Genomic DNA, 144,179 nt, shown 5'->3' with positions numbered 1-144,179 from the left:
TGTATACGGTTAAAGATGCCAAAAAAATAAATCTTCACCTGCCGATTTCATCCCAAAAGAATGGGAGGAATTCAATAAAGCTGCTGCTCCACTTTTCTGGTGTTAATTGCTATTGTTAACGTGTTTCGCCTATTTCAGAAAACATCTGCGACAGTTTTGGTTCTGACAGTGCCACTTCTATATTATGGCGCAACGTCAATTTCAAAATAAAATACTGTCAGTTCGTATTTTACAAAAGTGGAGCTAATTGAGACGTCTGTACGGCCGACCGGACCGGATTCCCGGCCGACCGGACAGGTTTCCAGCGGACAAATGTTTCTTAGCATGCTAAGAAACATGTCCGCTGGAAGCCTCTCCGTCGGACATGTTCGGTCGTCTGTATGACTCACCGGACATGTCCGCTCGGCCGAAAGCCCTCGCATGTGTCGAAGTGATTCCAGGGTCGCACACGTCGCCGCGTCATCGTCGCGGCCACGTCACCGCGTATCCTGTCCGCGGGGAATTTGGTCTGATGGTGTGTACAGCCATCAGACCAAATGATCCCAGCGGACATGTCGGAAGAAAATGGTCCACGGACCGTTTTCATCGGACAGGTCCCGTCGTGTGTACGAGGCCTCACATGCGTCATAAAAATTGCACCAAATGATTTGAAGTCTTAGTGCTGCTGCGTCCATTGAATCCTCCTTGACCTATGTTTTTCTTTTTTGTATATTGGTCTGCTTTTGGTCCTATACAATGCAGTAATGGCTGGTGCTCCATTTATTTAGAGGGATGGCAAACCAACCCCCCATCCAGGATCGCTTCCCCTCCTTCTCGGCAGAAGCAGTAGAAGAGCAGGCAGGTGGAAAGAGCCAGGGCGCAGCACGCTCCCAACAGAAATCGCCATCTTTCTTCTCCCTGCTTCAACTCTGCCTCTGCACATCACCGCCAGTGTTTTGGCAGGACACCGGAGACTGCACACCCATTGGACGCTGTCAGCTCCCCCGCCTCCTCCTCCACTCCTCTACTCCTCCTCTCCGCTCCAACCACCGCCGCACACATCACATAAGTGGGTCGGATTGGGGTGCAGTGCTCTGCGCCCCGAGCCCACCCTTTTTTTAAGCCAATTAAACCTCATAGAAATCAATGCGTCCGGCATCCCTCATGGATCGGGGGGGGAGCGGACGCCACTGATACAATGTCCATTGTTTGTAACCCTATCTTTTTTACTTTTCTGTTTTAAAAAGAAAAAAAAACAATAACATTTTTGATTAAAAAAATAAAATAAAATTGCGTCAAAAAAAAAAGTACAAGTTCTAAACAGGTACATGAATTTGGTGCACGCTACACCACTTTTAGAATGCAGGTGAGACACTTTCTTAAAATCTGTCTGCACCAGTCTTTAGGCCCCTTTCACACGGGCTGTCCGATCAGGTCCGTCTCTCAGTTTTTTAGGCCGACCTGTTTGGACTCTGCATTGTCCTCTATGGAGCGGCATCCGATCCAATCCTGTCCACCAAAAACAGACGGATGGTGGTTCTATTTTTCATCCGTCGAGCAGATTGGATCGGATGGAAACATACCACTTGTCCTCATAGAGGAAAGCGGGATTCGGTTATGCGGTGGCGCCTGTGTGAAAAGGGCCTTTATGAATTCCTGGGACTGTGTAATGCCAAATAAAATAAAATTGAAAGTAGTATTAAACAAACAAACAAAAAAAAAACTCAATATTAGTATTATTATACAGGATTTATATAGCGCCAACAGTTTGCGCAGCGCTTAACAAAATAAAGGCAGACATTACAGTTAAATTACAATTTGATACAAGAGGAATCAGAGGGCCCTGCTAATTAGAGCTTACAATCTAAAAAAGGAGAGTCAATTGATACAAAAGGTAAAAGCTGTGGGGGGTGAGCTGATGGTGTATTAGTTAGAAGCAGGATAGGCTTCTTTAAAGAAAAGGGTTTTCAGGGATTGTCTAAAGATGGATAGATTAGGGGACAGTCGGACAGATTGGGGTAGGGAGTTCCAAAGGATGGGAGAAGCTTTGGAGAAACGAACATAAGAGGAGGTGACAAGGGAGCTAGAGAGCAGGAGGTCTTGGGAGGACCGAAGAGAGCGGCTTGGTTGGTATTTTGGGACTAGGTTAGTGATATAGTTAGAAGCAGAGTTATGGATGGCTCTGTAAATTATTGTTAGTACTTTTATTTGTTGGGTGAGTGGAAGTCAGTGGATGGATTGGCAGAGAGTGGTGGAGGACACTGAATGGTTGGTAAGGTGGATGAGTCTTGCAGTGGCACTCATTATGGACTGAAGGGGGGATAGTCTATGTAACGGTAATCCAATGAGGAGGGAGTTGCAGTAGTCGAGGCGAGAGATAACCAGAATTAGAAGCTTGGTGGTGAATTAGAAGCTTGGTGGTGTCATTAATTAAAAAGGGGCGTATTGTTGAAATGTTGCGGAGGCTAAGGCGGCATGATTTGAACAGCGATTGGATGTGGGCCTAAAAGGACAGTTCAGAGTCTAAGGTTACCCCTAGCACTCTGGCATGTGGGGACAGACTGATAGATGTGCCATTGATCTTGACAGAGAAGTCGTAGGAAGAGGCACGTGGGGGAGGAAATATTAAGAGCTTGGTTTTCGATAGATTCAGTTTGAGGAAGTGGGTTGACATCCAGGCTGATATGTCTGTTAGTAAATCAGTGATGCCTGAGGAGATTCATTGGGTGAGCTTAGGGGCAGAGAGATAGATTTGGGTGTCATCAGCATATAAATAGTAGTGGAAGCCATGGGAGGCTATCAGCTGACCCAGGGAGGACATGTAGATGGAGAATAGTAGAGGTCCAAGGACAGAACCTGGGGGAACGCAACGGTAAGAGGAGTTGGAGAGGAGGAAGTGGAGTTGTAAGTGACACTGAAGGTACAGTGAGATAGACTAGATTCGAACCATTGGAAAGTGCAGCCATGCAGACCAAGCAAATTGCGTTTTTTGAGGGGGTGGTTAACTGTATCAAAGGCAGCGGAAAGGTCCAAGAGTAAGACTATGGAACAATGACCGTTGGTCTTGGCTATTAGTAAGTTGTTTGTGAGTGTTAGGATGGCAGTTTCTGTGGAGTGCTGAAATCCAGACTGAAGGGAATATTCCCAATGAGGTGGTAACTCATTCGATTGTGAACTAAACGTTCATGGAGTTTGGAGGAAAAAGGAAGTAAAGAGATGGGCCTTAGGTTGTTAAGATTGGTGGGGTCTAATGAGGCCTTTTTTGGTATAGGAGTGACTAGCGCATGTTTTAGAGGGTTGGGAAAGAAGCCAGTAGAGAGTGAGAGGTTGAAGATATGAGTTAAAGAGTGTAGGATAGAGTCAGATGGTGACCGTAGTATTTGAGAAGGAACAGGGTCCAGGGAGCAGGAGGTTAGGTGGGCGTTAGAAAAAAGTTTAGTGACTTCCTCTATAGAGGGAAGTATTGATTGTGCAGGAGGACAAGGAGTGTAAAGTGAGGAAGATGTCTGTAGAGTGGAGATCTCGAGACAAATTGTCTCAATCTTATTTTTCTTCTCCGGACAAGGTTTTTTCCGGATGCCCCAAACAATCGCAATTGAGCAGAGAAAATTACTTTACCTCAGTCCTCAGCAGCCCAATCCCTGTACTTTTTGCAGAATATCAGTCTGTCCCTGATGTTTTTCCTGAAGAGAAGTAGCTTCTTTGCTGCCCTTCTTGACACAAGGCCAGCCTCCAAATGTCTTCTCCTTAATGTCTTCACAGATGCGCTCACACTTGCCTGCTGCCATTCCTGAGCAAACTGCACCAGTGGTGCCCCGATCCCGCGACTGAATCAACTGTAGGAGACGGTCCTGGCAGTTGCTGGGCTTTCTTGGGTGCCCTGAAGCTTTTTTCACAAATGAATAGGAAATGTTTTTGTTATGGGATTAAGTTCATTTTCTTGGTAAAGAGGGACTTTGTAATTAATTGGAATTCATCTGATCACTCTTCATAACATTCTGGAGTATATGCAAATTGCAATCCTAAAAACTGAGGCAGCAGACTTTGTGAAAATGATTATTTGTATAACTCTCAAAACTTTTGGCCACGTGTCAGGGCACCAATTCTGTGCAGCCCCAAATTCCTCAGCTGCGTGGCAGGCCAGCGCTGTTGCGCTCGCCTGTAGTGCGTGCGCGCATTCGCGGTGTGACCGCGCGCCGTGTGCGCGGGCGCGCGCATGGACGCGCACAGGCTCGTTCTGCCCTTGGCCAATCAGAGGCCTGAGTGGCTTATTTTAACCAGCCCCTTCCTCCTCTCGGGTTGCTGGTTCGTAACAGCTTCTGAGTACCTTGCTGCTGAATATTCCTGCTGATACCTGTTATACTTGACCCTTGGCTGACATCCCGGATTGCTGCTCTCTCTAACCCATTGACCCCGGCTTGAACCTTGGACTTCCTGCTCTCTCCAACCCCTGACCTCCGGCTTTGAACTTTGGACTTCCTGCTTTCTCCAACCCCTGACCACAGCTTGTTTCTCGGATCACTCTTGAGCCTTGTCCCTGTTTGGGGTGCCTTGTTCCTGGACTTTTTCCTGTTCTGATCATCAGTAGTCCCCAGCGGGCTACCACCATCCAGTTCCTGTTCCCCGCATCGGACCTCCACCTTGCTACTGGTACCGGTGCCTCCCGGTGCGTCCTTCCCCCTGTCCCAAATCCAGGGGGCGGATCGCGCCAGGTCGCAAAGGTGAGACGCCCTCAGCATCTCCGCCTTGGTAAGTTACCCCCTGACACCACGGCTGTACACGATGATTGTCCTCTACTGGAACCTTTTTCCACATGGTTTAGCAATGTCCGGTTATTCTGACCTATTGGAAGTCTGTGCTTGAGGCTTTGCTCTTAATGCACTCTATGACTGGTCTCTACAGTCTGAGCCACATATGGCGCTACTGGGTATCATGAATGATATTGTGGCCTCCAGGCATATAAAACTGTTTTATTAAATGCACTTTTTTATGCATGTAGGGAGAGTCTCCTTCGGTGGAATCTGACTACTCTACAGAATTGGATCTCAGCAGTAAATGCAGTACTGCCCCTTTATAAGCTAACCTATGACAATAGAAATTGCCCTAAAAAGTTTGACAAAGTATGGTCAACCTCGATGGATGCTCATGGTTCGGGTGAGTAGGTGGACAATTTACTCCACACAGTTAGCATCAGCCTGATCTTGAATTTACTGCATTAAAGCAGAGGTTCACCCTAATAGCATGTATATCTGACCAACTTCCTTATATTCGTAACAAGTACTGTCCGCAATTAGTTTTTTTTTTATGCTGTACGTACCTTGTAATCCATTTTTTCAATCTACTTCTCCCCGCGGGAGTAGGCGTTTCTATGCCTAGGGGGATTGTCATCTGGGAGGTCGCCCAGATGATTGACGTCTGTTCGCCCCGGCAGATAAGGCCCCGCCCCCCGTATTGCGTAGGCGCGCACGAGTTACGGGGTTTCCGAAAAAAGCCGAACATGCGGAGATGTGAGTCAGCTCTATACGGCGCCTGCGCTCTGCATGTTCGGCTTCTTTCGGAAACCCCGTGACTCGTGCGCGCCTACGCAATACGGGGGGCGGGGCCTTAACCACCGGGGGGAACAGACGTCAATCATCTGGGCGACCTCCCAGATGACAATCCCCCTAGGCATAGAAATGCCTACTCCCGCGGGGAGAAGTAGATTGAAAAAATGGATTACAAGGTACGTACAGAATAGAAAAAAAAAAAAATTGCGGACAGTACTTGTTACGAATATAAGGGAGTACTTGTTACGAATATAAGGGAGTTGGTCAGATATACATGTTATTAGGGTGAACCTCCGCTTTAAAGCCTGTGTGACCCACCTCAGTATACACTTAGGGGGTAAATTCCTGAAGGTGATTGCATATTTTGGTGGGTGGGCACAGATAGTGGATTGTCACTAGGAAATATTTCAATTACTCACCCCAGAGCACTGGTACAGCATTCTTTTAAAGGGACAGTCACTTGATAAATTCATACAAGTTTATAATGTGAAGACTTGGAGCATTTTATGATGGATTTTATTTGAGTACTGTTATTTAGGCACTATTGTCAAGCACTTTCTTATGTTTAGGCACCTTTATCATAAGTGATCTATTGGATTTACATTGCACTTGATATTTATTAAGGGAATTCACTGTATTAGCAAGGACAAGTGCAGCTCTTTTATCTAACTTCAAAATGTAAATAAATATTTATTTTCCAATAAATATAATACACTTAAGATCCCAGCTACTGGCTAACAGTTTGAAAACTGAGGATTCTTCTTCTGGGATCCTGCCTGTTACCTGAAACTAAACTTGAATGCACCCTGCATGCAGTGTATTCACTGGGCCCACAAGTGATTGACTAAGCATAGACAGCTATGTGCAAGGAATGAGGGTTCCTGCACGCATACACTATATAGTATGTGTTTGTTCAGATCTCAGTATCTGTGCAGGTGGTAGAAGTTTTGAGAAAAAAAGGCTGCATACCACATAGGCTTTCAACAGTGTTTGAGAAATGTTATAAAGAATCATGTATTAGGTAGCAGTATGCAACATTTTTTAACATTTTGTACAGTGGTACTCATCAGTGACACCTTATCAGTGCTTTTAATGCCGTCTTATCAGTGCCCATCAGTGCTGCATTATAGTGCCTTCCCTTCAGTGCCACCTCATCGGTGCTTTCAGTGCCGTCTCATCAGTGCCCATCAGTACTGCATTATAGCGCCTTCCCATCAGTGCCACCTAATCAGTGCTTTCAGAGCCGTCTCATCAGTGCCCATCAGTGATGCATATTAGCGCCTCCTCATCAATGCCACCTCATCAGTGCCCTCAGTGCCATCTAATCTGTGCCCATTAGTGCAGCTTATCCATGCCCATTAGTGCCGCCTCATCAGCACACATCAGCGAAGGAGAAAAATTACTTATTTACAACATTTTATGACAAGAATTTTTTTTTCACATTTTCTGTCTTTTTTCATAATTTTTGGGCAAAAAAATAAAAAAACAGTGATGATTAAATAATACCAAAAGAAAGCAGTATTTGTGTGGAAAAAAAATGATAAATATGTTATATGGGTACAGTGTTGCATAACCGCACAATTGTCATTCAAAGTGTGACAGCGCTCCCACTCCAGTGGGTAAATAAGGTAAAATATTTGGGCTTAACTGTATCGCAGTCTATACCAGTGGCGGACGCTCATGCCGCCTGCCCCCCCCCCCCCAATCCATGTGCCCAGCCTCTAATCTACATGCAGGGTGCCGGACACATGGATTCTAAATGTTTTTTTGTTTTGTTTCTTTTAGAAGCACATTAATTGGCTTCAAAAAGGGTGGTTTCAGGGCACAGAGCATTGCGTCCGAAGCCCACCCAGTCGTGTGACATTAGCAAATTAATATTCGATAATGCCTTCCTGTTTCTCCTCCCGGCCAATCAGGAAGAGGGTCCTGAGACCCGATTGGCCAGGAGCCCCAAGACCCGATTTGCCGCGAGTCCTAAGTCCTGATTGGCTGGGAGGAGAAGTGTACGCCTGGATTTGGGAGGAGATACAGGGGGGAAGCTGCCGAAGCCGCGACCTGGATGGAGTAAGTGCGGGATTGGCGGGGGCCTGGCAAGCAATGCGGTGATCAAGCGATGGGGGAGCGGAGATTGAGCGAACAAGCACCAGTAGGGTGGTTGATTGACTGGCTGGGGGGGCCGTGGGTGCCTGCCCCCCCACCAAGAAGATTGAGCACTGGTCTGTAATGGATTTTATCCTGTTATTGTTACTCCAATATTACTTACCCTCAAATCCTGTGCACAAGCTTGGCAAAACCCGCCTCTCTCCCTGCCGGGAAAATTAATTACCGGGGTAGTTAAAAATTAAATGTCTCCCCCTCCTATACGTTAAAATGTTTAGAAACTCACCTGTTTGGATCCCTAAGACTATTTTTCAGGCCAAATATAGAGTAGTCTCAGATTTCCTTTTGGGAGGGGGGCACCTCGAATAATCTACAAGTGCTAACTCCTTTTGTTCATTTCTTTTTGACTGCAACATTGTTGGTTGTTTTTTGTTTTTTGGATTTCACTTGCTGAATGAAGGTATCGTTTTAAGGAGTGCGGCAGTCCAGGACCTCTTTTCATCCAATAGATGATGAGGTGGTAGATCAATGGCCATCAATTGAAGAGGAGGAAAGTTCTGAAGGAGAGGTAAAACAGCAGCGAGGGAGGGTTGGGTTCAGGGGAAGCAGCAACTTGCAGAGCCATCCTAACCCACCTGGTGGCACTGGCCCCAAAGTACAGCCCATTGCTATCCCTAGTCGAGTCATAGACTTGAACTGCTGCAGAATTATCTTACTTAAATAAACTTCCCAAGGCAGGTTTTTCTATGCTGCAGGAGCGGCAATTAAAAATGTTTGAAAATCGCCCCTATGCCCATCGTTTTAACGCCAACTTGGCAAAACTGCTTGCTTCGTAACTGTTTCCACTGAAGATCATGAGATCAGCTTGTGCTATAGCTGCCATTATTTTTCCCCAAAGGCTATCTCTACCCTCCACTATGATGTGGGATTAAATATGTCTGCGCCATGGAACACGCTGTCAGCAGCAGGATAGACATAACCACTGATGTGTATCTTTGCCCATGTTTCCTTAAGCATGGGCAAGGATGCCACACTGGACAAGAGCCCAGGCCAAGAGATGTTATCTTCAACAAGGTTGTATGTGCCATAGCACTAACCTGCTTGCTGCCCTTCACCAAGGAAAATTCACAGCATGGTTCCTCAACTTGGTAGTGCAGCTGGACATCAGCTGCCAATTTTATAATGTGTGCTGTAGGGTAAACACGGCCAGGATTCCCAGCAGACTTGATTCCCGACGGGAAAACTGTGGGGAGAACTTTGGCCGGGAATCCCGGCCGTGTGTACAGGTGCTTATGCTCCCTCGGCACTATGGCAAGTGTAGTAAATCTTGCAGGGAAAAAAAACGCTGGGAATCCCGGCGGGAGAATAGAGAGCAGGTTCTCTATTTTTCCTGTCAGGATTCCCGGCAGTTTTCCCGGCGAGGGAGAATACACACGCCCGGTTTTCACGGCAAAAATCTCTCCCAGCAGTTTTCTTGCCAGGAAAACCAGTCGTGTACGGGGCTTTAGTATTGTATTCCACCCTGAAGATTATGGTATTTTATTGTGCTCCAGCAACGCAAAAAAAAAAAAAATGTGGCTACCATCTCTTAGATAATACACTGCATTACTTATTTCAAGATTAAACCTGCCTCACCTTTACCCCTTACGTCATAGCCTAGCCAAGCTGCTCAGTCACTGAACAATATTAGTGGTTTTTGTCTCTCAGATCATTTCCAATCTCCAATTTTTATTGGAAGATAAAGCCTGCCTCGTCTCTCCTTCTTACTGTATTTTGTAGCCTAGCCAAGCTTCATATATATTGTCCAGCCACTGAACAATATTTCTAGCTATTGTCTCTCAGATAATACATGCTAATTTTTACTACGCATTAAAACCTAACTTGTCTCTATAGAATTTATTACATAATTCAAGCACTCCGGTACTGCCATGATGGTAACCAGTTTCTACCAAACATATACTTGAACTCTAGTTAACATTTTTCAAGAATGAGTGGGAATGTGGTTTTGAAGTGTTTTTGTGCACTTTGTATTGACTGTTTATTAAACCTTTAAGACAATGCAGTGTGGTGCTGCGAAAAAAAGAAGTTCACAAACTATCAATCTGTACTATGCTTTTTTTTCCAATAGCTTTTAGATCGTTTGTGGCGCTACTCCCACAGTTCAATTTAGGCCTATTACCACTTCATAAAAAAAAAATCTGGTTTGGATGCAAAATTACCCAAACAAAGCACCTAAAAAATTCAAAAATAATTTAATTATTATTGTATTTAAATCAAAACTAAACCCTCCTCATCTTTACAGCAAAGGAAGCTGCTATCTTAGCCTCTGTTTGTTTGATCTGCAGTTATCATAATGCCGCACATGTGATCAGTTATGACACCAACCGTTTGATGGTTTGACAGTTCGGATGAAAGCACAAGCAAATGTAACAGTTACCATTCATGTCATGCCTTTAATGTAACTGTTTTTGGGTTTAGTTACATTTTAAAGAGGAACTGCAGTCTGCTCACATAATTTGTAATAAAAACATCTTTGCCATTCTGAAACTTCCCTTTGCATATTATTTTATATATACTGTGATTCTGTACTTGCCAAATATGCTGCAAAAATCTCTCTCCACTGAGTCTGGCTGCATCCATTTTAACTTTGGGCATCTAAAGCTACTGTCTGTTCACTTCTTGGATTTACACAGACACACAGAAGCACACCTCCAGCTCTGCAGCCATTCAGTTCTCATTGACCCTCTTATGACTCATACCCCCTCCCTTCCTGGCAAACTCTCAGGCCTCGTACACACGACCGAGAAACTCGACGGGTGAAACACATCGAGTTCCTCGTCGAGTTCCTCGTCAAGTTCCTTGCTAGGAACCAGCCCGACAAGGAACTCGACGAGCCAAATCAGACTCCCGTCGAGAAAATAGAGAACTTGCTCTCTTTTTGGCTCGTTGAGTTCCTCGACAGTTTCCTCGACGAAAATGTACACACGACCGGTTTCCTCGACCAAAAAATATCTCCCAGCAAGTTTCTTGCTGGTTTTTGCCGAGAAACTCGGTCGTGTGTACGAGGCCTCAGGAGAGTGAGAGAGAGAGCTGTGCATGGTGTCATAAGCCTAGTCTAATGACCAGACAAGTAACAGGAAGTGGGCTGTATAAGGTATTTACTGGCAGAGAAAAAAAATATTTACTATCCAAAGTTAAAACCACAAGGGTAGAAGATTTAATAGATGGAAAGCTGAAAAAATTACTGAAGGTCTGCTTTAAGTCAAGCACATTTTTAAAGGAGAATTAGATTTTATGTGTATCCTCACAGGGTGACACTGTGGATACAGCAGTAACAGTATGCCAACGTCCCGATATTATATGTAAGTAGAACTAAAAACTATGGAAATTGGACTTTTAGGCCGAGTACTCACGAGCAGACATGTCCGATGAAACCGGTCCGCGGACCGTTTTCATCGGACATGTCTGCCCGGGGACTTCTGTTCGAGGGCTGTACACACCATCGAACAGAAGTCCGCGCGTAAACAATACGCAGGGCGTGTCTGCGGGGTGTCGCCGCGTCGATGACGCGGTGTCGCCGCGACAATGACGCGGCGACGTGGGCAGCCTGCCTTTAAAATGCTTCCACACATGCGTCGAAGTCATTCGACGCATGCGAGGGATGGCGGGCGGCCGAACATGTACGGTAGGTCTGTACAGACGACCGTACATGTCGGGGGGACAGGTTTCCAGCGGACTGTTTTAAAGCAAGTCCAGGAAACAGTTGTCCGCTGGAAACCTGTCCGATCCGCCCGAAAATGGTCCGCTCGTGCCTACACACGGCCAAACATGTCTGCTGAAACTGGTCCGCGGACCAGTTTCAGCAGACATGTTTGGTCGTGAGTACGGGGCCTTAGAGGCACACAGGTAAGTATTGTAAAGTTTTTATTGTAGAATAATTATTTTTTAAAAATACTACCACTGGGGACCCTCTCGCACCCTGTTATCCAAGACGCCGAGGCTCTGAGCTTACTGCTGGGTATTATACTGGACCGAGGTCCCTCTGCCCATAACATACACTGGTCTATCCCACCAGTGCATATACTTTGGTGCGTTAGCTGAGCATCCCCTGGATTTCCCCGTTGCTTACCAGCAAAAATATACATACTTTATTTCTGCGTTTGCATTATTATGATTATTTACCCTTGACCGGTAATTTGTTTTAATACAATACCAGTATATTGGTGTCAAGACTGACCGTTAGTTCATCTAACACGGCCACCTCTACATTCATGCTCCTGAAGAAGCGTTTCTAGACGCGTAACATGTAGAGCAAGTTCTTTTTTACATCTGGACCCTCTTCATGGTTATCCATTCCACATTTGTATTGCCAATTTTTTCTTTTCATTTTACTGTATGTTTTGAATTATCTTGATACAACTGTATACTATTGGAAATGCTATGATAACACTTGAAAGGGCCATATAGTAATGTTGCTACAAACAATTTCATGTGTTTAATTGTTTTTAAAAAAAAAAAATCTACAATAAAAACTTCTAGGGTTTTACAATACTTACCCGTGTGCCTCTAAAAGTCAAATTTCCCTAGTTTTTAGTTCTACTTACATTAAGTCAAGCAAAATTTAAAAGTATGTCAGAATATGGTGTTAACACTGTCCATGAAAATTGTACTGTACCACACTACTATATACAAGTTGCAATGAATTTACACTCTCGCTGTACAGTATTTAAATAATAGTCTGTTTGGTTTTTGTTTGATTTGCTAAACATCCCCCGTAGCAGTGCCCAGCTTTCCATGCCTTTTTTGACAATTGCTTTCCTTTTTCCTTACAAAATGGTCAGAGTTTAGTGTTATGCCCCGTACACATGATCAGGCTTTTGCCCGGCCAAACTCACATCGGAATTCTGACGGAATTCCATCAGAGTAAAAGAGAACATGTTCTCTATTTAAACTCTGATGGAATTCCTTGGAAAAAAGTCAGATGGGGCATACACACTGTCAGAATTTCCAATGGAAAAAGTCCATCTGACTTTTTCCATTGGAAATTCTGATTGTGTGTACGGGGCTTTAGGAGTCAGCCCCTATGTTTCAACTAGATTTACTGCAAAGTCAGGTTTTAACAGATTGAAGCAGGATTCTACTAACGAATATCAGTAGGAAAATATAATCATAATCTCAGACAGTTAATATAATGTATAGCATAAGAAGGTGGTCATCTGTATCTGTTGAATCCTGTTGGGACAGGTGGAGGAGCAGGGGAGGGCTGGCAGCCTTAGGCCTGGGGGGCAAGTTCAGTCAAGTGGCAATTGAACCGACAAATCAGCTCACCATCTATGGCCCATCTGGTTTTTCAATGCAGCCTCACCAGTGCATCCAACTCCAGTGCCCATCAATGCAGCCTGATCACAGGGGCAGGTTACATGGGGTGTATGGGGGTGGGGGGTGGGGGGTCAGCTATGGGTTTCAGGGTCTCACCCCAGTGATCTGAGCAGGTCCTTGCAAGCCACAGACTCCTGGGGGGGGGGTAATGCTCTTGGCCCTGGGGTCAAGTTGCAGCCAGCACCCAGCCCTGCGTCCCGACTCCCTAGGACACCCTGCCTCTGCCTGCTTCCAAAAATCCAGTCTCCGGGAGTTGTAGTTTCTTTTGCACTGCTCTGTTTTCCGCATACCGGGAGCTTGAGCGTGGACTACAACTCCCGGAATGCAACAGCTAGCGGTCGGCCCCCGGCCCAACTTCCTAGACCAGAATAAAAAAAATGGTAGCGGGCAGCGGCTGCCGGCCATTTTTAACATAAGTCAGGGCGGCCTGGAAGGCAATTGCCACCCTGCCCCCTGGCCCAACCCTCCCCTGGTGGAGGGAAGGGGGAAAAGTCACTGGCGGAAGGGATAAGGAAGACCCCAAGATGTGAAGATAAATGAAGAGTGGGGGAGTAGGGTGGCAATAAAAAAGGAGGTAAAAGGAGGGGTTATCCCTCATGTAAAGGTTAGATAAATAAGACAATAGGTAAGGTACTTTATCTCATAAGGACATTACCACCCTTCGAAAAGTTATTCCAATAGAACCAGGTCATTTTATATACTGTATATCATGTTTATTCTGTTAGGAGTGAAAAGGATCTGGAGGGGGTGGTTGTATTTTCCCACTTGAGGAGAATGCAGGATTTAGCTAAACTTGGGTAGCAGATGGATTTCTAGGTTTTTGTGGGGATATCAGAGTAGTGAAGCAGGAAAAGGGCCAGGTCATTTGGAATAACTAAGTTTGTGAACTTATGAGTTATTAATCTAACCTTAGCTTTAGTCACCTACCGCTTCACTTTTCCCTGAGTTCATCTGTTTAAATCTGAAGTTTTCATTAAAATAATGCCTGGTGATGCTGGCAAGGTCCTTATTCAGGCCCCTTTCACACTTTTGGGACCTGAAAGTCACACGATTTTGCCGCAAATTTTGCCGTGACTTAAAACAATGCTTGCGTAATCTTGAGGTCTATGGACCTCAAATCGCATCAAAGTCGGACCAAAGTAGGGACTACTTTGAAGTCGCTGTGACTTAAAGTCGCACAGATATGAATGGTATTGGAAATCATGGGGTACGACTTGACTTTGCAGTCCCAAGTCGCATGACAAGTCATGCAAATGTAAAAGGGGCCTCAGGCAGGTCCTTTTATATGTTTACAACACACTGTCCTTGTCAACCAATTGTGCTTGTGTTATTTAAGTAGCCATTTTAACAAACATTATGCAGACATGGTCCACTGTTATCACCATAAAGAAACCCTTCCTGAGGAATGCTACGCAGCCATTGTTGTAGAGCATGCATATAGACCGGAATTAACAAAAAAAAAGGGTGCAGGACTGGAATGCAACAAAGGATGAATGGAAAATTAAACAATTATTTTTAGAAAAAAAACAAACATTTTATCATACACAATGCTTTGGCAAACTACATGTAATTAATTTTGGGATTGACATCTACATTAAAGCGGAGGTTCACCCATAGCTTACACATTTTCCCCTTAGATTCCTGCTCGTTTTGTCTAGGGGAATCGGCTATTTGTTTTAAAATATGATCCATACTTACCCGTTTACGAGATGCATCTTCTCCGCCGCTTCCGGGTATGGGCTGCGGGACTGGGCGTTCCTTCTTGATTGACAGTCTTCCGAGAGGCTTCCGACGGTCGCATCTATCGCGTCACGATTTTCCGAAAGAAGCCAAACGTCGGTGCGCAGGCGCAGTATAGAGCCGCACTGACGTTCGGCTTCTTTCGGCTACGAGTGACGCGATGGATGCGACCGTCGGAAGCCTCTCGGAAGACTGTCAATCAAGAAGGAACGCCCGCTCCTGAAGACCCATACCCGGAAGCAACGGAGAAGATGCATCTCGAAAAACGGGTAAGTACGGATCATATTTTAAAACAAATAGTCGATTCCCCTAGACACAACGAGCAGGGGAAAATAGGAAAAAAAAAGGAATTGGGTGAACTCCCGCTTTTAGGCTGGGTTCACACTACTACACTACTTTCATCCTACTTTGCTCTGTGTTCAATGTTTCCCTATGAGAGCGTCTTGTAGCGTCCTACACAAGTCGGTCCGACTTTGAAAATGCTCCCTGTACTACTTTTGGTCCTACATTGATCCTACTTCAGGCCCATTGAATATCATTGAAGTCGGACCAAAGTAGTATCCTGTTCATGAAAGTAGGATGGATGTAGGACCAATGTAGGATAAATGTAGGACCAATGTAGCAGAGCAAAGTAGGATGAAAGTAGTGTAGTAGTGTGAACCCAGCCTAAAAGCTGATTAGCTACCATGCACAGCTGCACCAGATTTTGCACCTTCAAGTTTTAGTAAATAAACACCACTGTGTCTATTCACCATGTATGTCTATCACACAGTTGGTTATTGACAAATGTGCTCTTATCTGGGAACTGTATGCACGGTGAATGGCCATGATGTGTAAAGGCAGGCCCGATTGTGCCTTATTAAACACACACCCTAATTCCAAGATGGTTTAATCTGTCCATAGTAAGAACCTGTAGCTTTCCCACAGTGCAACATGCTTATGGTGGGGCTAAAAAGAATAGGCAGTAAAATCATAAATGGCTAATAAACCATTTGTGAAGGTTATTTTTTTTCTCACCATAAAAGTAACATTCTGGGTTCTTCCTTTGAGACATAGACATAACATCATAGTGTAAAAGTTTTCTATTTTGGGGGACTTTTATAAAAGTAATGTCTCGTACATTTATTTTTTTAGGTATTTTTCGTTGATTGAAAACTTACCACAATAGAGGCTGATCTGCAAGGCTTGTCAGGAATCATAATTAGAATGCATATAAACCCAAAAACAAAATCTGAATATATTGCTGCTTACAAGTGCTTAGATAAGGTGTGTGCATTCATTTTGACTTTTCAGGCTAAAAACCTTTTCAGCAACTACAAAAAATACCTACTGATCTCAACAAATGCAGAGTCCTGGTCAATTACAAGAAAGCTCCAAGAATGTCATCTTTATTGTGTAAACTACTAAACCCATCAACTATAATGTAAGGGAGATGAGCAAAGGCAGACATGCTTGAAGTTCAGTCTGTATGGCTACCCACAAGTATACAGAAGAGGAACAAAGTAGACAGGAAGGGTTAGGAATTGTGTTATTCACAGGATTACCAAGTGAAAATATAGGGCCAGATCCACAAAAACCTGACGTAACTTAAAAAATCCAATTTAAGTTACACTGCCTTAAAGTTTCTACCTAAGTGCCTGATCCACAAAGCACTTATCTAGAAATTTCAGGCTGTGTAACTAAAATTCCGCCGGCGCAAGGCGTTCCTATTCAAATGGGGCGAGTCCCATTTAAATGAGGCGCGCTCCCACGCCGGCCGTACTGCGCATGCGCGAAGTTACGTTACGCCGAGTTTTGAGGATCGCGACGGCTTAAAAAAGTTGCGTCGGGGAAAAAAAAAAATGACAGCGGCATGCATTCCTGAGGGAGAACTCCATGCCAATTTTCAAAGAAAAAACCGGCATGGGTTCCCCCCCAGGAGCATACCAGGCCCTTAGGTCTGGCATGGGTTGTAAGGAGACCCCCCCCACGCCGAAAAATTTACGTAGGGGGTCCCCCTACAATCCATACCAGACCCGTATCCGTATGCTCCGGTAGGTACCCACGTGGTGGGTGCACGTGGGTAGGCACCCACCACGTGGGTACCTGCCGGAGCATGATGGGACGGTGATGCCTATATAAATGGGATGCAAGGCGCGCTTCCATCATTACAGCGACAACAGGCGACGAGGCAACATCGGAAGAACAGAAGACCAGAAGACCCTGACGCCACAGAAGACCGCGCTGGCTGCCTGTTTGAAATCGAGCTAACACACAAACATAGCAGGCAGCCAGCGCTGAAGAAGAAGGCACCGGAGAGCTGCAGAAGAACCGGGGTTCGCCGAGTCAAGAGCGGAAGAGGGGAGAAGATGGAAGAAGCCCCCCGGAGTCCGGAGAAGCCCCCCCCCGGAGAGCGGAAGAAGAAACCCCCCCCGGAGAGCGGAGAAGACCCCCGGAGAGTGGAAGAAGAAGCCCCCCCTGGTAATTGAGCTAATAACGAAGACAGGGGGGGCGTCCGGAGCAGAATAATAAAATATTTTAAAAAGCCTTGTGTTGTGTGTTTATTAACTTTTACTTTTTGCCTCCAGGTGAATGGATAGGGGTACGATGTACCCCATATACATTCACTTAGGGTGGGGGGCCGGTATCTGGGGGCCCCCTTATTAAAGGGGACTCCCAGATTCCGATAAGCCTCCGCCCGCAGACCCCGACAACCAATGGCAAGGGTTGTCGGGAAGAGGTCCTGTCCTCATCAACATGGGGACAGGGTGCTCTGAGGTGGGGGGGCCCGCAGTGCGCCCCCCTGCCCCAGAGCACCCAACCCCCCCATGTTGAGGGCATGCGGCCTGGCACGGCTCAGGAGGGGGGGGGGGGCGCTCGCTCATCCCCACTCCCATTCCTGGCCGGCCGGGTAGCGTGCTTTGGATACGGGTCTGGTATGGATTGTAGGGGGACCCCTACGTCGATTTTTCGGCGTAGGGGGGGTCCCCTTACAACCCATACCAGACCTAAGGGCCTGGTATGCTCCTGGGGGGGAACCCATGCCGGTTTTGTTTTTTACAAATTGCCGTGGAGTTCTCCCTCGGGAAAGCATACCAAATGCCGTCGCTGGAATGGGCTTTTACAAGGTGTGACTAGTTTACACTTTGTAGAACCAGCCCTAATTTTACACTTGCAAAATAACACTTACGGCGCAAAAACGAAGCTAGAAAGCTTTGTGGATCGCCTTAAGTGCTAATTTGCATACTAGCAACGGCATTTCGACTCGAAATGCCCCCAGCATCCTAAGATTCGGCAGTGTAATTCAATTACACATGCCGGATCTTCTGTCTAACTTTGGAAAAAGCCTTTTGAGGATCGTTTCCAAAGTTACACACAGACTGAACAGCAGTTAAGTCGGAGTATCTCTTTTGAGGATCTGGCCCATTGGGAATAAAAGGAAATGAATTCAGCTACTAGATCTGAGAACTGGTAAGCTGACACTATATTGCCAAAAGTATTGGGACACCTGCCTTTACACGCACACAGGGGCAGATTCACAGAGATCGGCGTATCTTCTCTGTGCAGGCGTAACGTATCTCATTTACGTTACGCCGCCGCAAGTTTTTCAGGCAAGTGCTTTATTCACAAAGCACTTGCCTGTAAAGTTGCGGCGGCGTAGCCTAAATCACCCGGCGGAATTCAAATTCGGCGGGTAGGGGGCGTGTTTCATTTAAATGAAGCGTGTCCCCACGCCGAAACGAACTGCGCATGCGCCGTCCCTAAAATATCCCAGTGTGCATTGCTCCAAATGACATCGCAAGGACGTGATTGGTTTCGTCGTGAACGTAAATGACGTCCAGCCCCATTCACGGACGACTTACGCAAACAACGTCAATTTTTTAATTTTCTACGCGGGGACGACGGCCATACTTAACATTGGCTGCGCCTCATAGACCCAGGGGCAACTTTACGCCGGGAAAAGCCTAACGTAAACGTCTTAACTTTACTCCGTCGGCCGCGCGTACGTTCGGGAATTCGCGTATCTAGCTAATTTGCATACTCAACGGGGAAATCGACGGAAGCGCCACCTAGCGGGCAAAAAAAATATTGCAGTTAGGATCCGACGGCGTAAGAGACTTACGCCTGTCGGATCTAATGAATATCTATGCGTAACTGATTCTAAGAATCAGTTGCATAGATACGACGGCGCTAGGCAGAGATACGACGGCGTATCTGGAGATGCGCCGTCGTATCTCTTTTGAGAATCTGGGCCACAGACTTTAATGGAATCCCAGTCTTAGTCCGTAGGGTTCAATATTGAGTTGGCCCACCCTTTGCAGCTATAACAGCTTCAACTCTTCCCATAGACACACTCCTAAACCACAAGGTTTAGGAGTGTGTCTATGGGAATGTTTGACCATTCATCCAGAAACGCATTTGTGAGGTCAGGCACTCATGTTGGACGAGAAGGCCTAGCTTAAAGTCTCCACTCTAACTTATCCCAAAAGGTGTTCTATCAGGTTGAGACAGGCCAGTCAATTTCCTCCACCCCAAACTCACTCATACACACGCATTGGGCCACCCTTCCAAATCATTTAGTAGAGGGGATAACGGTGTGGTTTTTTTTTTCATGGGTTGGGCTTGGCCCCTTAATTCCAGTAAAAGGAAACTCTTAAGGCATCAGCATACCAAGATATTTCGGACAATTTCATGCTCCCAATTTTGTGGGAACAGTTTGGGGATGGCTCCTTCCTGTTCCAACATGACTGCGCACCAGTGGTGCACAAAGCAAAGTCCATAAAGACACGGATGAGCGAGTTTGTGGTGAAGGAACTTGACTGGCCTGCATAGAGTCCTGACCTCAACCTAATAGAAACATCTTTGGGATGAATTAGAACGGAGACTGAGAGCCAGGCTTTCTTGTCCACATCAGTGCCTGACCTTACAAATGCACTTCTAGAAGAATGGTCAAACATTCCCAAAGACACACTCCTAAACCTTGTGGACACTGGACAGCCTTCCCAGAAGAGTTGAAGCTGTTATAGCTGCAAAGGGTGGGCCAACTCAATATTGAACCATACGGATTAAGATTGGGATGCCATTAAAGTTCATGTGCGTGTAAAGGCAGGTGTCCCAATACTTTCGGCAAAATAGTGTACTGTATACTAGATTAATGTTTTTGGCTTTATGCATGCTTTAAAGTATAACTGAAGGCCAAACTTTTTTTTTTAGTCTCAGGTAGAGTAGAGCGGAACTAGAACAACTATCAGGTTTTCATTACTGTCGGTTTCTGTTACTGAGATTTACCTTCTCCATTTTTTCAGGCAATAGTTATCACCAAAAGTGAAAGTAAAAGAAAGTCTCAAATTTTGAGTGGCCACCAGAACAGGAATAGAGGGGGAAACTGTTCTGGTGACTACCAGGGACTTCTCTTGCTCTGGAGGGATTTCCCCTAATTTCCAGTTGTGGCTATGCTACAGGAAGTGAAGGGGAATCGTCCCAATGAAACACAGATGGCAAAAAAAGGGGTTATAACTAGGGTGCCCACGTGTCCCGGATTGCCCAGAACTGTCCCGCAATTGACATGTCTGTCTTGGGTCACGGGCACCTTCATTCCGGGACAATACAGTGTCCCGAAATGAAATAGAGGACACAGCCACCCCCTACTAACTAGTAACTACATTTCTGGAACTGGTTGCTAGGGCCAGAGCTGCCTGTCGTCTTGCTACCGGTCACAATTTACTCTCAGGCCCTGTACACACGACCGAGTTTCTCGGCAGAATTCAGCCAGAAACTCGGTTCAGAGCTGAATTCTGCCGAGAAACCCGGCCGTGTGTACACTTTCGGCCGAGGAAACCGACGAGGACCTAGGCGAGGAAATAGAGAACATGTTCTCTATTTCCTCGTTGTTCTATGGGAGAACTCGGCCCGCCGAGCTCCTCGGCGGCTCCAGGACTGAACACGCCGAGGAACTCGATGTGTTTGGCACGTCGAGTTCCTCGGCCGTGTGTACGGGACCTCAGACAGTAAGGTCGGGAGCGAGGCATGCGCCTAGTGCAGCGCTGCTGTCCCCACCCACCTCGGCACCTCCTCCTTCTCCGGCACCCAGCGGCAAGCAACAGCGACTGGTGTGATCTTCACTCTCCAGATAGTGACTCAACTCCTTTCCTTCTATGCACGGGGCTCATGCAGAGGGAGTGACAGCAGCACTGCATCTGGTGGCAGGCTATGGGTGGCAAGCGGCACTGCATCTGGTGGCAAGTGGCCCATTCACCTGACAAATAACTTGCCGCCAAATTCCCCATCAACCTCGAGACTACATTTCCCCCTCCCCCTCATCTTTTTGTTGGGGAAGGTGAGAGAGGGGGCGTGTCTCTGAATAGCAGTTTGGAAATGTGGTCACCCTAGTTATAGCCCTCCCTTACGCTATCCAAAATGAAAAGAAAAAATAAGTTTTGCCTTCAGTTCTTCTTTAGGGCTTCCAAATTAGTTTCAGAGGGCCAGATTCACAGACTAAGTACGCCGGAGTATCTGCTGATACTCCGGCGTACTTTCAAATTTGCCGCGTCGTATCTTAATTTGTAATTCACAAACAAGATAACATTTGAATTAGGCGGGCTTGCGCCAGACGGCTTTACGTTACACCGCCATAAGTTTACACGCAAGTGCTTGGTGAATCAGGTACTTGCGCTGAAAACTTGCGGCGGTGTAACGTAAAGACGATACGTTACGCCGCCGCAGATCTCTGTGAATCTGGCCCAGAGTTCCTGGATAGCACATTTTCTGCATCTATTGTTCAATGTTACTCCCTTCCCCAGTGCCTTGATCAGAATTCAGAGTCAACCAGACCAGGAATGAAAGTCATTGCTGCCTTAGGAGAACCAGAGGACATTGTCCTTCAGATAGAAGTCCATTTTCTTAATGTAATTGAACACCATTAATTAGATTATGTGGTCTAGTACAATTACGATATTAACTATTTAAGAGTTTATGAGGAAACACATTCCTCATCAAAGAATGTCTTGAGATCTGCCAAATTGTATATACCGGCCACTTAACTCACCGTAGAAATCTATGTAGAGGAACACTTTGTGATATAGCCTGAAATTAGGGTTGTCCCGATACCACTTTTTTAGGACCGAGTACAAGTACCGATACTTTTTTTCATGTAGTCGCCGATACCGAATACCGATACTTTTTTTAAATGTCATGTGACAGTTTTCAAACCACAATACAGACCAAAGATATTTTCTTTATAATTATGAAGAACGCTAACTCAAGACATTATAAAAGAATAAAAATGAGTAAAAATGAATAAAAATGTTTTATTTGCTTGTCACGCAGTAGTAAAAAACTCAAAGAATTTTCATAGAACATGTTGATAAATACAAAAAAAGTATTCTATTTAGGTATCGGGAGCATTTGCGCGAGTACGAGTACTCCCGCAAATACTCGGTATCGGTCCCGATACCGATACTAGTATCGGTATCTGGACAACCCTACCTGAAATTGGGTGCAGCAAGATTCCCCTGATGCTTTCATCTGAACAAATCATTTATTCTAGCTAAAAATGAGCTTAAACTGATATAGGATTCATTATACAGTGGAACCTTGGATTACATGCATAATCCGTTCCAGGAGTATCAAAGCAAGTTTCCCCATAGAAGTCAATGGAAACGAAGATAATGTGTTCCACATTGACTTCTATGGCATGCAATACTGCATATGGCCAGAGGTGGGGGGGGCACCGGAGAGCCTCGGAAATACTCGGAAAGGCTCAGGGACAGCTCGGCAGAACTCAGAAAACCTTGGAAAGGCTCGGGAACGCAGTATTTCCACGTTTTTCTGAACAGCTCCGCTCAGCTCTGGCGTCCTCTGGCCAAATGTTGTACTGCACGCTCCATTAGCTTGAATTCTGCTTGTTTTGCGAGACAACACCCGCAAACCGAGTCAGATTTTTTTTTTTAAAGTTGATAGTTATTCAAAATTCTCCTTAACCACGTTACTCGTAAACCAAGGTTCCACTGTACAGGCTATACAATGGGTTTTCTGGAATGCTTGTCCCACCAGCACCAAGAGCAACAAGGTGACTGGTATAAAGAATTGTAAACCATACACAAGCTGCAAATGGAGAGCAAAAACTGTGCCTGATGATAAATTATTATTATTATTATTATTATTATTATTGCTGTTGTTGTTAAACAGTTTTGATATGGTGCCAAATGTTACAATACGATCCAAGACATGAGGGTTAAGCTGGCCATAGCTGGCTATTTAAAAATAAACAAATTCCCCCCAACAACACATTTGAGGGAATCCACACTTATTGTTGTTGTTGTATTCTGACAGCAGGGACTCCTCCATTATCAGAATACCCTGATCGGCGCTGCAGCACATTGGCTGCAGCGCTGATCAAAGCAATTTTTTTTCAACAAGCCCTTTGGAGAGCAATAAGTCCTTAGATCAACTGGTCTTAAACAGAAATGACCAACAAGCCTTTTGGAGAGCATTTACCTTACAAGGGAAGGGCAAGTGGGATAGACAAGGTAATAACCGTGTGAGGATGAATTGACTTAGAAGTAAAAGTTCAGTTGATAGGCAGCGGTGGGATAGGCTTCCCTTTATACAGACCAACATACCAGCAGCAAAAAAAGATTGCTAGCTCTTCAGGCTTACTTTTTTAAATGTTAAAAATGATTCTGCATTCAGAATGTTACATATAGTTGCATAGTAGGTGAGGTTGAAAAAAGACACAAGTCCATCAAGTCCAACCTATGTGTGTGATATGTCAGTATTACATTGTATATCCCTGTATGTTGTGGTCGTTCAGGTGCGTATCTAATAGTTTTTTGAAATTATCGATGTTCCCCGCTGAAACCACTGCTTGTAGAAGAGAATTCCACATCCTAACCGCTCTTAAGAACCCTCTACGCAGTTTAAGGTAAAACTTCTTTTCTTCTAATTTTAGTGAATGGCCACGTGTCTTATTAAAGGGGTTGTAAAGGTTTTTTTTTATTTTCTAAATAGGTTCCTTTAAGCTAGTGCATTGTTGGTTCCCTAACCTTTTCCTTCGATTTCCCTTCTAAATGTTTTTTTCTTTGTCTGAATTTCTCACTTCCTGTTCCTTCTCAGTAAGGTTGCCCCCATAATCCGAGCCGTTCTGGCTGGGGGTTAGTCAGCGTGCTCGCCCCCTCCCTTGGGACTACATCCCTGCGGGTAGACGCTGTGAACACAGCTTAAAAGAACCTATTTAGAAAATAAAAAACAAACCCCTTTAAATTCCCTTTCGCGGAAAAGCTTTTTCCCTATTGTGGGGTCACCAGTACGGTATTTGTACATTGAAATCATATCCACTCTCAAGCGTCTCTTCTCCAGAGAGAATACGTTCAGTACTTGTAACTTTTCCTCATAACTAGGGATGAGCCGAACACCCCCCCGTTCGGTTCGCACCAGAACCTTCGAACGGACCGAACGTTTGCGCGAACATTTAGAACCCCATTGACGTCTATGGGACTCGAACATTCGAATTCAAAAGTGCTCATTTTAAAGCCTAATATGCAAGTTATTGTCGTAAAACGTCTTTCAGAACCTGGGTCTTGCCCCAGGGAACATGGGTATCAATGAGTTTTAAAAATGGTCGGTTTTTTCAGGACTCCTGGGGCAAGACCTGGGTTCTCAAAGACGTTTTCACAGGCATACTATAGACACCCAGCAGGTACAATATTTAAAGGAATTTTTCATTTTTTTTAATTTTTTATTTAAGCATCATTAAAATCACTGCTCCTGAATCTTTAGGTGCAAACTACAGAGCACACGGACAGTACACACCAAGTAGCTTTAGGTGCAAACTACAGAGGACACAGGCAATAAACCACATAAGAATACTGCAGCTAGCACAATCACCTGCTTTCCAGTAAATTAGGAAGAACTGATCTAGCTAAACTTTACAGTGTATAAATATTTGTACAACACCTGGGATGTATATATATCCTCTACACACTGTAACATTAACTGACTAGTCTGCCTGTCTGCTCTATCTACCTGCAAAAAATGACACTCTCTCTGTCCTCTCAACCACCGCAACACACGACACAAGGCCGACCTGCGTGCGGCCTTTTATAGTGTGGGGCGTGTACTAAACCCCCATAGCCATAATTGGCCAAAGCCACCCTGGCTTTGGCCAATTATGGCTCTCCGTTTTTTGCAAGCTGTGATTGGCCAAGCATGCGGGTCATAGTGCATGCTTGGCCAATCATCAGCCAGCGATGCTGCAGTGAATTATGGTCTGTGAAACGTAACTCGAATTTGCCGCGAACGACCCGTTTTGTTCGTATTTTAGACGAACAATCGAAACATACGATGTTCGAGTCGAATACGAAGCTCATCCCTACTCATAACTAATATCCTCCAGACCCTTTATTAGCTTTGTTGCCCTTCTCTGGACTCCTCCAGTTCCAGCACATCCTTCCTGAGGACTGGTGCCCAGACCTGGACAGCATACTCCAGGTGCGGCAGGACCAGAGTCTTGTAGAGCGGGAGAATTATTGTTTTATCTCTGGTTGATCCCCTTTTTAATGCATGCCAATATTCTGTTTGGTTTGCTTGCATCAGCTTGGCATTGAAAGCCATTGCTGAGCCTATCATCCATCCACTAGGACCTCCAGGTCCTTTTCCATCCTTGATTCCCCCAGAGGCTCTCTGCCACACCCTCCCCCCCCCCCCTTCCAGTGAGTAGATTGCAATATATATTTTTGCCACCCAAATGCATTATTTTACATGTTTCTACATTAAACCTCATTTGCCATGTAGTTGCCCACCCCATTCATTTGTTATACATTAATGTATAATATTACTGTTGCATAAGCCTGAAATCAAGGATTTGGTAGTGGAATTTTATACTCATTGCCTGCTAATGGTGATATTTTAAGTGTAGTGCTATGTGTGTTTTTTCATCGTTAAATGAATACCTGAGAATGAATGTTGGTGTTTTGCATGCAAGCACTACAGAACCCTTCCCCTTCTTGTCACGGTGCCACCTTAAACTTTTAAGGTGGAGCTCGTCCTGCACAAAGTGTAATCTCCTCCTTTGCTGCACTGTCTCTTTAAGTCCGCCCATTGCGTGACTGACCCAGGAAAGTTTGGCAAGTTTTGTCCTGAGAGTTAAACCATCTCCCAGTCCCCTTGTCACGCAATGCCCCAAACACTGTGACCTCTCCCCTCTCTCACTGCCAGCACCTGGAGGGATCCCTCTCCCAACCCCCATCACAATAGCACTTTAATAAAATACAGAGACACAGCTGCAGGGGGAACCAGAGGGGCTCCAAATACACATATATTAAGAAAATAGAGATGTGGATCCTATTAGTAACTTAATATCCACATAGGAAATGCAGGGAGTCACAACATGACCGAGAATACATTGTAACTGCAAGTCAGCAAATGTATCCTCAAGTGTTGTATAGGATCAAATGTTTTCTTTATTATTCTACAAAATATAACAATACACCAAAAAACAGAAATACTAACTAGTACTACTACTACACAGCATGGCAAATCAATCCAACATGTTAGCAGTGAAACACAGTATATATGTAGGATATTATATTATAACATAGTATAGTATATTTTACTAAAACATAGTATATTGTTAGCATATTATAACGTAGTATAGTGTATCTTACTATAACATAGTATACGATAGCATGTTATAATGTACTGTAAAATAATATATTGTAAAACACTATATTGTAGCATATTATATTGTAAAATATTATAGTATAGAATATGTTATGGTAACATAGTATACGGTAGCATGTTATACTGTTACACAGTATATTATAGCTTATTTTATTGTACCATACTATATTGTAGCATATTATATTGTAAAATAGTATAGTATAGAATATTTTATGGTAACATAGTATACTGTAGCATGTTATAAAATAACATAGTATTATGTAGCATATTATATTGTAAAAAAAAAAGTATTTAATAGCTTATTTTATTGTAACATGGTATATTGAAGCATATTATATTGTAAACTAGTTTATTATAGCATATTTTATTGCAACAAAGTATATTATAGCTGGTTATATTGCAACATAGTATATTGTAGCATATTATATTGTAAAATATTATTTTATAGCATATTTTATGGTAACATAGTATAGTGTAGCTAGTTATATTGTAACTTAGTATATTGTAACATAGTATAGTGTAGCTAGGTATATTGTAACTTAGTATATTGTAACATAGTATATATTTAGCATAGTATATTATAGCATATTTTAACATACTATTAATGTAGCATAGTATAATGTAGCATTATATTGAAAAATTGTATGTTATAGCTTATTTTATTGTAACATAGTAGTATATTGCAGTGTGCTATATTGTAACATAGTATAATGTAGCATATTATATTGCAACATAGTATAATATAGTATATCGTTCTGTATTATAGCATAGTGCAGCATGTTATATTGTAACATAGTATACTGTAGCATATCTGTCTGTAATATAGCATATTGTAGCATGTTATATTGTTACATAGTATATAATAGCATATCTATCTGTAATATAGGATAGTGTAGCATGTTATATTGTTACATAGTATATTATAGCATATCTTTCTGTATTATAGCATAGTGTAGCATGTTATATTGTTACATAGTATATTATAGCATATCTTTCTGTATTATAGGATAGTGTAGCATGTTATATTGTTACATAGTATATTATAGCATATCTTTCTGTATTATAGCATAGTGTAGCATGTTATATTGTTACATAGTATATAATAGCATATATATCTGTAACATAGCGTAGTGTAGCATGTTATATTGTTACATAGTATATTATAGCATATCTTTCTGTATTATAGCATAGTGTAGCATGTTATATTGTTACATAGTATATTATAGCATATCTTTCTGTATTATAGCATAGTGTAGCATGTTATATTGTTACATAGTATATAATAGCATATATATCTGTAACATAGCGTAGTGTAGCATGTTATATTGTTACATAGTATATAATAGCATATCTTTCTGTAATATAGCATAGTGTAGCATGTTATATTGTTACATAGTATATAATAGCATATCTATCTGTAACATAGCGTAGTGTAGCATGTTATATTGTAACATAGTATATTATAGTATATCTTTCTGTAATATAGGATAGTGTAGCATGTTATATTGTTACATAGTATATAAAAGCATATCTATCTGTAACATAGCGTAGTGTAGCATGTTATATTGTTACATAGTATATAATAGCATATCTATCTGTAATATAGTGTAGTGTAGCATGTTATATTGTTACATAGTATATTATAGCATATCTTTCTGTAATATAGCATAGTGTAGCATGTTATATTGTTACATAGTACATAATAGCATATCTATCTGTAACATAACGTAATGTAGCATGTTATATTGTTACATAGTATATTATAGCATATCTGTCTGTAATATAGCATATTGTAGCATGTTATATTGTTACAAGTATATTATAGCATATCTTTCTGTAATATAGCATAGTGTAGCATGTTATGTTGTAATATGGAATATTGTAGAGTATTGTTCGCAACATATTGTGACATAGTGTAGCATATTGTAACATATGGATTGTAATATATTATATTGTAACATATTAGTAACACATAAAGCACCTATTAATATATATCCTGTTTTTATAGATGTGTGATGACCTACTTGTGGTTTATTATGCCATTTGAACATTGTTCTGATGTGACTCTGCTAATGTTTATGTACACATACAGTATAATTATGCTGAGTGATCAGCCTGGCCTTGATGAAATAGATTTAATTATAAATTGAATGTGTCGTTCATATCTGTCAAACATATAAAGTTGACGACTTCAAATATTAGTGATCACCAAAACATAAGATGTAATTAAAGTCTGCAATACAATTGGCATGGACCAGAAAGTTATTTACACGTTTTTGAAATTGGAACTTAAAATTTTAAAAGTAACATTTTTTTTTCAGGATATTAGTTGGGAAAGCAAAAGAACACAATCCTTTTTTTTTTTTTTTTTTTTTTTAATCAGACATCCATTGTAATGACTTTGACTCCTGTCCTGCTCAGTCCAGTCCCCTCATTTAAAAAATAAAAAAATCTTGCCTCGTCCCAAGAGCTTGCACTCTAGTCCACGCGTTGTACTGCTATTACAGCCAACTCTGTCTACAGGCACCAGTTTTTAAAATAGACCAGTACTGACCAAAATATAAGGCTGCCATTGACGACTTTTTGAAAATGCTGGTTGCCTGGCTGCTTGGTCTGATCAGGAAGGAGTCGGCGGGTCAGGAGTTCTCACTTTACTTGCTGCATTCTTGCTCTGGGTCAGTGGCTCAGAAATTACGAGGACAGCCAGGCAAATAGCATTTTTTTCAGAGGGTTCTGTCTTATTCAGTGCAGGTTTCCTTTAAGACCGAAGCTCTTGGGGAACTACAAGTGTCTTTCTCTTGCTTCTGGTCTATTATTTCCCTGCAACGCCCCATGCTCTACCTGTAATGTGTTTTTTTGTATATTTTCATCAAGTCTTTGTTAGATAATTTCAAACAGAAATTCAAGGGAGTCAAAGATAAAATAGACATTTCCTTTGAAAGTGATCACATGGCTGACATGCCTCCTTCAGTGAATCTGCCACAGGCTGTGTTTGCAATAATGTTCACTAGTAATACCTAAATAAACAGGTGAGAGGCTGGGTGACCTGATTGCATGCCAGGGACAAATATTTCTCTTGGCACAGGTGAGCTGGAGCCAGGGAGATAGATAACTGATCATAAAGTCAGGTGTGTGTGCCTGCTGTTTATTGGCACCCCTGAATGGAGCTGAATGCTATGTCAGGTGTGTGTCCCTTGCTCTAAAGTACAGTTACCTGTCTCTTGTCACGCAATGCCCTGACACGCAATCACATCTCCTCGCTTTTCTTAGGGAGGAGGTAAAGAATTACCCTGGTTGCCCCCAGGCGACCCCCAACTACTTCCTCCTAGGTGTCCCTGGTCACCCCACCAACTATTCCCTCACACAGCCCCCCCCCCTCCCCCCACAGCCTTCCCTGGGTCTGCTACTACTATAGATCCCTTGTCACGCAAGCTGGCAATCTTTAACCCACAGGAGACAGATTACTCAGCTTAAACTTTAACTACATCGGAGACAGGGCAAGAGAATGACTGCATGGTCCTGGGGGAGAAACTCCACAGCGATCGATCAATATCGATTTAACCATCTACAATTCTATCGATTGGCAATGCACATTAGGATATGTACTCATTGATAGTTGTCACTAAAATGTATTATACAGAGAACCTTTTATTACATCTGATGTGGAACAAGTACCCATTGTAATATATATATATATAGATAGATAGATAGATAGATAGATAGATAGATAGATAGATAGATAGATAGATAGATAGATAGATATATATAGATAGATAGAGATATATAAATAGATAAATATAGATATATATATATATATATATATATATATATATATATATATATATATATATATATATAGATAGATAGATAGATAGATAGATAGATAGATTGATAGATAGATAGATAGATAGATAGATAGATAGATAGATAGATAGATAGATAGATAGATATAGATATAGATATATATATATATATATATATATATATATATATAGATAGATAGATAGATATAGATATATATATAGATAGATATAGATAGATATAGATAGATATATATATAGATAGATATAGATAGATATATATATAGATAGATATAGATATATATATATATAGATAGATATAGATAGATATATATATAGATAGATATAGATATATAGATATATAGATATATATATATATATAGATATATAGATATAGATATATATATTTATATCTATATAGAGATAGATAGATAGATAGATAGATAGATAGATATGGATATATATAGATAGATAGATAGATAGATAGATAGATAGATAGATAGATAGATAGATAGATAGATAGATAGATAGATAGATAGATAGAGATATATAGGTCTCTCTCGCTCTAGATAGATAGATAGATAGATAGATAGATAGATAGATAGATAGATAGATAGATAGATAGATAGATGGATAGAGATATATAGGTCTCTCTCGCTCTAGATAGATAGATAGATAGATAGATAGATAGATAGATAGATAGATAGATAGATAGATAGAGATATATAGGTCTCTCTCTCGCTCTAGATAGATAGATAGATAGATAGATAGATAGATAGATAGATAGATAGATAGAGATATATAGGTCTCTCTCGCTCTAGATAGATAAATAGATAGATAGATAGATAGATAGATAGATAGATAGATAGATAGATAGATAGATAGATAGATAGATAGATAGATAGGTCTCTCGCTCTAGATAGATAGATAGATAGATAGATAGATAGATAGATAGATAGAAAGATCTATATAGATATATACGTATAGATATATCTAGACTTCTAGAGAGATATATCTAGATATATATCTATCTATATATTTATTTATTTATATTTTATTTATTGATGTATTTATTTATTTTCATCACAGTGGTCACTTATCCAATATCAGAGGCATGGTTCTCTATATAGGGGTTCAAGCACTAGCCATACTACATGTGCCTGAATTTTGCCCATCTTACCTGCTGAATTATACATAAGCCTTGTTGGCTCGCCGACATCTATCACAGGGATTGCCATGACCCCCTGGCAGTTCCAGAGGTCAAGACGAGAAAATCCATCACTTTTGGAAGGTGCTGGAAACAGATGAGAAGACAACTTGCTATCCTGTAGTGCACTGTATATATGAGCTGTTGTAGCACAAACATTCTAAAAGTTCACAAGCTAGTGTAATGAGTGTGAACAAAGTGCTGCAACCTATAGCAACAATTTCGATTTGGCTGCACTCTGCACTGTATTATTGGATAGCCTCAGAAGGACACAAAGGAGCTGATGAGAATATGAACACACAAGTAGAGTTGTTGTCATTAGCAACCAATTATTTTTCCTCTTTTCTTTTATGGAAAATTAAACAAGCATTATGGTTGGTTACTATTGGTAGCATGTTTAACTTTGTAACTTTTGCAGCTATGCATCAGATCCAGCATGCTGGTAACTATAACCAATAATGAAAAGGTATCAGATTCCAGGATTTCAGTTCACCTTCAAATATTACCATTGCAGGATCATATGATTGCCCATCTATAAACCAGTATGCCTTAATTTAAAATGATTGGTCACTGTTTTTTTAATGTTATGACATTTATGTATTTTTTTAATACCAATTGATGAGTTTATTGACACAGATGCTGTATCAATCCAGAAAAAGACAAAAGACAGAATTACAAATGGCACGTTGGAGTGTCTTCCTAGCTAGCTTCCTTATATTCTGGAAACAATTCATAAACGTTTTCAGATAGAGTTCCCCTAGGAATTTCCTCTTATTCCCATTTATTAAAATGCAAATCCACTTTGCACTAAAGTGCAAATTACAAGTGCCAATTGCACTGAAAGTGCACTTGGAAATGTAGTCGCTGTAGATCCAAAGGGGGACATGCAAGGAAAAGAAAAAACAGCATTTTAGCTTGCAGATGATTGGATGATAAAATCAGCAGAGCTTCCCCTCATTTCAGACCTACCCCTCAGATTTACAGCGACTGCAATTCCAAGTGCACTTTCAGTACAATTTCAAGTGTACTTTGCACTTGTAGTTTGCACTTGTAGTGCAAAGTGGATTTGCCTTTCATAAATAACCCCCATTGTGTCAGACTTGGGAGAAAGCTCTGCGATTCTTGTGTGAAAACCTTTATAAATAGATAAGTGTATTCTGTATGGCTGACTATTGTTTCAAGAATGGAATTATTAATACTAAAAAATATTATTATTAAACATTAAAAGATCAAAATCAAAAAGTGCAAAAGGCAAATGTTCGCTATAGACTGCTATTGCAATATGGATGTCTATAGGCTGCCCGCAAATACAATAATTTATTTCGTTAATAGACTATTTTCTCCAGTGCAGTTTCCTTGTAATGTAACTACAACCATGACCTTTCATATTCTAAAACGCAATACCAAAATGGGGGGAAAAAGCAAGGAGTTCGTGAAATAATGATAATAATGTAATATTCATAATTGCCTATTTTTTTTATTTTATTTTTGTACCAGGGGATATATTGCATGTTTGTAATGTCGGTATATGTATGTATACGATGTCCTCATACACCCTTATCCCCTCTGGTATCAGTGTACATAAACATTGCAATATATGAAAGCCTGCAATAATATGACAGGTTCAAATCCACATTATACATATATATTAATGTTTTCCCATAGCGTGCTATCAGGTCATAACCTAACATTCTAATTATTGTAAGTGTACACCAAGCTGAGCTTTCCGTGCAGAAGTGTGAAGTTACAAAGAAGTATTAAGCAACAACATGTCACGCTATTGGAGATGGATGACAAGTGATAGAGGAACGTGCCCTTTGCCAAGGATGATTTTATTTAGAAATATCAAGTGTCTCTGATATCACATGATCACTGTCAATGTTTATTCGTTTTATTAGGGTTCAGGGTACCCCAGGGAATTTATGTCGGGTAAACAAAAGACAGAATGTCCCCCGATTTGATGTCATCATAGGTGATATATTCTCCATATATTACTATTTATTTTTTGGGGGGCACATCAGACACCGTCACCAAATTTTGTAGCCTATGACAATAAAAGGAGCCAGCTACTTCAAGATCTGAAGTTTTGCTACAAAAAGTATGATTGACTTGAAACATACTGTATATAATGTAATTTTATATTTTTTAGAGCAATATGTTATAGGGTTGTCCCGATACCACTTTTTTAGGACCGAGTACAAGTACCGATACTTTTTTTCAAGTAGTCGCCGATACCGATTACCGATACTTTTTTTTAATGTCATGTGACCGTTTTCAAACCACAATACAGACCAAAGATATTTTCTTTAGAATTATGAAGAACTGGTACATCATGGTGTGGGGCTGTTTTTTAGCATACGGTACTGGAAAACTACATATCATTGAAGGAGTGATCACTGTCAGTGCAGCTCATCGGTGCCAGTGCCCAAAAGTGCAGCTAGCCAGTGCCACCTATCAGTGCAGATCAGTGCCCATTAGTGCATCAGTGCAGGGAGGCAGCTTATTAGTGCATCTCATCAGTGCCACCCAATCAATGCCAGTGCCACCTATCAGTGCCATCCATTTATGAGTGCCATTCAATCAATGCCAGTGCCACCTATCAGTGCCATCCAATGGTGCCATCCAATTTGTGTTCGATGTAACAAAAAAAAAAAAAAAGTATTCTATTTTGGTATCGGGAGTATTTGCGCGAATACGAGTACTAGTGCAAATACTCGGTATCGGTCCCAATACCGATACTGGTATCGGTATCTGGACAACCCTAGTTATAATGTCACATATCTATCAGACGTATTGAACAAAGTGCTAAGTGCAATAATTACAACAAAAACAAAAAACCCCCAAAAATAAGCTTTTTTTTCAATAAAATACAGTCAGCTGCAATGGCAGTGCAGTAACTTATACATCCACTGTCCTATTCGTATGGGAAATATATTAATAAACCGATAGGTCCAGATCCACGAAGCGTTTACGCTGGCGTATCTATTGATACGCCGCGTAACTTCTAGTTTGCTCCGGTGTATCTTTGTTTTGTATCCACAAAACAAGATACGCCTGAAGCTGGGCTAGATCCGACTGGCGTACGTCTTATTACACCGTCGGATTTAAGGTGCATATTTACGCTGGCCACTAGGTGGCGTTTCCGTCGATTTCCGCTGTGAGTCAGCAAATTAGCTAGATACGGCGATCCACGAACGTACGTACGTCCGGCCGGCGCATATTTTTTTATGTAGTTTCCGTAATGCTTTTTTCGGTGTATAGTTACCCCTGCTATATGAGGCGTATCCTATGTTAAGTATGGAAGTCATTCCCGCGTCGAATTTTGAAAATTTTACGCCGTTTGCGTAAGTCGCTTGCGAATAGGGCTTTGCGTAGAATGACGTTCACGTCGTAAGCATTGGCTTGTTGCGGATTAATTTCGAGAATGCGCACTGGGATACCCCCACGGACGGCGCATGCGCCGTTTAGAAAAAACGTCATTTACGTCGGGTCAAGACGTTTTACCATAAAACACACCCCCATCTCATCCATTTGAATTGCGCGCCCTTACGCCGACACAGTTACACTACGCCGCCGTAACTTACGGCGCAAATTCTTTGAGAATACTGGAAATACGCTGTAAGTTACGGCGGCGTAGTGTATCTGAGATACACTACGCCGGCCGTTAAGAAGCGCCGCGCTTCGTGGATCTGGCCGATAGATAGATAGATAGATAGATGATAGATAGATAGATAGATAGATAGATAGATAGATAGATAGATAGATAGATAGATAGATAATTAACCCATGTAGTCTAGTGACCTCTAGTGCAATTATTTTCCATTAGGGTGACTGCCTCTAGATATATATGGCACACTGTTTTACCAATAATCTCTGCTTTGTTATTAATAACCTATGTTTTTGTATTACAAAGTTGCCATATATCAATTTAAATGAACATACCAGTACAATGAGTGGCAATGTGCTCTTTGCAGTTTGTACCCAGATGCAATAGTTGAGAACCTTCACTTTGATTAAAAAAAAAGTTTATCAAAGTCATCACTGTATAGTATACTGATATGTGATGGTGTTCACTTATACATCATTATCTTCCGACCACATGTGTCCTGATAAGATACAGCTTAATCACTTGATATAACTTCTAGTTGCTTGTAACGATCAGGATACGTTTATTATATGTATAGAATAAAGCAATGAGATGTGATATGTATGAAAAGGTGTCAGGACTTATCTGTAGCTTCTATTCAGAGATATTACAATGCTTCATAGCAGGTACTTGCCACACACAACTGTTGGTATGAGCCCTACACAAGTGATATCATGAGCCCCATACTACTGATTAAATTAACCCTGTACAAATGATATAATGAGCCCATACCAAAGATATCAGCAATAAAACTGATGGTATGAGCTCTATACTTATAATATAATGAGTCCCATACATACTCATACTGATGGTATGAGTCCCATACAAAAAAAATATCATGAGACCCATACGACTGATGAGTCCCATAAAACTAATGGCATGGCCCCAATACAAAAGATATCATCAGACCCATAAAACTGATGATGAGCCCTATACATAAGACATCATGAGACCCATAAAGCTAATAGTATGAGATCTATGCAAAATATATCATCAGACCCATAAAACTGATGAGCCCTGTACAAATAATATAATGAATGATGTACAACTGATGAGCCCTATACAAAAGATATAGCCCTATACAAGTTATATCGGACCCATGCAATGATGCAACTGATGGTATACACACTGGTGAAATCTTGAGCCGCATACAACGGATGGTATGACAATGAAATGAGTCCCATACAACTGATGACACCCATTAAAAATATATCATGAGCCCCATACAAGTGATATACTGACCCCCATACAAGTGATATACTGACCCGGTGACCCCCATACAAGTGATATACTGAGCCCCATACAAGTGATATACTGAGCCCAGTGATATACTGACCCCCATACAAGTGATATACTGAGCCCCATACAAGTGATATACTGACCCCCATACAAGTGATATATTGACCCCCATACAAGTGATATATTGACCCCCATACAAGTGATATACTGTACTGACCCCCATACAAGTGATATACTGCCCCCCATACAAGTGATATACTGACCCCCATACAAGTGTTATACTGAGCCCCATACAAGTGATATACTGACCCCCATACAAGTGATATACTGACCCCCCATACAAGTGTTATACTGAGCCCATACAAGTGATATACTGAGCCCAATACAAGTGATATACTGACCCCCATACAAGTGATATACTGAGCCCCATACAAGTGATATACTGAGCCCAATACAAGTGATATACTGAGCCCCATACAAGTGATATACTGACCCCCATACAAGTGATATACTGCCCCCCATACAAGTGATATACTGCCCCCCATACAAGTGATATACTGACCCCCATACAAGTGTTATACTGAGCCCCATACAAGTGTTATACTGAGCCCATACAAGTGATATACTGAGCCCAATACAAGTGATATACTGACCCCCATACAAGTGATATACTGACCCCCATACAAGTGATATACTGACCCCCATACAAGTGATATACTGACCCCCATACAAGTGATATACTGACCCCCATACAAGTGATATACTGACCCCCATACAAGTGATATACTGAGCCCAAGTGATATACTGACCCCCATACAAGTGATATACTGACCCCCATACAAGTGATATACTGAGCCCCATTCAAGTGATATACTGACCCCCATACAAGTGATATACTGACCCCCATACAAGTGATATACTGACCCCCATACAAGTGATATACTGACCCCCATACAAGTGATATACTGAGCCCAAGTGATATACTGACCCCCATACAAGTGATATACTGAGCCTAATACAAGTGATGGTATAAACCCAATACAAGTGATGGTATGAGCCCGATACAAGGGATGGTATGAGCCCGATACAAGGGATGGTATGAGCCCGATACAAGGGATGGTATGAGCCCGATACAAGGGATGGTATAAACCCAATACAAGTGACGGTATGAGCCCGATACAAGTGACGGTATGAGCCCAATACAAGGGATGGTATGAGCCCAATACAAGGGATGGTATGAGCCCAATACAAGGGATGGTATAAACCCAATACAAGTGATGGTATGAGCCCGATACAAGGGATGGTATGAGCCCGATACAAGGGATGGTATAAACCCAATACAAGTGATGGTATGAGCCCGATACAAGGGATGGTATGAGCCCGATACAAGGGATGGTATGAGCCCAATACAAGTGATGGTATGAGCCCGATACAAGGGATGGTATGAGCCCAATACAAGGGATGGTATGAGCCCAATACAAGGCAAGGGATGGTATGAGCCCGATACAAGTGATGGTATGAGCCCAATACAAGTGATGGTATGAGCCCGATACAAGTATTGGTATGAAAGGTGTGATAGGTGTAGCCGTGTGCACTGCAGGTATAAGTGTTCCCATTCCATGCGGACATCTACCTTCATTCCAGACAGAAGTCTAGCACTTTACTCAGCGTGTGTAGCGTGATCGCATGTCTCTATGTACTTTCTAATGACGGAGCCGCCCCATCGCATGCTTATCTGACTATTAGATCTGTTCTCGGAATGAATGGCTCCTAGGAGGTTCCTGTTCTTCACGCAACCATTTACATTGCAGTTAATGATGAGCCTGGTGGCGGCTCTCCAGGAGGATGGTCATGTGAGGAGGAGCTCAGTCCAATCAGGAGTCAGCGAGGTGTATATAAAAGCTTGCAGACTATACTGCACACTGGTACTCACAGCAGGGTACAGGCAGAGTATTACCTGGAGCTAAGAGCAATGAGCTTCACATCTGGGATAACCGGTATGTATGGACTACCGCTAGACACCTACCTGCACTGATTGTCATTATTCTCTATACACTGTCCTACCTGCACTGATTATTATTATTCTCTATACACTGTCCTACCTGCACTGATTATTAGTATTCTCTATACACTGTCCTACCTGCACTGATTATTATTATTCTCTATACACTGTCCTACTTATTCTCTATACACTGTCCTACCTGCACTGCTGGTCATTATTTTCTATGCACTGCCCTACCTGCACTGCTGGTCAGTAGCCTCTATACACTGTCCTACCTGCATTACTGGTCATTATTATCTATACACTGTCCTATCTGCATCACTGGTCATTATTATCTATACACTGTCCTATCTGCATCACTAGTCATTATCCTCTATACACTGTCCTACCTGCACTGCTGGTCATTATCCTCTATACACTGTCCTACCTGCACTGCTGGTCATTATCCTCTATACACTGTCCTACCTGCACTGCTGGTCATTATCCTCTGTACACTGTCCTACCTGCACTGCTGGTCATTATCCTCTATGCACTGTCCTACCTACATTACTGGTCATTATCCTCTATACACTGTCCTACCTACATTACTGGTCATTATCCTCTATACACTGTCTTACCTACATTACTGGTCATTATCCTCTATACACTGTCCTACCTGCACTGCTGGTCATTATTCTCTATACACTGTCCTACCTGCATTACTGGTCATTATCCTCTATACACTGTCCTACCTGCACTGCTGGTCATTATCCTCTATACACTGTCCTACCTACACTGCTGGTCATTATCCTCTGTACACTGTCCTACCTGCACTGCTGGTCATTATTCTCTATACACTGTCCTACCTGCACTGCTGGTCATTATTCTCTATACACTGTCCTACCTGCATTACTGGTCATTATCCTCTATACACTGTCCTACCTGCACTGCTGGTCATTATCCTCTATACACTGTCCTACCTGCACTGCTGGTCATTATCCTCTGTACACTGTCCTACCTGCACTGCTGGTCATTATCCTCTATACACTGTCCTACCTACATTACTGGTCATTATCCTCTATACACTGTCCTACCTACATTACTGGTCATTATCCTCTATACACTGTCTTACCTACATTACTGGTCATTATCCTCTATACACTGTCCTACCTGCAATACTGGTCATTATGCTCTATACACTGTCCTACCTGCACTGCTGGTCATTATCCTCTATACACTGTCCTACCTGCACTGCTGGACATTATTCTCTATACACTGTCCTACCTGCTGGTCATTATCCTCTATACACTGTCCTACCTGCACTGCTGGTCATTATCCTCTATACACTGTCCTACCTGCACTGCTGGTCATTATCCTCTATACACTGTCCTACCTGCACTGCTGGTCATTATTCTCTATACACTGTCCTACCTGCACTGCTGGTCATTATCCTCTATACACTGTCCTACCTGCACTGCTGGTCATTATTCTCTATACACTGTCCTACCTGCACTGCTGGTCATCCTCTCTACACTGTCCTACCTGCATTACTGGTCATTATCCTCTATACACTGTCCTACCTGCATTACTGGTCATTATCCTCTATACACTGTCCTACCTGCACTGCTGGTCATCCTCTCTACACTGTCCTACCTGCACTGATGGTCATTATCCTCTATACACTGTCCTATCTGCACTGCTGGTCAGTATCCTCTATACACTGTCCTACCTGCACTTCTGGTCATTATTCTCTATACACTGTCCTACCTGCACTGCTGGTCATCCTCTCTACACTGTCCTACCTGCACTGCTGGTCATTATCCTCTATACACTGTCCTACCTGCACTGATTGTCATTATCCTCTATACACTGTCCTACCTGCAATACTGGTCATTATCCTCTATACACTGTCCTACCTGCATTACTGGTCATTATCCTCTATACACTGTCCTACCTGCACTGCTGGTCATTATTCTCTATACACTGTCCTACCTGCACTGCTGGTCATTATTCTCTATACACTGTCCTACCTGCACTGCTGGTCATTATTCTCTATACACTGTCCTACCTGCATTGCTGGTCATTATCCTCTATACACTGTCCTACTTGCACTGCTAGTCATCCTCTCTACACTGTCCTACCTATCTGCTCTTCTGATTATCATTCACAAGACACTGTCCTACCTGCACTGCTGATCATCATTCACAAGACACTGTTTAATTGCCCTACTGATGTGAGTCAGGTGGTACAACACACATACTGGATAGTTTTTATGTATGTTCTCTTATGATATGCATCTTTCTTAATATAATGAGGATTTAAAGAGAGGAAAGCTTTCATATACTGGAAAATGAGTTCCTTATGTTCTGTTAATCTCGTTTGCAGTACACTGGTAATTCTTTTAGGCATTGTATAGATTCACACGTGGGATGGCAACCAGAGACCTCTTGCACATTCCAGAGGGGGGAACCCTAATTAAGAAATATTTTTTAGTGTTTGTCTATTTTATTTTTTGTTTAGGTTGGTTGTTTTTAAACTTTGACTTTAAAAATATACAGTTTAGTATTGGAGTATTTTAATACAGCAGGATTACAGACACCTGCTTGATTATTATATACAGGCGTGATCTGAGTGATAGCCAGATTGTTTGCTTTGTTTTATTGTAAAAGCTAGAACTCTTCTGCTTTAAAAGATTGGAATTGTTACATGGAGAGTTGGTCTTTTTCCATTTCTGTCCTGTCATGAAAATGCTGAAAAGGGCTGTCATTATAATCCTCTGGCTTTAATGCTTTCAATAAGTGACCTTAAAAAAAGGTATAAATTAGGACTTATTTTTCTATTTTTCGTCAGTGATACTGAAATGTTTAAAGCTAATAGCATTTTTATAGGGAGGTCATGAAGGGCAAAACATATGATGCAAATGGGATATGTTGCACATCTTAATCTGGACAAAATATACATATTCTGTACATTAGCCGGACTTGTGGATGCCAATCAGGAAATAATTACTATAGTCAACCCCAATCCCAAAACTGAAAAAGTGCCTAATGAGCCATGGTGGATTGCATTTTAGAGGCATATCAGTGGCGGTTAGACATTTAAGAAATGATACTGCCACTCCTTGAATGCCTGTTTTTTTTTTTATTTCCCCCCCTCTATCCCAATGGGGAATAGATTTTGAGATACCAAGCCATAATTGCATGCCAACTGTTTGGCACTTGGTTGCAGATCAGTCCTATTGACCTCAATAGACACATTTGGTAAGTGGAATGCCTGCAAATGCAACATGGCTATTTAAAGCAGCAACATGGCTGTGTATAGACCTGAGCAACCGCCATGTCAGGGAGTGGTAAAAAACATGGATAAACTGTATATTTTTGCTGCCCCCTAGCCATCCGTGTGAACTAGGCCTTTACAATGGAGCAGAGCAATAGTAAACCATCACCACTGTGCTGCTGATTAGGAAGCAGTAGTCAAGAACATACATGTACAAACTACAGAAAGTTTATTTGAATTATGAACACATATTAATCAGATTATTTACATTAAGCTGATAACTTTCACATCCAAAACAAAATTTTGTAATATTTTACATTTCCTTTAAATGCTTAAGGTAATCTTACAGCATGTAATTAGGTACAAATGTATCATTACCAACAGCAGTAGCGTTTTGACCATCTGGGAGAGCATTCACCAGCCAGTGTGCATGAAGTTCTTAGCTCCCAATATTTTTTCTTGCATGGTCCTGTCAGTTCAGTTCTTAGTAGTTATCTGTCTGCATACCTGCATCATTATATAATATATTCCTTATAATGCAGGGGTTATCGGCATCATTCCTGACCAAGGTCATTTGCAATATACATATTTTTTGTGTCAAGAACAAATAAAAAAAGAAAAAAAAGGGGGAAAAAAAGAACAAATTAAAAAAGTATTTCTCATCAAGTTGCTGCTCGTAAACTTTTAGTGTTAAAGTCTTAAAGTAAGCCTTTAACACTTAAGTTTCACATGGCATAAGTGCGAAAAGTGACCTTTAAAAAGTAGCCTGACCAGAACAATTATAACACTTAACTCTAACACTGAACCCTAACCTCAAATCCCTGAAAATCTAAACCCAGACATAGATTATAGAGTGCTGAAATGTTTGATACTGAAAGCTGATACTCTTGATACACTCAATACACTCAATATTTCAGAGTGCTGAGATCACTGTTTGCTGGTCACACATTACAAAGACAGTAATTGGGTGTGTCACATTACCTCTGTTCTTGGCTGAAGAGGTGTAGAGGATCAGACAAAAGGTTCCAGCTTGTCTAATCAATAGTTGCACCCACCCTTAATAAAATGCTTAGATGTCAGACATGGATTGACCATTATCCAAGCACTTGGATGTCAGACAAGGATTAGTCATGATCCACAAGGTTGAATGTTAGACATGGATTGATCAATATCCAAGCACTTGGATGTCCAACATGGATTCACAATTATCCAAGCACTTGGATGTCTGCCATGGATTGACCATTATCCAAACACTTGGATGTCAAACATGGATTGGCCATGATCCAAGAGCTTGGATGTCAGACATGGATTGACCATTATCCAAGTACTTGGATGTCACACATGGATTGACCATGATCCAAGAGCTTGGATGTCACACATGGATTGACCATGATCCAAGAGCTTGGATGTCAGACATGGATTGACCATTATCCAAGCACTTGGATGTCACACATGGATTGACCATTATCAAAGCACTTGGATGTCAGACAAGGATTGGCCATGATCCAAGAGCTTGGATGTCAGACAAGGATTGGCCATGATCCAAGAGCTTGGATATCAGACTTAGATTGGTCATTAACCACATTATCTCATTATCACAATGAGGGAAAAAAAATCCTTTTTCCTATGGTACAATAAAAATAAAATCAAAGAGTATTTGTCAAGATCAACAAAATGTGGACTGGTTAAAGTGTTTAAAGGAGACATTATATGCAGCTACACCTTTTAATCTTCTTAAAATGACCATCAAAGGCTACCTAAACTACTTAATGTTCAATCTGTGACTTAAACATGAATGATTTTCTACTTCACACCTTATGTAATGTATATACTTTCTTTGATGTCAGGTAATTAAATCACGGACAAGTTTTTACAAGCATTACCATATATACCATATATGAATTGTGTCATGTATGTGACAGTATCTAGGATTCAGAAAAACATTGTAAAAAGATATAGAATTAACCTTTTTAACTCATTACACTTAATCTTGCTATGATGAACTGGCCATACATATTGCATTCTGAGTGTTTAAATCTACTTTAGATTTGCCAACATCTCCATAGTGTAAAAGCTTACCTGAGTGCATATGAATCTAATAGGTTGCTTAGTTAGCCCCATAGACACAAGTCCTTATATGTTCATACACAGCCAAGCCAGGCACCGGCTCTGGGTATTGATTGTGTTGACCAGTTGAAGAACCAGCTTTGTAGGATACCAATTCCTTTCTTCTATGAAGAAAAGGGGAAACGTTTTTAATCATAGTCATATTGTAACTGCTGTTATTCTTCGTTAGTCAAGTCACATCATAGATGGTGCTGGCACATTATATAACAAAGATGTCAATCAAACTCTTATACCCTAAGCTATTTCTAGTTAATCCTAAATTCTAAATTGTCTAATACATTTTTACTTCTAAATTGTGTACTAAATACCCTACTGGTTAATGTATGCATTTTGGTTGCTTGACTAAATATATGATGATTTATAAATATAAGACAATTACGAGCTGTTGTGAGTAGAAGGTCAGACTATCATTTTTTCCCCTATCATTAAGTTTTTTATAACAGCTTTCTCTATTTTGTTTTTCTTAGGCAATATGATGAATGTGGCCAGCTACTTTAAGATATCAGCCACAGAGGTGCTTCTTGCCTCTGTGGTCTTCTCTGTGGTTTTCCTAATCTTCAAATCCTACAGTCAGAGGGTACCTCCTGGTACAAAAAGAATGCCTGGGCCATTTCCTCTGCCATTAATAGGAAATATTCTCTCATTAAGCAAGAATCCCCATCTCAGTCTTACCAAGATGAGTGAGGTTTATGGTGATGTGCTTCAAATTCAGATAGGCACAAAGCCTGTGCTAGTGCTAAGTGGACTGGAAACAATCCGTCAGGCTTTGATAAAGCAAGCTGAGGTGTTTATGGGACGCCCTGACCTCTTTACCTTTCGCCTGATCGGTGATGGACAAAGTTTAACATTTAGCCAAGATTCTGGTGAGGTATGGAAAGCCCGTCGCAGGTTGGCACATAATGCCCTTAAGACCTTTGCTATTTCCCCCTCCCTCACATCTTCTGGTACATCTCTGTTGGAAGAACATATAAGTAAAGAAGCAGAATACCTTGTCAGAAAATTCCAGCAGCTCATTGAAGAACAAGGAGAATTTGACCCCTATAGATACGTGGTGGTTTCTGTAGCCAATGTCGTTTGTGCGATATGTTTTGGAAGACGCTACAACCATGATGATCAAAAATTCCTTGACATTGTCAACCTGACCGATGAGTTTGGAGCAGCAGCTGCCTCAGGAAACCCTGCAGATTTTATCCCTATCCTTCAATATCTCCCAAGCCGAACCATGAAAAGATTTGTGGACATCAACAAAAAGTTTGTGGACTTCATACAAAAGATTGTTCATGAGCATTACGAAACATATGATAAGGTAAGAGCTCAATACAAACATATTTCACATACACAATACTACATTATGTTTTGTACAGTATATGGAAGACAAATTCTTTATGAAGAAAGTTTTGCTATCTTGCATAAAAAAGTATCTTAGAGAAAGTAGTGCAAGTCAGATGAAAGAACACTTACAAAACTTTACTACATAAAATATGTAACGGTCACCACAGTTTACGACCTTCCATCACATCCACGACAGCTCATCTGACACACAGTCAAACCAGCAGGCCTCCCATTTCCCCAGAATCAAGACGAGACACGCAGCTCTGTACTTGTTTCAAATGAAGACAATTTTAATGGTTTCTTTCAGTCTTATATACAGTACAAGGCATTAAAGGAACAATCAACTCCCCACCCACACACTAAGGCTAATTACTAAACATTCCTTCATTAACAGCATATCGAACAAAACCCCATCACACACTGAGTTCCCTAGGCAGACGCTCCGTCTCCGCATACAGCTTGACACCTATTCACACCTCTGAGCATCAATAGGCTTTAGACAGTGTTATCACACAATCAAATGTCTTCCAGGAGCCTGACTCAATTAGCATGTCACTAGTCAGGGCTAATCATAGAATGAGTCACTATTGACTGGTTGGGCCAACATCTTGCAGTATCTCAAAATTGTCCCATCTCATGCAATACATGAATTATGATTCACTTGCCACCCCATGCCCAAAGGGCACAGGGTGGACTCAGACCCAAGAGTTATCAGTGACGCTGACACAGGAGTATCCCCCATCCTCACAAAGTCTCTGGGTGTCCCGGGTCATTCCGTTACAAAATATAACCAGTAAAAATTTGCCAGCAAGTTAGGCAATGTTGCTAAATAGTACAGCATTTTATCTACTGTCAACATTTGAATGCTTTATACTTTTATTTTAGAATGCTGTTCGAGATATTACTGATTCTCTAATTCAAAACTCTCAAGAAAAGAAAGTAGATGAAAATTCCAACGTGCAGCTATCAGATCAGAAGATTATCAACATTGTTAATGACCTTTTTGGGGCTGGTAAGTGTGATGTTTTTGCAGAAGAATATTTTAATTGTAGCTACTCAAACATGTGATTATAAACTAACCAGTGGCGATATTGAGTATTTTTTGTAGTTTAACCATTCATACTTTGGTGGGTGATGGTGTAATGCTGCTGCAACAATAGCACTTGCTAGGACTAATGCCGCGTACACACGATCATTTTTCGAGTTGTAAAAAACAAAGTTTTTCAGGCTCTAGAAAAAACAACGTTTTTTTTTCAACTTCATAAAACGACGTTGCCCACACACGATGGTGGAAAAAAAATGCTCTAGCAAAGCACGGTGACGTACAACACATACGACGGCACTACAAAGGGGAAGTTCCATGCGGATGACGCCACCCTTGGGGCTACTTTTGCTGATTTCGTGTTAGTAAAAGACGATTCACGCTTTTCTCTCTGTTACAGTGTGATGAATGTGCTTACTCCATTACGAACGGTAGTTTTACCAGAACGAGCGCTCCCGTCTCATAACTTGCTTTTGAGCATGCGTGGGTTTTTCACGTCGTTAAAGCCCACACACGATCATTTTTTACAACCCGAAAAACAACATTATTTAAAACGTCGTGAAAAAATATAGCATGTTCAAAAAAAAAATTTGTCGTTTTTCAGAACCCGAAAAATGCTCTGAAACCCAAACAAGATCGTTTTAAATTACATTTTTAAAAAGCGTAAATTTTTACAACCCGAAAAATGATCGTGTGTACGCGACATTAGACTTACTAGTAACTACGCTTAAAATAATCACTGGTCCCAGAGCCATGAACTTCTATATTAAAGCAGAACTAAACCCTATCATTGCCAAGGAGGCTGAAATCTTAGCCTCTGTTTTATCTGCAGGGGCCAGGGTGTTTTACATGTGATCAATTATGATTCTAGCCAATTGACGGTTTGACAGTTTGGTTGAAAGCACAACAACTGTGACAGTTATTATTTATGGCATGCCTTAAATGTAACTGTCTTGGAAAAGCTGTTACATACAGTAAATTGGTTTAGTTCCATATAGCAGCCAGACAGATCATTTTATACCCCCCCCCCCTCAATTGTGCCACTTCCACCACCCCACTTCAGACCATTAAATTCTACAGCGTTTGGCTTACTGAAGGCTTTTGCACTGGATCCTACCCAGAATTTTCCCAGATATACATATTTGACAGCACAAAACTAAAGGATGTACTGTACAAAACAGCAAAGGCTAATCCAATGATAAATAGTTTATCTTATGTTCTGTCACACTCTCACTGCTTAGTTATATTCATGAATATTGTCTGTGGCTTTTAATGATAGGGAACATGTGGCCTTACAGTAGTTACTTTATTTTGATGTCCTGGAAATTAAATGATTTACATGTATACGTTGCCAATCTGGTATTATACTGTTTACTAATACATAATATAAAATTGTAATATCTTTTATTCCTTTTTTTAGGATTTGACACTGTAACTACTGCCTTGTCATGGTCTCTGACATATCTTGTGGCTAATCCCAAAATACAAGACAAAATACAGAATGAACTGGGTAAGTTACACAATAGTAACATAATAATGTTTAGGGAAGAGAATAGCTTGTAGGACCGAAGAGGGGAATTTCAAATCATGATTATAATTCATCTGGAATACTCTTTAGTAGTTGTATTTATTCCTATAGAAGTGAAGTTATCTCATTCTCAACATTTGTTATTACATAATATCTATAAGAGAATGTCACTGAACTTGTACTGCCACAAATCTATGTATGTATCCTTAGTATTTTAATCACATAAAACAACAGCATTCAGTAGCTTAAAAGTGCAGATTTCTTGTTTCTTAGTTTAAATGGTAAGTGCATTTTAGAAGATAAAGGTTATTCTCTATAAAATGAGTCAGTTTAAGTACATACTTCCGATACGAAGTTCACCTCTTGGTCTGCCCAAGAATAGGTAGGGTTGACAGTATGTGGAGCACCAGCTGTCTCTAAAATAGTTTACATAGTATAGCACTGGCCCTGGCCATAGAGAATAATGGCCACCCATAGGCCTCGTACACATGACCGAGGAACTTGTCGTAAATGAAACATAGTTTTCCCCGACGAGTTCCTTGTTAGGCTTGTCGAGAATCTTGACAAGCTTTCTTTGCTTACACACGGTCAAGACAAAATCTCGTCGTTCTCAAATGCGGTGACGTAAAATACGTTCGACGGCACTATAAAGGGGAAGTTTGATTCCACTGGCGCCACCCTTCTGAGCATGTGCGGGTTTCTAAGCATACACACGAACAAGTTCTCTTTTTCCTCGTCGAGTCTCAATTTCCTCGTCGTGTTCCTCGTCGGGCTGGTTTTCGACGAGAAACACGACGAGGAAATTGAGACTCCCGACGAGGAAAAAGAGAACTTATTTTTTCTCATCGAGTTCCACAACGTTTTTTTCAATGAAAAACATACACACGTCCGTTTTCCTCTGCAAAAAAGCTCTGCCACCAAGTTTCTTGATGGATTCTGTTGAGGAAAACGGTTGTGTGTACGAGGCCTTAGACATGCACCAAGCTTGGGATAAAAATGGGCGGAAAGGGGCTGACTTTTTTTATGAAAATACACTACCCCTTTAAGGGGATTTCATCGGTTTATTGACTGTCACACTATACACTTTCACAAGTATAAGCATCCCTTTAAGTGACTTGAGCTTTAAAACCTGATCTGTAGCCGACCCAGTAAAGGTATACTTATACTTGTATGCCCAATTGTGTTTTACAATGTGTTTTTTACATTTGATGTCCATTGATTTGCATTTAAAATCACCTGCAGTTTCCCCTGCCGACAACCCATTGAGGGTATAAGGGGACTGTCTGTGGCTTCTGTATGCAGACGCCCCTGTGACATAGAACAATAGGTCAGCTGATATACTGCCATCTTTGATTACATTTACAGAACATCTAATGGGATGGCATGTTTTCAGAACCTCCTCCGCAGACCAATAACTGTATTGCCAGACTGAAGCTAATTATTAAATACAAATAGATGGCAGTAAAAGCTAACAAATTATATGGACAGTCATAAAAGAAAAAGACTAGCCGCATTACATGGCATTTTCTAAATTTTATACAGATTAGTTTTAAATATGTACTTTTTGTATTCTGTAACAGATCAGGTCATCGGCAGAGAACGGAGGCCCAAATTGTCCGACAGATCTCAGCTGCCCTATACAGAAGCCTTCATCTTGGAGATGTTCCGTCATTCATCCTTTCTTCCCTTTACAATTCCACACTGGTAAGTACAAACAGCATTACAAGTTCTAATAAAGGTAAAAAGTGTATGTAGTTATAAAGAAAAAACAGAAAGGTGCATAGGTTTATAGCTTTTAAATCTCAAAGAGTCAATCAATTTATATTAAAGTGATATCAAACCCAAAAGCAAAAGAAATTCTTAGATGTGATGGCTGCACTTGTTTTATAGTTAGTGGGTTAAAACAAACAATTTACCACTGACAGGGTTTGCTTACAATGGACAGTTTTTATTAATTTATGAAAAACCATTATCCCAAAAGTAAAAAAAAGTGTTAGCTGAAGATTTGCTTCAATTTGTTAGTCCATCTAAATCTGCTAGTACATCTAACATTTCCCTCCTGATTAACAGTGCTGCTGTCCAAAGGTGCCCCTTGTGCTCCTTCATCCAGAGTGGGGGCACTCTAATACAGGAGGTGTGTTACTGGCTAGATCACCAGGTGAAAACAGAAAGGCAGAAAGCCTAAAAAAACAAAATTGATGCCACCACCACATCTAAGGGGATTAGTAATTTGCAATATATTATTACATTTTCGGTTTTGGATTTACTACCACTGTAGGTGATTATAATGGTAGTAAACAAGTATACTATTGCTGTGAAAGATTATTGTTCACTCAAGGTATCCTGTATGCATATTAGTTACTTATCAGTTCTTGCAATACCTTGTCCAATATTCTGGCAAGCTGCCCCAGAATAATTGAGTTCCAAGGAACTGAACAAAGATTACAGTTATACTTTTTAAATGCCATAAATAGGTTGTCTAGACAGTCTAGTATAAAAGGAAAGAAGGAGACATCTGTTCTGCTGACAACTGTATAAAAGGGGATTTCTCTCACTTTAGCAAGAATTCCTCTTACTTCCTGTTGTGTCTATAGGACAGGAAGTGAAGGGAATGTCCAATCCCCATGGCATGCAGATGTAAAAAGTAACTGACAAAGTTTTTAATCAATCTGTGATTAAAACGCTGAGTTTTGGCTTTAGATACCTAAGTAAATAATATAAAAAGTCGTCCACTACATTTTTGCGACTTAGATGTAAGATGTTTGTCTTTTTATCTTGCAGTACCACCTCTGACACTGTGCTCAATGGATACTTCATACCCAAGGGAATATGTGTAATGATCAACCAGTGGCAAGTGAATCATGACCCGTAAGTATCTTTATTTTATATTTTTTTGTTTCTATTGTTAAAAAATTGGGTAAAAGGTCAGATATTAAAGTTAGAGTACGCATGAGTGCAAATGTATCGGCATGATACCATAATGTATTGTATGAAACCAACAAGGGATTGGTTTCACTGGGTACCACTATTTAGAGGGAGCTTTAGTGGGTGCCACTAAACATGTGCAACAGCTGGGCCAGATGGACTGATACATGGCAGTCTACACTTGGGGCAGATTTATGTCCATATTGATGTCACCAGACCAAGGTACTACCGGCAAGTACCCTTAGTCTAGTGCAACCATTTACAAAGCAAGTTGCACTGACTGTCAGGGAATTGCACTATTCAATACAGACCGTGCATGGCAGATGGTATTTCCAGCTCAATGCTGTCAATGCTGTAGTTTTTAGCAATCTGGAGACAGGGGGCTGGAAGGAAGTGGCGTCGGACCTGTGCAGTGCTACTCAGGTAAGTATTCATGCACATTGATCACAATGGAAGAGGAACAGGTTAGGCGTAATAAAGGGGGCATATGTTGGCCACCATAAAGGAAAGACACTCTGACCACCATAAAGGGGTGCACATTAACCACGAGAAGCATGCTAAACACAATGTGCAAGAAGTAAGCCCTTCATGCAAGGGAGAACTCACTGACATGTACAAAGTACTGAATGCTACAGCCTACATTACTAGAATTTAGGCCCATGAAGGGTTGTCTCTATCAAAACACGCCATCCCTATATCATCTTTTTGTAGGAGTTTGCTACTATTAAACCATTGAATCTTACTTAAAAATACACCGCTAATATTCCCACGATTCAACATGGTGCATTGCGTGCACTGCTTTAACACCCTTGTGTTTTATTTACTTAGCATGCTGTTACTATCCTCGTTTTGCAGTTCACTGTCTCTTTTTTTTTTCTGACTATTATTAACATTTGTTTAAAGTAGTTTAAAAAGTGAACGTTTTTACCCTAATGCAGTCTATGCATTAAGGTAAGGCCCCACTACCTGTTCCCACCCCGTTCCTAAACGCTGATCCAGTGCTGTCCAGTTTGCAGAACCAATCCTCCACTTTATGTTCTCATGGGAGACACAGAGCAGTGGATGCCATAGGCTCTTACTGCTGTCAGTCAAACTTCTGTGAGGAGGGAGTGGGGTTATGGCTTACTGAAGCTGTGTATATTTATTGATGCATACAGCCCAGCTCAGGAGCATGCCCTGGCATACATAGTAAAAAGGAGCAGAGAGGTCCGGTGGGGGATTCCAGTATCAAAGCACAGAGCAGGTACATATTACATCTTTTTTATTTTAAATAAAAAGAGCCTTTATGATCACTTTAGTTTCATGATTATTGCTGAAAATGATGTTGGTGTGTGTGCGTTGGGAGTGGGGGGAGTCAAGTTGGCTAGGTGTGTCATTGGATAAACACTCGCTTTAGATTCTTTAAAAACGGCAACTTTTTATAAGCCAGAATATCATTTTTTGCCTGTCTTAACTTTAATATCCTTACTTTGTCTTCAACTATCTTAGGAAACTGTGGAAGGACCCATTCAAATTCAGTCCAGAACGCTTCCTAAATGAAGATGGCTTGTCACTAAACAAAACTGAGATGGAAAAAGCCCTGATTTTTGGTTTAGGCAAGAGAAGATGTGTTGGTGAAGCCATTGGCAGAGCTGAAGTTTTCCTCTTCCTCACCACCATGCTCCAGCAGTTGCAATTTTCAATACAAGATGTTGAGAAATTGGATATGTCTCCCCAGTATGGACTTACCATGAAACTCAAGCGGCATCATGTGACTGCCAGACTGCGCTTTCCTATGATGGCTACTCAATAGAGATCCAACCTGGGAAAACCATCTTCTATGCAAAAATCAGGACTTAATTTTCATGCTGTGACCTTTACATGCATATAAATATATGATGTTTGCGGCTTAATATTACTATAAAGCCAGAGATTCACTTTTTTTTTTTTTTAACCTTGTGACTGTGCAAACTGAACAATATCCTGTTACAGGAAAGACTTTTCAGTAATTAAGCTGTTTATTTTTATTTGTCATATATGAAGGAATAAACCATAAGTCTTAGTAAAGCTGTATCAATAAAAATCAAAAGCTTATATGGTGAATATCGCCAAAATACTGAGGATTCTGGGACATTAGTAGAAAGCTTCATTACCTACCTATATGTATTAATTATCTTTATGCCATTGTGATTTTTTTTGCCAAGTCTTGCCATACAAACATAAAGAACCAGGCTTGTTTCATCAGCAGAATCATGTTCTTACAGTGGTCTAGTTAAAGTTATGAGCATATTTTTTTTTATATCCAACCATTCCATTACTGGTACGTAATAATTAGCACTTTTTCCTTGTTGTCTGTTCTTGTCCTGCTGGCAATGCCTTTGTAAACCAGTTTTATGGAAATGAAATATTTGCTGTTGTAATGACATAATGAAATACTTTGTGAAATATCTGTATAGTATTATGATCTCTATGAGATAATAAAAGATTAATAATGTTCTTTAGTTTTGCCTTGATTTTTGTTTGTACATCAGGTGTATAAACCTATAGATTTTATTTATCAATAATTCCACTAGAAATTCTCTCTACATTCACCCATGTTTGCATATTAATTCACTTTTTCACGTTGCCTCTATATAGTTTTCTACCATTTTCAAACAAGATGCATTGGCCAAATATTAAGTTTTGCCCAACATCTGTACTTCAATGGGAGAGTGCTTTACTGTTAAAATACAAAAATACAAAAATCAACCAATAAAAACCTGCCTTTGACTCTACTTCACCATGTGCACTCAGCATATCACATGAAAACATTGAGCCAGATTCACAGAAAGTACGCCGGAGTATCTGCTGATACTCCGGCGTACTTTCAAATTTGCCGCGTCATATCTTTATTTTGAATTCTCAAACAAATTTACGACGGCATTTGGCTAAGATCCGACAGGCGTACGGCTTCGTAGGCCTTCGGATCTTAGGATGCAATACTTCGGCGCCCGCTGGGTGGAGTCTGCGTAGTTTTCCGCGTCTAGTATGCTAATTAGCTGTTGACGGCGATCCACGAAGGTACGCGTGTTCGTCGCATTCTCTTACGTCGTTGCTAGTCGGCTTTTCCCGTCGTAAAGTTGCGATTGCTATTTAGGTGGTGTAAAAATAGACAGCCCATGTTAAAGTATGGCCGTCGTTCCTGCGTCGAATTTTAAATTTTTTTTTTTTGCGTAAGACGTCCGGGAATAGGAAAGGACGTATCTCACGTCGCCGTTCAAAAAATTACGTCGGTGCGACGTCATTTCGCGCAAAGCGCGGCAGGAAATTTCAAAACGGAGCATGCGCAGTACGTTCGGCGCGGGAACGCGCCTAATTTAAATGATACACGCCCCATTTGAATTAGGCGGGCTTGCGCCGGACGACTTTACGCTACGCCACCGCAAGTTTACAGGCAAGTGCTTTGTGAATCAAGCACTTGCGCTGAAAACTTGCGGCGGTGTAACGTAAATGACATACGTTACGCCGCCGCATTTGTACCTGAATCTGGCCCTTTGTTTAGACATATTTGGGAAACATCCAGTGACATCATACAGTGACTATAAAATTATTTAACATATTTTATTCAAAAACAATAAATACTCAGAGAACATATGCAAATCAATCAAAAAAACACATATTGGGCAATAAGCAAAAGTTAATCAGCAATGTGCTGAGACCAAGTATCGCTATGTCACTAATTTCAAAAGAGGACCGCAATGGTACAAAACCAACAAGATTGCCCAAAGGAACTTTTGTGGGAAAAACAGAAATACAAATCACGTTTTATTCAAAATAAAAACGTATAACAGGTAAAGGGACCATTCATAATTAAACATGCACAAAGAAATGTACACATGGACCATTACATGAATTTTCCTGCATCGCAGATAATTCATAGCAAACAGGCTCTTGCACATATCTCTCAACGTGTTTCATAAGCCAGGGCTCGCTTCATCAGGCGATGCCTGAACTCATAAATGTCTGCCAAGGAAAGACCAGGTCATTAAATTAAAAAAACACACACACACACACCATATACTTACAAATCCACTGAAGTGACAAAAACAAACAAAAGCTTGACATTGGTCCCAGTACAATAGGTTAGTGTATATGCCAATTGGTCCACAACATCATGGCCGGGAGTTGTGAGAGGGAACAGACCAACCCGCAAAGGATCATGAAAACCACATGGGAATGGGCAACAAAACTGGCTAGGCTGTGGAAACAAAAAACAAACAACCCATGATAGAAGAGAAAAACATTAAGGTGGCTGGATAGACAAAAAAAGCCACATTGGAGTGATGCATCCAAAACCAATGCAGTAACCATTGCACAAGTGAAAAAAAATTGTGAAAACAAGAAACAAACAAAAAAAAAACGGCTAGCAGAGAAGGGTTGGGTCAGAAAAAATTGATAATATTAATGAAGTAAAATGAATATAAATAAGTGTCTAAAGATGAATATGGGTTGAAAGGGGAAAGTATGGCAAAGTGCCATGGAAAGAAAGAGGACAGAGCAGTCCATAAGGGCCATGTGAAATGCCTGTAACCAAATGCACAGACATGAAGTGAGGATCCCCCCCCAGAAGGGAGCAGCAGCAATGGCGCCAAACACCCCCTGAGTGGGGTCTTACAAAGCCCACCTATGGGGCCAAACCATCCCCTCTCAAAGTCACACAGGTGGGGAACCCCCTCCGAGCACCAGCCAAGGCTAACACCACAGCCACCAGGCCCAGATGGTCTACTGCACATGTTTCGGGCAAAACTATGATACAAAGGCTTCAGAGCCTTTGTATTGCTCTAAAGACAAGTGAAATGTTGGTAGGCTGCTGAGAGCTGTACATTCACTTAATAGCTGTACCATTTGTGGGTATCTTGCAAAGTTTATAGATAGGCAACTCCTATCCTTATACTAATCAATGGTACCAAATTACTAATAACTACTTCAGTAGGGAACATACACAAAAAGATACACTCAGCATCTTTCCAAATAACTGTCCTGCATATTTGGCGCATTTGAAGTTTTTTTTATCACCATAGTGGCGTAGGACTGTCCCTGAATTGGAGCAATGTGGCTCCTCATTTTTCCCTCATTTTGGTCTGATCTATATAGATGTATATAAAAAGCACTTTTTTAGCTATCAAAAAGTGTTTTCCAGCCCTAAACCTTTCATCTGATTTCTAAATTTATGCATTTGTAAATTCCAAAAGCCAATATAAAGCAATAGTAGTGGTTAAAAAAGCACTTGTGGGTTTACCCAATCTTGTTTTTTTGTACAATTCTCCTTTAAGGGGGCGCGAGAAGGGGTGTGTCCTATGCCTGCATACTTTTGCCCATTGGTGTCCCTCATTCCCATCTCAAAAAGTTGGGAGGTATGCGCATACCTCCCAACTGTCCCTGATTTCGAGGGACTGTCCCTGATTTCGAGCAATGTCCCTCTGTCCCTCATTCTCCTCATTTGTCCCTCATTTTGGTCTGATCTATATAGATGTATATAAAATGCACTTTTTATCTATCAAAAAGTTTCCCAGCACTAAACTTTCATCTGATTTCTAAATTGCTGCATTTCTAAATTCTGAAAGCCAATATAAAGAAATAGTAGTGGTAAAAAAAGCACTTGTGGGTTTAACCAATCTTATTTTTTTGTTCTCCTTTAAAGGAGCGTGGCAAGGGGTGTGTCCTATGCCTGCATACTTTTGCTGATAGGTGTCTCTCATTCCCATCTCAGAAAGTTGGGAGGTATGCTACAGTAATGGAGTTATCGTCCTAAAAAGTGGTTACACTATTGTAAGACAAAGATACTACTCAGTTAGAAAACAAACATCCCTACACTACAAGGTTCAGAAGGCAGATAAGACACATTATACATTCAGACTCTGTTCACATCTGGGTGTTGCTACTTTACAGGTGTTTTTGCAGAGTTTTGCAGTGTTTTTGTACAGGTGTTTTTAAGGTCACCAATGTAAAAGCAGTAAAACACCTGGAATCTGCCAAAAAAGAAGCTCCTGAACTCTTTTGAGCGATGGGCGTTTTGCTTCAGGCAACAGAACACTCAGATGTGAACAGGGACCATTGAAACTAATGGGATTTGTCTTGTTGGGTGTTTTTAGAGCTGAGGTTTACAGCAGAAAATGCCCAAAAATGCCTAGGTGTGAACAGAGCCTTAACCCCTCTGGCGGTATCCCCGAGCGTGACTCAGGGTTGATTTTTTCTACCAAAATCGGTAACCCTGAGTCACGCTCGGGGTAGACATGCAGAGCCTGCAGCGTGCGCTGGCTTACCTGCTCCTGGATCCAGCGATGTCACCACGCTGTGTGAGCGAGCGGGACCTCGCTCGATTCACACTGCGTCCTCCTGTGCCGCCGATCTCCGTTCCCTGCGACGTTATGACGCACGGGAGCAGAGATCGGCGCCAAATTCAAAAAAGTAAACAAACACTATACATACAGTATACTGTAATCTTATAGATTACAGTACTGTATGTAAAAAGAACACACCCCCCTTGTCCCTAGTGGTCTGCCCAGTGCCCTACATGTCATTTTATATAATAAAAAAAAAAAAATTCTGCCTGAAAACTGTAGATTGTCCATAGCAACCAAAAGTGTCTTTTTATGTCAAAAATGATTTTAGATCAGCTAGAAAACAGCGATAATAAATTATAATCACTTGCAGAATTGTGCGATAGCGATTTGCGGGGAAATTCGTCATAGAAAAAAAAAAATAATGACAGCAACAATTCTGCAACTGAGCAAATTTCAGTGATTTTGAGTTGATTACATTATTGAATAATTTTTATTTTAATTATATTATTACTTGCTATAATTATTTATAATTATTTATTATATTATAATTTAAAATTTTGTTTTTAAAAAAATTTCATACCCGAGATGCCTATTAGATTCTTGTTTGGTCAGATTTAAGTGAGTTATTCCTAAAAATCACAGGCCTACAGTATAAAACGCCAAATTTCCTTGCAAATAATTGTACCGCTTTCAGCATGTTTTTTCAGACAGAATCATACCGCCAGGGAGGTTAAGGAGAAATATACATCAGATATACAGTATATCATTGTTGGTTTCTAACATATCAAATATTTTTCTTGATTGGGTAAGGCATTTCTGCAAAATACCGGCCATGGGATAAGAGAGAACTCGAAAGCTCCTGTCCTACCATCGAAACTACTATATATATTACTGAGAACCAGTTTATGAGGACCAGTGACCTGTGTAGCGAGCCATTAGATCATTCGATGGGTTATTTTCCACAACCTTCTCAAAAACCTCACCCACTCTCACACCAGGTTGAGTGTACAAACATATAATATCAAAGAAAATCACGGACAGTAATACTTAGTATCCAATAGCATTATTATATAAAAAAAAACAGGCACCAAACCAGTAAAGGAAAACTTAACATATTGCCACCCCATAAAGTTGGTAACTAGGCAAGTATAAAATCGACTGTGACACACTCAACCTGAACAGGGGCTCTGAAAGGGGACTACAGGGTAGCCTCTTGCCTACTGACTATAGAGCACTGTTTAACCAGGACGTCAATTTTGTTTGGGCACAGCGTCGCACGACCGCGCAATTGTCAGTTAAAATGACACAGTACCGTATTGCACAAAAATGGCCTGGTCTTTAAGGGGGAAAATCCTTCCGGGCTGAAGTGGTTAATTAGGTTACTGGAATAGGCAGGAGCAGGTCCGTGAAGCAAGCAGTGTTCAGAGTCAGGAGAGTAGCCAGAGTAGGTCAGGGGGAAGGCGGGTTGGTAACGGGTAATCAAGCAGAAGTACAAAGCTTAGGAACACAGGAACACAAGGCTGACGATAATACAGCAATTTGCGAGAGTCACTGGTGTCCTTATATAGGCCAGTGAACACTGGCAATTGGCATGCTTTGCATACGCACATTCGCTGTGCGCGCCGATCACTATTGCGAATGCGTGAATTAGTGTGGCCATATTGGATATTAGCATATTTGCCAGTTCTTCTCAGAATTCTTCCCTGACACCGACTGGGCATGCACTGACCAAAAGAAAAGGAGGATGGTAGTGGAAGGGGCAGGGGAACGAAGGGGGCTTGCAGAATAACTATTACAGAAGGGGCAATTCTTTGATGTTCTTCTGCCAGCTATCATTTGGGCTGTAGAAGGGAAGGCCCCCTCAGTCTCTCCCCAAAAAGCTTCCAGTGATCAGTGGTGGGAAGCAGAGGGTGAGTGGATGCTCCATGCTCTCTGCGGTAGTGGTGCAGGTGCTGCAATGTGGGCAGTGTTTTGCTGCCCTAGGGTGTCCTCACTCCCAGTCTCAGGCTAGAATCTCTACTGGTATGGTCTGCAACTGGCAGGCGAATATCCAGACAGGGCTCTCCCATTACCTCAGTGCTACTTCCTGGACTCAGATTAATAAAAATCCTCTCTCTGCTCCTCCTACTGCACAGTGCATATTGGGATCTGTAACCATTATAGTGTAGCCATTGTATGGCTGCTGACTCAAACTACAACTCCCAACATTCTCAGTGCTCTGCATAGAAGTCTATAAGCTTTCTTGGCTTTAGCTCTCCCCCTGCTGGCCAGAGAACAATAGTGCTGCATAACATCAGTATCTCAGTAGAGGGAGAGAAGAATAAATGGCAATGTCTCCTTTTCCATAGTGCTGTAGCCCAGTACCTGGCTAAACGTTCAGCATCAGATTGGTCTTAAAGTATAACTAAAGGCAAAACTTTTTTTTTTTTTTTTGATAGAATGGAGAGGCATTAGAACACCTGTCAGGCAATTAGGGAGATGAATCCTCTCTATTTTTCCTGTTTACCATTATCATTGAAGGTGAAAATAAAGAAAATCCCACATTTTGGGTTGTCCCCAGAAAAGTAATAGCGGGGAAATCTTCCAATGGTGCAACTAGTCCCCAAAAATTCTCTTAATTTGCATGGCTTTCCTCTCACTTCCTGTTTGTCTATAGGACAGGAAGTGAAGGGAAATTTCGACAATCGGACACAGGTGGTTAAAAATAATCTGACAGGGTTATAGCTCTCCTTTACTCTATCCAAAATGAAAACAAAAGTTTTGCCTATAGTTCTACGTTAATCTGAATGTTCTCTTTGTGTAAATGGGGGAGGGGCACACAAGGTTAAAGACAATTTTTTTTTTTGGTTTGGATAGATTTGGGAATGGTTACAAACAGTCAGGCTGTCTTCTTCCTTCTTCTTTTCTTCTTCTGACTCCTACTTTGTCTATATAAATAAAGTATAGAGCAGACACTATTAAATTGAAATATCCTGAAGCATCCAGGTCCCTGAAAATAGTTAGGATTAGGAAAAAATCCCAGATTTGGGTGGAGTATTGGGCGTTTTTAGATACTAGAGGATAGGATATAAAATATATGTGCTGGATATGTATGAAGGCGGTGACCTTCGCCAAACCCACAACACTGGAGTCGAAGAACCAAGGAAATGTTTTAAAAAGTTATACATTTATTGATACAAAATATTAAATAATAAAAAATTATCATTGAATCACAGAAAAAGTACTACATGTGCAAGCATATGCAGAAGGACTTCATCATGAAAACCTGTGTTATGTGGTTCTACATGTTTCGCCCTATTATGGGGCTTCTTCAGGAACAAACAAACAGGTGATGATCTTCGAAAATGGGAAACCAGGGGGTGTGTCCCGAGCAACACAGTGGGAGCAGTGTCCACTGAGCAGATAACCCTGCCTCATAGGGTGTATCAAGGTGCATCAAATGTTGATCACTGATTGTCCCAAAAGAAATCTGCTGGTCCAACAGAGCTTGCGCAAGCTCTGTTGGACCAACAGATTTCTTTTGGGACAATCTGAGGCACAGAGCGGACCGGGCAACCTGTATGCAGGGAGGTCCGAGTATTTCCGGTGGACAGTCTACAGTGGCTTCTAAGCTTTGACAACACCAGTACTTACCGTCTGTCGACCAACTACCACCCCTGTATATGTGCTTTATAGGTACTGTGCTTCCTAATACCCATATATCAAAGGGCCAGACTCCCAGTATTCACCCATACAACCAACATTCTATAAGAGTGACTGTACATATGTTGCCGCCATCAGTGATCAACATTTGATGCACCTTGATACACCCTATGAGGCAGGGTTATCTGCTCAGTGGACACTGCTCCCACTGTGTTGCTCGGGACACACACCCCGGTTTCCCATTTTCGAAGATCATCACCTGTTTGTTTGTTCCTGAAGAAGCCCCACAATAGGGCGAAACTTGTAGAACCACATAACACAGGTTTTCATGATGAAGTCCTTCTGCATATGCTTGCACAAGTAGTACTTTTTCTGTGATTCAATGATAATGTTTTAATATTTAATATTTTGTATCAATAAATGTATAACTTTTTTATAAAAATGTCCTTGGTTCTTCGACTCCAGTGTTGTGGGTTTGGCGAAGGTCACCGCCTTCATACATATCCAGCATATATGTTATATCCTATCCTCTATTATCTCAAAACGTCCCATACTCCACCCCGAATCGGGGATTTTTCCTAATCCTACTTTGTCTACCTTACTTATTACTTTCCTTTTTATGGTATGTACAATCTCTATAAGTTTACCTGTTGTGGTCAATGCACGGTACAATAAATGGAGACCGGACCAGTGTTGCCAACCTAGCAGATTGAAATTTACTGGCATGACACCCGAAATTTACTGGCGCAGCCACGTTTTTACTGACATTTCACAAAAGTTACTAAATTACATTTTTAGGTGCAAATTTCAGTATTTAGGCTACAAACAAGTACGCTTGGCAAATAGCAATGTTATTTAAAGTGGAGGTTCACCCAAAAAATAATTTTTTAACATTAGATTGAGGCTAAGTATGCGAAGCAGAATCGGGTGTTTATTTTAAAATCAATTCTGTACTTACCGTTTTAGAGATCGATGTTCTCCTGCCGCTTCCATGTATGGGCTGCGGGACTGGGCGTTCCTACTTGATTGACAGCCTTCCGACGGTCGCATACAGCGCGTCACGAGTTCCTGAAAGTAGACGAACGTCGGTGCGCAAGCGCCGTATAGAGCCGCACCGATGTTCGGCTTCTTTCGGCAACTGGTGACGTGCTGTATGCGACCGTCGGAAGGCTGTCAATCAAATAGGAACGCCCATTCCCGAATATCATACCCGGAAGCCACGGAGAACATCGATCTCTAAAACGGTAAGTACTGAATTTATTTTAAAATAAACATCCGATTGTGCTCCGCATAATTAGCCTAAATCTAATGTTAAACATTAAACACTCCCGCTTTAAGGTAAATATTAATGCGTATCTCCCACGCAAATGCGTTTTTTTTTTTTTTAGGGGTTGTTAATTGCACTGCTTAAATAAACTCACGTATTTCGTCTCCAACGTCCGCTCCTCTGTCATTCTGCCTGCAATTTACACTTATATTCCCTTGGTTGTGCCGTTGCCATTTTAACTGTGGGCATTAGAAACCCACGAGCAGGCACTTCCTTGTTGCGGTGATGCTGATGTCCCAGCATCCACCTCTCGATCTCGCCCATGCGCACTCGCAACGGGGAGCAGCGGTGTCAGCGTCTGTGTTGCCATCACAACGGCAGGCGTCATATCACAGCTCTGCACTGAACACTAGGAGCTATGAGAGAAGATCCCAGAGCACACTGCGTGGTAAGGGAAGTGACGCAATGCCCAAAGAATACCTGCAGTTGTGCAGACCGGAAGGCTCCTGAATATAAAGATACTGTACATTTATGAAAAACAAAAACATCCGTTTTAAGCAGTTTTAATATCGGCAGTACAATTAAGGTAATGTTGGAATTAGGGTGGAGCTCCGCTTTAAGGTAAAAAAAAAAAAATTGGGGTTATTTTCGATATAATAAGGGCAAATTATTTAGTCACCTCACCCCTTGCCTCCATCCCCCTCTGCCACCAACACCCCCTGCCGTCACCCCCCTCTTCGGTGCCACAATCTCCCCTGCCTTCAACCTCCCTCTGCCTCCAATCTCCCCCTGCCTCCAATCTCCCCCAGGCGAACGGGGGAAAAAAGTGCCTGTTTTTACGAACTGTCCGTAAAAATACGGACGGTTGGCAACACTGGACCGGACACAAGTGATTTTTTAGGCACAGGTCCTCCAGTTGTGATTAGACCTTGGGTTTGCACAACAATGACCCCTCTTTCCAAAGATCAAGTTATAGTATGACTCAGGCCTTGTACACACGGTCGGTCCAAACCGATGAAAATGGCCTTAAGTCCAGTTTCATCGGTCAAATCCGACCGTGTGTACGGCCCATCGGTCCGTTGTCCTTCGGTCCAAAATGTTAAAACATGCTTTTAAATCAAACCGATGGACCGCTGCCCGATCGGTCCAAACCGATGGTTAGTACAGAAAGCATCGGTCCAAAACCCTTGCATGCTCAGAATCAAGTCGACGCATGCTTGGAAGCATTGAACTTTGTTTTATTCAGCACGTCACCGCGTTTTGACCCGATCGGTTTTTGGAACGATGGTGTGTGCGCACATCAGACCATCAGGCCACTTCAGCGGTAAACCGACGGAAATGGCCCGTCGGACCATTCTCATCGGTTTGGAACGACCGTGTGTACGCGGCCTTACGGTTTAGTTTGTGTTGAATAACAATATGCTGTTTGTTCTTTTCCGAAATTCTGACTACATTCACTGTTAATGCAAATAAAGAGTATATATGTTTGTTTACTGTAATTTCTCTTATACTCGGGTTATTTGCTGATGTGACATTTTGGATGTGCTCTACTGTCTTAAAAATATTTTTCTGTGAACGTATGTTTATTTGCATATACTCAATAAAAACGAGTTAAAAAAAAAAAAAAAAGATTATCTGTTGAGTCAGATGTTACGCCCAATCTAGAACAGCGTACTGTATCTGATTACATATGGGTCAGACACAATTACAAGGTTAATTACATTTGGTTTTAAAGATGTACTTCCTCATACAGGGACAATATTCCTCCTTACCATGTTTCTATAGAGCCATCTTCCCATCATAGGGGGGGAAATATATTAAGGGTTACATATGGGATATGTTACTAAGGTACAATCGAACATTATATACCTTTTATGCAAAGATACTTTGGCAATGTGTATGAACACTGTGAGAACTTCTACTGGTCCTGAGAAATTATGTTTGCATTTATTTTTGTAATATAAATATATAAAATATATATAAATAAATATATAAAATATAAAATAGGTTGGTTAGGTAAATATAGCTCTATTGGCTCACTGTAATCAGTGAAGCAATGTGTGGCTGCTCTGGTCTGTTCTGAGAGTCATCATTGCTGCATATTGGTGACCTGAGTGGCATCTGGAATGCTGAGTTCAGGGGTGTCGACAGACAGAGCCACCTGGGTGCAGATCAGAGAGTGGATCAATCACTGTGTGTGACTGGATAGTGAGCTCCAATATCGCTGAGACTGGTGAGCTGCTGCTGTAGGGATTTACTATCTGTTGCTAGAGAATGAGAGACTGGGCCCTTTGGAAATTGACCATCTCATAGCCTAATGCCCTGTACACACCATCACTTTATGTGATGAAAAAAAATGACGTTTTTAAAAACGTCACTTTAATTGACCGTGTGTGGGGGAAAACGTCGTTTTATGTCTTCTAAAAACGACCAAAAAAAATTGAAGCATGCTTCAATTTTATGTGTCGTTTTTCAAAACGTCAACTTTTACTTCACAGAAATTGACTGTGTGTAGCAAAAACGTTGTTTAAAACGACGTTTAAAACGACGTTTTTTCACCCGCGCATGCCCAAAAGCTAGCTTCAATGGAAAAAGTGGTGAGAACGTAACCTCGCTTTGCTAGAACATTGTGAGAAAAACGATGGTGTGTAGGCAACTTCGTCTTTGAAAATTGAAGTTTCAAAAACGTCATTTTTTACTTCACAGAAAATGTCGTTTTTTTTCATCACATAAAGTGATGGTGTGTATGCGGCATTACTGCTGTCTGCAGGTTTGACTGGGGATATTCTCGTGTGCACCCACAGTACAACTGGGTCCCAACGCTAGCTGGCTAAGGAGTTAGGGCTAAAGAACATAATTTACTCTAACCGGTACCAATACATTAAGTTGATTTACCACTAAATGGTAAATGTACTAAATCAAAGTCAAGTTAAAGGTATCCATACTTGGGTTTGTGTAAATGCTTGCATTGACTTTCATTCAATCAGGTGTGTCAGAGAGGCTGAGGTTAAAGACCTCAAATTACCAAGCAGCTCATGCGGGGGTAGCACTACACCTATATTGTGCTTTACTGTGAAAAACTACCGCCACATATTTGTGCTGATGCTATGTGACTTGCCAGTATAACCACTAAGACTGATAGGGCCGTCTTATCCAGCGGGCACCCATGGGCACAGCCAAGCCTGGGAAAGTGGGGAGAGGGGAGAAGAGCTACAGTAGATATGCACAGCTCGTCCGATCTATATCAGGCTCAGGTGAGTATTTAGTGGGGGCTGGGAAGTGTGCTACCATTAAAAGGTTTTTTACCTTAATTCAGAGAATGCATTAAGGAAAAAAAACAACCTTTCACCTTTACAATCACACAGCCACTCTCATTCTCAGGCCTGTTCTATTGTTCAGTAAGATACCACTTTACCTTAGTGACGTCATCGCTGCTCCGGCCAGTCACAGCGCCGAAACAGAGATACCCAAAAATCACTCCATGGCGGCAACGGAGGACGTGTCCGAGGACCGCTGACGGGGGCTTCGTTGCCAGGTTAGTAATTCATAATGAGCTAGTATGCTATGAATACTAGCTCATTATGCCTTTGTCTTGCAGGGTTTTTTTTTTTTTTTTTTAAGAGAGGGTTTACTTCCTCTTTAATACTTGTAATGGGAATATTCAGTCTATGACTAATGAAGTCCAATCTGTCTATCTAAGGTTGCAGTTGCAGGGTTTGGGACAAACTATTACATGCACAAAGGCTTAAAAAAACACAGTTTTTTTTTAAAATAACAAACATGTTGTACTTACCTCCACTGTGCTGCTCGTTTTGCACAGAGTGTCCCCAAACTGCTTCTTCTGGGGTCCCTTGGCGGCTGTCTCGGCTTCTCCAGGCAAGAACTCCACACCTTAATGCGAGCAAGCTCGCATGGTGTGGAGTCCTTGCGGGTGCGCTCCCGTGATACAGCCAGCGGCTATTGCCGCTCACTGTATCACTCGGCCCCGCCCCCTGGCGCGCTGCGTCATTGGATGTGATTGACAGCAGTGCGAGCCTATGGCTGCGCTGCTTTCAATCCATCCACTCTACCCAATGAACGGCCAGGGTGAGCAACGAGGAAAATGACGTGGACGAGCGCGGGACTTTCTAGGGCTCAGGTAAGTAGAACGAAGAGCTCGGGGGGGGGGGGGGGGGTTGGTATTGTATATGTAGGATGCATTGAGGTGAGAAAACTTTTACCTTTACAACACCTTTAAAGTGGAACTTTAGCTAGAAAGTAAGCCCTGCTAGATAACTTCAGACTGGCCCCTTTTTAGGGTTGCCACCTTTTCTCCAGGCCAAACCCTTTAGCGGCTTGGGGCATCCCAATGACAGTAGTAATGTGGTACGCATAGCGTGCCACAGCAAACAGTGGGTGTGGCCAAATTGTTCTTGCTGACATCATCACCCTGCCCCCCCTGTGATGCAGAACCTGCCCCCAGACAGTCACCCGCAACTCCCGGATAGCAACAGATTTGTGTGTGACTATCTTGGTTATACATAGCTCCCAACTGTCTCTGATTTGGAGCAATGTCCCTCATTCTTCTTCATTTGTCCCTCATTTTGGTCTGATCTATATAGATGTATATAAAATGCACCTTTTATCTATCAAAAAGTGTTTTCCAGCACTAAATCTTTCATCTGATTTCTAAATTGCTGCATTTGTAAATTCCAAAAGCCAATATTACAGAATAGTAGCAGTGAAAAAAAGCACTTTTAACCGTTTAACCAATCTTGTTTTTTTTATACAATTCTCTTTAAGGGGGCGTGGCAAGGGGTGTGTCCTATCCCTGCATACTTTTGCTGATAGGTGTCCCTTATTCCCATCTCAAAAAGTTGGGAGGTATGGTTATATGGGGAGCCACAGCCCAGTCTAAAAAACGTGTCTGGGTTTCTGGACGCCTGAAACCCGGACACGTTTCAAAACCCGGACTGTCCAAGTGAATCCCTGGACAGGTGGCAACCCTACCCCTTTTGCAGGTATAGCTATGTAAAACATTACAAATACGTGTCTATACTGTGTAAAGTCCTGTGCATTGAGGTGAAAGTTTTTTCACCTCAATGCATCCTACATATACAATACCAAAACTCCGGTGGGTGTAACAAGATGTCCGCTTGCCCCCTTCTCACTCTATCATTACTGTGCAATGGTGTGGGGTGTAGCAAGATGGCGGCGACAAAACGTCACTTCCGGAGCATTCTGTGATAGGGAGCCGAATGTGACACTACAGCGGCACGATAGGTAGCACTGATGGGCAGCAATGATGGGCATTGATGGGCAGCACTGACTGGCATCACTAATGGGCACTGATGGCACTTTATTGTAATCAGGGCACTGATGACCAGTGCCTTGATTAAATGGCTCGATGTCCCCTGCGAGGAGATGCTACTGATCTACTCTCCTTGCCACACACTCTGTCAGTGTCAGGCGATGAGAGCCGATTACCGGCATTTCCATGTTTATATGTGACCAGCTGTGATTGGACACAGTTGATCACATGGTTAAAAAGCCACGGCTCTTTACAAGGATCGGGGTCGCACCGTGTCCTAGCAACATGGGCGCGGGCGTGCAAGAGCGGCTGTTCTGGGACGACATTATATGACGTCATCCCAGAACGAGAATCGCACCGCCCCTCGGGTAATTTGGCGGTGGGTGGCCGGCAAGAGGTTAATATCTGTTTACTCACGCAACATCATCTTTTAAATTTTACTAAAAATTGGGTATACTATTGTATTTACTTGTGTTAAAATTTATTGTGGTGTATTTGTTTCCTGAAAATATGCATTTGCTAAATATCCGCCCCAATATCATACAACATAAATTGGAACACCATTTTCTTTCCCAGGGTCTCTGCTTTCAGAAAATATACACTTAGCAGATTAGTAGACACGTTTTGGGGAATTATATCCTCATTGTTTTAGTATCATAGAATTGCTGTGATTATTGCTGTTTTTAATGTAATTTTTTACCTGTACTGCTATGTTGGTTCAATCGCCCATATGTCTGGGATTGTATCAATAAAAAATGTTATTCTGTGTTAACCATTGGTGCCTAGAAAGTCCATTCCTTTAAACAACAAACCTCTTTAACTATTAGTAGACAAGTAGTTAATAATTCAAACCAGCCAATACAATAACCACAATGGATGGAGATTAAACATATTTTATGTAGTATTTCTGGAGAACGTGCTAAAGTGTGCTGGATAGACAGGGACCGTCATATAAGGGGAGGGTCATGATCGCGCATGCGCTGTGTGTGTAGAACTAGCTGAAGGCGCGCTTCCGGGATAGAGTCCGTACGAAAGAAACTATCAGCGCACACCTATCTCCATAGCAATATCCTACATTACTTCCTAACCGGTAGTGACGTTATTTGTGAGCGACGGCTAGCGGAAGTCGTAGTTGGTGACTTATGTGTGTTATGAGGTGGGTGTCTCGCTGCTGCTGTGATTAATGTCTAGGGGTGTCAGTGTGGTAAGTCTGTGTGAGAGCAGCACGTAGGCACTGATATGTGTGTTTGGTGGGGGGCTTCTATATAGAAGGGGCTGGCTGTGTGTTGTGCCCTTATAGTTTCATTTCATTGACTTGTTTACATGTAGTAGGGAGTGCAGTGTCTAATGTGATGTCAATACAAGCAATTACTTCACTATAGTGACCGTCAGCATCTGCTAGGCATTGCAGCAAAAGTCCCGCCAGAAGTTTGTTTTCTTAGTTGGGCTGTAGTGGGGATGGGATCAGGATTATTTGTATACAGAGGGGGTTTGGTGCCATGACTAGAATGAGATGGCAATGGAAACCTCCCCTCCCCTTACTCAGAAATAAGGGTGTCTGTTTAGAAGGAATTTTATTTTCCCTGCTTAGTTTAAATAATTTAGATTTGACAGATGTTCAAACCCAGGGAGCCCCGAACGTTCAACACCCCTGGTGCCCAGCCTGTGGCCCGTGGTATTTTTTTTTTTGCTGCCCTTGGGTCTCTCCAGACAGTAATCTGTAGGGTTTCACCATTACCAAGTACCGAGTACCGATACTTTTTCAAGTACTCGCCAATACCTGATACACTTTTTAACCACTTCAGCCCCAGTAGGATTTACCCCCTTCCTGACCTGAGCATGTTTTGCGATTCGGCCCTGCGTCACTTTAGCTGACAATTGCATGTACCCAAACAAAATTGACGTTTTTTTTTTTTCTTTTTTTTGCGCTATAGACAAAAAAAGAGCACCAATTTTGAAAAAAAAAAGCAAAACTTTTAACTATAATAAATATCCCCCAAAAATATAATTTTTTTTATTTTTTTTTCCTCAGATTAACCCCTTAAGCCCCGGACCAATATGCTGCTAAATGCCCAAAGGCGTTTTTTACAATTCGGCACTGCGTCGCTTTAACAGACAATTGCGCGCTCGTGCGACGTGGCTCCCAAACAAAATTGGCGTCCTTTTTTCCCCACAAATAGAGCCTTCTTTTGGTGGTATTTGATCACCTCTGCGTTTTTTTTTTTTTTTTTTTGCGCTATAAACAAAAATAGAGCGACAATTTTGAAAAAAATTCAATATTTTTTACTTTTTGCTGTAATAAATATCCCCCAAAAACATATATAAAAAATGTTTCCCCCCAGTTTAGGCCGATACGTATTCTTCTACCTATTTTTGGTAAAAAAAAATCGCAATAAGCGTTTATCGATTGGTTGGCGCAAAATTTATAGCGTTTACAAAATAGGGGATATTTTTATTGCATTTTTATTAATTATTTTTTTTTACTACTAATGGCGGCGATCAGCGATTTTTTTTTTCATTACTGCGACATTATGGCGGACACTTCGGACAATTTTGACACATTTTTGGGACCATTGTCATTTTCACAGCAAAAAATGCATTTAAATTGCATTGTTTATTGTGAAAATGACAGTTGCAGTTTGGGAGTTAACCACCTGAACGTGTTAGGCTTCACCTAGTGTGTGTTTACAACAGTAGAGGGGTGTGGCTGTAGGTCTGACGTCATCGATTGTGTCTCCCCTATAAAGGGGATGACACGATCGATGCGCCGCCACAGTGAAGCACGGGGAAGCCGTGTTTACATACGGCTCTCCCCGTTCTTCAGCTCCGGGGAGCGATCGCGACGGAGCGGCTATAAACGAATAGCCGCGCCGTCGTCCCGGATCGCTCCCCGAGGGAATCCGCACGCAGCGGGGGGGGGGTCCCGATCGGACCCCCCATCCGCGTCTAGGCAGCGACGTGTATATATACGTCCTTCTGCCTTTCCGTGCCATTTTGCGGACGTAAATAGTAGTGCGGCGGGCGTTAAGGGGTTAAGCCGATATGTATTCTTCTACATATTTTTGGTAAAAATTGCAATAAGTGTATATGGATTGGTTTGCGCAAAAGTTATAGCATCTACAAAATAGGGGATAGATTTATGGCTATTAGATATTATTATTATAATTTTTTTTTTATGACTGCGACATTATGGCGGACACATCGGACACTTTTGACACTATTTTGGGACCATTGTCATTTATACAGTGATCAGAGCTACAAATAGCCACTGATTACTGTGTAAATGACACTGGCAGGGAAGGGGTTAACACTAGGGGGCGATCAAGGGGTTAGGTGTGTCCTAGGGAGTGAGTCTAACTGTAAGGGGGGATGGTCTCACTAGAACATGACAGGGAGCAGTAGATCCCTGTCGTGTTGCTGGGCTGAACAGGGAAAAGCCTTGTTTACATCTCATTGTTTGCATCTCCCCGTTCTGCCATTCCGTGTCACAATCATGGGCCGCTGGCAAACAACAAGTATGCGGAACCCGCAGACATGCTCCCCGTGGCGGGTGCGTGTGTGCCCGCTAGGCGGCAAGTTTAAAGGGACGTACAGGTACGCCCATTTGCCTGCCCCTGCCATTCTGCCAACATAAATCAGTGTGCCATAGTCGGTAAGTGGTTAATGCAGGGCTCGACAAATCCCGGTCGCCATGGAGACTAGAAATAGTGTCCTGGCGAATTGGGTCTTGGCTGGGAAGGTGGACATGGCCCGGGCCTCGTAGGCCTTCCAGACACAATACTGCCCGTCACTGTCATCATTTTGGAATGCGATTAGCGACGTCAGCGGGGATGGAGCGGTAAGAGAGCAGCCAGTAATGTTTTTTTAGATTTTTTTTTTTCATAGGACCGCCGCTCCACGGACTAGGCCGAAGCCGCAGCCTCACCTAAAAAATCCTGCTCGCCGCGATCCTGGGAAAAGGCCGCGAGCAGCATCCGGCCGCATGCCGCTCGTGGCTTTTTCCCAGGATAGCGGCGAGCTGCGGGCAGGATGTTTTAAGCAAGGCCGCGGCTTCTGCCTAGTCCGCAGCCTTTTCCCAGGATTGTGGCAGACTAGGCCGAAGCCGCGGCCTCGCCTAAAAACTTAGGACCGGCGCGGTGTCCATCAGGAAAAAAAAAACTTGATTTGAATCGTGAACCAAGTATTTTTTTTTTTATCTTCGCTGATTTTTTGGGGGGTCAAAATCGCCCAAGCTCTAGAGGTCATCCCCTGCTTGCCGGCATGTCGGGCACACAGCAACATTTTTTTTTTTTTTTTTTTTTTTTTTTTTTTTTATTAATTAGATGCAGAATTTATAAATTCGTTTTTTGATATGTATATTTTTTTCTTTTTCTATAATTGCTTTATCATATTCTATATTTTCCCATAGTAGGCTTGCTGAGCCTAGTAGTCCTTTAAAACTTTTTATTGCATATTTCATTTTCCTAGTGCAGCATTGAAGTGGATACTGTCAATGTAATATGAGCCCTGCCGTGCGTATGAGAGCATGGTGCGCAGCCCTCTGCATAAAATGTCCAATACTTATATGACGTAGACGTTAAATCTGATGTATCCCCCTGGGGCACTTTGCAGGCGCTATTGCGCTAAAAATAGCGCCTGCAAAGCGCCCTGAAACAGCCGCTGCTGTCTTTCCAGTGTGAAAGCCCCGAAGGCTTTCACACTGGAGCAGTGCGCTGGCAGGATGGTAAATAATGCGGTAAATACACCGCTCCTAAAGGGCCCCGCCCATTGAAATCAATAAGACAGCGCAGCTGTGGCAATTTATCCCTTTTCCGGCCGCTAGCAGGGGTTAAAAGCGCCCCGCTAGTGGCTGAAAATCGCGGCAAAAACGACAGTAAACTTTACCGCCAACGCCTGTGACGCCCCAGTGTGAAAGTACCCTAATACTTAAAAAAAATAAAAAAAATAAAACTGGCTCCTAACTTTTTTAGCTGGCTCCTAGATTCAAACTAATTTTGTCAAACCCTGGCTTAATGTCATGCGACGGTGGCACTGATGAGCATGGACTGTCAGTATGTTTTTTAATCATTTTATTATCTTATTATAATTTTTTATATTTTTGTTTTCTGTTTTTGCTTTCGTGTGTGGGGCGGCGCAGGAGGAGTGGACAGTGTTACTGTTTTTTTTTTTTGTTAATTTTTTAAATATTTATTAATTTTTTTTAATATATAAAATATATATATATATCTCAACGTGTGTGTGTGTATGTATGTATGTTCCAGCATTACGTCCAAACGGCTAAAGATATTAACATGAAACTTGGCACACATGTTACTTATATGTCAGCAACAAACATAGGATAGGTGGTTTAACCCTTACCCACCCCCATTTGCCATGGTCAGGGTTTTCCTTTAACCACTTAAGCCCCGGACCAAAATGCTGCCTAAAGACCCAAGGGGTCTTTACAGTTCGGGACTGCGTCGCTTTAACAGACAATTGCGCGTTCGTGCGACGTGGCTCCCAAACAAAATTGGCGTCTTTTTTTCCCCACAAATAGAGCTTTCTTTTGGTGGTATTTGATCACCTCTGCGGTTTTTATTTTTTGCGCTATAAACAAAAATAGAGCGACAATTTTGAAAAAAATGCTATATTTTTTACTTTTTGCTATAATATCCCCCAAAAACATATATAACATTTTTTTTCCCTCAGTTTAGGCCGATACGTATTCTTCTACCTATTTTTGGTAAAAAAAATCGCAATAATCGTTTATCGGTTGGTTTGCGCAAAATTTATAGTGTTTACAAAATAGGGGATAGTTTTTTTTTTTTTTTTTTTTTTACTACTAATGGCGGCGATCAGCGTTTTTTTTCGTGACTGCGACATTATGGCGGACACTGCGGACAATTTTGACAAATTTTTGGGACAATTGTCATTTTCACAGCAAAAAATGCATTTAAATTGCATTCTTTATTGTAAAAATGACAGTTTGCAGTTTGGGAGTTAACCACAGGGGGCGCTGTAGGAGTTAGGGTTTACTTTGTGTGTGTTTACTAGTGTAGGGGGGGGGGGGCTGTAGGAATGACGTCATCGATCGTGTCTTCCCTATAAAGGGAATGACGCGATCGATGCGCCGACACAGTGAAGCACGGGGAAGCCGTGTTTACACACGGCTCTCCCCGTTCTTCAGCTCCGGGGAGCGATCGCGACGGAGCGGCTATAAAAAAATAGCCGCGCCGTCGTCCCGGATCGCTCCTGAAGCCACGGGGACCGCCGCATGTACGGGGGGGGGGTCCCGATCGGACCCCCGACCCACGTCAAGCAGAGGACGTATATATACGTTGATGTGCCTGCCTGTGCCATTCTGCTGACGTATATGTACATGAGGCGGTCCTTAAGTGGTTAAAGTCCCATTCAACTCTATGGGAAATACATGTTACTTCATAACTTCCAAACGGCTGTAGATATTTCGATAACACTTGGTCACATGTTACTTATATGTCCACTTAAACTATAGGATAGTTAATTTATCCCTTAACTACCCCCATTTGTGAGGGTCGGGGTTTTTGTTTAAAGTCCCATGCAAATCAATGGGAAATGTATGTTCCCACATAACTTCTGTACGCCTGGAGATATTTCAACAATACCTGGTACACATATTACTTATATGCCAAATAAAAATATATGACAGTTAAATTAACCCTTACCTACACCCTTATATAAAAGATGGGTATATTTATATTACTATGATTTTCCTCCCCAAAAGGTTAACATAGGAAGACCGGGCAATGCCGGGTATTCAGCTTATATATATATATATATATATATATATATATATATATATATATATATATATATAATATTCATTCTTACATCTCCCCTTTAAGACAGGGGAGAAGGACACAGATTCCCCAGACTCTTTCTCTGGAGCCTCAGCAGCATTAAAGATGAATGGACAGGTGACAGAGGCTCCTCCCCGTTCATAAACTGAAGCATCGTAAACACAATGATCACGGACTCTGGTCATTCAGAAAAGGAAGGAGCTGGTAAATGACATATTTACCAGCTCCTTCCTCCGCTTTCCATCCTGAGAGAGGGGGACCCAGGGAGGACGCGGGACAGTCGGGGGTGATCGGTGCGGCAATGAGGGCAGTTGCAAGCGCCGATCTCTGTATAGCTTTTTTTTTTTTTTATAGCTGCAAGCTGCAGGAGGGAGAGGAGGAGAAGTGCTGAAAGCTGCTGTATTAAAAGCTATACAGGGAGATCGGTGCTTGTAACTGTCCTCACCGCCACACCGATGTGATATGTGAGTCTGCCCAGGTACAAGCATCAGAGCGTTTGCACGAGTACAAGTCTCATGCAAATTCTCAGTATTGGTACCGATACTGGTATCAGTGCAACCTTAGTAATCTGTATTCCCCTATTGCCCTGTAATAGCCTGTGATTTCTAGCAGTCTCTTGTATTATGCCTCCTGAAGCATGTCCCCAGTCTCCAACAACTCCTTGAGCAATTGCATAGTCTCTGAGCATTTGCCGTGACCCCAGTCTCTAACCACCTCTTGGTGACATTGCACTGTCCTGCATGGTGGGTCCGGTCACTGTCCTTCAGAATTTAGTTAGGTTGAACTGTATCCAATGTCTCAGATTTGGGGGTTATCAGGAGTACAAAAAAAAAATACACACACACTCAGTAGTTACAATGTTTCCTGTTAAGAACTTGGCAGACTGGCTGGATATTTTCTTTTGACAGCTGATACGTCTGAATCGGCAAACTCTGCATTGGAGAGCGTTGATAAGCAACTTTCCTCAGTGGGGACATGCACACAGATAATCAGTGCAGTCCCACCCATGATGCCCACTAGTGCTCATCAGTGATGCCTGTCAGTGCTGCATATTAGTGTCTGCTCATCCATGTACATCAGCGAAGGAGAAAAATTACTTATTTACAACATCTTTATAACGCAAACTAAAAAAAAAGTTTTCAACATTTTCCGTCTTTTGTTTTTTGTTTGTTTAGCAAAAAATAAACAAAACAAAAAACAGTGGTGATTAAATACCATCAAAAGAAAGCTCTATCTGTTTAAAAAAAATATATAAAAAATTGGTTCGGGTACAATGTTGCATGACAATTGTCATTCAAAATGTGACCGCGCTGAAAGCTGAAAATTGGCCTTGGCAAAAGGGGTTGAAAGTGCCCAGTATTGAAGCGGTTAAAATATTTGTGTGCATACACATTGCATACATTTTGTTATACGGTGCCTTAACGGGTCATGTAATTAAATATTGCATATATCGATGGGGATTAATTTGACATTACCAAATTGCAACATTATTTTGTTGAAAATGCTGGCACTTACTAATCATAACTACATGGAGTCTCTTGTTTTCAGCCACCAAAGAGAGAGACCTCTTTTCTTTATCGTACATCACGGGACACAGAGCGGCATATTCATTACTATGTGGGTTATATGGAGTACCTTCAGGTGATGGACACTGGCAATCTCAAACAGGAAATGCCCCTCCCTATATAACCCCCTCCCATAGGAGGAGTACCTCAGTTTTTACGCCAGTGTCTTAGGTGTTGGCAATTCGTGGCGCTTCCCTTTGGTTTGGCTACGGCCCCCCGGGTGTTCACGAAGGTCCTAGCTCCAATCCTAGCCAATCTAAGGATCCAAGGGGTCACGATCCTAGCGTACCTGGACGACCTCCTAGTCATAGATCACTCGTCTCCTGGCTTGGAACGAGCAGTGGCCCTCACGGTCCAGTACCTCGAGAGGTTCGGCTGGGTCCTTAATCGAGAAAAGTCAGCATTCCAGCCCACAAGGCAGTTGGAATATCTCGGCATGAGGTTAGACACAGAACAACAAAGGGTGTTTCTACCTCTGGTAAAGGTCAAAGCCATCAAGGAATTAATCCTACTGGTTCTAAGCAAGAAAGAACCGACTATTCGCCTATGTATGCGGTTACTAGGCAAGATGGTGGCCACATTCGAGGCGGTACCGTACGCCCAGAGCCACACTCGTATCCTGCAGGCAGCCATCCTGTCAGCATGGAGCAGGAGGCCACAGGCCTTGGATATCCCTTTGCCGCTCTCATCAAGAGTCCGACAAAGTCTGTGTTGGTGGTTAGACCCTCAGAATCTAGTGAAGGGGAAGTCTTTCAGCCCAGTGGCTTGGAAGATAGTAACCACAGACGCCAGCCTGACGGGCTGGGGAGCAAGTTTGGATGGTTGCACTCGCCAGGGTACTTGGGCAAAGCCAGAGAGGCAGTTGCCCATCAACATCTTGGAGCTCAGAGCTGCTCGACTAGCCCTCAGGGCTTGGACGTCCAAATTGCAAGGGTTCCCGGTGAGAATTCAATCAGACAATGCCACGGCCGTGGCATACATAAATCACCAAGGGGGAACCAAGAGTCAAGCCACTCAGAGAGAGGTGAGCTTGATTCTCCTGTGGGCAGAGGCTCATGTGCCCTGCATATCGGCAATATTTATTCCAGGAGTGGACAACCTTCAGGCGGACTTCTTAAGTCGCCAGACTCTGTTGCCGGGGGAATGGTCTCTACATCCACAAATCTTTCAAACACTCTGCCAAAGATGGGGAGTGCCGGACGTGGATGTCATGGCATCGAGACTCAACAAGAAGCTAGACAGGTTCATATCCCGCTCAAGGGATCCGATGGCCTGCGGAACCGATGCGCTGGTTTGCCCTTGGCATCAGTTCAAACTTCTTTATGTATTTCCCCCGCTCCAGTTACTACCCCGCCTGCTGCGCAGGATCAGGGTGGAGCACATACCAGTCATCCTGGTAGCTCCAGCATGGCCCAGAAGGGCATGGTATTCACTAATCCTGAAGATGGTAGTGGGAGACCCTTGGACTCTTCCTCTACGGCCAGACCTGCTATCGCAAGGTCCGATCCTCCACCCTGCCTTACGGCATCTAAATTTGACGGCCTGGAAGCTGAATCCCTGATTCTCAGGGGTAGAGGTCTGTCTCAGAAAGTAATCTCTACCCTAATCAGAGCCAGGAAACCGGTCTCTAGGGTGATTTATTACAGGGTCTGGAAGGCCTATGTAGGCTGGTGTGAGTCCAAGCGATGGCTTTCTCGCAAGTTTACCATCGATAGAGTATTAAGTTTTCTCCAGCTAGGAGTGGATAAAGGACTGGCATTAAGCACAATCAAGGGACAGATTTCAGCTTTGTCAGTGTGGTTTCAGCGGCCGCTGGCCACCCACTCGCTAGTTAAGACCTTCCTTCAAGGGGTCTTACGTATTAATCCTCCAGTTAAATCCCCGCTTTGTCCATGGGATTTAAATCTTGTTCTGTCAAGTTCACAGAAACAACCTTTTGAGCCGTTGGCTGAAATTCCTTTGGTTTTACTGACAAGGAAGTTAGTATTTTTGGTCGCCATAGTTTCCGCCAGAAGAGTATCGGAACTGACAGCCTTATCCTGTAAGGAACCATATCTTATTTTACATAAGGACAAGGTCGTTCTCCGCCCTCATCCTTCCTTCCTACCAAAGGTTATATCCAGTTTTCATCTAAACCAGGATTTGGTATTACCATCCTTCTTTCCTAAACCTACTTCCAGAAAGGAAGGGTTGCTGCATACCTTGGATATTGTCAGGGCCATGAAGGCCTATCTTAAAGCTACAGAGAAGATCCGGAAAACAGATGTGTTGTTCATTTTACCGGATGGGCCCAAGAAGGGGCAGGCAGCTGCAAAATCCACCATCTCAAGGTGGATTAAACAGTTAATCACTCAGGCCTACGGCTTGAAGGGGTTGCCTCCTCCGTTATCATTAAAGGCTCATTCTACTAGGGCCATGGGCGCCTCCTGGGCAGCACACCACCAGATCTCTATGGCTCAAGTTTGCAAGGCGGCAACCTGGTCTTCTGTCCACACGTTTACAAAATTCTACCAGTTGGACGTAAGAAGGAATACTGATACAGCCTTTGGGCAGGCAGTGCTGCGGGCTGCAGTTTGAGACCCTCGGATTCCGGGGGCTCCCTTTTGAGTTAAATTTAAAATTTAAAATTATTTTTTCTCAACTAAGTTGGATTTATTATGATTTGAGTATATCTCTAAATTAAATCCTTTTGTCTTTGGAAGATGTTCTCCCTCCCCTCATTGTAAGCATTGCTTTGGGACATCCCATATAGTAATGAATATGCCGCTCTGTGTCCCGTGATGTACGATAAAGAAAAAGAGATTTTTAATACAGCTTACCTGTAAAATGTTTTTCTTGGAGTACATCACGGGACACAGAGCTCCCACCACTCTTATGGGGACCATTTTGGGAGGCATACTGCTTGCTACAAAACTGAGGTACTCCTCCTATTGGAGGGGGTTATATAGGGAGGGGCATTTCCTGTTTGAGATTGCCAGTGTCCATCACCTGAAGGTACTCCATATAACCCACATAGTAATGAATATGCCGCTCTGTGTCCCGTGATGTACTCCAAGAAAAAGATTTTACAGGTAAGCTGTATTAAAAATCTCTTTTTTACATGTGTATGTGAAAAAACAATATAATACTATAGTTCCCATTAATCCTTATGTTACCACAGTTGTAACTATGACAGTGAGGGCAGTGAGAGGATTTAAACAAAATCACTGTTCTTTTTCTTGACTCCCCACTCTCCTCCTTTGCCTGAAGCTCCGGTCTGTTGATGTCATCACATACAATGTAGGGATATTGATTCTGTATGCTGGAGTGACCACAAACGGCCTCAGCTTTCAGAACATGCTGCAGGGGGACCAATCACAGTGCCGGAGGGGCCCTGCTGGAGCCAAGAATAAGGTAAGTATTTACATCTTATTCATGCACCCCTAGACATGAGAATTGAACCCTTGCAGTGCGGGGTTGGCCTCACTGCAATGATGATGATGATTAAAAAAATTTAATTCTTGAGGTTGGACTTTATAAAACCCCCAAAAAAATTATAGATGCCACTGGTATTTTGCAGCCCGAAACATATCGGTTGAAAATGGTGCTGTTAGCACTTTGCAGATAAAGACGGAGGTGGCGATAATGGGGCCGAAAACGCACGCACATTTTGCTACGATTTTACTGTGCACAAGTGCGTTCTTGCTACGTTTTCCATGCATTTCAACCAGGGTTGATTTGATTTAAATCAATTTGACTTAAATCATAATTTTTAAAGCACAACTGTCATCTCTATCCTGCAGCATCTCCTCCTCTGCCATGCTGTTGACTCACCGACAATCCCATTCACTTTAACGGGACGGCTGGTGATGCGGCGGTGACACAACCAGGTGAGGGACGTGGCGGCAGCAGGTGAGTGGATGCCCGCTAACAGGAGCTGCTATGATGGATATGAAATGACCGGTGCCCTTTAAATGTAAGGACTTATTATTGCTGGTATTTAGAATCTTTAACCACTTAAGACCCAGACCTCTAGGCAGCTAAAGGACCCGGCCAGGTTTTGCGATTCGGCACTGCGTCGCTTTAACAGACAATTGCGCGGTCGTGCGACGTAGCTCCCAAACAAAATTGGCGTCTTTTTTCCCACAAATAGAGATTTATTTTGGTGGTATTTGATCGCCTCTGCAGTTTTTAGTTTTTGCGCTATAAACAAAAATAGAGCGACAATTTTGAAAAAAATTCAATATTTTTTTACTTTTTGCTATAATAAATATCCCCCAAAAAGATATAAAGAAACGTTTTTTCCTCAGTTTAGGCGGATACACACATGGTTTGAGAATTACTCGCATTTTTGTATTTAATTAAAAAAAACATTATATTACATATTCTTGTATTTGCTTAAACATCAATGTTTAGTAACTGAAATGCATAAAAAAATATCTTTGAAAAAACAAACAAGCAAACAAAAAACCTGAATATATCAGCTGGGTCCACGTAAAAAATAAATAAAAAAAAAAAACACACAGTTCTTTCATCACAACACATCTTCTTATGATGTTTCATTCGGGCCACCAGGCCATGCATTTCTTTGTGGCATTTCTTGCACTTTGCACACATACCTGCTTTACCCATAGGTAGAGGAACTTCATTTAACCACTTAAGGAACGCCGCACGACGATATACGTCGACGAAATGTCACGGCTGGGCACATGGACGCACAGGTACCTCCCCTTTAAGAGCCCAGCCGTGGGTCGCGAGCGCGCCGCCGCGTTTGCGACCCGGTCCGACACTCCTTGACCGCGGGACCCGCAGACGCGATCGTCGCCGGTGTCCCGCGATCGGGTCACAGGAGCTGAAGAACGGGGAGAGGTGAGTGTAAACAAACCTTCCCCGTTCTTCTCTGTGGCTCGTCACTGATCGTCTGTTCTCTGTAATAGGGAATGACGATCAGTGACGTCACACGTCCAGCCACGCCCCCCTACAGTTAGAAAAAACACGTTGGGTCACACTTAACCCTTTAGCACCCCCCCCCTAGTGGTTAACCCCTTCACTGCCATTGTCATTTTCACAGTAATCAGTGCATTTTTATAGCACTTTTTCGCTGTGAAAATGACAATGGTCCCAAAAATGTGTCAAAAGTGTTTGCCATAATGTCGCAGTCACAAAAAACCCGCTGATCGCTGCCAGTAGTAAAAAAAAAAAAAAATATTAATAAAAATGCAATAAAACTATCCCCCTATTTTGTAAACTCTATAAATTTTGCGCAAACCAACCGATAAACGCTTCATTGCTATTTATTTTTTTACCAAAAAAGGTAGCAGAATACGTATCGGCCTAAACTGAGGGGAAAAAAATGTTTTTTTTTTTTTTTTTTTTTTTTTTTTTTTTTATATATTTTTTGGGGATATTTTATTATAGCAAAAAGTTAAAAATATTGCATTTTTTTTCAAAATTGTTGCTCTATTTTTGTTTATAGCGCAAAAAATTAAAACCGCAGAGGTGATCAAATACCACCAAAAGAAAGCTCTATTTGTGGGGAAAAAAGGACGCCAATTGTGTTTGGGAGCCACGTCGCACGACCGCGCAATTGTCCGTTAAAACGACGCAGTGCCGAATCGCAAAAAGGGGCAAGGTCCTTTACATGCATATTGGTCCGGGTCTTAACCGGTTAAATATTCCAAAACTGGGTCTTTTTTACAGCCTGCTGCCATTTTTCTCCTCAAGGGAGGAATAAAGCACTTCAAGATATGTGCAGAAAGAGCACAATGTTTATAGCTGCTTAGAAGGTTTCACTTTCATTTTTACTGCTTGGCCCTTCCTCCTCACACTTTTATATCCTGGTACAGATGCATTTCTATTTAAACAATCATACAGTTTGTAGTGTACATAGATTTGTAAAACAATATGATAAGGGAATATTCCTGAACTTTGTTTTATCTCCTGGTTACTGTGAAATTGTGTGAATGCGTCAAAGCAGTGCATGTTATCTCAGCTTGCAGAGCTTGGATTTATTGGATAAGTTTACCAAAAATGTAAATATTACAGAATATACAGCCTCATGTTACATAACTAAGCTCAATTTCATGCTGAATAAACATAATTATTAATGTATCTTAAATACAAAACTATAGTAAAAAAACAAAATTTTGTCCACCGTGATTTTAACTGCGAGAAGCTTTTTTGTTTAATTGACCAAAAATGCAATAAACAAGGTTTTTAACACCAAAATGAAATGTGCAACCTACCAGTGTGAAGATATACATAGAATTTAAAGAGATGCATTTTTCTTGATCTTTTCTTGCGCTAAAGGTGCTGTTAATGGCCAACACAAAAGTTCATATATTTGTCATTTTCAGTCAAGTGCATCTTGCATTTTTGGTTTCGGCACCAAAATTTCCATTCGGTTCACCTCCTTAAAAAAATAGTTGCCGTATTTATCGGCGTATAACACGCACCCTAACTTTAAGAGGGAAGTGTCAGGAAAAAACCTTTCCACAGCCCCCTGCGTATAACACGCAGGCACAGTTTACCCTCCATTTTCAGAGTAAAAAAAGTGAGTGTTATACACCAATAAATACAGTACTGCAGGGCTCAAAATTTCAAGTCCTGAGCTACTAGCCAGGCCTCAAGGGTTACTCGCCACCAGTTGCCCCGCCCGCCCCTAATTTCGCCCCTTAACACGCCCTCATATATCTCATGAAATGACACTTAAATGTTTTATGCAGAATTAACCACTTAAGACCTGGACCTTTATGCAGGTAAAGGACCTGGCCAGTTTTTGCGATTCGGGAATGCGTCGATTTAACTGACAATTGTGCGACGTGGCTCCCAAACAAAATTGGCGTTTTTTCCCACAAATAGAGCTTTCTTTTGGTGGTATTTGATCACCTCTGCTGTTTTTTATTTTTTTTGCGCTATAAACAAAAATAGAGCGACAAAAAGATATAAAAAAAAGTTTTTTCCTCAGTTTAGGCCGATACGTATTCTTCTACCTATTTTTTTTAACTACTACTAATGGCGGCGATCAGAGTTTTTTTTTTTTCATGACTGCGACATTATGGTGGACAATTTTGACACATTTTTGGGACCATTGTCATTTTCACAGCAAAAAATGCTATAAAAATGCATTGTTTGTTGTGAAAATTACAATTGCAGTTTGGGAGTTAACCATTAGGGGGCGCTGTAGGGGTTGTGTGACCTCCATATGTTTTTCTAACTATAGGGCGGCGGGGCTGGACATGTGACGTCACTGATCGTGTTTCCCTATATCAGGAAACACACGATCAATGAAGCTGCCACTGTGAAGAACGGGGAAGCTGTGTTTACACACAGCTCTCCCCGTTCTTTAGCTCCGGGGACCGATCGCGGGACTCCGGCAGGGATCGGGTCCCGCGGTCACGGAGCTTCGTATCGGGTCGCTGGCGTGTGCGCCCGCGACCCATGGCTGGGCACTTAAAGAGGACGTTAAGGTATGTGCTTGTGCCCAGCCGTGCCATTCTGCCGACTTTTATCTGCAGGAGGCGGTCCTTAAAGGGTCACTAAAGGAAATTTTTCTTTTTTAGCTAAATAGCTTCCTTTACCTTACTGCAGTCCTGGTTTCATGTCCTCATTGCTCGTTTTTGCTTTGATGTTGCTGTAATACTACTCTGTTGTGGACACTTCCTGGTTGTCTGGCTCCTTATGAAAAAAGTCATGGGAGAGTTTAGTTTCGTTTTCCTAGCCATGACTCTCTATGGCACTGTCCAGCAGTGGCATAAAATAACATGCAAAGACTAAACTAGTTTTAGTTTCGTTTTTGCATCTAAGGCCCCTTTCACATGTCTGTTCCGCCTGTCCGTTCATTACAAGTCCGTTAACGGACTTGTAATGAATCCCTATGATAACGCGTCCGTGAAATACCTATGGGCTAGCGTCCGCGTCCGTCGGGATCCGGTTTTCGGACGGAAGAAAACCCTATTTTTCTTCCGTCCGGCCGAACGGAACAGGAGAGCCGCCCAGGTGATCAGAGCGCAGCATGGGGAACACAGGATAACATTTTTCATTTTACTTGCCCTGTTCCCGCCACTCAATGTCATATTCAGCCCCGCCCCCTGGCCGGGGAACTTTGATTGACAGATCACCCGTCACAAGGATTGGACGGGTGATCTGTCTATCAAAGTTCCGGGACCAGGAGGCCGGGCTGGATAAGATAGCGAGCGGCGGGGAACATGGCAATTAAAATGAAAACTGTTATCCTGTGTTTCCCGCGCCCTAAACACCCGGGCGGCTCTCTCTCTCTTCCCCCTCCGTGGTCAATGGGAGAAGGACTCCCATTACACACAGGCTGCCGGCGGTGGATTTTTTGAGGGCTGCAGTACTGTATTTGCTGGCGTATAAGACTACCTTTTACAAGGGTTGTCTTATACGCCGGGTCAGCTGCTCGGATGCCTGCTGGATGTGCGGTAATACTGTATGTAGCTTGGGCTACATACAGTATATACCACTTAGCCAATCCCGGTGAGCGACGTATTCAAATGAATACAGTAGCCTGCTCGGATTGGCTTTGAGAGTCAGAGAGACGTGGGCTAATGATGTTACAGCCTCTACCAATCCAAGCAGGCTTTGTATTAATTATTAGAGTACATTGCTCGCTGTGATTGGCTCCAGCTCCAGCAAGAAGGAAGAAGAATATGGCTTCAGAAGGAAAAAAAATGTGCGCTAATCACCGGCAGGGAGACATTTCCCAATCTCTGCAGCTGAGCATTGGGAAATGTCTCCCTGCCTGTGATTAGCGCAGAGCGGTGCCGACTTCCTAGCAGGCTCTGCAAATAGACTGTGCGAACACGCCGGAGCTCATCCTTGGTGACCATATGTAAAAAAAAAAAAAAAATAGGCCCAGTTAAACATCTCTAGCCAGATTCAGAGAGACGGGCGCATCTTTAGTTCGGCGTAGCGCATCCCATTTGCACTACACCGACGTGAGGCAAGGCCAGTATTCACAAAGCACTTGCTCCCTAAGTTACGTCGGCGTAGCGCAAATGGCCCGGCGTAACCCCGCCTAATTCAAAATTGGGCAGGTAGTGGGCGTGCTACATGTAAAGTAACCGTGACCCCATGTAAATGAGGGCCGTTGGTACGGCGCATGCGTGCGCATGCTCAGAATCACGTCGCAAATACTCAGTGCTTTCGACGTGAACGTAACCTACGCCCAGCCCCATTCACATACGCTTATGCAAACAACGTAAAATACGACGGCTGTTCTGTCGTCCATACCTTGCATGGGCTGCGACATATTTTTGGTGGTTTATCTTTACGCCGTCGTATGTCTTGCGTAAACGGCGTAGCTTACTGCGACGGGCGTACGTACGATCGTGAATTGGCATATCTTGCTCATTTACATATTCAATGCGTAAATCCACGTACAAGCCCCTAGCGGCCAGCGTAAATATGCACATAAGATACGACGGCGTAGGAGACTTACGTCGGTCGTATCTTAGCAACAGTGGGGCGTATCTCTTTTTAAGAATGCGCGCAAAGATACGACGGCGCTCATTCGGGTTTAAGACGGCGTATCTACTGGTACGCCGTCGTAAGTCTCTCTGAATCTGGCTACTTATGTTCATTCTTCTGCCTGTTATCCTCCCACAGTGGGTGCCAGCTCCTTCAAGAGCATGTCCTACTCAATGAAATCAGGTGGCACACATCTTAGATCAACCATATCCAATGATGAGCTAACAGAAGCTTCAAATGCAGTCCTTGCATCTTGGCCACGCTCCACTGACGCACTTCTTCTTAATTGAGCTTAGGGTAGAGAGTTGTAGCCCTCTAAAACTATGTCCAGTTAGGGTGAAATGAGTTAAAGAGGAGTAGCCAAGAGGCTGGGGCTGTAAATGAAGCCTCTGTTAGCTCATCAATGGGTGTGGTTGATCTATGTGGTGTGGGCCTCCTAATTTTGCTATTAATGTGTGTTTATTTACTAGACACATCTTTTATCTTTTTTTTGTTTTTACTGTATTATTTCTATTGTTTATAACCTGAATATATATTTTTTTTTACAGCTATAGTATTTGGGACAATCACTGGTTCAATATGGCTTCGGACTGGCTGGAAAGTATTGTGTCCATTAATTGTGGAGACACTTTGGGTGTGTATCAAGGACGGGTGTCTGCTGTTGACCAGCTTAATCAGACAATATCGCTTACACAGCCCTTTCACAATGGGGTGAAGTGCCTTGTTCCAGAAGTCACATTCCGGTGAGCTGAGTTTTTTTATTTTGTTGTCAACAGTTTTATTATATTGCAGTTTACCAATTCTTATGCCGCGTACACACCATCACTTTATGTGATGAAAAAAAATGACGTTTTTAAAAACGTCACTTTAATTGACCGTGTGTGGAGGAAAACGTTGTTTTATGTCTTCTAAAAAACGACCCAAAAAAATTGAAGCATGCTTCAATTTTATGTGTCGTTTTTCAAAACGTCAACTTTTACTTCACAGAAATTGACCGTGTGTAGTAAAAAACGTCGTTTAAAACGACGTTTTTTCACCCGCGCATGCCCAGAAGCTACTTATGAAGCAAGCTTCAATGGAAAAAGTGGTGAGAACGTAACCTCGCTTTGCTAGAGCATTGTGAAAAAACGATGGTGTGTAGGCAACTTCGTCTTTGAAAATTGAAGTTTCAAAAACGTCATTTTTTACTTCACAGAAAATGTCGTTTTTTTTTTCATCACATAAAGTGATGGTGTGTACGGGGCATTAGATGGGATAGCTGCATTCATTTTCTTTTTTAGGCCTGCTTTCTTTTTATTTTCACCTGGTAATATGGCCAGTGAGTCTGTTGTTTTTAGACAGAACAAACTGTCCTGCAGATGTAGCAGTTGGGAGTGTTGAGACAAACCATTTACCACTGACAAGGATGATTACAAGTATCCGCTTTTATTTATTCATGTAAAACCTTTTATCCCAAAAGAACAAAAAACCTTGTGACTGCTTTTGGATTCATGAAGAATTGTTCTTGCCAAACCAATCTATTAACCTTATATGAGGAGGTGAGTTGCCATATAGATAAACGAAGGCCCGTAGACGTGGTGTCTCTGGATATTGCAAAAGCATTTGACACAGTTCCCCATAAACATTTACTGTAAAAAAAATAAGGTCCGTTGGCATGGACCAGAGGTGTCAAACACAAGGCCCGCGGGCCGAATCCGACCCTCCAAGCCATTTCATGTGGCCCTCGCACCTCTCCTGCAGCTGCAGGAGAGCTCTAGTCCTCCTCTGGTCCTCCAGAGCCTTCATTTATGCTTTAAAGCAATGCATCCAGCTTCTTCCCAGCAGCATAAGGAAAGGGGGGTGCACTGTGATGTAAGGGAGAGTGGGGGACTCAACTTCTGATGGTGGGGGGGCTCTTGACATCTAAGATATGGGGAGGGGATGCACTGGACATCTAATCTTACAGATACAACCGGCCCTTTTGAGGGCAATTATAATTCTCATGCGGCCCACGATAAACTTGAGTTTGACACCCCATGGAAAAGGACCTGGGGGTTTCATTAAAGGGATTAAAACGATAATTCTTCTGCTCTACAAGATTCTGGTCTGGCCACACCTGGAGTGTGCTGTCCAGTTCTGGGCACCAGTCCTCAGGAAGGAAGTGCTGGAAATGGAGAGGGTACAAAGAAGGGCAACAAAGCTAATTAAGGGTCTGGAGGATATTAGTTATGAAGAAAGGTTGCGATCACTGAACTTATTTTCTCTGGAGAAGAGACGTTTGAGAGGGGATATGATTTCAATTTACAAATACCATACTGGTGACCCCACAATAGGGATACAACTTTTTTATGGAAAGGAGTTTAACAAGACACGTGGTCTCTGATTAAAATGAGAAGAAAAGAGCTTTAACCTTAAACTACGTTGAGGGTTCCTTACTGTAAGAGCGGCAAGGATGTGGAATTCCCTTCCACAAGCGGTGGTCTCAGCCAGGGGCATTGATGGTTTCAAGAAACTATTAGATAAGCACCTGAAAGACCACAACATACAGGGATATACAAGGTAATACTGACATACAATCACACACATAGGTTGGACTTTTTAACCTCACCTACTATGTAATAGAACCTTTATATGAAACACGTTTTCCCTCCATATGTTGTTTAAATTGCACATAAAAATTATTATTACTATACAGGATTTATGTAGCAATAACAGTTTGTGCAGTGCTTTACAACAGTGGTTCTCAACCCTGTCTTCAGGTACCCCTCAACAGGCCATCTTTGCAGGTTTTCCTTTATCTTGCACAGGTGCTTTTAAATTAGAGTCCATGGCTTAGTATTTTGGACAGCCATTTTATCTAAGAGAAATTCAAAAAACATGGCCTGTTGGGGGGAATTGAGGACAGGGTTGAGAACCACTGTTTTGCACATAAAGAGTTTGTTTTTTTATATGGGTTCCAATGACCTAATTCAAATCAGTGCAGTGTATTCCAATGCAGTCAAACAATTTGTAGATGCTGCACTGAACTGTACTGGAACACTGCAAAACACATAAACGCAACTACATGCATCAAAAACACACTTCGGAAAGCATTACAGCAACAAATATAAAAGCAGAGAACCTTGAAAAAAAGGGTGAAAAATTCCCTGGAATTCGTTGAGTCGTTTCACACCATAGAAATGCAGTCCGGATGCGTTTTTTGCATGTGCCTTTTTTAGATGCATTCTGGTGCCTTTTTTAGATGCATTTTCTTGAAACAGGAACGCGCTGGAACTGCCGCACTGGTGTCAACTTTGCCATTGGAAACTGTATAGCCTACTATCCATGTGTTTTTGATGCAGAAACAAATCGCATTGAACTGCATGTGGTGTGAACCGTCCCTGAAAACGCATCAAAAACATGCATGCAGAAACTCATTTAGAATGCATCTTTGTGGTGTGAACTGCCCCTGAAAGGCGGACAGAGTGTAAACTGCTGAAGCACCTCTTTTGATCATAACGTTCTCTATCATACTGCAGCGATAAATTTAGTGTACCTATCCTGTGTGTGACTTTGTAAATAGAATTGGGAGCAAATAACAGGGAGTCCTTGGTGTAGTAGTTGGCTTCTTTTATGTGATTGTTAACATTTGTGCTTCATGTAGATGTTACTATATCATTTACTGGATTGTTTCTAAAATAGTAACAAGGGGAATGTATTTTCTCTTAGGGCAGGGGACATCGCAAACTTAAAGATTTTGGAGATCCCTGGGGACAATCAGAGACAGACAAATAATCAGCCTTCTGAGCACACAAATACAAGTTGTGTACCCACCAGCCATCAAAATGGTACGGGGAAAACAAGACCAGAGGCAAGCAGTGCACAGAACATCCCCCGGAGAACAGACGGGAGAGCCAATGATCCTACCGGAACTTCTCCACAGTCATGCACAAAAAGTTATGTGGACAGGCAGACTGAAGGTCTGAATCAGCCGAAGAACTTTCGTCGAAGGCACAACTCTTGTAAGTATGTTAGTCGTGGAAGCATGGTTTTCCATATTATAAAGCAAGTATTTAAGATATCAGTTGTACAATATATACGTTAGTCAATTTTCACTGCCAAATACAGTGCAGTTTCACTTCATTTGGCACATGTTTTATGTTTTGATGAATTACTGTACTTGTGTATTAAAATGTCAAAAGTGACACTTCTGTATATACATTCCTTGAGAACATTGGGTGACTTTAAAGTGAGACTCTATCAGCCATGTGCTGACAGCTTACCGTAAATACTCTAGTATACGCCGAGTTTTTCCAGCACTTTTTTTTTTTTTGCTGAAAATGCCCTCCTCGGCTTATACTAGAGTCGCCTTTTTGCGCCTGATCTCCCGGACTTTGGGGACCCGGTTCCAGCCGGTCGAGAGTCCCCTGGACCCAGAACCTGGCACACATATAGCCAAATTTCTCCTCTACAAGTGTGCAAAGTTTGTTGTCTGGGAGACCTACGGCTGGGGAGCACCTTCCATAAGCTCCAATGTTAAATGTCAGTCTAGTCATGGGCACAGTGAGGCATACACATGGACACAGTGAGGCATGCAGATGCACACCCTAGGCTTATATTCGAGTCAATAAGTTTTCCCATTTTGTTAATCTTATGTGCCTCGGCTTATATTTGGGTCGGCTTATACTCGAGTATATGCGGTATATTGTCACTTATGCTGCTGCTGAAAGCATGTTTATTTTAAAAGTCAGTGCAGTCATTTAGTTGCTTTCTATAAGTAGGTCACTAATTGGTACAGTAGCAAGGAGCTGGGAAAAAATGAAAGGGTATGGGGAGAGGGAAGAAACAACAAAAAATGGGAGCTGCCCTGCTAGCCAGTTGTGGATTTTGAAGCTTGTATTCAAATTGATAGACAATAGCTGAAGCTCGGGGAGAAAGTACAGGTGATGCTAAAGCTGGCCATAGGTGGGTCTGAACAAAATAGACTGATTCCTCTATCCAGTCAATCAGAGACGGCCACACACTGATCAAAGTACAGCCGGTCTTTGCTGAACCAGAAAACATCCACCTTTACATATGCGCTTTTATTTTATTTTATTTGATGTTGCTATTCTTTGTTCCACTAACACTGGTATAGGGTAGTTGTATCTCCTAAAAACACATCCTCTTTCAGGCATAAGGTTCCTTTTCATGCCTAAACAGGAACACTTGTGTGACCAGATTCCCCCTAAAGATGTAATGGACAGCTGTGAGGCATACAGTATACTGAGCTGAAGGGGATAGCAAGGGGGCTGGACTACAGTTTGGAAATACACTGCATAAGTTTGAGCTTTTATTATCACTTATTCCTTTTTATTACCATTATAGCTTTAACAGCATAACTGGTTTGTGTTAAAATGTTTAGAATAAGTGGGATTTTTACCAAATTTTGTCCACTCCGACTTTTTATATAGCACAATCTTATATGTAATCTGTGCCCAAATAACGTGTAGACTTTGCTGATTTTTCCTCCCAAAAATTCTGAGCTATTGACCTTCAAACAAGCATGCAGATTGAGAATTTTTACTTTTTATATTGGTCCACCGTGCTGTATACCTATCTTAGCCCAGTGAATCAAAATATTGAAGGCAGAGACAGAAAAGACTGAAAACTGCTTTACTCAGTTACATGCCTGTCTTTGGGCAGGGTTTGGAACTAGCTGATTTTTTTTTTTCTCTAGTTATCTTCCAGAATGGCACACCTGAGAGATGACTGGTTCACCTGACGGGAAACACAATCAACTCATGAGGTTAAAAGGCCCCTCGCTTCCCCCTGCACCACAGTTCTTGATTGTGTTTCCCGGCAGCTAAACGTTTATTTTCTGTGAACCTGAACTCGGTAGCAGATGGGGGCCCCCCCTCAGGAGGGCTACAGGTCCAGCTAGGATTCATTCCCACCTCAGGGATGGCAGTCTCATCCGCCGGCGCGGGTTCCTGATCAAAGGGCTGTGAAATCCTCCAGGGTGTGAGAGAGAGAGAGAGCGTTCTGGACCGCCGGACCCCAGGGTAGAGCAAGATGACGATGGTTCCCTTTCCATGTGGCGTCACTTCCGGCGGCTGGACTACGACAAGATGGCGGATCTGCCGAGTCAGCGCCTCTCCCATCTACCTTGCCTGACCTTAAGACCTCACGCTAGAGGCCAAATTTACTTACGGAAGCGGGGCTCTACCAAAATGGTGCTGGATAGCACGACAATACCTATAAAAGTCCGGAGGAGCTAGGCGGACGTCCCACAAGTCTCTCTCCTATTCCAAATCGCCCACAGCAGTTGTTACCAGAATGGAGAGAGAGAGGAAGATAGTGGTGGCTGTAGCCTGGGAGGGTGGCCTTGCCTACACACCTTTGTGGAGGGGGAGGTAGATGTACAGCCTGTTGTATTTATGGGTACTGACTTATCTTTTATCTCCCTAGAGCCCAGTGGATCTGCTCAAGGGGCCAACGGGTCTAAGCTCAAAAAAGGTTAATGTATAACCTTTTTTGCTATAGATGCATCCATAAGCTGTCAGGCAAGGAGATCTCAGCAGTAACGAGGGACTTCCTTTCAGTACAGTCAGAGATGCTTGCTATTCTCCAATCTCTGAAAACAGTGATGGCATCAAAAGAAGGGCCTAGCACTAGTGACAGAGACCCTGTCTTCTAAGGAGAGTACCCCCTCTTAGGGGGGTACATCCATCAGAAGCTTGAAAACCCCACAGAGACCTCCCTCCTCTCCCACTTTTGGGGTAGAGGAGTTTGAGGAGCTGGGGGAGTCAGACCGATGCTCCCTCGAAGGAGAGAATTCTGAGTCGGAAAGTGAGGGTTACAGGCACAATAGGCTTTCCTGTGGAAGACACAGAGGGGCTGCTCAGGGAAATTTACAACTCGGGTGTCAGCCAACGATGAGATGTACAGGGTACTGTAGAGGAAATCGGCGCAAAACCCAATACTAACAAAATGCAGCTGAACACTGAAGGTCCATATTCTTTTTTTTTTTTTTTTTTTTTATTTATATAATCTTTATTTATGCATACTTTAAACATGCATACTTACATTTGTCTCCCCCCCCCCCCCCCCCCCCCCATCGTCCATCCTTGTGCAGGGTCTAGGCCTTCTTTTATATGTTGTGTACTTTGTTTCTATGGGTTTTTGCTTATCGCTTCCCTTCTTTGTTTTACATGGGGTATCCCAGCTTCTCCAACCATGGTTTCTAAATTTTCCCAAATTCCTTAATATTTCTTCTTAGTGTAAACTACTTTCTCCTTCCATAATGTTTCAGTAACTACTTTAACTCAGTCTCTTACTGAGGGGGCTTCTCTGTGCAATTAATTTTCTATCAAAACCTTCTGTGCGGGTGAGACCGTTACCAGGTGTCCTCTCTCTCTCTCTCTAATATCTGTTCCTCCGATATGGTCCCTAGATCCTCTTCCCATTTTCCTCTACATTTAATTTGGGGCCCTCAATGCTTCCTCCACATATATGTGGGTAAAACTCAGATATAAATCCCCCCCCCGGTCCTACTCTGACTACCTATTCTTTGAAAAATGGGGCTTTTACACCAGACCGGGCCTTGTCTCTCAAACTGGGCATTTAGGTCCCCGGGGGGGGGCTACCTGACGTCAGGACAGTCACCTACCTGGTTTTACATGTATGTTAAATGACTGGGACTCGGTGCCGTTTTTGTGAGTAGTCATTTTATTCAATAAATTAGTGTCTTTTTTTTAAAAAACATAGAGAGCACTAATATATTTTTTTAGAATTTTATATGAGCAAATACATGTCTAAGAGTGCGACTTGGGGCTATGGGATGAATGAGGAGACTGACTGAAGGACCATACATGAAGATAGCCCTCTCAACTTCACTATTACCCTTGTTAAGGGACTGCATGAATGACCTGTTAGTTCAGAGGTCCATTCATTAAGGTGAGCGGCCTGTATCTCTGGTGGTGGATGCACAGTGACTCTTTTCAAGCACCCTGTTCACTGTTAAGGAGTTCTCTCTCTTCCTGTCAGTGTATCGGCTGTCGACACCTTTTTGACTCCTGAATTCTACACTCTTGGACTTTTTTAGATGTGATTTTAGTTTATCTGGAGCGCTGCACTGCTTTTTTAGACAACCTACAGGATCTGGCGGATCAGGAGGTAATCGTCCCTGTACCACCGGAACAGCTTTATCAGAAAAGAAACAAGTTTCTGCAACAAAAGCGCTTCCGGATGGAGAGCATATACAGCGTATGCAAACATCTGTTGAAGGGCGCCTTCATGGCTACAATAGATTTAGGGGACGTTTACCTCCACGTCCCGATCGCCCTGGAACATCAGTCGCTGCTAATGTTTTCAATTCTTTGGAGCAAAGGGATACAGCATTCGCAGTTCCAAGCTCTCCCCTTCATTTTAACAGCAAGTCAAAGGGTATTCACAAAGGTAACGGCAGAGGCAGTTACTTGCCTGCATCTTCAGGGGATCTCTCTTATACCCTATCTAGACAATCTCCTGATTTATGGTTCTTCCTTAAAGCAGGTAGGAACAGATGTAGATAAAGTGTTTCTCACCTTGGAGACACTAGGTTGCATCGTGAACTGGGTGATGTCATCCCTCGAACTGTCCCAGTTAAAGACTTCCTGGGATACTTGGTGGATACAAGAGCTCAGAAACATTTGCTCTCACAGGAAAAAAGTTTAAAGGTGGCAGCGGCGGTTTCCTCACTGATGGAACCCAGAGACTGCTCTCGCAGAAAGGTCATAAGAGTCTTGGGACTATTGACCTTCTGCATCCCAGCAGTTCCCTGGACACAGCTCCACTCAAGGGAACTGCAGTTCTTCCTACTCTTCTCTTGGGACAGAAAGATGGAGTCACTGGGTGGAAAGGGTTTTCAAAAGTAAGGGCCTCCCTGGATTGGTGGCTTGGCCAAGACAAGCGCCTGGGGTTGGGGTGCTCACTTGGAGGACCTCTGAGCCCAGGGATCCTGGGCCCTGACCCAAATGCCCCCTCCAACCACAGGGAGCTCTTGGCAGTGGGTCAGGCATCGAAGGCTTTTAAAGGCAGGATTCAGGGACTAGAAGTTTAAGTCATATCAGACAAGGTAGCAACTCTTACCTGAACCATCAGGGGGGACAAGGTCCATGAGACTCCTAAAATTGGCCAATGTGGTGGTCGACTTCCTAAGCCAACGGCCCATCCACCAGGGAAAATGGGAGTTAAACCAAGACGTGTTCCTTCAGCTAAGTCAGCAATTTGGAGTACCGGAGATAGACCCTTTTGCCCACTGAGGGAACAAGAAGGTGGAGCGATTTTTTTTTTTTTTTTTTTTTTTTTTTTTTTTTTCTCTCACCAGCGAGGGGGGGTCAGAGGGGGTAAAGAAAGGGGTGGATGCTCTAGCACAGAACTGGAATTGCAAACTAGCGTACGCCTCCCCCTTGTTGGCATTAATTCCTCGGGTCCTACAGAAGCTGGCCCATCACTAGAAAAATCTACACAAAAATCTGGAGTACTTGAATTTTTGCAGGCTGGGGTGGACCAGGGGATTGCCCTGAACACCCTAACCGTACAATGGCAGCCCTGACTGTGTTTTTGGATCAGAGGCTCGCACTGGAGCCTCTGATTAAAAGCTTTCTGTTGGTGAGGGAGAGGTTGACCCACGTAAGACCTAACGCATTTCTGCCTTTGGAATCTGACGCTGGTCCTGGAAGCGCTGACAAAAGCGCCTTTCAAACCAGCACTACAAATTTCAGTTACGTTTTTGAAGCTTAATTTTTTTTTTTTTTTTTTTAAAGTGTATTTTGTGCGTGTACTCGAGAGAGGAGCCGGACTGCAGGAGTTGGGAGTAGGCAGGCCTCCCCCAGAGGCAATCTGCCACCTTTCTCCATGCCCCGGGTGGCAATGGCGGGTGTGTGAGGGGGTCCTCCCACACAGCCCGCCCTACCTGCTCCGCTTTGAAGCCCAACGGGGCAGAGGGACTCCCTATAAGGGAGTGAGAGGATCTAGCCCGCTCAACCAGCCCCGTTAGTCCTTCGCCTCTCTTTTTAGAGACCGCGTGGTCAAAGTGCGTGCATGTTAACCCAATTTCGAGTGCGTGTAAGTGTGGTGGTTTTTGTGGGAGGAGGGTGGGCATACTAAGCGCAGGCTTACCTCGCATAGCACACCCACCGGGAGCCGGGCTGAGACCACCAAACTCAATTCACATGTAGCCGAGACCGGGATCCGAACCCCTAGCTGCAGAGGTGAATGGCTTATCAGCGCAGTGCCAATCGCGTTGAGCCACCGCAGCTCCCTTTGAAGCTTAAGTTAGCATTTTTACTGGCCATCACTACAGCCAGAAGGGTAAACGACCTGCAGGCCCTGTCAATTAAGGAGCCGTTTTTGGTACTGGAGAACAGAGTGATTCTGAGGCAAGACCCCCTGTATCTCCCCAAGGTCTCCTCCCAATTTCATAGCTCACAAGAGATTCCTTTACCCTCTTTTTGTGAAAAACGAGAGAAGAAAAATGTTATTTACTAGATATCTAGGTATGTGTCAGTAAACACCTTCTGATAAGGGTGAAAGACTTCAGGAAGTCAAGTAACCTTTTGACTCTATTTAGCAGCCCTTGAAGGGGAGGGCAAGCATCTAGAATAGTAGCCAGGTGGATCAGACAGATTATAGGAATAGCTTATGAGCAAGCAGGGTCCCTCAATACCAGTAGACCTCAAAGCCCATTCCACAACATCTCTGGTAGTCTCGTGGGCAGAAAGAGCCGGAGCTTCACTACAACAGATCTGTCGGATATGGGCAAAGCAGGACACCTTCCTAAAGCATTACAGCATGAAACTACTATCGCCTGAGGATCTGGCATTTGGCAGAAAGGTCTTACAAGCGGCAGTCCCACCCTAAGGTAGGCTTTGAACTTCTTGTTCATCCTCTCGGGTGTGCCGTCCTGGAAGATGAATAGAGAAAATTACCAGTTACGCTTACCGGTAACTGCTTTTCTGGGAAATCTTCCAGGACGGCAGGCCTACTTCCCACCTTTTTTTGATGTAATTACTAAGGGAAAAGTTTCCCTCTTGCACCAGGATAACCTATTACTTTGGCAGAACTGAGGTGCAGGGAAAAGGGAGGGGCCTTTTAACATCATGTGTTGATTGTGTTTCCTGTCAAGTGGACCAGTCATCTCTCAGGTGTGACATATGTCAGTGGTGACAGCGCGTTGCTGGGGGGCTTAATTTTATGGCAGATTTTTTATAATGTGCTAGTATACTAGCACATTATCACATTAAAGTGATTGTAAAGGCAGAAGTTTTTTTTATCTTCTATGCATTAAGATAAAAAGCCTTCTGTGAGCAGCAACCCCCTAATACTTACCTGAGGTCCATCTAGATCGAGTGATGTTGCAGGAGTGTCTCCACTGACCAGGAATCCCCTTCTCATTGGCGCAGACGGCGGCGTGGCGCCATTGGCTTCCGCTGCTGTCAATCAGTCAGTCAGCCAATGAGGAGTGAAAGCAGACAGGCCCAGGACATGGCCAAATAGATACAGGCAGCTGTTACTCTGCTCGGGTGCCCCCATAGCAAGCTGTTTGCTGTGGGGGAACTCAACAGGCAGGAGGGATTACACAGTCTCACCAGTCAGTCACTGTACTGGTGACAGAAATTTAATTTTTTTTTTTTTTTTTTTTTTAATTTCCTAACTTTCCAAGAAATTGTGCCAAAAATCAATCGGGCATAAAATCAAAGCTCTGGATAGCAAGTGGTACAATTCCTCCTCCTCGGCTGAGCCACTTCAGGCAACCTTGACCCGACATGTGGGAATATGGATCAGGATGGTAATGTCTAGGGCCGAAACAACTAATCGATTATGAAATTAATCGATTACCATTTTCATAATCGATGAATCGGCCAGTAACATAATGGGGTTAAAAAAAATAATAATTGGCCCTTTATAGTACGAAAAGAGCAAATCGCTACTGTAAATATTACTTTCACTGTCCAGTAAAAAATTAACCCCTTACAGTATCGTTTATTTACTCTTTTTGTACTTATTTTAGTTTTTTTAACCCCATTATGTTACTAAACATCTCAGGCCTGGGTTCACACCTCTATTTTTTGGTGCTTTTTGCAGAAACACACTACAGTTCATTTACATGGTTTCCTATGGGACACGTTCACATCCATGATTTTTTTTCAGCTGCTGCCTATTTGAAAAGGGCAAGGACTTTTTAACGCAAAACTGTGCTATTTAGTTTTTTTGGTTCAATATACTTTAATGGAGAAGCTGCGGAAAAGCATGTAATGTGTTTTTGCAGCAATTTGTGTTTTTTTAATCTGCCCAACAACAAATTGGCCAAAAAAAAAAAATGCAAATCACCGCAAAATTACTTGGGTTATCTTTACCAAAGAAATGTAGCCTTATACATTTTGGCATAAATTCATGAAAAATATTTTTTTATGTGCAAAAATGTATAACGCAAACACAAAAAAGTGTGTGGGGTTGTTGCCTGGGTTTTGTTTATATGGTATAGATATATGGCATAGTATGAGTTTTTTTTATGTATTTTATTATCGGAGATTTCCATTTATTAGGGACTTATGGCATCCACAGCTTGACAAGCTTTTAAATGTATTTGAACGAGTTATACACTGACCGCTCTAGAATAATGCCATTAGATTTGTTCATATTTTTTGTTGCAAATGATTTGTTCTCATGCGAAAAAAACGCATTAAAGTAACCTATTATGATAGATACATGAAAGCTGCCATTTCAGAGTTTTTTTATGAAAATGCTAGTTGCCTGGCTGTCACATTCTCTTGATTTAAAGTCCAGTAAAAGAAAAGGAAGGCGAAGAGTAATCAAACTTGCCTGTCATCTGCACTACCAAACTGGGAGACATTAAAGCGGAGTTCCACCTAAAAATGGAACTTCCGCTTAACCCACTCCTCGCCCCCTTACATGCCACATTTGGCATGTAATTTTTTTGGGGGGGGAGTGGGGGCTTCAGGAGAAGGGGACTTCCTGTCCCACTTCCTCCTTCCGCCGAGGGGCTGTTAGAGGCAGGAAAAAAACTTCTGATTTGTGTTTCTGATTGGAGCTTACTGGCTTAATTCATTTCAATGGAGGGGCTTACTGGCAGAAAAAAATTAAAACTCTCCTAAACTCCTCTAAACTTTGTACAAAAAATGCTTTATATGAGCGTTTTTTACTCCCAAGAGAACAGACGTGTGTTTTTTTTTTTTTTTTTTGTGCGTGGAGCCTTAAAGTAAAGTGTAATGAAATCCTTCAATTTAACTTTCTCAGAACCATTATATTAAAGGCATATCATGAATAGCCATCACATTTGCTTCTTCTCTCTACCTAACTCAAGTCATCAAATGACTTTTGTCACAATTGGTGAATTGTGCTTGCTGCACAAAACCGGAGACCAGGATGGCTGCTTCATTGGCTATAAAGCAAAGAAAAAGGTTTAGTTCAGCTTAAAAGCAATACTAACCTCTGCTCCACGCCTGCATGGTCCTTTTGCATCTTCTTGGCTTTTTTTGGTTGCCGGTCTTCAGCCATCTTGATTGGCTGGAGCAGGATGAAACGTGTGTGAGGATAATTCATCCCAGCACACTAGCACCACAGAGGAAATGTAGACTACATTCTGCAGTATTGTGAACAAGCAGGTAAGTTTATTTTATTGCACAAGAGAAATCGCATGTCTCTTCTGCACTAAAGAGTCTTTGGTTTTAAAAAAAGAGAAATTATTTCCTTTTTAAAATGACTTTAAAATACAGCTTTCATCACAATATTTGCTTTTCCCTGTTGCAGTCACCCAAAAATGACTGCTCCCTGGTTCAGGGTCGGTTCTCACCACTTGCCACTTTGAATGGCACCCAACATCATTCAACCTGTATTCTATCTGCATCATAGAACCACACACTTGTGGTGCTATGTAGTGCTGTCCTGGGCTTACAGTACAGTACAGTGCAGTAAAAGAAGATATGATAACATTGCTTCTTTCTGCATCATTCACTGGAGAAAGGCAAAGAGGAAATGGCATGTCAGGTGATCAGTAAGTCATCTGAATTTTTTTTTTTGTTTTCTTACTGTAATAAAGAATTATTCCTTCACTTAATATTGTTTATACGTTCTGATGTAACTGAAAAAATCTTTGCATAAAGAATTGTATGCATATACATACCTATTATGTATTTAAAAAAAAAAAAAAAAATATGGGGCCTTCGTTGGGGAAGGGGTGGTGGGGAACTGGAGGTAGACATAAAGGCTCCATTCAGACCTAATGCCAATGCGGCTCCCAGCAGGGGTCCAGTGCGTCCTGGTTTACGGTTTCAGGTCCGATTTCAGCCCAAATTTTTGGCTGAATTCCGCGCTACAAAGCAAACCAAAAGACACAGGACTCCTGTGCAAATTCGCACCGGAGCCGCATCGTAAATTTGTGAACTGGCTCCATAGAGATCTATTCACATTCTCTTGCCATTGCGTATTGGATGCGGGGATCCCCCATCCAATTCGCAATAGTGTGAACCTAGCCTAAATTTAAGAGGGTATGTAGATGAGAACTTTTCTTGGATCTTTCTAAACTGACTCAGAAAATTTTAAAACCTACTAGTGTGTCAGCATAATTGCCAGTCAACTACCATTTTCTGAAGGAGATCTACATTGGCAATGCTTGTATAACTGTTATGGCATGTTGGCTTTGTGTATAAATCGGTGCTCTTATTTCCAAAGTACTTCTAAGTTTTTTTTATTCGCTTTTTTTTTTGTTTATCTGCTTTCCCCTTGCCATTTGCTGCCAGCACCTCCCAAATGCTTCGGACAATCTTTGGGGAAATACCAGGAAACAGATGGAGCAGGTATTCTAGTAGTTTAGAAAAATAGATGCCAGGAAAACTTGTCTTGCTTATGATTTGGAGGATTAGTTGTGTAAAAAATGTGTTTTTATTGGCTTAATTTGTTTGAGCGCATACAGATGTCGTTTTGCAGAATGTAAAAAGCCTACTGAGGGGCATTTATCAGAGCTGGAGCAGCTGTGCATGGCAACCAATCGGTGTCTATTTTCGGCTTGTTTTGTTATGCATTAGAAATTATTAGAAGCTCATTGTTGCCATGCACAGCTGCAGCATGCGACGCTACAGATTCTGGCTGCTCCAGTTTTGATAAATTCCCCTCACTGTCCAGAATTAACATGCAAAAATTAAAGTGTTTCCTCTCATAACAACCATTTAGACTCCCTAGTTTTATTTTCACCTCTGTTGCAGGCAAATAATGTCTTTAAATTTAGAGCCCTTTCACACTGGTGCGTTTTTGCCCCGTTTTAAAAAAAATAGCGCTATTAAAACACCCATAAAACGCTCCAAAAACACCCCTTCCATTGAAATGAATCGCGGTAAAAACACAGTAAAATCGCGGTAAAATAGCAGTGTTTTACTGCTATTTTAACGCTCCGCTATAGGCGTTTCCAGTGTGAAAGGGCTCTTAGTCCCAATTTATCCACAATACATTTTACCAAAGATTTTAATTTTCTCCCCCCCCCCCCCCCTTTCCCAATATTCCAGTGCATATGAGGCAACAGTATTTATTGCAAAAGTTCAATTTACTGAATGGGGGAGGAGGACACAAGAGTCAGAGAGCAGAGCTGCGAATGACGGAGGCACGTAAACTGACCACAGTGTCAGGGCTCGGCAACCATGATATACCGTGGTCAGTTTACAGAGGGAAGGGTGTAGCCAGGTATTTCAGGTGATACCGGGGGCCAAATTACACAGCACATGCACTGTGCAGTATAACATGCTTTAAAGGTACAGGATCCTTTTTTTATTTTTGGTAACAAATGCTTTAAAGAGGAACAAAAGTGTTTTACTGTTCAAAGTTAGAACAACAAGGGCAGAAGATTTAATAGATGGAAAAATGTCTGATGTTCCGCTTTAAGGACATGGCAGGTTTCTTTGTACCCACCAAGTGTTTACGCTGTTGTAATGCATGTAAGAAAAGAAAGATTACACATTATTTGTAAGGCTGGGTTCACACTACGGTTTTCCCGTCCGTCAGCCGCATACGATTTCAGTATTGAAAACGTACGGGCCCGGACGGGAAAACATAGAGATAGACAATGCATTGCAAATCGTATGCACTCGGATGCATCCGGGTGCGTACGATTTGCTGGCAAAACGTTTTTTAAACGTACGCAAAACCGTGTTCAACCACGGTTTTGCGGTCGTTTTTAAAACAGTATGGCAACCGCATACGTTTTCCTTTAACATTAATGTTAATGGAAAACGCTCATATGTGCGGTGCCATACGTTCCCGTCCGTTTCAGCCGCATACGTTTTTTCATATAAATCGTATGCGGCTGACGGACGGGAAAACCGTAGTGTGAACCCAGCCAAATATGTAGAAAGATAACTACAGTTTGTATGCTTTGTATTGAAATTCCTGGAATGGTTCTACTATATCCAAATTATTTTGTAAATCCTTTTCGATTTGTACGAATGTACCTCCTTCTTTTTTTTTTTTTTTTTTTTTTTTTTTTTTTCTGCTCTTTGATATTAATAGAGAGTTTGGATTAAAAAAAATTAAAAAGACACGGCAAGCCAGGTTCCCGGCCCACTCCTTAACAACCCAGCTATTCTTCACAAAGAATTTTGTATCGGTCACTGCCATTTTAAGTCGCACACATATGAATGGTACTCATTGGGAAACATGGTATGCGACTTGTCTAATGCAACTTTGGGGTCAAAAGTCGCTCAAGTGTGAATGCTTTAATTGGTAAAGCACATGATATGTTTTCAAAAGAAGCAGTAAATTTAGTGTGCAAGTATAAAAACAAAAAACATTGCCCTAAGGAACAGGTTTTCCCTTTGATACTGGACAAACCTTTCAAGATCAGGCCACCTAAGCTTATATTGCAAAAATAATCTGCTTGCATATGGATATTAGAAAAAAAAAATAACAGGAGATGTACAGCTAATTTTTCCTCACAATTCCACGTTTTGGACTTTTGTGAAACAGGTTATCAACAGAGTATTGGAAAATATTACTCCTCTTTCTGTTGTATCGTAATGATTTTTCCATGCTGTTATCAGCTCTTGTCTGTACCATTGTTTACGTGTAATACATACGTGCATGAAGTCAAGTAGCATAAATGTTTATTAAGGGGTGATAAACTGTATTATCAATGTAAACCACATGTATATAGTGGTGATTAACGTTGTGAAGCACATGAATTATGAATGTTTAAAGGCAATATAAGCCCTCCTATCTGCACCTTCATAAGATGCACATTGATCATGGTGCCATGTGTTGTCCCATACACACAGCCTTTATTTGAGCAAACTTGCACATTCTTGTGTCAGCAGTTTCTGTATGTGTTCAAACATGAGACCAGCACCATTGCAATGCACCAGTAAAGGGGTTGTAAACCTTCATGTTTCTTCACCCTAATGCATCCTATGCATTATGGTGAAAAACACCTTGCAGTGTCGGCCCCCGTTTTACTTGCCTGAACCCCGAATTTCCATGGCGGGATCCCGCCGTCGCTATCTCCACATGTTCTCGGCTCTTCATTAGATAGATTGATAGCAGCACAGCAACTGGCTGCTGTCAATCAAATCCAATGACGCGGGTGCCGAGTCCTTCATTCGGCGGCTATGGACGCCAAATGCTGGACACTGCAGCACGCCCGCAAGGTAACCCCCTTGGGAGACCGCTTGCAAGAGGCGGTTATCTGATGCGGGGAGGAGCCGAGAGAGTCGCCGGGGGACCCCAGAAAACGGCTTTTGTGGCCACTTTGTGAAAAACGAGCTGCACAGTGGAGGCAAGTATGATTTTTATTTTTTTTTCCCCCTTTTGTTTTAAAAAATAAATCAAACCTTTTTAGTATCACTTTAATGCATGACTACTGTGTTTACCTTTTTAACAACTGATACTTTCCTCCACATTCCATAATCGCTGGGTTTCGAAGTCTAGTGTTCTGCAGGTTAAAGCTATATAGTATATAGATCTGAAATAGACACAAGCAGGCAGAGCAATGAAGGAAAGAAATGTTTCATCACATGAGCACTCAGATTTGTGATGCGATACAGGGTAACTAGCAAGCCATCAATTGGATGCTGTGTGACCTGCAACAAGAAATTGCCTGTCCCTTTTTAGTGTAACATGCAAGACCACCATTACAAGGTAAGGCACACAAACAACACAGAACATACAACTTCAGTAATACCTAGCTAATACAACAAAAACATTTGAAAGTGTACACTGCCATTTTTTTTCCCAATAAATTATCTAATTTGGAAATGGAACACAGGTCTAATGTTTGGAAGTACACCTTTTATTAGAACATAGTTTGGGTTATCCTGCTGCCTTAAAGGGCTCATTCACATGTGCAGCTAACATGCTTAATAGGTAGCGAGCCGGCGATGTGGGCTGGGGATCTGCCAGTACCCCTTCTATCCTAATTTAAACTAACCACGCAAAGCAGGCAAGCAGATCCATGCGAGTATGGTCAGTTTATGTAGCTGTGTACTGCTTTAAGTTACAGGAAGCTGCAGCCCATAATCGGTTTGGCTACCATGCCCCCACCCAGCTCTTTTGTGTTGATTGATAGTGGCTTCTGCTAGAAGCCACTATCCATAAATGGCAGGGGTGTCCAAATGGGCTACAGGATATACAGGCATGCTGTGCATAGACAGAGTCCTGTAACTCAATGCAGGAAGGAGGTGCTGCCGTGTGCGATGTATGTTTGACATACACAGACATGCCCTCCTGCTATGTGGAACAGTGAAGATCGGAGGGTGTGCGGTTATGTGGCCGCTATTTAAAGCATGGCTTTAACTTTTTTTGCTGCCAGGTCTATATGACATACAGACCTACTGCACTGCTTCCAACTGATCAGGTATGTACGCCTTAGGAACCCACATTCCTCCTCTGCTATATGCTCATGGTCACTTAAGTGACCATGAACTTATAGCAAAATTGTTAAGCAAACTAATGGCTTTGATCAGCGGCTGATAAGCTACTGATCAGAGATATTAACCTAAATTGTGAAAAAACCCCTTGCGGCTTCTCTGCCCTGTCTCCCACCCCTCCACCTGCCTTTGCTGTCAATTAAAATTCCTCCTCTCTGAAGCTGCTAGGTGGCTCTCCGTTCTCCCCCCCCCCCCCCCTCCTGACGGCTTTCTGTGCATGCATAGAGGGATTGATAAAAACAAAAAAAATACCTCTCCCGGCTTTCCAACCCCCCCCCCCCCTTCTCCTTTAGTGTCTCCCACCTCCCTGATTTCCGGGTGCCCCCTCCCTGAATTTGCTCTCCTTCCTCCTTCTGCCGGCTGCAGCTGCTGACAGATCTGTCGGGATGGAGCATGGGGGAGGGGGGGGGGCTGGTAAGCATGCATTTACCAGCCCCCTTCTATACAGATTCCTATTCCTTCAAATACAGTGCAGCTCGGGTTTCAGAAAAAGACTGTCTTCAGTCTCCATCTGTTTTAAAAAGTCATTAGAGGTCCACAAATGCCTGGCAAAGGCTCTGTGGGAGACTTGGAAGCACCACAGAAAAACAAAAAAATGACAAATATAGTGAAGCGCTACCTCACCCAACTGCTCCCTATTGGTTTCAACTCCGTGAACAAATAAATCGGTGTAAAGAAACCTCAATATACAATATCCCATAGAAATCTCACTATTATGTGGGAAAATTGTATATAACAGAAGTCCATAAATAAATAACAGTTATTATGGGTGGTAAAGTTGATGCAGTGTTTAATCCATTCCAGTCTGGTAAGTGATTTCTTCTTAGTTGCGAGCATCTATTAATCTATTAAATAATAGTGACTCTGCACACCACAGTGTCCTCCTCCACCAGTCACTCTATGCTCTCACCTCACAAGGAGACCCACCATAGGGTCCAATGTCGCCTTCCCCTTAGGGGTACATATCCAGCAATCTGCAGTTCTTCTATCTGTGTAAGGACTCCCAGTCTCTCAAATGGCCTTCCTCATAAGTAGATATCGTAAGAGTAGGAAAGAACTTGACCTAGTTATCGTTTTAAAAACACTGTCTTTAATAAAACAACTCACATTTTACAGATGCACTATTCCTGGTGCACACAGGCAAACCGCTTATTGGGGTAGGAAATCGCTGAAACATCAGCCCAGCGGCTCCTTCTCTGCTTTCTGATAATGCGTGATGATGTCACAGGCTCTGCCGCAGCGCTTTTTTTCACTGCACTCGCGACTATATGAAGAGGTCTGTTGGAGGTATGGGGGGCTGCTATTGGAGGCTCTGTAGCAAGTTGGGGGGCTGGGGGCACTTTGGGAGGTTAGGGGATCTGCAGCTGCCTGAAGGCTCGGGAGGAAGGAGGCCACACGGCCTGGCTATTGAGAACCACTGGACTAGGGGCTATGGACTTTGGGATTTATGGTGTGCATAGAGCAGTGCATGTGACCACGCCCAGAAAGAACTGTTCTTTCAAAACAATAGAAAGTGAGGGGGGAAAAAGGAGAGATTCGGGGGTTCAGTGAGAACCTTACAAGGAGGCAAAAAAATACAGCTAGAAATTATTTAATGAAAAACAGATTAGGCTTCATGTACACGGGACGTTTTTACAACCTCTAATGAACACTTTTTAACTTGACGGATATTAACAGACATTTACCGCCTTGGCATTTAGAAGTGTTTTAAAAAATATGCAAAAATGAAAAACGTCTGTAAACAAAATGCAGCTAAATGCGAGTTACCACGTTTACGAGCTGTTACGGGCATTTGGCGTTTCAAATGTCTCTGAACATCCGTCATGAGCGCAGTTCAACTTAGTTTCCTGATCATCTTCCACCAATTTCTTAAAAACTATGGGCCAGATTCACAAAAGAGATACAACGGCGTATCTCCTGATACGCAGTCGTATCTCTGTTTCTATCTATGCGACTGATTCATAGAATCAGTTACGCATAGATATCCCTAAGATCCGACAGGTGTAATTATTTTACACTGTCGGATCTTAGGATGCAGTACCGCGGCCGCCGCTGGGGGGAGTTTGCGTCGTAAACCAACGTCGGGTATGCAAATTAGGAGTTACGGCGGATCCACGACGGTTTTTCGCGTTCGCTACGTCGCCGCTAGTATAGTTTCCCGTCGCAAAGTTAGTCGTCGTTTTTGGTGCCCTAACTTTAGTCAGCAAGCGTATTGCTGTCTAAAGTATGGCCGTCGTTCACGCGTCGAAATTCAAAATTTAACGTCGCTTGCGTAAGCCGTCCGGGAATACGGAAGTACACTACGCGCGTCGCCGTTCGAAAAAATTACGTCGCTTCGCGCAAAGCACGGCGGGAGTTAGGAAACGGAGCATGCGCAGTAGGTCCGGCGTGGGCGCACGCCTAATTTAAATGTTAGCCGCTCATTCGATTTGGCCCGCCTTGCGCCGGACGCATTTACGATACACCGCCGCAAGTTTCCAGGTAAGTGCTTTGTGGATCGAGCACTAAACCTGAAAACTTGCGGTGTAACTTAAATGGCTTAAGTTTCCAAAGGCGCAATTGTACGTGAATCTGGCCCTATGAGACTTTCATCTTGCTGTGTCGTCCTTTTTTTTTTTTTTTGCATTTCAAAAAAAGCTTATTAAATGCCTAGAAATGACTATAAACGACCCTGTGCACATGTTCAGGGGCAGCTGAAAAAAATGCCCAACTGCTCCTAAACGTCCATTTACCAGCAGTGTACATGAGGCCTAACTGGGCCATTAAGTAGTGGATGTGTATGGATTATCTTTGGAAAATAAGGATATATTTTGGTGTCCCTTTTATAATACTGCTCTTGATTTTATAAAACAATACATGTGAAAGGCCACTTTTCATAATATCTGGAGCTCTGCTGCTGTCTGCCTGTTTTCAAAGACCTACAGCCTGCCAGATAAGTTATTTGCAGCATATCTGATACTGTGACATGGTTTCCCCACAACTGATGAACAAACTCCTTGCACGCACCAACCCTACAGAAGTGTTTCTTCAGGGATTCATTCATTGAAGTCCTATTTCTGGCTGAGAGAGAATAATGCATAATAAGCTCTCCACAGACTCAATTAGATTAACATTGCCTAGGCCGGGGTTGACAGAGTTCATGTCTCAATGCGTGCGCTGCTTTGCAACTCACACACTGTCACGGAGGTATAATACAACAGTTCATCCCCCAGGAGGTGGGAGTTCCTCCATCAGCACGAGATGAGAACAAGTTGTCAGCATAGACCATGTACACTATGACAGCACTATACCATTTCTGTGCATATGAGATGACTTTGTTATGTTACAAGCTGAAAGAAAAGCTCCGTGTGATGTAAAAAAAAAAAAAAGAAAGAAATGTGGGTTCATATATAATCCTTTTTTTTTTTTTTTTTTTTTTTTTTTGTGACGCTTGGAATTCTATCTCTCCACTTGTGTGCCAAGTATTTAAAGTAAAATCTCCAGAAATAAAATGTATGCATACAATGTGTTCGGCCCCTTTCAAACACACACTCGTCCGTTTTGACGGACTCTGCTTGCTCAGCAGGGATCGCTCCGTTGATCCCCACTGAGCCAGGGGATGACGGGTTCATCTACGCTCACTATGCAGAGAGGGACCTGTCAGAGCCCCGCTGTTCTCTATGGGGGATCGGATGAAGACGGACCGTTGTCATCAGATCCACCAGACAAATGGAATATAGGTTTCCATCCATCTGGATTCAGCGGAGCGGACATGTCACCGCTGACATCCGTCTCTCCATAGACCTGCATGGAGCATCCGTTCAGGTCTGCCTAAAAAACTGACAGGTGGACCTAAACAATGAACTTAAACAGATGTTGCATTAAAACACGTTTTAATTAAATAGGCGAGAAGTTGTGAACTTTGCTATATACACTGAAGCTATTTTATCAATTTGGGTACTTGCACATGATACTGATGTTAGAACATCTGTTTCCTGACCGAAAATATCTGCGTAAAAATGGAAGGACGGACTGTATAATGTATTTGCAAGATTTTTGCTTGTACATGTGTGTAAAAATTCTTCTAGCATTTCTTGAGCTGTGGCTCGTGTGCGTAAATACTGTACAGAAATGCAGATTTTTTATTTTATTTTTTTCTGATCTATACGCAGCACAAGTTTACATGCCTAATAAAACAGTGGGCTGTATTTTGATCAGAAAAAAGCCCAAATTTCTAAAAATATTACGGTATCCATGTGCAACAGGCCTTTAATAAACATCAGCTTTCTAGAATAGGAATTGGTTGATAAATATACTATGTATTCTTTCTGCAAGTGCTAACTAGTTTATAAAACCTGCACTAAAAACCTTGGGCCAGATTCAAGAAGCAATTGCGCCTGTGTAACCATAGGTTGCACAGCGCAATTGCTTACTTGCTCCGGCGTAGCGAATTCTCCTGATTCAGGAACATCGCTACGCCGACTGCAGCCTAAAATCTGCGTGGCATAAGGCTCTTATGCCACGCAGATTTTAGGCTGCATTCTTGCGTTGGCCGCTAGGGGGCGCACCCATTGTGATCTGTGTATAGTATGCAAATTGCATACTAACACCGATTCACAACGTTGCGGGAGCCCTGCGTACGCAAATTACGTAGTTTGCGTACGTCGGGTTTCGCGTAAGGTTACACATCCTAATGGCAGGCGCAGCCAATGCTATAGGATACCCACGTTCCCGCGTAGCGATATTTAAAATCGACGTCGTTTGCGTAAGTGAATCGTGAATGGCGCTGGACGCCATTCACGTTCACTTTGAAGCAAATGACGTCCTTGCGACGTCATTTGCCGCAATGCACGTCAGGAAAGTTTCCCGACGGAGCATGCGCTCTACGCTCGGCGCGGGAGCGCGCCTAATTTAAATGATTCCCGGCGGGATCATTTACATTGCGCACGCTTACGCCGGGCAATTTTGCCGGCGCGCCCTCGCAATTTACGGAGCTACTGCTCCGTGAATCGAGGGGAGCGCAAAATATTTGCGGGGGCGCAGGGCAAAATCGTTGCCCTGTGCCTCCGCAAATAAAGCGCAAATGTACCTGAATCTGGGCCCTTGTACGCTCACTTGTCAGCCACTTTAACCACTTGCCGACTGGGCCAAGTCTACAACATGAGAGCAGACAGTACAGTTACAATGCAATTCAATACAGCAGGAATCGGATAGCCCTGCTCGTTAGAGCTTACAATCTAGGAGATAGACATTTGACGCCCTGGTCAGCAAGTGGAATATTGGGGTTATGGCTGTAGCAATATGCCATCACTTCGGTATTGTTTTTTTTTTTCAGCTGGCAATTCTCTACAAGATAAAAGTGCTCTGAGTGGCACCCCTCTAGCCCGTTTCCCGGGCTTACCGATGAGTGAAGCCCAAAGCCCATCCAGTGCCTGTGATGGCTTTCAATAGAGATTGTGAAGTGTGAGAGTGAAGGCAAGATGGCCTCCACTCATCTCTATGGCCTTGGTGGACCGTTGTTCCATCAGATATGGCGACCCGCCAAATTGTAATGGAAGTGCCATTCCGTCACCACCATCTTGCTACACCCTGCGCTCCTCCACAATAAGGATATACTGAGAAGGGGCGAGCAGACATCTTGTTATACCCACCGGGGCTACCTACTTATTTTTAACGGTAAACTGAAATAGGTGAATCACAGTATTTAGAAATCTGTCTGTTTACATGTTGAATTATAAAATCAGAGGTGTTCTGTCAGATTAGAAAACCTGTGACATGAGTTCTCCGCTGCTTTTGAAATTGAACATCTAAACAGTCTGTTGGATTTCTAAATACTGTATCTGACCTTATAAACTCTGTTTACTGTTAAAAATAATTGTGAAATGCTTCTCCGGCGTGCTGGCATTGCTCCTACCAACCCGGGTGACTTTTTCCAATTTTTTGGGGTTTGCCCAGCAATCAAACATTATTGGAAAGAAGTACTCCGGGTGATTGCTAAGGTCACTAAGACTTGTGTTCCTTATGATCCTAAATATTGTCTGCTGGAGCTGGTGGAACAACTGTAAATGCTCAGAGCCAGGAAAATACTCAATATTCCTGCTATTGTACTGTGCTCGAAAGGCCTCTGTCAGATTCTGGAAAAGCCTAGTGAATGCCAGTTTACCCCCCGTATAAAGCCACCTACTCGGGCAGGGGTTGTCCACAAATATTTGAAAAGGTATGGTGGACCTGTTGGCTAGAAGACAATACCCCGGCAACTGATGCAGTAACCAATTCCTAGATTAACACTATGGGCCAGATTCAGAAAGAGATACGACGGCGTATCTCCTGATACGACCGTCGGAACTCAGAGATACGACGGCGTATCTATGCGACTGATTCAGAGAATCAGTCGCGCATAGATATCCCTAAGATCCGCCAGGTGTAAGTGTTTTACACCGTCGGATCTTAGGCTGCAATTCCAGGCTGGCCGCTAGGTGGCGCTTCCGTGTTTTTTACGCGAGGAATATGCAAATGAGGATTTACGCCGATTCAGAAACGAACGACCGCCCGGCGCTTTTTGTTTTACGTCGTTTGCGTTCGGCTTTTTCCGGCGTATAGTTACCCCTGCTATATGAGGGGTAGCTAATGTTAAGTATGGCCGTCGTTCCCGCGCCGAGTTTTGAAATTTTACATCGTTTGCGTAAGTCGTTCGCGAATACGGCTGGACGTAATTTACGTTCACGTCGAAACCAATGAAGTCCTTGCGACGTCATTTAGAGCAATGCACACTGGGATATTTTACGGACGGCGCATGCGCCGTTCAAACAAAAAGTAAAAAACGTGGGGTCAACAAAAATGTAATTAAAACACGCCCCCTACATCCCCATTTGAATTACGCGGCCTTACGCCGCAACACATACGCTACGCCGCTCTAACTAAGGGCGCAAGTTCTTTCTGAATAAAGAACTTGCGCCCAAAGTTAGAGCGGCGTAACGTATCTCAGATACGTTTCGCCGGGCGGACAGATACGCCAATGTATCTGAATCCAGCCCTATATCTCTAGTCTGTTAGTATATTGACCCAACTATTTTCATGTTGCATTATCCTGTTGGTACCAATTTGAGCACAGATTCTTTTGAACTGAACCTCTCCCCACATTGGGGTTATAGTATGTTAGTTTGTTTATGGTTGTATATTGTGTCTTGTTGCAGTTGTATATTGTGTCTTGTATGTTACCACATCAGAAGAACTGCCCCTGCGTGGGCAAAGATTTGGCCCTTGCGTGGGCTAATTTTGTATGCTAATGAAAAATTTAATAAAGGTTTGGCAAAAAAGTGTGAAATGCAAAACTCTGGTGGGTGTAACAAGATGTCTACCTGCCCCCTTCTCTGTGTATCCTTACTGTGGAGGAGTGCGGGGTGTAGCACTATGGAGCTGGAACGTCACTTCTGTTACAAATTCTGACGGGTCGTCTAAGCTGCTGAAACGCCAGAGCAGCGACGTGATGTCACTTCCAGTTCCTCCGGCATGTAAACAAGGCTTTTTAAAGCAAAAGATCAAAAAATGTATTTTAAACACCAGATCTCTCCATAAAAAGGACCGGTCATGCTGTATTGCTATGTCATGTCCTGGAACAATGGTGGCAAACTGTTTCTTCACAAACTGCATAAAGCTTGTGACAAACGTGCATAGGGCAGCCGATTCAAGTGAATGGGCATCCTATGCAACACGCCGAACCACAAGGTAAATCGCATGTCAAAATGACGGTTATGTGAACGGGGCCCATACTGTTGAAATCCAGGTTTATGTTTTTTGTTAATGAAATAGTCTTAAGTGGCCACCGATTGAAAACGGATTAAAATTGGTTGCCATTTCATAAGAAAAGAACTGCCATTGTTGGCCTGATTCTGAAAAGATTAGTTGCCTGGCCCTTTCTGGATTCAACACTTTTAAATCCCCCGAAGTAAGCATGCTGTAAATGGGTGCCAGAAATATGTGAGAATTCCTTCTCTATACTTCTGTGTTAGCAGTTCAAAGCAATAGCATGACAGCCAGGGAACACATGTTCTTAATAGAAAGTCGTCAATGGCTACATAATTCTTTGACATGAGGCCTGCTTTTTTTGAATATAGGTTTGACCTACAGACTGACTCTGCTCCCTACTTACCATTCAATGGAAACCTGTCATAGGAGAAACTTATAGGCTGCGATTGCTGACCACCACCCATCACCACCTGAAAATGCAAATTTTCTGGTTTCAGCATTTCATGTGTCACTGACTTGGAACAATTATGTAATGGAACTGATGGTCTCCCTACTTGTTTCAGGCCAGTGGATGAAGTCATTAGATAAACATGACAACCAGGAAGCTTTGTATTTTCAGGAGGAAACATTCGCAATAGCATGGTGTAGATTAATGTTGTATTCACAGTTCTTTAGCATCACCTTCTCTCTGATTTTATTGCTGCCTTGCCCACACTTTGAAACTTTTAGACTCTTCAAAAATGATGAACAATGCCTAACAGTACAGCTGCTCGATATCTGTCATCGGCCTTGTTGATGAATATACAGTCTAAAAAACCTTTGTGGGTGCTTGTGGTGTTCATATTACAGAAAATGATTGCATCCCAGCAGCAGACTACATTGGAAACATTTGCTTTTGACTTTCTGTGGTTCCAGAGCACACAGTGTGACTCAGCGTATGACCTTACCACAGGTCTCCTAAGGACACTGGCTAGACTCTATTTGGTGCTGTGATTTGCTTTAGGAGATCTGTGTGTGAAGCGCATAGAGAACTGAGCATACTGTGTAAGCAAACATACTTTCAAGTGATGTAAATAAACATCTTAAGGACAACACGTGCTAATTACAGACTCTCACGAAAACTGTTTTATAAGGATTTTTTTAAAATGCTCCCCTTAAACACTGCGACTTCCAGCCCATTCTCTCTATTGATTTGGGTATCGTAGCCATCCACTAAAATGTCTTTTAACTGATCACGGTAAATATTGCATGTCCTCTTTAATGCCATTTTGTAGAATGTTATGTGCTACTTTTTTTTTTTTTTTTTTTCTTTATGCAGGGTCTTCAAGCAGCCGCTATCCAAACCAGGCGACCCCCAAGAAGAATGGACCCAAGAATGGACAGCTTAAAGCTAGAGATGACGAGTGCTTTGGAGAAGAGTTGGATGACGTTCCAGGCACAGATTTTGATTTTGAGGGGAACCTTGCTCTTTTTGATAAAGCAGCTGTATTTGAGCAGATAGACACCCATGAAAAACGAGGGGCTGGAGGAGGAGGAGGAGCTAGGTCACGAGGTACACCTAGTGAAAGAACCCCAAATTACAGACATGACGAGAACATACTCGAGTCTGATCCAATTGTATATAGAAGGATTGTTGTCCCACATCCTGGTGGAATGGAATACTGTACAGGTAAGAGAACTGAGATCTATAGTAGCATTAAATGCTTTAAACTGGCAAGTTTCTGCCAACGTAATATATACTCTGTATCAGTAATTGTCATTTTACAAAGTATATTGGCTTTGAAATTGCCAAGGAGGCAGCTTGTAGAATTTGTTATATGAAAAAATGTCAGACACTACAGACTTAAAAGCTAATACACCTTTTGGGAAAATAATAAATGCACATATTTTTGAAGAAAATTTTAATTTTATTATTTGTTTTCCATCTGGAAAGCATTTCACCCATGGCCAGTAGATCAGTGCAATGCTCTGCTCCTGCAGACTCTCAGTAGCAGACAGTTACGGGAGAGTAGGGTTGTCCCGATATCGGTATCGGGACTGATACCGAGTATTTGCGGGAGCACTTGTACTCCCGCAAATACCCCCGATACCTAAATAGAATACTTGCCCCAACCAAAAAACCAACCCCGCCGCCGCAACGAATGCCGCCGCCGACCCCGTCGCATACCGCAACGCCGCCGCCGCATGGGTTAAACAGCGTGCGGGGAATATCAGGGGGATCTGTCCAATCCCGAGCAAGGGGGAGTGTCTATACGCGGCGCAGCGGGGAATACTACAGCCATTCAAATGAAAGCTGTGATGTTCCCCGCACGCTGTTTAACCCATGCGGCGGCGGCATCTAGGTATGGGGGGACATGGCTGCGTATAGGGGGGACATGGCTGCATATAGGGGGGACATGGCTGCATATAGGGGGGACATGGCTGCATATAGGGGGGGACATGGCTGCATATAGGGGGGGACATGGCTGCATATAGGGGGGACATGGCTGCATATAGGGGGGACATGGCTGCATATAGGGGGGGCATGGCTGGATATAGGGGGGGCATGGCTGGATGTGGGGGGACATGGCTGCATTTGTGGGGGGACATGGCTGCATTTGGGGACACATTTAAAAAAAAGTATCGGTACTTGTACTCGGTCCTAAAAAAGTGGTATCGGGACAACCCTACTGGAGAGCATGAAGATCAGTGAGTGCGCTCCAATGCCCTCAGATAATTAAGAACTACAAGCCGTCTGCTGTGAAGGACATGCATGTGTGGGCGGAGCAAACTGCTCGAGCATGTCAGACGTTCTACCCTAAATATGTGTGCAACATGCTCCCAAAGGTGAACAGAGCCTGAAAGAGAAGAAATCGTTAGACTGGGAACTTGCTACAGGTGTAGGTAAAGACTGAATCTGTTTCAGGGGACACTCAAGAACTACTTCAGTGCACCATAATTTTTTAGATGTAAATACTGTGGGCTTGATTTACTAAAAGTTTGTAGAGTGCTATATCTGGTGCAGCTGTGCATGGTAGCCAATCGGCTTCTAACTTGAGCTTGTTCAATTGAGCTTTGACACAAAAAAAAACTTACTGGTTTCTATGCAGACCTACATCAGATTTTTTATTCTCTAGTTTTAGTAAATCAACCCCTGTGTTTGTTGGTGCTCTAAATTGCCCAAAAGTAATGCAGGCTTCATGTGTGTTGGCTTATCAAGGACCTATTCAGAACGATTAGGCTGCCTTAGCATCCGTGTATGAAGAAATGCATGTTTTATGTCCAAGGTGAGCAGTCAGGTTATCAGGCTGGGCATGCTGTGTGATAGGATTGTGTAGATCCTATGACCAGACAGAAACAAAATCTTTGGCGGGTTAGATGGCTCCTATATACAGTGCCTTGCAAAAGTATTCAGCCCCCTTGAACTTTGCGACCTTTTGCCACATTTCAGGCTTCAAACATAAAGATATAAAACTTTAATTTTTTTTGAAGAATCAACAAGTGGGACACAATCATGAAGTGGAACGAAATTTATTGGATATTTCAAACTTTTTTTAACAAATAAAAAACTAAAACATTGGGCGTGCAAACTTATTCAGCCCCTTTACTTTCAGTGCAGCAAACTCTCTCCAGAAGTTCAGTAAAGGATCTCTGAATGATCCAATGTTGACCTAAATGACTAATGATAAATAGAATCCACCTGTGTGTAATCAAGTTTCCGTATAAATGCACCTGCACTGTGATAGTCTCAGAGGTCTGTTTAAAGCGCAGAGAGCATCATGAAGAACAAGGAACACACCAGGCAGGTCCGAGATACTGTTGTGGAGAAGTTTAACGCCGGATTTGGATACAAAAAGATTTCCCAAGCTTTAAACATCCCAAGGAGCACTGTGCAAGCGATATGATTGAAATGGAATGAGTATCAGACCACTGCAAATCTACGAAGACCTGGCCGCCCCTCTAAACTTTCAGCTCATACAAGGAGAAGACTGATCAGAGATGCAGCCAAGAGGCCCATGATCACTCTGGATGAACTGCAGAGATCTACAGCTGAGGTGGGAGACTCTGTCCATAGGACAACAATCAGTCGTTTACTGCACAAATCTGGCCTTTATGGAAACGTGGCAAAAAGAAAGCCATTTCTTAAAGATATCCATAAAAAGTGTCGTTTAAAGTTTGCCACAAGCCACCTGGGAGACACACCAAACGTGGAAGAAGGTGCTCTGGTCAGATGAAACCAAAATCAAACTTTTTGGCAACAATGCAAAACGTTATGTTTGGCGTAAAAGCAACACAGCTCATCACCCTGAACACACCATCCCCACTGTGAAACATGGTGGTGGCAGCATCATGGTTTGGGCCTGCTTTTCTTCAGCAGGGACAGGGAAGATGGTTAAAATTGATGGGAAGATGGATGGAGCCAAATACAGGACCGTTCTGGAAGAAAACCTGATGGAGTCTGCAAAAGACCAGAGATTTGTCTTCCAACAAGACAATGATCCAAAACATAAAGCAAAATCTACAATGGAATGGTTCACAAATAAACATATCCAGGTGTTAGAATGGCCAAGTCAAAGTCCAGACCTAAATCCAATCGAGAATCTGTGGAAAGAACTGAAAACTGCTGTTCACAAACGCTCTCCATCCAACCTCACTGAGCTCGAGCTGTTTTGCAAGGAGGAATGGGCAAAAATTTCAGTCACTCGATGTGCAAAACTGATAGAGACATACCCCAAGCGACTTACAGCTGTAATCGCAGAAAAAGGTGGCGCTACAAAGTATTAACTTAAGGGGGCTGAATAATTTTGCACGCCTAATTTTTCAGTTTTTTATTTGTTAAAGTTTGAAATATCCAATAAATTTCGTTCCACTTCATGATTGTGTCCCACTTGTTGATTCTTCAAAAAAAAATTACAGTTTTATATCTTTGTTTGAAGCCTGAAATGTGGCAAAAGGTCGCAAAGTTCAAGGGGGCCAAATACTTTCGCAAGGCACTGTATGTAGTTCTGCTGTGTATTAAGCTGTTTGCCTGGAGTTCATCTTTAGACTTTGGCACACTGGATGCTTCCTGGATTATTTAATTGCACCTCTATTACAGAAAACTGATATTTATGCTGTCGGCAAACTACTGTACCTCTAAACTTTTAAAACTGCCAAAGCCTTTAAATTGACCTTTTAAGGCCCGGCCATACATGATTCGAAGCTTCGAATCGTGTGTGTGTGTGCAGGCTGAACCATCGATTGAGCAACTTGGGTACAACCAGCCTGCCGGATTCACTTGCGCCGGGAGAAAACAATTACTCGGCAGGAGGGATTCCCTTGTCAGCACTGTCCGTGGTTGCAGGAAATAAATTTGCACCGTCTATGGCCTGCCTAAGACTATCTGCGATGGATTGGATTGTATTTGAGGAAGATGTAAGACACACAGCTTCTTTGTGCCGCACGTTTTCATATGTGTTCCCCCTAAAAAATCTCTGATCCGTAGTCCAACAAAGTTTTTAAAATATGGTGGAATTGGCTTTTAGAAATGGGGATTGCAAAAAGTGTTTTAAAAAGTAAAAAAAAGTAAAATTTTAAGAAAAAATTATTGAAAGTGGAAGAATTTTTGTTGTAGTTTGAGGCCTGTACTACATGCTTATTTTAATAGTGAAGTACTAATCTTCTTGCTGAACTGGTCGAGATTCAGACCGCTTAACATTGGCAGCATCTAGCAGATCGCATAAGTGGTTTGCGCATCCTTCTTATGACTGAATGACCTGCTCCAGATATGCCCAGAGATTCTAAGCCAGATATGTATGGAATGACTCTTTTCATTGCCCCTATGACCATGTCCTTTCAAAAGAAAGGTACGAGGCATGTTCATAAATCCTTAGGCACTGGGCTATGCATTGGGGAAGGGGTGCTTCTTTAGGGATTCTAGGTAGTACTGCTTTAAGAGTTTCAACCAAAGGTGGTATGTGTAGACCTCCTTTAGTAAGGATAAGTTCACCATTCGTAACATGTTACACTCATATTCAGAATGTAAAATATTATGAAAGGACCAGCCCACGCACCTCCCCAATCCCTGCTGTGACAGCTAGCGGTGCAGATACACTGGCAGATCTGCTGGATGCCTGCATGGCACCTGTGATCTGATGATCGCTGGTGCAATGCTTTACAGGCAAAAAAAAAAAAAAAATGCACACTTTTTTTTTATTTTATTTGTTTTGCCTGCAAACCAATGTGCATTTATTATTTGTTTTCCAAAAAGTGAACTTATCCTTTAGAGCCCATTCACACAGGGGCGACTCGTCAGGGGTGACAGCCGCCTGACAAGTCGCATCCCGTTCTGTTCAATAGAACCGTTCTAATAGGAGCAACGCAAGTCGCTCCGACTTAGAAAAAGGTTCTTGTACGACTTTGGGGTTTGACTTGCATTGACTTCAATACAGAAGTCATTTTGCAAGTCACCTCTAAAGTCGTCTTCAGGACGCCTTGCAGAGTCACCCACAAAGTCGTGCCGCCCCAGTGTGAATGGACTCTTAACCACTTAAGGACCAGCCCATGTACATATACGTCCACAATATGGCACGTACAGGCACATGGGCGTATGGGTACGTCCTCCCCTATTAGCGGGTGGGGGGTCCGATCGGGACCCCCCCCGCTACATGCGGAGGTCGGGTCCGCTCGGGGAGCGATCCGGGACCACGGCGCGGCTATTTGTTTATAGCCGCTCCGTCGCGATCGCTCCCCGGAGCTGAAGAACGAGGAGAGCCGTGTGTAAACACGGCTTCCCCGTCCTTCACTATGGCGGCGCATCGATCGCGTCATTCCCTTTATAGGGAAGACACGATCGATGACGTCATTCCTACAGCCACACCCCCAAACAGTTGTAAACACATACACAGTGATCCCTAACTCCTACAGCGCCGCCTGTGGTTAACTCCCAAACTGCAACTGTCATTTTCACAATAAAGAATGCAATTTAAATGCATTTTTTGCTGTGAAAATGACAATGGTCCCAAAAATGTGTCAAAATTGTCCGAAGTGTCCGCCATAATGTCGCAGTCACGAAAAAAATTGCTGATCGCCGCCATTAGTAGTAAAAAAATAAAAAAAAATAAAAATGCAATAAAACTATCCCCTATTTTGTAAACACTATAAATTTTGCGCAAACCAATCGATAAACGCTTATTGCGATTTTTTTTACTAAAAATAGGTAGAAGAATACGTATCGGCCTAAACTGAGGAAAAAAAATGTTTTTATATATGTTTTTGGGGGATATTTATTACAGCAAAAAGTAAAAAATATTGCTTTTTTTTCAAAATTGTTGCTCTATTTTTGTTTATAGCGCAAAAACTAAAAACCGCAGATGTGATCAAATACCACCAAAAGAAAGCTCTATTTGTGGGGAAAAAAGGACGCCAATTTTGTTTGGGAGCCACGTCGCACGACCGCGCAATTGTCTGTTAAAGCGACGCAGTCCCGAACTGTAAAAACCCCTTGGGTCTTTAGGCTGCATATTGGTCCGGGGCTTAAGTGGTTAAAGGGGTTGTAAAGGAATTTTTTTTTTTTCCCCCTAAATAGCTTCCTTTACCTTAGTGCAGTCCTCCTTTACTTACCTCATCCTTCCATTTTTCTTTTTAAATGTCCTTATTTCTTCTGAGAAATGCTCAATTCCTGTTCTTCTGTCTGTAACTACACGCAGTAATGCAAGGCTTTCTCCCTGGTGTGGAGAAAGCCTCTTGGGGAGGGGGCGAGCAGGAGGGTCAGGACGCTCTCTTACTTTGCAGATAGAGAAAGGAGCTGTGTGTTAGTTGGCGTCCTGACACTCCTGCTCCCCCTCAAGAGGCTTTCTTCACATCTACCCCCTGCCAATCTACTGTCCCATGAACTGCAAATAGAGGTCACAGCCTGCTGCATTGCTTTGGACTGCTTGGCTTTATAGATGCTATTTGTCTTGTAAAATGAGGTAAATAGGTTTGTGAGCCTACAGCCTTACTTCTCCAGTAAAGGGTTAACTTCAGGCATGACTGTAACCTTGACACTTCACTGCTCTGAAACATCTGATTGGCGGTATTAAGTTGCTGAATCCTGTTAATTCAGTCTAAATGCAGCAGAAGAGGGCTTTTCATGTGTTTTTTTTTTTTTTTTTTTTTTTTTTTACATTTTATAAAAAAATGTAACATTCCTCCAAATCGTGTTGACTATTACCAGATTCATAATAACATTTTAGGTTTGTATTGTGCACTCCACAAGTCCTACATGTCATAGCTTTGTTCCTTAGTGTTTATCTTTTAGCTCTGTTAATTAACCTGTTTCTTTTCCTGTGTAATCTTTTTACTGGCAAGATTCCCGTCCACACTGCCAAATCATTGTACTGAAGGAGTTTGTGTTTTAACATGTTGTGTGTTGTATTAGCATGAGATTTGTGTGACGGGATTGTCTATATATTAAAAAAAAGTTTGCAATTGAAGAGTTTCACAAGCAGAAAATAGGTTACTTGTGTGTTGTGTATATTACAAGTGACCCTTGCCCCTTCCCACAGTGTAAATGATTGCTTTGCATGTGTGTTGCGTGTTAAGAACAGTACTCTATCGATATCTGCCTGGCTTCACTAGCAGCTGTAAAATCTCATAGTAAAACTTTGCAAACAACACCCCTCCCTCCTCCACTCTAGGCCTCTTTAATTGCTTGGCTTCCTGAGCAGCCAACCGCCCCCCTCAGCTTCCTATCAAAGCATGCTCCATTCTGGCTGGGGTTCAGCCTGCTCCGAGAACCCCCACCACCCCCCCTCCAGTTTGCTTTAATTTGTGTTTGCTTTCAGATTCCAATTGCTCCCCATCTCCCTTCCCCTAGTGGTCTGTTCCCCCCAGCGTAAAGTTTACATAACCTCCCATATTACTAAAGGAGCGGTATTACGAGCATTGCCTTGCGTGTGTGAAGCAGGAGGCGTTTCTTCTTTAACTGCACACATGTCACCCAGTAATTAAAAGTCTAAACATTAGCTGTGTTTCTCCCTCGTTGCGTGACAGGACTTTCTCCTTCACCGTCTCCTTCCTCATTAGATTGTGTGCTAAGAGCTGGCTCATCTCCCAAGAAGCCAAAGGGTTAATCGCCTAGCCTGCCAGTTTCCTGGAAGTTGCCTTCGTGGTATAGAGAGAGCGTGCCAGTGGGATAGTGCTATGTGGCACGCAAGGTGTGAGGACAGGAACACAGAAATTTGTTATTAAATTTAATTACGTAGTATTAATGTTTATTATGAATATTGCTTAATAGGCATTAAGATATTTCCTGATTAAAGTAGTTCACGAAATGAATGCCATGGTAAGAAATGGGTCTTGAATAAAACTGGGAAAGCGAAGACAAGTATATTGTCCATATTTAAAGCAGAACATTACCAATAACAATTAATGTTCTTTAAAGTGGTAAAAAAACCCAAAAGCAAACATTTTATTATATTGCAGCTTACCAATTCTTGGGTGTGATGGCTGCATTAGTTTTCTTTTGTAGGCTTGCTTGCTTCTATTTTCATCTGGCGATCCAGCCAGCAAGTATTTTTTTCAAAAGCACAAGCTCTCCAGCAGAATGTATCAGTTTACATTAAAGAGACAAACCATGTAACACTGGCAGGGGTGTACAAAATGATCAGCTTTTATTTTATCATTTAAAACCTTTTATTCCAAAAGGAAAAAACGGTATGCTGTAACTGAATATAATGTGTGAGCTGGAGTTCAGTTTGTTAGTGTTTTTAAAGTGATACTAAAGTCTTATTTGTTTTTAACAAAAATAAATAAATGTTATACTTGCTTGCTCCATGTACTGGATTTGCACAGAGCAACCCAGATCCTCCTCTTCTCGGGTCCGTCTTTTGGCGCTCCTGGTCCCTCCCTCATTTTTAGTGCCCCCACAGCAAGCAGCATACTGTGGAGGCAGCTGAGCCACGGCTCCCTGTGTCCATTCAGACACGGAGCCGCTGCTCGCCCCTGTCCCCTCTTTCTCCTCCTCGGCTCACTGCCTTTGACTGTGAAAGCCAATGCAACATCGCTGGATCGAGATGGGGCTCAGGTAAGTATTAGGGGGACTGCTGCACAAAACCAACTGCTTTTACAACCACTTTAATTCTGCTAATACATTTAACACTCCCCTGCCCCCAGACTGACCATGCTTCTGTTTGCTGTGCTTCCTGTGGTCATTCAATCACAGTAGCATCTCACTAACACAGGAGATGTGTTACTGCCCAGATCCCCAGGTTAACACAGAGGGGAACAAAGACAAAGAAAATAAAACTGATGCAGCCACCACATCTAATGATTGGTAAGCTGCAAAAAAATATATTATTGTTTTTGGGTTTAATACCACTTTAACAACAGAACATACATTCCGCATTAACTTATTGGTGTGCTGGGATAAAGTGGAATAAAGTGCTGGGATAAAGTGAAATCTCACCAAAAAGGAGACACTTGTCCAAGGTCCAAGGTCCTAGCGCTTAAGAAACCCTGGGTGGGATCCTATTTTCACTCTACCCATTCTACCCATTCCCGTGGGGTGAGTGTTTTAATTCATAAGGCGCTCCCGTTTGTTCTTCTGGACCTCCGCCTGGACCCGGATGGGCAATATGTCATTATTCATGCTCTCTGTGATAGACTAGAAATAGTAATTGTTGGTCTGTATCTGCCCCCCGCGACGGGTATGACAGTACTCCGTAGGGCACAAGCTGTTGTTGCCGACTTCCCCTCGGCAACTGTAGTCTGGGCAGGGGACTTTAACATGGCTCCCAATCCCAGCATTGACAGATTGAACCTCGACCAGACGACTGACTCGGCGCTCTCGCGGTGGGCGGAGATATATGGCTTGAGTGATGTGTGGAGGTGGAAATATCCATACGACAGATATTATACGTGTCACTCTGCAACTCATGCGACCATGTCTAGGATAGACTTGATCTATGCTACCGACCCCGTCTTGTCCAGGGTGGTGGCGGTGTCTCACTTGCCGCGGGGGATATCGGACCATGCACCGGTTATGTTGGACCTCTCCACCGACTCCGCTGCAATGAGGGGCCTGTGGAGACTATCCAGGTACTGGATCACTGACGACAGACTGGAACCTTTAATGCTCACGGAGCTTAGAGACTACTGGGTTCATAATGACCACTCAGCCCCCCCTGAGGTGACCTGGGATGCCTTTAAAGCCTACGCCAGGGGCAGGTATCAATTCAATATAGCCAAAGTACGGAAGGAAGCTAAATTGGAACTATCAGAGGCTGAAAGACGGGCGGTGCGACTGGAAAATATGTACACAAACTCGCCTGACCAAGGCTCGCACGCTGACATGCTTACTGCCTACAGGGAGTTGGCACTCATCCGTGCTGCCTCATGCCGTCGTTTCCTCCTCGCTCAGACTCGGCGAATATTTGAGCAGGGGGAACGAGCAGGTAGATTACTGGCCTGGCTGGCGACTGAGAGATCGGGTAGCTCGTGTATAGCCAATATAAGAGATGAGGATGATGTCTTAATTTCAGACCCACTATTGATAAATGCCAGGTTTGAAAGATACTATCAAGACCTCTACGCGTCCAGGGCGTCATACACCCTGGATGAGCTAGACACGTTCCTGCTCTCCCTAGACTTTCCCTCCCTGACCTCGGCGGCCAGTCGGACGCTTGAAGCTCCCATTACGCTGCAGGAGGTCCAGGGAGCTATCAAGTCTCTACAGGCAGGTAAAACCCCTGGTCCCGATGGACTCCCCACAGAGTTCTACAAGACTAACCTGGAGGTGACGGGCCCCCACTTCTACTCCACGCTCACTGGAGCGCCTCAGCCTTCCGGCCTCCATGATGGAGGCGGTGATCGTTGTCATACCTAAACCTGGGAAGGACCCGGAACTGTGTTCATCCTATCGGCCTATATCTCTGCTCAATGTGGATGCCAAAATCCTGACCAAGATCCTGGCCAATCGGCTGAACACAGTGATCCTCACGCTGGTGCATGGCGACCAGACGGGATTCATGCCGGGGAAGGGCACGGATATAAATATCCGCAGGCTCCACACCAATATTGCAATTTTCCGCGAGCAGAATACTACCGGGGCTGTGGCCTCACTCGACGCAGAGAAGGCCTTTGACTCAGTTGAGTGGGCCTTCCTGTGGCGAGTGTTGACTAAGTTTGGGTTCGGTCCTAAATTCATTGCCTGGATCAAATTGCTGTATGGGTCACCCACGGCCAGGGTGCGCACGGGGGGCAACATCTCAGCCCCATTCCGTTTATGCAGGGGGACGAGGCAGGGCTGCCCACTGTCTCCGGGGCTCTTTGCCTTGGCCATCGAGCCCATGGCTATTATGCTTCGCTCGACGCACGAGGTGAGGGGCCTGGAGGTGGGACCACTGACCGAAAGGGTGTCGCTGTACGCGGATGACACCCTTTTGTACCTTGGTGATGACTCTCAATCCCTAGTGGCAGCCCTCAAAATTGTTGATAGGTTCGGCGGGTTCTCCGGGATCCGTGTTAATTGGAGCAAATCTAGTCTATTCCGCCTGTCCGACCTTGCCCCCCCCACAGCGGACCTGACACCGCTGAGTAAGGTCTCCAAATTCCGCTATCTTGGAGTGGACATTGACAACAATCTAGGTCAATACTTACACGACAACCTATACCCGGTCCTACAGACTCTAATTGCAAAATGCCAGGCCTGGAAAACACTACCCCTTACTCCGTTGGGGCGAGTGAACCTGTTAAAAATGGTGTTCCTCCCCAAGCTGCTCTACATATTCCGTAACACCCCGGTCCCTATCCCCGCATCTTTTTTTTACTAAATTGTATAGTGTAGTCTCCTCATTCATCTGGGGTGGGGGAGCTCCCAGGATAGCGCAACGCAAGCTTCAGCTACCTCTGTCCTCAGGGGGTCTGGCCCTGCCCTCCTTCAAAAAATACTACTGGGCGGCAGTGCTAGTAACAGTCCGGTGGTGGTTCCAGCAGACTAGGTCCAACCCAGCAGTAAACCTGGAGGCCGCAGTCATGGGCTCCTACTCAGCCCTCACCAACCTGGTCTATAGAGGACCCAGGGCCGCCCCACAGGTTACTCTCCCGATGCGCACCACGATTCAGGTTTGGGATAAGGTCACTGCAGCGGTCGCGAGCCCTGACTCCATCTCGCCTCACGCCCCGTTGTGGGGCAACCCAAGACTCTCACATTTCAGGTCCATCCCGGACCCTAGTGTCTGGGCCAGGTATGGAATAGTGAAAATACAACATATTATGCCAGCGGGGGCGCTGCTCCCCTTTCCGGAGCTACGCGCAGCGTTTGAGCTCCCCTCATGGATGCTGTTCAGGTATTTACAATTGAAACATGCGGCGCAGGCACAGTTCTCGAGGACAACTACGGTTGAGCCACATAGGATAGAGAGGTTCCTTATATCCCGTGGAATTGATAGAATAGTGTCCTCCATCTACCTCCGACTTACATGCGACGACTCAAAGGGGGACTCTCCCCTTCACAGAGTCTGGAAGGCGGACATTCCCGACCTCTCGGAAGAGGATTGGGAGTCTGCGCTGGTCCAATATATACCGACAACCATATCTGCTAGAGACAGATTCATCCAATTGAAGTTCTTACACAGGGCCTATTACACCCCCCAGCGCCTTGCCAGGATATTCAGTACCCAGTCAGACCGATGCCCTAAATGTCAGAGAGACAGGAACGTTCTACCACGTTGTGTGGGACTGCCCGGTCGTGCGGGGATACTGGGAAGGGGTGGTGGAAAAAATTAACGCTGCTACTGGCCTCCGAGTGCCGCTGGACTCCAAGATTCTCCTTCTGGGTATCACAGAGGGCGTGACACAGTCTACCCACGCCGGCTTGCTACTATTCTTTCTCTGCTTCTACGCTAGGAAAACACTGCTACGACAGTGGAAGCTGGCGAGCCCCCCAATGGTGGCTCAATGGCTTGCACTGGTGGACTCCGTTCTGCCTCTGTACAAATTGACCTACATGGGCCGCAAGTGCCCCCAAAAATTTGACAAAGTTTGGGGGACATGGGTGGCAGCTAGGGCACTGCCTGTTTGAGAATGCTCCTGTATGCTCCGGGAATTCATAGTGCTTCTCCTTTAATTGTGTGGAGGAGGTGCACCCCCCCCCCCCCCCAGGGGGTTGGGACATGACTCACCGTCCTGCAGCCTGACTAGCTGACCCTCACCCTATCCAGTGATCCAACCTAGACCCATTCAGATCTATCTCTGGTGTGTTGCCCTGTACCTGTTATGCTGATTGTATGTATGTGCTAATCCGTACAATGTCAAACCATGCTGTACCACAGTTTTGCTGATTTACTTTTTGTTTTGTTTCTTTATTTTATTAATAAAACTTTTCTGTTAAAAAAAAAAAAAAAAAGGAGACACTTGGCTCTTCCTCCTCCTCCTCTCCCACATTTGGATTATCTTATTTTTGTTGGAAAGCGGGTACCTAGTTCTGCTGATTTTTTTTATTTTTTTATTCTAAATTTGGCAACAAATGAAAAACCCAGTGGTGATTAAATACCACCAAAAGAAAGCTCTATTTGTGTGAAAAAAAATTATACAAATTTTGCTTGGGTACAGTGTTGCATAACCGCGCAATTGTCATTTCAAAGTGCTATATGGCCGAAAGCTGAAAATTTGCCTGGACAGGAAGGGGGTGCAAGTGGCCAGTAAGCAAGTGGTTAAAAAAAAAAGTGTCTTTTGAATTGAGTAAAAACAGTAGGCTATAGAGAAAACATAGGTAGAAGGGTGGTGAAGAATGTGTTAATCAAAGGATTGAACAGTCTTGAGTAGATGAATGAGCACCTGTGTGAATGGAGGAAGCATTGCGTGTGACCATGAAACAGCTGTAGAAGCAGGTGCAGCTGGAGTAACCTGTCTAACGGCTTGTTACCCTTCATTCATGTATGGTGCTAAGTGTCAACAAGACTCGGAACACTCAAGGAAGTCTATTCATACTTGGCCACTTTCAACACATTGTGATCACAGGACTTGTGTCTGTAGCATGTACTGATTGTGCATGGGTTGGTTCTAGTTTGCATCGAACACCTCAAGCATATTTCTTACAAAATCACGCAATCGCGTATTTACCGCTCTGGACGGCAATACTGCCTTCTACTCGCCTTCTACTCGCCTTCTACTCACTTTCTATGCAATCTGATTGTGCAATCTGCTTTAGATCTCCAATCGGCTATGTAGTACAGGGACCTGCCTGAATTGATACATATTGAATGTATTGGTCAGGTGGGTCTGCCTGGTAAATCTAAAATAAATTGTACAGACTGTACAATAAGATTGCATAGTCTGCGGCCATCTTTATAAAAGTACAGGAGGGAGTGGACGGAGACAGTTGTAGCCAAAACTCACATGTGGTTTGGGGTGTTTTTGAGCGTTTTCACTTGTTACGCACTGCACCCTGAGCCCACCCAGTTTTGTGACAAAAGCAAATTGAGATTTGCTATTGTCTTCCTGATTCTCCTCTCGGCCAATTAGGAAGCAGGTCCTGAGATCCGATTTGCCAGGGAGTCTTACAACTCCGGGCTAATTCGGGTCTCAGGACCCACTTTCTGTTTGGGCCAGAAAGAGAAGCAACGGCCCCAGATCGAGGAACAGCCGCCCGGAACCTAGTCATCTGCCTCTTATCGCTGCCTTCCTATCTGTCTCCCTCGGTGGGGGGGATCGCCGCCTTCCCATCCATCTCCTGCGGGGGGCGAGGACATCTCCGCTTTCCTGCACAGAAGGGGGGCATTGGTTTGCTTGCTGCTTGCCCACCCCCCTCCAAAAAAAAAAATTGGAGCACCAGCCGCCACTGCTGGATTCTCTGTCCCAAATCTACATACCAGCAGGTGATGAAGCTTTCTAAGAAATACAGTAAGGACTAAGGTAAAGCATTGTTCTCAAAATCAAAGAAAGCTTGTATTTTCCTGTAACCGAGGTACATTAATTAATGGTATATAGGGGAGCTGGATTTTAGCCTTTTAATGTGGGATAATTTCGCAGTAGATGTCAGACAGCTGGAATCAATGCTGGTCACTTCTCAATGGCAGGCTTGAACCAGCCAGGATTTTGGCTATAGCGTGGACCACAGTTTTTATTGTAAGTAATCTTTTCCAGAGTGAGTGAAGAACAAACGACTATCTTTTAGATTTAGGGTCTATTCATTGATGCGCTGGCATGCATTGATCAATACACGTCAATGCATATACATTGTAAAAGCAATGTATTTCAATAGGAGCAGTTCACACCAGTGTGCTGCGCTTACAGCATTGCTGTGCTGTGAAAAGTAAAACTGCCCCCCCCCCTTTTTTTGCACAATGCAGTTAGGGGAAAATGCATGCAAGTGTACATGAACCCAAAAATCAAACTGGTCCATTTAAGATTCCTTTACAAATAAAGTGAAGTTGAAGAAAAAATACTTCAGATCAAAGTGGCACATGTTCAAACTCGATCCAGCATGTCGGCGCACTTTTATATGCACTCAATGCATACATCTCGATGTGAATGGAACCTTAAGTGCACATAAAGTTTCTGTTCAAGTATTGATATAGTATTGTTTTATGCTAGCAGATACAGAAGGTCAGAGAGGGGTAGGGTGAAGTTTTGGCTGATGTTCAGGTACATAATGTAAGAGGGAGATACCGTGAAGCCAGAAGTTGCAAACGGCCTCTTTGAGGTGAAAAGCTTGGCCGCTTGCCTTGGCTTTCATGCCAATTCTTAATCACAGCTTGCAGGCTTTCGTGCGATGGAACAAGAGACTCTGGACCTCATGCAACTGGTGTAGCTCTTGTAATGGATTGTCAATACTATGCCAGGTGGACAGGTGGTCTCGCATTACCATAGTTTTCCTATGAAAATGCGCTCTCTGTGGTCAGAAGTCATTTGTGTCACTCTTGGGATAAAATATATGCCATTTGTGTGCATTTTATAGGAGACTTTTAAAGTAAATTTACCACATGGTGAATGCTGCTTCAACTATATCTACAGCCAAAAGAATTTATCTGAATAGAGCAGGAAATGGTTAAAACCCATACAGTTTTTGTTCATTTACGGCCATCAGTGCCCCTTTGGGTGGATTTCCTTTTATTTTCTATCCTGTAGACAAAACAGGAAGTTAGAAGAAATGTTTCCACGGAGAGGGAAATGCTCTCTTAGGTCTCTATGGTAGCTGTTAACAGAACAAGTATCCTCTGTGGAAGATTTATCCTCTTTTGCTGTTCTGGTTACAACTCAGAATTTTGGATTTCCCCTTATTTTTAGTCCCAGGGTCAAAGGTCACCAGGACAAATTGAGAGGGTGAATCTGCCTAACGCTGACACAGAAAACATTGGGGTTCTAATCACACTATCCAAACCAAGAAAAAGTTTGGGGTCTAGATACCATTCATCATACCCACGTCCTCCAGGTGTCAATACTTTAAGCAAGTAAAATGTTAAATCATTCGCAGCTGCCGAATTTAGTTATTATTGGTTTAAATATGTATTACTGAACTACCCATAGACCGTTTTTTGGGGGGAAAAATAAGAGAACTACGCGTTTCTGTCTATAATTCTCATTGCTTGTCTGTTGCACAGATTGCCCTTCTTTCTTCTTGACAGCTTTCATGTTTGTCCTGCAGATTCAGGTCTGGTGGTGCCCAGTATCTCTTATAGCCTACACAAGAAGCTGTTAAGTGTGGCTGAGAAGCATGGACTAACAGTGGAGAAACGGTTGGAAATGTCAGGCGTTTGTGCAAGTCAAATGGCTCTCACATTACTTGGTGGGCCCAACAGGTGAGCTGAGACATTAATTCACGATTGCCGTGTGTGTGTGTATATGTATGTGTGTGTGTGTATATGTATGTGTGTGTGTGTATATGTATGTGTGTGTGTGTGTGTGTGTGTGTGTGTGTATATATGTATGTGTATATGTATATGTGTTTGTGTGTGTGTGTGTGTGTGTGTGTGTGTGTGTGTGTATATATATATATATATATATATATGTGTGTATATGTATACACACGATCTTTGTGGATGCGTTCATGCACAATAACATTGTTCTAGCATACTGTAAGTCCTAAAAAGACCACCCAAGCACCCTTTTTTTTAATTTATTTTTTTCCATGGTTGCTTTAGTGACTTTTGATTATTGTAAGATGTAGAGCAAAATACAAGAAAACTTCTTCCTACACTTTGGGCTTGTTCAGATCTACATAGGATCACTTTTCAGATGGTGGTTGACAGGCAGCTGGAAGATGAAAATGTCACCTCCTCACTGTCTGTTTTAACACTGAATGTGTCACACCCCTGTGCCACAACTGCATGCATTATATGCAGTTGCTGTCCTGTTACCAGGCAGTTCCTATTGCACCGCATACTAGCTCATTATGAAATATTTACCTTTTAGAACGAGGCATCAGTAACTTACCTGTTCCACGCTCAGGTAGCTGACATGTTGCCTCAGCGTGTCTTCCAGGTATCGCGGCTCCAGCGCTGTGAGTTAAAGCTGAACTTTAGGTATGGCTTTTTTTGCATAGCTACATTGGCTTAGACCAGGGATATGCAATTAGCGGACCTCCAGCTGTTGCAGAACTACAAGTCCCATAAGGCATAGCAAGACTCTGACAGCCACAAGCATCACACCCAGAGACAAAAGCATGATGGGACTTGTAGTTTTGCAGCAGCTGGAGGTCCGCTAATTGCATATCCCTGCCTTAGACCATTGTAAGTATGTACGATACCTTTTGGGTCCTGTGCCACGTGTCTATCCTGCTGCATTGTGAACACAGGGAGTCGCTCACTTGGCACAGATGCCATTCTTTCTCTAATTGGACAAGGTCGAGGACATTGCCGTTCTGCCTCTCCACCTCGTCCAATCAGAGGACACTTTGCATTCATTGAGAAAGTGCGAAGGGTTCTCTGAATGACATCCATGCCGGGCAAGTAACCCCCTGAGTGACAATGCAGCAGGACAGCTAGAGGTGATCGAGTGCTGCCTACTAGAGTGATTTCCAGCTTCCACAGGGATCAGCCAGGCATGGAATGTGCATACTTTGGTCCAAGCTGGACCAACGTAACTGCAAAGAAAAGGCTGCACCTAAAGTAAGATATGATGAAGTGAGAGCCAACTATAAATTTCTGGTTTTCAGAACCTTCTTATGTTCTGATACTTTATAAGGTGAAGATTGTTTAAACATACAGTAAACATTGTACCAAGTTTATGGTAATAAAAGTGTGTTTAGTTTCAGGCTACTGAATGTAGTTGCTTTGCTTTCTTGGTTATCAAGGCGACAGGCAAGAGAGATGTGCAGCAGTTCAGAGAAAATATGTCTCGCGCTCTCAGTGCCATAATTGTCATTACCGGACCCAATAAAATCTCGGTTTAAACTGAGAACCAGGCAACAGTGCGTGCAAGATAAGAGAAGAGGGGTGAAGCCTCAGTTTCCCAATGGTAAAGCGATACGAGTGCTCCTGGAATGTTCTTTTCACTCGCACTACAGATCTGCTCCTCTGTCTTCCTGCTCTCGCACCGTTCCTGTATTACCAGTTCTGCAGAGGTCTCTAGAGTACAAACCGATTTAGCAAGGTCGTGCTTTGTAAGCCTTGCGTGTGTATAAACAAGCACAGATAAATTACTAGGTGTGGGTTGGTCTTCAGAGTGAATAAACCGGATATTATTGCTGCTGCATGAAACATGCCGAAATCTCCCAGGACTTAAGATTAGAATGATCATTAACTGTCTCATTACATAAACACAAAAGTCATTGTCCCTGTAAATTCCTTCTCAGATGTCTTGCTTCTGTGTTTTTTTTTTTTTTTTTTTTATGTGCTCTTATACTGATATCTAAAGTGGAACCCTTGCCAAACAACATTATTGGGTATTATTTAGTTTTTCATTTTGTTAGGGTTGAGTAAACTGTTAATATTTTGTTCTTGCACTCCACTGCCAGATCCTGTTGGTTGTAAATAAAAACATGCTGCTTATGATGTTTGAGCCTTTCTTGGACTTTGATTGTGTGTAATCAAACATACACAATTCTATCTTTTATACTTGTAGGTTAAATCCTAAAAACATACACCAACGACCTACTGTGGCACTTCTGTGTGGACCTCACATCAAAGGAGCTCAAGGCATTAGCTGTGGTCGTCATTTGGCCAATCACGATGTAGACGTTATCCTTTTCTTACCAAACTTTGTTAAAATGTTGGAGCCTGTTACTAACGAGCTGAATCTGTTCTGTCGGACTGAAGGCAAGCAGGTTTCCAATGTCAAAGGTACGTAATTTACATGGATAATGCTATCGGACAGAACCCATTTCTTATTGTCTGTTTTGTAGCAGTCATTTGCATTTCTGTGCTTCAGGTAAATCTTGAGAGATTGCCTTTACTTAAGCCGCTTACACACAGGCCGAATGTCAGAAGGCATCGGCCACATTCAATAAATAACGGCCGACATTCGGCCCATGTGTTGGGTCTCTCTGAACAAAGCTGGCCATTTGGCTGGCTTCTGTTGGATGAGAATGCTGGAAAAGCAGCAGCCGACTGACTCCCGTACAGATTCTTCAGCTGCTGTGCTGTGACTGGCGGCTCCCGTGCGCATGCCAATCACGGCGCCGGAGCCCTCGAACCCGGAAGTAACATTTCAGAGACATGTCGCCCTTTGCAGCGGTGTGCGGGGACCGCTGCAAAAGCATTGTTCTAAGGTAAGTATTTCATAATGAGCTAGTATGTGATGCATACTAGCTCATTATGCCTTTGTCTTGCAGGTTGTTGTGTTTTTTTTTTTCTTTGAAGAGTATACATCCACTTTAAAAAATTATTTAAAATATACTGACTTTGACCTTTGATCTTACTTGACCCAAACACTAACCCTGGCACTGACCAAGCTCAAACCTTGATCTAGGTATTTTTTTCTTTATTTTTTATTTTATTTTCATAAAAATTTTTTTACACACACTTGTTTTTTTCTCTTCAAGGAGCAAGATGCAATGTATCTTTCCTCTCCATCTACAGAGAGAGCGAGAAACACGGGGTGGGCTGCACAGTGATTTATTACTGTGGTAGCCAATCAAAGGCTACCACAGCGATCAAGTGTCCTGGAATCGGGAGTTAGTTCGGGACCTGGGGGCACCATGTGCAGCGCAGTTCCAGCACCAAGGTGTATATGCGGCCCCTTGGCAAAAATCCCAGTGCAGTGGGACCACATATATGTGACACGTCGGCGTTAACCTAGGAGGGGGAAACCCATGCTGGAACAGGGAGCACATGCAAACTCTGTGCAGGCAGTGCCATGGTTAGGATCCAATCCATGGACCCTAGTATTCAAGAGGAAGTAAACCCTGATTTTCACCCTTCTTCCTTCCGGTGCCCCGGTTCTGTGACTGCCCATAGTCACATACCGTCACTCCTGCCAATGCACACGAGAGCTGACAGTCACGGCACAGGCCCTATAGAAACAGCAGGACTGTGCCCTTTCTTTAATGCGAATGCGCCGTTGACATCGGCCCAAGCGTGTTTTGTAAAGATATTTCCAGTACCTTCTAGGCTTACCTGTAGGTAGAAGTGGTCTGTAAGGGTTTACAACCACTTTAACCACAGCTTTGGTTGTATTTGTTTCTTAGTACACCTTTCCTGATAACGCCCACCTGGGAGTGGTAGTGATATAGGCCACCTGGGTGTGGTAGTGATATAGGCCACCTGGGAGTGGTAGTGATATAGGCCACCTGGGAGTGGTAGTGATATAGGCCACCTGGGAGTGGTAGTGATATAGGCCACCTGGGAGAGTTTTAAAATGTTGTTCCTGACTCGCTACAGACTAACATATTGATGCTAAAAGCAGTAGGATTAGTTAAGGCTTGCCTACCATGTGGTGGGGTTTGTTGTATCTGTAATTGAAGCCCTGGTACAGGCCAGGACTTGGTGAAGGAGCATAGTGCCAGCTGTGACCACATGATCCAAAACTGTGTGGCCATGAGTGAGGGAGTGTTGCTGAGGGTATGACAATGCAGCTCAGCCCTAGCACTGGGATGCCCGAGGCAGTAAGGACACACTAGCAACTTTGTTTTAGAGGTTTTATAGGAATTACTGCTTTGTTGCAATTTGTTTATTTTCAGCTTCAAATTGCTAGTATGCCATGATGACTAGTAGTCACACAGGACAACATGATTGTCTACTGAAGCTGACAAAGTAAAATGCTGAGTGATGATTTTATAGTAATAGGAATAAATGAATTGCAGCCATTAACCACTTGAATACCGGCCGCATGTAAAATGACGGCTTCACAGTGGCTCTGGAAACTCAACAGGACGTCAATTGACATCCTGGATTCCTCTGGCCACTGGAGGGGCGCGCAAGCGCGCCGGCAGCGGCGCGCGCGCCCCCGAGATGCCGATGCGCGTGCCTGGCGGTCGCGATGTCCGCCAGTCACCCACGATCAGCAGTGACAGAGCAGGGACGTGGAGCTCTGTGTGTAAACACAGAGCTCCACGTCCTGTCAGGGGACAGAGGAGACCGATCTGTGTCTCTTGTACATAGGGACACAGATCGGTTACCTCCCCCAGTCACCCCCCTCCCCCCACAGTTAGAACACACCCAGGCTACACATTTAACCCCTTCCTCACCCCCTAGTGTTAACCCCTTCAATGCCAGTCACATTTATACAGTAATTAGTGCATATTTATAGCACTGATCGCAGTATAAATGTGAATGGCGTCAAAAGTGTCCGATGTGTCCGCCATAATGTCGCAGTCCCAATAAAAAAATCGCAGATCGCCGCCATTACTAGTAAAAAATAATAAAAAAACTAATAATTCTGTCCCATATTTTGTAAGCGCTTATTGCGATTTTTTTTTTTTATTTTTTTTTTTTTTTTTTATTATTTTTTTTTTTTTTTTACCAAAAATATGTAGAAGAATACGTATCGACCTAAACTGAGAAAATTTTTTTTGGAAAAAAAAAATTTGGCTATTTATTATAGCGACAAGTAAAAAATATTGAATTTTTTTTCAAAACGGTTGCTTTCTTTGTTTTATAGCGCAAAAAATAAAAACCGCAGAGGTGATCAAATACCACCAAAAGAAAGCTCTATTTGTGGGGAAAAAAGGACGCCAATTTTGTTTGGGAGCCACGTCGCACGACCGCGCAATTGTCAGTTAAAGCGACGCAGTGCCGGAAGCTGAAATTTCACCTGGTCAGGAGGGGGGTATATGTGCCCGGTATGGAAGTGGTTAAAAGGCATCTGTCACGGGGATGGCAATTATTTGTAAAGGCTAATAGGTGCAATGGTCTAGGTTATCACACACTAACAGCTTCTACTTTTGAGGCTTACATGTGCATCTCAAAAAAATTTTTTGAATATTATCAAAAAGTGAATTTATTTCGGTAACTTAATTCAAAAAGTGAAACTCCTATATTATATAGATTCATTACACATGGAGTGATATATTTCAAGCATTTCTTTCTTTTAATTGTAATGATTATGGCTTAGAGCTAGTGAGAACCCAAAATGTAGTATCGGAAAATTTGAATATTGTGAAAAGGTTCAATATTGCACACTTTTATGGTGTCCCGCTCTAATCGGCTAATTAACTCAGAACAGCTGTAAAGGTTTCCTGGGCCTTTAAATGGTCTGGTTCAGTAGGTTGCACAATCATGGGGAGGACTGCTGACTTGACAGTTTGTCCAGAAGATAGTCATTGACACCCTCCACAAAAAGGGCAAGTCGCAAAAGGTCATTTCTAAAGAAGCTGGCTGTTTACAGAGTTCTGTATCCAAGCATATTAATGGAAAGTTGAGTGGAAGCAAAAAGTGTGGTAAATAAAGGTGCACAAGCAACAGGGATAACGGCAGCTTTCAGAGGATTGTGAAGCAAAGGCCATTCAAGAATTTGGGGGAAATTCACAAGGAGTGAACAGCTGGTGTCAGTGTTTCAAGAGCCACAACTGTTGAATTCCTTGTGTCAAGCCACGCCTGAACCAGAGACCACGTCGGAAGCATCTTACCCGGACCAATGCCCTGTACACACGATCAGTTCGTCTAACCGATCGTGTATGGGCCCTATCGTTTTTTTTCCCCCATCAGTGAAAAAAAATAGAACCTGTTATAAAATTTTCTGATGGTTAAAAAAACGATAGATAAAAACGATCGTCTGTGGGGAAATCCATCGGTCAAAAACCAATGCATGCTCAGAAAAGTCGACGCATGCTCGGAAGCATTGAACTTCATTTTTCTCTGCACGTCGTCGTGTTTTACGTCACTGCGTTGGACACGATTGGATTTTTAACTGATGGTGTGTAGGCAAGACTGATGAAAGTCAGCTTCATCGGATATCTGATGAAAAAATCCATCAGTCTGTTTTCATCGGATGAACCATTCGTGTGTACGTGGCATTAGGAGAAATAAGACAGGACTGTTGCTCAGTGGTCCAAAGTCCTCTTTTCAGCTGAAAGTAAATTTTGAATTTCATTTGGAAATCAAAGTCCCAGAGTCTGGAGGAAGAGTGGAGAAGCCCAGAATCCAAGTTGCATGAGGTCCAGTGTGAAGATTCCAGTCTGTGGTGATTTGGGGAGCCATGTCATCTGCTGGTGTTGGTCCACTGTGTTTTATCAATTCCAAAGTTGGCGCAGCCGTCTACCTGGAAATTCTAGAGCACTTCATGCTTCTCTCTGCTGACCAGCTTTATGGAGATGCTGATTTCATTTTCCAGCAGGATTTGGCACTGTCAAAAGTACCAATATCTGGTTTAATGTTCCTGGTATCACTGTGCTTGATTGGCCAGCAAACTCACCTGACCTTACCCCATAGATCAGGGATGCCCAACCTTTGAAGAGCGAGGGCCACATAAGTGACTTGGTAACCGGTCGCGGGCCACAATGAGTGGAGCGGGCGGATGACTGGTCTGTGTCCACTCTTCATATGAAGAGCACACACAAACACAGTCCACTCTACTCTATGGGCCCTTCGATCCGATCCACCCAGGTGGAAGGGGATGGATCCCCTTCTGGTTTATATAGCTGATCGGATTGGAGGTAGGCAGTGCACCTGCAGATCAGTTTGAAAGCAGCCCAGTAACCACTGCAGAATAGATATGCCCAGATTTGGTATCACTCCGCCTGTGACAGGAGCTGGTGCTATACAGGAAGCATCAGCTTATGCGACTCTGCTCCGCAATTGCTTGTTTACTCTACCATCGGCTTCATTCACAACACTGATGCTCTGGAATGACGGATCGACGATCCGCGATCTGGTATGCCAAAAAGCCATCCCAGAGCAGGAGGTCGCGGGCCACATCAGAGGGCTCCGCGGGCCACATGTGGCTCCCGGGCCACTGGTTGGGCACCCCTGTCATAGATTCTCTATTGAGTTATTGTTGAGCGGAAGATGAGACACCACACCCAACAATGCAGATGAGCTGAAGGTCGTTATCAAAGCAACCTGGGCTTCCATGACACCTCAGCAGTGCCACCGGCTGATCGCCTCCATGCCAAGCCTCATTGATGCAGTAATTCATGCCCCGGCCAAGTATTGAGTGCATACTATACTGTAAATGGATATACTTTTCAGTAAGCTAATATATTTTTTTATTGGTCTTATGTAATATTGTAAGTTTTCTGAGATACTGATTTGGGGATTTTCACTAGCTGTAAGTCATAATCATCAAAATTAAAAGAAAGAAATGCTTGAAATATATCACTCTGTGTGTAATGAATCTATATAAATATGAGTTTCACTTCTTTTATATTGTAAGGAGGATTATATGGACTGTGTAAAAGTTTAAACCTTGTTAAAGCAGGGGGTCCGCGGGAATTTTTATTTTTTTTAGGTGCATCTACCGCTCTTCATATAGTTAAGATTGTACTCGCGTGTCTTGTTTTTGTAGCGCCCGGCATCGACATTCGGCCTTATATAATGATTTATAAAAAATTATCCTGTGTGGATCCATTTTGCTTGTGGGCACTGTGAAGCCCACAAGCAAATACTTCCGGGATACGGTGAATGCTGATGTCCCAGCATTCACTGCTCTATCCCGCGCATGGGCAGTGTTGACGGCAAGCGGCGCCGTCAACACTACACGGTTGCCATGTTTTGCCAGCAATTAAAATGGAGGATTTGCATCCGCCTTCGTCACGTGACCGGCTGCATGAGTCACGCGACAAGTAAAATCACACGAGATTTGCTCAATATGCAGTCTGAATCGTCTCCTGGGAAGCATGACACTGAGCTCCCAGTAGACATTGCTAAATCGTCCCAAGAAGCACTGCGGCGCAGGGAGATCAAGCGACACGCCCCCTCCCGTGGGAGGAGTACCAGGAAGTGACAGCTAGACACTGCAGATATAAGGTATTGGATTAATATGGCAGAATGGATAGCGTTTTGTTTTAAATACACACCAAGATAGTCCGATTTAAACAATAGATAAGATTTAGGGTGAACCTCCGCTTTAAGTCCTAGCATATGGAATACATGGTTTCTTGTTTGAAAGCAGATTTGTTTAGCCAAGTATTGTATGTAGTGTCAAAATAGTTTGTTTTCAGTGTGTTTCTCCCCCTTGTTTTGTCTATTTACCCACTTAAGGACCCCTTCATGCCGATATACGTCGGCAGAATGGCACGGCTGGGCACAAGATCATACCTGTATGTCTTCTTTAAGAGCCCAGCAGTGGGGTCGCGACCCGGTCCGAAGCTCCGTGACCGCGGGACCCGATCATGGCCGGTGTCCCGCGATCGGTCACAGCAGCTGAAGAATGGGGAGAGGGGTGTGTGTGTGTGTGTGTGTGTGTGTGTGTGTGTGTGTGTGTGTGTGTGTGTATAAACACACCTTCCCCATTCTTCATTGTGGCAATGTCAGTGATCGTCTGTTCCCTGATATAGGGAAAGACGATCACTGACGTCACATTTTCAGTCCCGCCCCCCTACAGTTAGGAACAAATATGAGGTCACACTTAACCCCTACAGTGCCCCCTAGTGGCTAACTCCTAAACTGCATTTGTCATTTTCACAGTAATCTGCATTTTTATAGTACTTTTCGCTGTGAAAATTACAATGGTCCCAAAAATGTGTCAAAATTGTCCGATGTGTCCGCCATAATGTCGCGGTCAATTGCCGCCATTAGTAGTAAAAAAAAATTTTCTTTATAAAAATGCCATAAAACTATCCCCTATTTTGTAAACGCTATACATTTTTGCGCAAACCAATCGATAAACGCTTATTGCGATTTTTTTTTTTTTCTACCAAAAATAGGTAGAAGAATACGTATCGGCCTAAAATGAGGACATTTTTTTTTTATATATATCTTTTTTGGGGGATATTTATTATAGCAAAAAGTAAAAAATATAGATTTTTTTTTTCAAAATTGACGCTCTATTTTTGTTTATAGTGCAAAAAATAAAAACTGCAAAGGTGATCAAATACCACCAAAAGAAAGCTCTATTTGTGGGGGGAAAAAAAGACGCCAATCTTGTTTGGGAGCCACGTCGCACGACCGCGCCATTGTCGGTTAAAGCGATGCAATGCCGAATCGCAAAAAGGGGCAAGGTCCTTAACCTGCATAATGGTCCAGGTCTTAAGTGGTTCAAATTTTCCATGAATGTTTCTATAAATGTCTCCTTTTTGGGGCCCTTTCACATCATATGCATTGGGCTGCAGAGGCCCTAGAGACAATCTTGCCCAAGGAATTCGCACTGTGATGCCAGGGCATACCATAAATGTATCTAAAAGTATTGGGCAACACATAGACCAGCTACAAATTCTAAGCGAACGGGCCAGACACCAATAGCGTCTTCTGGTTAACATTATTGAATGAACAAGCATGTCACACACTGTCATCCTTCCAGCGAAAGCTACGCCCCTGAAATGCATTTCACCCCTAGCTGGGCTGGTGAACCTTGCCTTATGGTGAAGGATGGCAATGTGTCCGGTATGAACGTGTTTGTTCGATAAAGTTAACCAGAAGACCTCAGATGTGAAGTCCATTCTCTTTGAGGCCTTGTTCACATCTGGTGTTTTGGGACTGCACTGCAATAGAGGTAAAACACACCATGCGGGTTTTGGGTGCTATCTATTTGTAATGGCACCTAAACGCGGTTCAGTTTTTCTGCAAGTGTTGGACGATAAATCCTAGCAAACCACATCATGCAAAACTGGTCTCCCAAAAGAAGCTCCTTTTTGGGCCACAAGCTTCATGTTGCAGTCACTATCAGTTGTTGCTATGCACAGAATCTGGCTGCTCTAGCTTTGATAAGTTTTTTTTTTTTTCTCTCTCTCTTGAGTACTGGCATACATCTGTATAGCTGGTCCTAATTACTGCCAGTTTGCTTACTGCCGATATGTCAGCAAGAATTAGTCGTTGGCTATAATGACATGTTCTTAAAGTGCCAATAGTAAGAACGACCTGCATTTGCTGCATAGGTCAGTAATGTTTACAACCCTGGTGCAAATGCTTCCCTGAATTGGGAGCAGGTAAGAAAATGACATTCAATTCCCCTGATTTTGTATTGACTGCAAGGCAAAGTTGTGTTATACTGCCATCATGTGGTTGCAGAAAAAAAAAGTATAGAGCGTGTTAATGGTATAATGTAATTTTTCATTATGCCCGTCCCTGGCTTGTGTACTAAACCTGTAAGTGTAGGCTGAAGTCTGGGCAATAAACTGTTGTTGGAAGAAGGTGCTGTTGGAGGGTGTTTTGGTACCATTCTTTATTCATGGCTGTGTTTTTGGGCAAAATTGTGAGTGAGCCCACTCCCTTGTATGAGAAGCAACCCCACACATGAATGGTCTCAGGATGCTTTCCTGTTGGCATGACACAGGACTGATGGTAGCGCTCGACTTTTCTTCTCCGGACAAGCCTTTTTCCTGATGCCCCAAACAATCGGAAAGAGGCTTCATCGAAGAATATGACTTTGCCCCAGTCCTCAGCAGTCCATTCACCATATTTTCTGCAGAAGATCAATCTGTCCCTGATGTTTTTTTTGGAGAGAAGTGGCTTCTTTGCTGCCCTTCTTGACACCAGGCCATCTTCCAAAAGTCTTCGCCTCACTGTGCGTGCAGATGCGCTCACACCTGCCTGCTGCCATTCCTGAGCAAGCTCTGCACTGGTGGCACTCTGATCCCGCAGCTGAATCCTCTTTAGGAGAAGGTCCTGACGCTTGCTGGACTTTCTTGTGCACCCTGAAGCCTTCTTCACAAATGCAGTGGAATTTTCTTTTATGGGATTAACTTAATTTTCATGGCAGAGAGGAACTTTGCAATTAATTGCAATTCGTCTGATCACTCTTCATAACATTCTGGAGTATATGCAATTTCCCATCTCAAAAACTGAGGCAGCAGACTTTGTGAAAATTAGTATTTGTGTCATTCTCAAAACTTTTGGCCATGGCTGTACTCTTGGCTGTTTTCCTCCTCTATTTTTGTGCTATTAAAAATCTGAACGGATGTAAACAGGCAAAATTTCAGTTTTTGCATTGGTAACGGATGTAAAAAAACTGATGTAAACTTCTTCCGTTTTTACTTTAAAAAAAGCGTGCCTGAACTGATGAAATGGACATTCCGAATGTGTGAAAAGGGGCCCAAGGGAAAGAGGGGGAAGTAAAGAAATGGAGAAGTAAGAGGAATACAAAGCACAGGGGGAATCCAGGTCCAACCTAGAGGGCTTTATTATCAAAGGAAAACTTGCACAAAATGGTAAAAAAAAATCATTCTTATCGTAACCTACCACCAAAACAACCCAAAATAAGTGTTCCTGCTCCAGATGATTGCAGAGATACCACATGTGTGTTATTTGTTGCAGTGCGCATTTTAATTTTCTTTATCATACTTCTAACACTAACTGACATGGATACTTTTTTAATCCTATCTAAAATACAATGACCCTATCTCTGACAGTGACTTGGATCAAGCCACGATCGAGCTATTATGATTCTTATTGTTTATTTACATTTTTTACACTGTGTCTTTTTGTTTACACTTCACAATATATATCCCCCCCCCCCAACACACACACACACACACACACACACACACACACGGCTTCATGTACACGGAACGTTGTTCAACCTCTCCTGAATGATTTAACTTGACAGCTAGAAACCGATGCCTAAAAACGTCTGTTTAGCCGCGTTTACATGCCACGTTTATCTTAATAAAACGCCTATATTGATTTTAATAAACAAATATTTGTAAATGTTGCTATTTTTTTCGAAACGGTGATAACCGAAGGTGTGTAAATCTGTAATCTCCCGCTAAAAATCTGGAAAGTGGCTTCATATCTAAGCATTGTGGTAACGCCCAATAACGGTGCCATGTGTGTATTGCATTGGTATGCTTTGCAATAAAATGTATGTTATTGCAATGTGCTGCACTTGGGTAAATGTTGTATTGACACAGAATGTGTACTTGATGAAAATACTCTAACTTCAATGTAGGTGTTTTTTATTAAAATGTATAGGATGTTACTTCATTCAGTAAGCATTATCTTGGTATCATAACACATTTCCAAGACGTTTCTGTAAAAATTCTGAATAGTTCAAAATAGATGAAATGCAATCATTATTAATATCATAATTGTGCTTCTAAATGTGTTCCTCTGTTTTATTTCCTTTTCAGATCTGCCAGATTGCCCTGTAGATTTGGTCATTCACTGTTTGGACTGCCATGAAAATGCCTTCTTGCGTGATCAGCCATGGTACAAAGCTGCTGTGGAATGGGCCAACCAAAACCGAGCCCCGGTGCTAAGCATTGACCCACCTGTAACTGACCAGGAGCTTGGCATTCATGCCAAATGGTCCCTGCAGTTGGGACTTCCTCTGTCTCTCGGGGAGCAGGCTGGCCGTGTCTATTTGAGTGACATCGGCATTCCCCAAAAGGTGTTCAAGGAGGTGGGCATCACCTATCACTCGCCTTTTGGCTGCAAGTTTGTTATTCCCTTACATTCCATGCAAGGATAAAAAGTGACTATCTGGCCTGTTCCTGCTATGTTGCCTTAATTTATACAGGCAAAAAACTGCCATTACTCCCACTTTCAATCCCAGTGGCATGAGCTGTGTGTGCAGGGCATCAGCTTTATGACCACAAGAATGGTGTTAATATGTCAGTGGCATTCTGGGAAACAAGTTTGTTTTGTTTGTCGTTTTTGTTTCTGCACCAGCCAACCCAGGCCATATTTTTAAGGAATCTGCTCCTAACAAACAGAAGGGAAGGATGTTCCATTTTATTTTTTTATTGTTAAATTGTCATTGCAAAGACACATCTCTGTTTCTTGTAGCTTTATTAGTTTGCTGTTCATCATTCAGTCACTTGAGTGATCTCGCATTTACCAAATGAAGCTCTTGGTTTTTGTGTGTATTCGTGTTTGTTTTTTTTGGAGGGGAGGGGTGATTTTGAAATCACAAAACATGTCAATTTTAATATTCAACTTCTGCTATAAAAAGGTTGAAGCAGTTTTTTTTTTTTTTTTAAAACTACACAACATACATATTACACTTCCTTATATATATATATATATATATAAAAAAAAAATAAGGCTTATTGGCATCTGCTGTTGGGTTACCAATAATCTGTTCTATTACAGGTGATTACAATACTGATGGCTTGCTAAGACCCAGATTAAAGCTCCATTCACACTAGTGTGACTTGCCATGCCACTTTTGGACACGTAAATCCAAATGCAATATTCCCCAAGCATACATCCCTGAAAATGACCAATGTTTAATACTGGGTGCTGTAATGACCACAGGCTGGGACCTGTAGACAATACAAGTGAAGAAATGTCACCAGCACACTAAGGATTCCTCAAAGAGTTCAAAGTTTAGTTTTTGTAGTAACATGGTAAACATAAAGCAACGTTTTGGAGTCATGCAGGGGTCCCTTTGTCAGGCAAGTGGTGTGCTGGTGACCATTCTTAACCACTTACCCCCCGGACCATATTGCTGCCCAAAGACCAGAGTACTTTTTGCGATTCGGGACTGCGTCGCTTTAACAGACAATTGCGCGGTCGTGCGACGTGGCTCCCAAACAAAATTAGCGTCCTTTTTTTCCCACAAATAGAGCTTTCTTTTGGTGGTATTTGATCACCTCTGCGGTTTTTAGTTTTTGCGCTATAAACAAAAATAGAGCGACAATTTTGAAAAAAAATTATATTTTTTACATTTTGCTATAATAAATATCCCCCAAAAATATATAAAAAAAACATTTTTTTTCCTCAGTTTAGGCCGATACGTTTTCTTCTACATATTTTTCGTAAAAAAAAATCGCAATAAGCGTTTATTGATTGGTTTGCGCAAAAGTTATAGCGTTTACAAAATAGGGGGTATTTTTATGTCATTTTTATTATATTTTTTTTTTACTAGTAATGGCGGCGATCAGCGATTTTTTTTTTTTCGATACTGCGACATTATGGCGGACACTTTTGACGGACACTTTTGACACATTTTTGGGACCATTGGCATTTTTATAGCGATCAGTGCTATAAAAATGCATTGTATTACTATAAAAATGCCACTGGCAGTGAAGGGGTTAACACTAGGGGGCGGGGAAGGGGTTAAGTATGCCTGGGTGTGTTCTTACTGTGGGGGGGGGGGGGGGGGGGGTTGGCCTCACTAGGGGAAACACTGATCCTCGGTTCATACATTGTATGAACCGAAGATCAGCATTTCCCCTGCTGACAGGACCGGGAGCTGTGTGTTTACACACACAGCTCCCGGGCCCCGCTCTGTACCGAGCGATCGCGTGTGCCCGGCGGCGATCGCGCCC

At 42.8% G+C, this 144,179-nt stretch overlaps 2 protein-coding genes across 5 annotated transcripts; both read left to right on the top strand.

The window, feature by feature from the left end:
• The first annotated feature begins 38,076 nt into the window (after positions 1–38,076).
• On the top strand, positions 38,077–52,985 carry LOC120931469 (cytochrome P450 1A5). Its single transcript, XM_040342956.1, has 7 exons — positions 38,077–38,291; positions 44,146–44,984; positions 45,896–46,022; positions 47,473–47,562; positions 49,161–49,284; positions 50,362–50,448; positions 51,994–52,985. The coding sequence occupies exons 1-7, from the start codon at positions 38,267–38,269 to the stop codon at positions 52,295–52,297; spliced, it is 1,596 nt and encodes a 531-aa protein (XP_040198890.1). The 5' UTR covers positions 38,077–38,266; the 3' UTR covers positions 52,298–52,985.
• A 15,026-nt stretch (positions 52,986–68,011) lies between these two features.
• On the top strand, positions 68,012–142,867 carry EDC3 (enhancer of mRNA decapping 3). 4 transcript variants are annotated; one of them, XM_040342951.1, is made up of 8 exons: positions 68,012–68,162; positions 85,406–85,600; positions 88,545–88,837; positions 99,599–99,655; positions 112,809–113,159; positions 129,078–129,231; positions 131,495–131,712; positions 142,035–142,867. In XM_040342951.1, exons 1-8 carry the CDS (start codon positions 68,149–68,151, stop codon positions 142,373–142,375), a joined length of 1,623 nt encoding a protein of 540 aa, XP_040198885.1. In that variant the 5' UTR covers positions 68,012–68,148; the 3' UTR covers positions 142,376–142,867. The 4 variants fall into 4 exon arrangements, with proteins under 4 accessions (XP_040198885.1, XP_040198886.1, XP_040198888.1 ...); XM_040342952.1 differs by having other exon boundaries at positions 68,012–68,210; XM_040342953.1 differs by lacking the exon at positions 68,012–68,162 and adding an exon at positions 79,259–79,280.
• Positions 142,868–144,179: the final 1,312 nt, after the last annotated feature.

Source organism: Rana temporaria, chromosome 3 (assembly GCF_905171775.1).
Source record: "Rana temporaria chromosome 3, aRanTem1.1, whole genome shotgun sequence".
NCBI lineage: Eukaryota > Metazoa > Chordata > Amphibia > Anura > Ranidae > Rana > Rana temporaria.
This window is presented reverse-complemented; position numbering and strand designations above follow the sequence as displayed.

Excerpts from the sequence above, each read along its gene's own strand:
- LOC120931469 (XM_040342956.1), top strand. The coding sequence starts at position 38,267 with ATGAGCTTCACATCTGGGATAACCG. Across the intron at positions 38,292-44,145 it reads CTTCACATCTGGGATAACCG|GCAATATGATGAATGTGGCC; the intron begins GTATGTATGGAC and ends TGTTTTTCTTAG. Across the intron at positions 44,985-45,895 it reads ATTACGAAACATATGATAAG|AATGCTGTTCGAGATATTAC; the intron begins GTAAGAGCTCAA and ends CTTTTATTTTAG.
- EDC3 (XM_040342951.1), top strand. Across the intron at positions 88,838-99,598 it reads TCGTCGAAGGCACAACTCTT|CACCTCCCAAATGCTTCGGA; the intron begins GTAAGTATGTTA and ends ATTTGCTGCCAG. Across the intron at positions 99,656-112,808 it reads CCAGGAAACAGATGGAGCAG|GGTCTTCAAGCAGCCGCTAT; the intron begins GTATTCTAGTAG and ends TTCTTTATGCAG.